The sequence below is a fragment of the Adiantum capillus-veneris genome, chromosome 7, assembly GCF_014529385.1.
Source record: "Adiantum capillus-veneris isolate H3 chromosome 7, ASM1452938v2, whole genome shotgun sequence".
In the NCBI taxonomy this organism is placed as follows: Eukaryota; Viridiplantae; Streptophyta; class Polypodiopsida; order Polypodiales; family Pteridaceae; genus Adiantum; species Adiantum capillus-veneris.
Genome location: NC_140937.1, coordinates 61,289,887 through 61,434,065, shown reverse-complemented (window position 1 = coordinate 61,434,065; position 144,179 = coordinate 61,289,887). Strand labels below are relative to the sequence as shown.

Genomic DNA, 144,179 nt, shown 5'->3' with positions numbered 1-144,179 from the left:
AAGCTCTAACTAAAGACAAGTTGATACAATCTGGAAGCTTGTAGCCCTGGCTCATTGATTACAAAATTTATCATGAAAATAGGAGTTACAATATTCCCAATTCATCAAAATAATAAATGTTTTTACAAAGAAAGTGCCGAAAAATGTCATTCGAGTTAGCTTGCTGCTAACATTTCCTTCCTCCTCGCATGTGTCGTCCCTTGACACAGCTTTATGGGCTGAAGTAATCTTCGGGCTGACGACTGACGAGGCGGTCTTTCAGTGCATGTAAGGCTTTTTTATATCTGATCTTTCTTTTTTTGTCTGGAACCTACAAGAACTGCGTGGTGAACCTGTTTTTGAGCTCAATGGCTGAGTAGCCAACAAATCTGGAGGCTAGGTTGCTTATCACTGGCCCAAAAATCTTCGTTCACCAAGTGAAGAACCCTGTGTAAAATGCTTCCTCAAACGCCAACATATTGCTCGATGGCAAGAACATGCTTCGGGTGTAGAATCCATAAAGGACTTCTTCGGAAGGCTGGCCGCTTAGGTCGCAGCAGAGTCCCTTATTTCCCTCAAGGAATGACATCCACGGTGCTCCTGCTTGCTCTGGCTCGTGAAAAGATTCAATGTGTGTGAGCAGCATTCGGCAAATTTTGCAGAGCATAGCACATGAGAGATCACGAAAATTTTAAAGAATGTCATGGCGCCCGGTAGGATTTTCACCATGTATTGCTCTAGAGCTGGAAATCTTGGATATTTGAGCCATGTAGGCCACTTCTTAGTCATTGCTTCATGTGCTTGCCATGTCCTTACCCGTGGTACGGGACAAAAGGTCAGGTCCTTCTGAAGGGCGGCAGGTGCTCTTGTGAACAGAATTAAATATTGTGAATTCTTGTTCAGCCAGCTCTTTCTCCACTTGGGGTGGACTTCCTCTGCGCCTTCTTCCTGCATATCTTTGTATTATCTTTCCTTGACTTGTAAAAGCTCTACCTTGATCAAGGGATATGGCAATGATTGTTGATGCCATTGTGCATTGATTTGGTTGGGAATGAGTTGAGTAATGTTGATTGAATGGAGAACTCTCAACTCCCAATCCATCGCTGCTTTCCATTGTTCATCTGTCTCTTGAGCAACCTGCTCCTTGAGTGCATCTTCTTCATCTTTTGTCAGCTGGACCATTGGCACTTGCTCAGCATCTGTTAGTGATACCTGGAAATCTTTCTCTCCTCCTAGTCCTTCTGTTGGCAGTGTTTCCATCTCAACAAAAGAGACTAAGGAAATTTCAATGCCTGGTTGCTCTAAGGTACCAGCTTCTTCTTGCATCTCGGGTTGTCCCTCTCACACAGCTGATTGACCCGCTTGAGCTTTTCTATCTCCTTGAGCAGTTGTTCTTCTCTTTGTACCCACATTAGTACAAGGTCTCTTTGTTGTGACTGCTCTAGCTTTAGCTCGAGTTCAAGATCTTTATTCTTCTTTTCCAATGCCTTGTATAGTTCATCTGTACCTTTGATCGAGGCAACTATAGGATTTTGTCTTATTTGTCGCAAAAATGTTGCCTGATCGTTGATTCTTTGCTCTGAATATTACAGTGAAGCATTCGCTACGTTGAGCTGCACTTGGATCTTTTGTACTGATAGAATTGTATTAAGAGTTCATTGGTTACCTTTGTCAGTTTTTGGTCTTTTGTCTTGCAGGCATCTGATAACTTCATGAGAAGTTTACCCAGTTCCTCCATTTCCTTTTGTTGCTTAGCTGGTGTTGTTCAGCTTCAGCTCTCAGCTCTTGGATTTGTCTTTGCAGATCTGTGATGACATTCATCCTATCCTCTAGCTCTCCTTGGAGAGCGTCGATGACCATCTCCAGCTCTCTAGCCTTAGCACTGTGGAAAGTGCTGATGTTCGCATTTTCTCTATCATCTCTTGCATCTGCTTGGCATATTTGTTTACTTGTAGAATAACTTCATCATTTGTCTGCAAGTCTTCACGCTCTATATGCTATGTGGAAGTTTCAACCGTTTCAGCTTATAGATCTCTAGGTGTTTCTGTGGCAGTTACTTGTAGTTGCGGTGGGGTTTGTACCTCTCCTTGAGGTTGTGCGGTTACCTCGGCTGCTTCGGTTGTTTGAGGCCTTGTGGTTGCCTCTGCCCTTTCCTGTTGGGTGGTGTTAGATGGGGTGGTTCCTATTTTTGTTGCCTTGAGGTGCTCAAAACCTGCTGCCTCCTGTGGTGCAGGCTCCTTCTCTTTGGCTGCTTCTCCCTCAGTGGGTCTAACTGTTGGTAGTGGAGGGCTTGGCATCGGATGGTCTTCTTGTTTCGTAGCAGGTGAAGTCGACTTTGGAGACATTTCCTCCTTATACTGTTGTGTCTCACTTTGTTGTGTTGCCTCTTCTCTTGCTTTTCTTTCGACCTCTTGAGCTTCTTTTAGCTTTAGTGCTTCTACCTCTGCATACATTCTTTCAAGAAAATCGGTGGGGTCTTCTGCTTCTTTCCTTGCAGGGTTATTTGTTATAGGTCCCTTTATCTCTTTTGGAACCCACTTTTTTGGGTCCTCTCCTACAGCTTGGTGGCTTCTTTCATAAGTGTGCTTCTCTCTTTCAAACCTCACCTTCTTCTACTGAGGTTCCTCTTGGCTTGCAGCCACTGCTTTTGTCTTCATCTCTTCTATTCTGGCTCGCCTTTCCTCGTTGTCTGAGCTTTCGCTGCTATGTGCTTTATGAGATCTTTCAGCTGACTCTTCATCAGATTTGTAAACTCTCTTTGTCGAGCGGGTGGTTCTTGGAGATGGCTATGCAGACACAATCCAGGTGTTCTGATCTGGGGCAGGTGACAAATTGTCTGCCATGGCAATAGCATGGTATGCTATTCTTGTTAGTACCTCAGGTGCACCCAGATTCATGATCTTACCCTCTTTCTTGGTACCCTTCAGTGTTGATAGCACATACTACACGTGATCAATGGGTTGCTTGGTTTTTGACTTCAACACTTCTGTGAATGTAGTCACAACTGCATGATTAGGTGTTGTGTACCTTGGCGGTCTCTTTGCTAGAAAATGGAAGTGCTGATGATTTAACCGTCGGTTCTTATACTTGCTTCTGGATGAGGTCAGCAAAGGTTGCCGCAGCAATCTTCTTGGTGAAGGTGCCTGCTATCTTTCTCTCTCTAGCCCTCATTGTCATCCTCTCTGTTGGCAACTTCAAAGCCTCGGCCACAATTTCCTTTGCGATCACTACTTCGACTTTTTGCCCTTGTTGGTCAGTAATTTGGGATGATCTATCTTCCTTAATTGTGTACAAGAGCTCGTAGGCTTTCTGGAAGTCTACGCCACATGGTTCCTGGTTGTAGAAATCCCTGAGGCCGAGCCTTCTATTGGCCTCCTTGGTGTCTGGCTTTGCCGCGACATAATAGATTTATTTTGGTAGTAGTTGCAGATATACTTGATGTCCTTCTTCACTTTTAAGCGTGCCTGTGAAAACTGTGGTGTTGTTTTCCTCAAGCTATTCTCTGGATAGATATGTTGCCTTGGCCATCGTTACTGAGCTGGGGCCCAATTGGTATGGTGGTCGCTCTTACAGCTTCTCTTTTTGGGATACCCTCTTCTTGGCCTTCTCCGCAACTTGCATTGCTCTTATTAAGTGAATGCAGTGCCAAAGTTAGAAAATTTTTGCAATTTCCGCTCTAAAATGTCCTTCAGTCTGAATTGCTGACAAACTGAGTCCAATTTGCTTTAAATCAATTTTTGAACATGCATAGATGCATAAAAACATGTAAAGATCAAAATCATAAAATCCAAGCAAAAATTTGCAACAAAAGTAAATAATCGCAATTATTTATAGCTGATGAATTTTTTCAATGTTTTGTAATTTTGAAATCATAGGCTTGAAATATATATCAATTAGATACTCTGAGTGAAATGTGGACTCATTTGAGTGCACATGGTGAAAATGGTGTGTGTGTGTGTGTGTGTGTGTGAGTGAGAGAGAGAGAGAGAGAGAGAGAGAGAGGTTTTTTCTTTGGGGGGGCACGAAGGGAGCATAAAAGTGTTGAATGTCATAGATATTGTACTATAACAACAACAAGAGGCTTCAAGACCTCTGTGATAAGTCTTCGATATAAGAATATATATATATATATACATATATACATATATGTATCACACACACATATACACACACACACATATATATACGCACACACACAACACATGTGTATATATATGTATGTATACATCTTTATACATATATGTATATATGTGTGTGTGTGCACGCGCGCGCTCAAGTAGGGTATGATACTCATATTCTCAAATTTTCAAGGAACCTAATGTGTACACAAAAAGAGGTTGTCCTACATTGCCTCAGTGTCCAATCGCACATTCAATAGAGCAACAATTAAGCCAAATGGTTGGTATAGTATAGATTATGCACAACGAAATAGGCTCACAATCACACCACGTCCATCAGTTTAGCATAATGGAAAAACTCCTACAAAAATAGACAATTGAGCAACCTAACTTTGCTTTCATTTGTATCACATTTCAAAATGCAAATGATGTGAAAGTGTACATGAACAAATAGTGTGCACCTTATCATACTAAGCTGCTTATATATTGTTTTGATTAGGTGATGATGTAAACCATTGCCATGCTTGTAAGCATAATTAGAGATCCAAGAGAAGCATCTAGAGAACAACATAGATGTAATTACATTCTTAATATTAAAAGAACGCCAGCTCATCTCTTTGAGACTTGAAGCTTTTCTGGTACATTGGATACTATGCGCCCTTATATTTTCACAACTCTACTCTCAGGTATGAAAAGTTTTTTAGTTACACATTGTAGCAATTATGGGCCTACATCTTTAAAAACTTGCTAGCTTACCCAGTTTGTACTTCTCAACTTGGTAGCACTTCTATCAACTCTAGGTAGACCAAGGGAAATGTGGTCTTCTTGCCATATAAAAAGTTATGATGTACACTTCTACCATGTCTTCCTATAAGAAAGACGCAAGGATAGAAGTAAGTAAGAGAGTGGAGTAGAAACATTGTATTCAAATTTATTCCTATTGTTGAAACCGATTCTAGAACCCACTCCATTTTTAAAAAAAGCTTTATTGCTACATTTATTCTAGACGACTTTCATCTCTTCACACCATGCTAACTTACCTAATCTGTATAAACAATGTTAGTAGCATTGCTAAACCAAGATACACCAGAAGGAGGAGACTCTCTCTCTCTCTCTCTCTCTCTCTCTCTCTCTCTCTCTCTCTACCATAATAGAAGTAAAGCACTCCTAAGTTTTTTGAACAAGGCTAGCACCTTATGAAAAACAATGTCTATGAGAAGCTCCCAAGCTTGCTATCAAAGAATGCTTTGTAGAATCTTACATATATTTATGTTTGTTAGAATATTCAAGAGGTTGTGTAATGCATTACTTTCAAAAATGCAATAGAATATACATGTAGGAATAGAGTGTTGATAGTGTTTTACTTGGAAGAGAAGATATCCATACACTAATATAAGCGATGTTTCTTTGGCCGCAGCAACGTTCGGGTCACATACTAGTATGGATGAAGGTCGTCCAATTTTTGGCGTTTGACAAGTGTCCCTCAAAGGAGCCTTAGAATCCTTGAAAGCCTTAAAGAGTATTGAAGAGAAAGCCTTTCACATGATCTTTCCCAATGCTACATTTACTTTATTTTGTAAATGATGAAACAAATGAGTTGAAGTTTGAACATAATAATTTTGTTAAAACTTTTTGATTTTTTAAAACCACAAATCATTTTAAACTTAAGAAAAGGGCTTGCCAAAAGCATTTTTCCTAACCAAAGAAATTAAGGGCACACTTGAAAGTAGGTCAAAATATTAAAAATTTGTCGATCTTTACATTAACACTTATAAATAGTTATAGGTGTTTGTCAAGTCCATCTCATAATCTAGCCAGGATTTTACAAATCTAATCGATGAAAAATGCACTAAACCTCAATTTTTTTCGAACACTGCTTAAGAAGTAAACTAAATTCCGGTACTTTACATTAAGGACTAAAGAAAAGATTTCTTTTAAACAACTCTCTCTCTCTCTCTCTCTCTCTCTTGGAGATTATTATGAGCTTTTGCCTTTTTGGCCTCATAAAGGCCTTAGTATCCATATAGGTGAAGGTCGTTCAAATTTGTTTGGATGACATGTGATATGTCCCTCTTTAAAAATTGAAGAGAAAGAAGGGATACCTTTTCAAATGCTATTTCCCAAAGCTGCTTTCAATTCTTTTGGCATGTTGAAAAAGACTAAAGAGCAAAGCATTAAAGAATCTCTATGGGAGTTTGATCCATATGTGATGTGAAGTATTGATTCAAATTTTTTTTGATACTCTCACTTGTGAAGAGTCCTTTTATTTAAAGACCTCACCCAGATTCATTTTATTAAATTTTTAAATTGAGTTATTATTATGTATGCTTATCAAATCTATCTTTTTGGCCACTAAAGGCCTTAGTATCCATATGGATGAAGGTCGTCCAATTTTTGGTGTGTGACAAGTATCCCTCAAAAAAATGTTTGAAAGCCTTGAAGAGCATTGAAGAGAAAGCCTTTTACATGATCTTTCCCAATGCTGCATTTACTTTATTTTGGAAAGGATGCAATAAATGATTTGAAGTTTCAACACAATAATTTTTTAAAAACTTTTGATTTTTTAAAACTGTTGGAATTAGGGTTGCAGAGAAACACACACAGCTTGGCGAAGACGAAGGAAGCTCAAGGCACACAATAGAGAGTGTGTTACTTAGTGTGCAATGGAAAGATAGATAGCCCTAGAGTGATGGGCGTATATAACATGCACGGAGGAAAAAACCTCCTAAAGAGGGGAAAAATGCCCCGGCGGTCCTAGTGTGTTCACACACATCACTACCACATGTATATGATAACAAATCCCCCCTGGAGTGATGCGGTGAATGAGAGCTGGCACATGAGTAAAGGGAAGTGCCATGCCCTGAGGACAGGATCAGTCCACAAAGGGGAGTAAGCCCAAAGCTTTGCGGAAAGCTTCAAGCTTCTCACGAGACAATGCCTTTGTGAAAAGATCTGCAAGGTTGTCCTGTGTTGGCACATAAGCCAAGCTGATCTCTCCTGTTGAGAGCCTCTCCCTGACATAGTGGTAATGCACCTCAATGTGCTTTGTGCTAGCATGAAAAACTGGGTTCCTCGCAACTGCCAATGCGCTCTGACTATCAGTGTAGATAGTGTTGGCAGTGTCCTGTCCAACCTCCAAATCAGCCATAAGGCGTCTAATCCATACACACTCAACCGTAGCTGTGAAAACTGCCCTGTACTCAGCCTCACAACTTGAAGTGTCCACAGTAGGTTGCTTCTTGCTCAACCATGATATACATGAACTGCCAAGCATGAAACAAAAACCACTTGTGGACACTCGCATGTCAAAACAACCAGCCCAATCTGAGTCAGAAAAAGCATGTAAGTCTGGCGGCAATGATCCCCCCTTGGGATAAAACAAGCCAAGATGTAGAGTGCCACTAAGGTAGCGGAAAATCCTCTTGACTGCCTGCCAATGCTTTGACCCTGGGCTATGCATAAATCTGCTGACCTGTGAGACTGCAAACTGAATATCTGGCCTCGTGTTGCATACATAAATGAGGCAGCCAACAGCAGTTTGGTAAAGAGTGACATCAGTAGGATCACCAGCATCATGTAGACTCAACTTCAAACCTGTTTCCATGGGAGTGGCAATAGGTTTGCAATCCTCAAGTCCAAACTTACATAGCAATGTCTCTATGTAACTTTTCTGACACAAGGCAATACCACCATCACACTGCTTAAACTGTATACCCAAGTAATGATGCAACAATCCCAAATCTTTCATCTTGAAAGTAGCATTCAAATCAGACTTAAATTCAGCAATATGTCTCTCATTTGGTCCAGTGATCAGCAAATCATCAACATAAAGAACCACGATGAGAAATACATCACCCTCACGCTTTACATACAATGTGCTTTCTGTTGGACTGTTACGAAAGCCTTGTTTGACCAAATGAGTGTCAGCTTTCTCATACCAAGCACGAGGAGATTGCTTCAACCCATACAAAGCCTTGTTACATTTGCACACTTTGTCCTCTTGTCCTTTTATGACAAAACCGCGAGGCTGCGTTACATAAACTTCCTCAAATATGTCACCATTCAAGAAAGGAGTAACAATGTCTGATTGATGTACATCCCAACCAAAATGAGCTGCCAATGCACATAGAAACCGCACAGTAGTCATACGGCAAGTGGGAGCAAAAGTCTCTTCATAATGTATGCCTTTTTGATGTGCATAACCTTTTGCAACAAGTCGAACCTTATGGCAATCGATCTCACCATCCGGCTTGCGTTTCAACTTGTAAACCCACTTCGTACCAATGGCCTTTTTGCCAGGAGGCAAATCACATAAAGTCCATGTGTCATTTTCTATAAGTGCATCATATTCTGATTGCATGGCAGCCATCCAATTTTCTGAATTCTGTGCTTCATCAAAAGACAGAGGCTCCTCAACATCATGTAAGCTAGACACAGCCAAAGCATAACAATCTGATGCATAAGATGCATGGCGAGAGCCTGAACGAGTACGACTAGACAAAGGTGCATCCAATTTACTGTCACGCAAAGTGTGCACCAGCCATTTTGGCATACCTCTAGCCTGCTCATTTTCAGCCCTTTCCTCATCAAGTACATCATGTACATCTGCATCAGTAATAGGCTGTTCTAAAACATTTTCAGAAACCCCCATAGGCTGTACATTTGCCTCATTGGAACTTACATTTGTATTTCCACCACTGAAAAGAGGCAACAAAGTGTCATAAATGTCCTGTGAGCTTACATTACTGTCTCTAGTACATGACAGCAAGGGCTGAACAGAATCTTCCACAAACACTACATCCCGAGAAACCAGAATACGTTTTGTTTGCGGATGATACAACCTGTAACCTTTGCTTTCAGCACTATAACCAACAAAAATACATTTGACAGCCTTATCATGCAATTTTCTGCGCTGCACTTGTGGCACCAAAGCATATGCCAAACAGCCAAAAACACGCATGTGCTCAATAGAAGGCTTTCTTTCATGCCATGCTTCATATGGAGTAATAGACTGCAAAGCTTTTGTAGGACACCTGTTAAGTACATAAGTGGCACACATAATGGCCTCAAGCCAAAAAGAATGCGGTAAAGCTTGACTTTTGACCATACATCGTGCCATTTCCGTCAGTGACCTGTTTTTTCTCTCAGCATGACCATTTTGCTGAGGTGTATAAGGCACTGTACGTTGGTGTTTTATCCCACGACTAGCCAAAAATGCATTAAATTCATGAGACATATACTCCCCCCCTCGATCGGAACGGAGGGTGCCCATAGTATATTTCGAGACATTTTCAGCCATAGCCAGAAATTGTTTGAAGCACATAAAAACTTCGGACTTCGCTTTAAGCGGAAATACCCATGCATGCCTAGAGTAATCATCAATGAAAGTCACAAAGTACAGGTAATTGCCCAAGGACGGAGTTTGCATGGGCCCACAAACATCACTATGCACAAGCTGCAACCTGCATGTGGCCCGACCTGAACCATCCTTTGGAAATTTAGAACGCTGCATCTTACCCAAAATACAGCCTTCACAAACATGTTTGACATGTGCTTCAAGAGGTGGCAAAGAAGCAACCATATCAGATTTCTGCAAACGCAGCAAACTGGCAAAATTCAGATGACCAAAACGTGCATGCCAAAGTTTTGCATATGAAATAGCCCTTGAATCTGCAACAGCATTTGCAAAATTTTGTCCACACTTGTCATACAAAGTGAGCTTATACAGCCCACGGCACAAAAGCCCAGATGCAACAATTTCATCACCAAAACTGAGATCATGAACTGTACATCTGTCATCCACAAATTTGACTACAAGTCTAATTCTAGCAAGTGCGGATACAGACAAGAGATTCTTCTTGATCCCAGGTACATAAAGTGCATCAACAAGTGTGAAGGAACTGCCATTAGCAGCAGTGAGCACAATCTTTCCAACTCCCTGAACTGGATAAGAGGCGTTGTTGGCACAAGTGACTGAATTCCCATGAGGGACAGACTCGAGAGAGGTAAACAATTCACGATGTGAGGTAATGTGCTTTGTAGCACCACTGTCGAAATACCACACATGTGAATCTGCAGCAACTGACAAGCATGCATCATGGACAGCAGGATTGTAAGTGCACTCTGCGCTAAAAGCCCATTCTGCATCAACATCAGCAACACAGTCTCCTTTGACAGAAGACTCAACAATGGCTGCATTTGTAGTGGAACTAGCATTTGCAGTGGAACCACCCTCTTTCTTCTTAGCCTCTTTGGCCTTCAACTTAGGACACGACTTGATCAAGTGATCATTGGCTTTACAATAATGGCAACGCATCTTCTTTTTTCCCTTATCACCAGAATTGCCAAACGAAGTACTGCCAGCAAAAGCATTAGGAACATAATTTTTGCCACTCGCAGCAAAACCATAAGAAGTGGCTGCATTACTATTACCACCCTTTCTTTGAGAAGCAATAAAAGCCTGTTCAATTGCACGCTGCCTAGTCCTATTTTTTCTAGAAAGTGACTCTTGCAACAGCAATGTGCATAATGCATCAAACTTGACAACTTCAGGATTTCCTTGGGTCATCAGTCTCCAAGTACTAGCAAAATTCTGGTAGGAATGTGGTAAGGCATCAAGAACAGTCTGCACAAGGGAACTGTCTGAAATGACTTCACCTACAGAAATAAGCTGCTCATTAATATCTTGACACTAGCAAGGAAAGTGTCCATATCATCTTCCTCATGCATAATCTTCGACTCCAGCTCTTTACGCAGCAAAGTAATTTTAGCCTCATTGCGGCTTGCATAAAGACCTGCTAAAATATTCCAAGCCTGTTTTGCAGATTTTGCTGAACGGATGTGAGGAACAATGGTGCGCTTCACAGACAACGCAATCAATGCATGAGCTTGCGCATCCTTAACATCCCAACGAGCTTGTTATGCCGTAGGCAAAACAACTCTAACAGCTGCAATCCTTGCAGCAAGACCTGCAACATCCTCAACATCGCCTACATCCTCAGAACCAGGACGTACATCAATGCCCTGCACAATGTTCCAGACACCCTTTGACACAAGAACATGTTGCATCATATAAGCCCACATAGGGTAGTTGTCCCCATCCAACCTGTCCTCAGCAGCAAACATCTTGAACACATCTGTGTTGTTGTTGTCAGCCATGGTAAATGTTGCACCTGATGTGAAAACTGCCCGAAAATAGGAGAAATGGAGCGGGAACAACCTGTGCTATATACCACAAACCGTAGAAGACTACAAGGCACCTGTTATGCAAAAAACGGCATTGACATAAATTCTGCACAAAATGACGAAATAGCCTGTGCAGTACTGCCGGTAGTGGAAACGGAGGCCGAAATGAGCACAAATCAAAATTCTGAGCAGACCAAGCTCTTCGAGCCCTCCCAAAATATTTGTTGACCTACGAACGCTTGCCAAAGCTCACTGAATCGGAGAAAGTGAGCAGGCGTGTGCTGGAGCAGCTGGCGACTAAGCCCAGGAGGATGTGACGTGCTCTGATACCAATTGTTGGAATTAGGGTTGCAGAGAAACACACATAGCTTGGAGAAGATGAAGGAAGCTCAAGGCACACAATAGAGAGTGTGTTACTTAATGTGCAATGGAAAGATAGATAGCCCTAGAGTGATGGGCGTATATACCATGCACGGGGGAAAAAACCTCCTAAAGAGGGAAAAAACGCCCCGGCGGTCCTAGTGTGTTCACACACATCACTACCACATGTATATGGTAACAAAAACCACAAATCATTTTAAACTTAAGAGCAGGGCTTGTCAAAAGCATTTTTCCTAACCTAAGAAATTAAGGGCACACTTGAAAGTTTATCTCTTATTAGGTTATTAAATTTGTCGATTTTTACATTAAAACTTATAGGTGTTTGTCAAGGCCATGTCATAATCTAGCTAGGATTTTGCAAATCTAACTGGTTAAAAATGCACTAAACCCCGTTTTTTTTCAAACACTGCTTAAGAAGTAAACTAAATTCCACAAGTTTACATTAAGGACTAAATAAAAGGTTTCTTTTGAATAGTACCTTCTCTCTCTCTCTCTCTCTCTCTCTCTCTCTCTCACATGGTGACCATTATTAACTTTTACCTTTTTAAAATAGATTTTTAACTCTCATGGACCTTCAATAGTCACCTTTTTGTCTTTGAAGGCCCCTGTGAATACTTCACCTTGTTAAAATAGATTTTTAACTCTTAGGACCCCTCAATAGTCACCATTTTGTCTTTTGAAGGCCCTGTGAATACTTCACCTTGTTTTATAGAAGAGTATTAAATATTTTCTTGTTTTGATTTTTAATGTGCCTTTTCATTTTATTTTTGTAAGAAACTTATTACAAAGTATCTCTACATAAATAGCTTTAAAAGAAATTTTTTTCTTGAAAAGAGTAGACATCTATCTTTCAATGCCAAACTGGATCCCCAATTGCTTTCTTTTCTCTTTCCTTTGTCAAACCCTCTTTAAGAATGGGTTCACACTCCCACTCTTGATAGTATCTCCCTCCCCTAATTTGGCTTCTCTTGGGCAAAAATTATCAAATGACACTTTCATGAGTGTCTTTTCCTTTGCTTTTAAGAGTGAGCTAGTCATCTATGCATATGCTAGATTTATATAGAGGAACAAAGCTACAAAAAAAAAAAAGCCATTTGTGTTACAAAGGGTACATTGTTGGATCGCAAATTGCGAGGTGTCAATGAGGGCGAGATTGTTTTGTAGAGCAAAAGTGGTGAATGTGGACAGAAGACATGAGGTAGATAGCAAGGGATGGTGCTATTGAGAGTTGCATTGCACATCAAGAGAAACAAGAGGGTTGAAGTGGCCTAGGAAACAATATTTTGTTGGTATTCATATTCAAGCTCGAATAAGAAAGAGGGTTGAAGTGGCTTTGGAAGCCTTAGCAAAAACAATATTTTGTTGGTATTTCATATTCAAATTTGAATAAAAAAGAGGGTTGAAGTGGCCTAGGAAGCCCTAGCAGAAACAATATTTTGTTGGTAGCTCATATTCAATCTAGTCTGACCAATCCTCCAAATCCATTGTAGGCGAAAGTTTGACATTCAAAACTGACCTTGACTTTCATTAAAGTGGATTTGGTTTTTCGATAATTAATATTTTTCTTTTATAAAAAAAGTATTTTCTTTTCCTTTTATATATCTGATTTTGGAGGCAAGTCTTGTGATTTTATCACTTGTTAATGGGAATCTAAAGAGATCCCCCATTTATGTTCAAATTGGAAAAAAAAAAAGGCAAGGAAAAGGAGACCAAGGTGTCTCTTTCTTTCCACATCTGCAGGAATTTGCCAATGTGTTTTAAGGGTAGTTTTATTAGCCTGCAAGAAATCATATACATGCTTGGCATTCAAGTGGTGGAAAAGGGAAGGGGGATATTTTCACTTTTGCTTCAACGCATGGACAAATTTGATCTATTTCTCAGCAAAAACTAAGAAAGAAGTGCAATTGGTTCTTGCCAAGAGGTGATTATCTCTCTAGATTTTGGTTAGCTATGAGCACTTGTGGCAGGCGACGTTGCCACATGAGACTGTGTGCGTGTGCGTGCAAAAGGAGGCACAGGTCCGGTGAAGCAAAAGGGGCAGAGCAAAAGGGGGGTTGAAAGGTGTGTGTGTGTGTGTGTGCGCGTGCGCGCACGCGCGTGTGCATGCCTGCACGGTTTGTTGATTTGTGACATTGAAGCAGACGGATGTCGGGTGGAGTAGAAGGGGAAATGGAGCCAGACATAAGCAAAAGCAGAGCAACAAGTTGAGAACGATTGCAAGGGATGGTGAGCCTGAATTGACGGGGCAAAGGATGTTGGGGGACTGCTGCTTTTGCAATTGGACAAGGCCAATCAAAAGTTAAGATTAGATCAAAAATAGACCTTTACTAAAGGGAAATAGCAAGAGTGCTAAACAATAAAGGCCTCCAATGACCAATCCACTTTTGGGAAGAAACCAACAAGCATTGGAAACCTTTTGAAGATTTAGCCGATTGTAACTTCAGCTAAATGGCATGGAGAAGAAGCTTGTCTGTAGAGTTCTTGAAGGCCTGAACAACGGTCTAATGCCAATTCAAGACTTTACTTGTGAGTGGAAAGCTTGGAAATGGCCCAAAGATAGTTCTTTTTTAAAACCCGAAACCAAGATCATATATCAGGAGCTCATGCACAAGGACAACTGGTTTACCCCCTTAAACAAACAGTGGAAGATACAGTGGACAGAAGCTCGGTGGACTGAGGTCACCTTAAACATTTGGAAGCCACAGTGGCCCCACTTCATGAAGGTGTTTTTATGGAAAGTGCTTTCGGGAGCCCTGCCGACAAGCGTCAAGATTCGGGCACGAGGTATAGGATTCGATAGATGCTCTGGCTGCCGGGGGGCTAGTGAAGACCTGTCACACCTTTTTATGGAATGTCCAACCATAAGAGGTTTGACAGGGAAGGTGTGCAAATGGATTCAAAGAACATGGAAGATTGGTTTCTTCAAGAAGGATCTTTCTCTTGGAGGAAAACGCTTTTGGAGTCTTGCCCTTCTTATCTGTACCCAAATTGTTAGATTTTGCTTCTTCTACAATATCTAGAAGGTCAGGGACTACCGTGTCTTCAATAATGAAGTTTCTGTGGTCAGTTTCTCAGTAATTATTCAAAAAAGCAAAGAATTGATATATACGATAAATAAAAGTCATGACTGGGATGATTGGATTTGGGTAGCACAAGCCATTCGATCAAAGCCTTTATGGTTGTAAAGTCTGATGTAAATGGGAGATCTACAAGAGTTTATAGTAAAAATAATTGGATCCATGTTTTTGGATTTAGACATAAATAGATAAAATGAGAGAGAGTGTGACAGATTTTGATATGTGACAAATAAGAAGGTGTGTACGTGTAATGTATGTATGTATGAGAGAGAGAGAGAGAGAGAGAGTTCGAAGAAAAATACATGCTCAATTTCCTTTTAACATTAAGGAAAGAGAGCCTTCAATTTCATTTCAATTATTGAGAAATGGAAAGCTTTACTAGCAATTTCACCTATATTCTCTTCCCATTTTTCAAAAGCTGAAAGGAAAGTTAAAGCTCACCCCTTAATGTTGAAAGGAAAGTGAGCATTGATTTTTCATTGAAATCTCTCTCTCTCTCTCTCTCTCTCTCTCTCTCTCTCCAAACCCTAGCGCGTCGTCTTCTCCAGCACCCAAGCTTCCCCCTGGGCGAGGGGTTGCCCTCGGGGGGGCGTTAATCTACAACCTTGCCCCTCCCTACACAGCTCTACTCGTCGTTTCCCTCCTCAACCAGCATCGCGTCAGACCGTCAGATCGTTTCCCTCCTCAACCAGCAGACCGTCAGACCCTGTCAGAGCTCGCTCTGAGCCTTGCGCCAACTGCCTGCACTGTGGAGCCGACAGTTCGAATGCCTGCAATGTGGAGCCGTCAAATGCTTATAGAGTGGAGCCGATTCCCACAATAGGTCTGCTCCGCTCTCTGCTCAACTGAGGAGTGTCGATCCCCACTGCCTGCTCAGTTCTACATCGTGGAGCCGATTCCCACTGCTCGTCAACTCTGCAGCGTGAAGCCGGTTCCCATTGCTCGCTCAGTTCTGCAGTGAGGAGTCGATTCCTGCTCAGTATTTCCCGCCTGGCTCCACACTGGTGCCGATTCCCACCTGCCCGACAGAGCCACTGTTCTTGTCGGACAGTTTCGGTGTCGACCTGAAGTTTCACTCCATTGCCCATTCCAGTAGTGGAACAATTCGAGTGCACATCAATGGCCACTCGGGCCTCATCTCGGGGGAAGCTAACATTTGCCGGGGTTGTAGCAACGCCCCCAAAAATAGATAGCATCGCCCGTCTTCAAAATGAAGTCGAAAGACTTCGCCAGGAAAATGAAGAGTTGAAGCAAAGACTCATTCTCATCGAGTCTCGGCTCACCACAATAGAGAACTTCAAGAAAGAAGGGATGGAACAGATGGAAATCAAGTTCAATGCAACAAAAGTGGAAGTAGAAACCACCCTCGCGAAGAAGGTCAAAACTGAAGTGCAAGATGTCATCTCCCGCAAAGTTGAAGATCGTGTAGTATCCACGCTACGCGAACAACAACGACAAGACGATATCGCCCTTAATGTTCGCATTGGCGGGCTCCCAAGCGATTGGAAAGGAGAGGGGGACCCCAAGTTTCACGAGGCCTTTACTCGCATCCGAACAACAACTCCCATGATACAATGGGATTCAACAACAATCACCACTCTTGCCCACGAGCATCGCACCAACCATGCAAATCTTACCTTCAAAACCAAAGCGGATCGAGTCAAGCTTCTTGAGCAATCCAGGCTTCTCAAGGACACAAAAATTTGGTTTGTTGAAGATCTCACACCCACCCAACTCAAGCAAAAAAAGGCCGAACTCCAAAAGATGTGCGAAGCGCGCATAGCAGGGAAATGGGCAGTTTATCGAGGAGGTAAAGCCATCATCCAGGAGTTCCGAACTCCCAAACCGGCTCCTTCCCCCTCACCTACCTCATCTTAGGTTTTGTTCAGTCCACCTTATCTTTTTTCTCCACCCGTAGATGGACCCTCAGTCCTTAAATGATATGTATCAGACGGAATCCCTTGTAATGTTTTGTCTTTGGTCCCATAGATCATATATGACCTCCGTGGACGATAATTCAATCTATCTATCTATCTCTCTTTTCCCACTCTCCCAATTTCTAATGCACCCTACCCCCTCCTACCATATAATCCTCTCATAACCCCCCTTGCCCTCTCTCTCTCTCTCTCTCTCTCTCTCTCTCTCTCTCTCCCCAGATTTTTTCATTGGCGATATCACTAGTGGGGAGGTAGAGGTTAAATATCTCTCTCTCTCTCTCTCTCTCTCTCTCTCTCTCTCTCTCTCTCTCTCTCTCTATATATATATATATATATATATATATATATATATATATATGTGTGTGTGTGTGTGTGTGTGTGTGTCTGTGTCGTGCATGCACTTTAAAATGTATGAAAGGTTTGCTACTTTCATGTTCTGAGTGATGTACCATCAACTAAAGTTAAGATTCTAGTGGGGATATGGGGGTATGGATAGATTTGGTTCCCGTGGGACACTTCAAGTCGGGAACTCAAGCAAGATTTTTTATGGTGTTAGTTCATAAGATAGACTTTTTTATGGTGTTAGTTCAAGAGGCTCCTTTAGAGCAGTAGGGGAATGCAAGCAAGATTTTATTTTATTTTTTCTCATTTTAGAGAGAACGATGACACTAACATACTTCGCTTTGTAGGGTATTTATATTTTACCGCTCACATATTGGGGAAAACTACATTGGCATTATGCTCCACCATAGTCTTTATATTATACTCTTCACATATACCACTTCATAAAAAAAAATCAAGGTGTCAAATAGCATAACCCTCACTTTGCATTTGCTTAGAGCACATGTGCAATCCTTGGAGATGATGCTTATCATCCAATTTGTCCAAATATGTGAACGATGGATGGGTGGTGAGAATGAACATGAGGGGCTCAATGGGCACCCTTGCATGTCTAATCTAGCAATGTGAATAGGCTTGGACAACTTTTCGTCCAATGGAATTATAGAAGTAGGTCCCTAACTCAGCATAAAAATATAAATGTTTATTCTGGAGCCAAATCCCATTTTAGCTAACATTTTGGATATAGAGTGCCATTGTATTGTGTTAAAAGATTTTGCAAAATCCAATTGTGCAAGCACAATGTCTTGTTTAAACCTGATTGTCTTGGTATACTCTCTCTCACTCCCCCTCCCTTCTTCTTACTATGTTTGTTCATGGCCACAGAGAGAGAGAGAGAGAGAGAGAGAGAGAGAGAGAGAGAGGAAATCGTTGAGAGATGTGGGATCAAGAGAGATAAGAGGGGAGAAGCAAAACAAGGAGAGCAATTGATGTATGGGAAGAGAGAGATTGAGAGGGATGTGCATCAAGAGACAAATGGGAAGACAACAAGATAGAGAGATGTGTGTGTGTGTGTGTGTGTGTGTGTGTGTGTGTGTGTGTGTGTGTGTGTGTGTGTGTGTGAGAGAGAGAGAGAGAGAGAGAGAGAGAGAGAGATTAATATTATCCTTGTAGGTCAAATATGATCTATGGGACCAAAGATACATGTGATGTGCTATGTGTGGGTTGATAAGTGATTCTCAATGCTCAAGGATATTGGTGATGAGAATCACAATAGAGATCCTACACCATGGCTTTGAGAGAGAAAATATGTTGGTCTAAGTCATGGCTTAAAATGTGAGGGAAGAAAGTTTGGATAGAAATGGCCAGAAATGTGAATAATAAGGGGCTCGCTCGACTAGAGCAATTCTGGGATGGCAACAGGAAGTGTTGGAAAATTGCTTACTCTTTAGCCATCCAATTTCAACTGAATGGCTTTGAGATCTTACTAGTCTACATGGTGATGAAAGAGCTTGAGAAAGCGGTGACGCCAATTTGTGAATCCAACTTTGAATGGGACGCTCGAAGATGGCCCGGGAGTAGCCTCTTTTGGAAACCACATTCTAAAGGCATTTACCATGCATTAATGCACGAGGCTAATTGGTGTAGCCCCATCAACAAATTATGGAAGAGGCATTGGATGGAAAAAAGGTGGGAGGGAGTCATGGAGAACATCTGGAATCCAAGGTGGCCTCAGTATATGAAGATATTTCTGTGGAAAGTGATGTGCGGTGCTTTGCCAACGAGCGTAAAGATACAAGAAAAAGGAATCAAGTCCGATCGGTGCTCGGGGTGCAGAATAGCTAGTGAAGACCTAGTCCACCTTTTCATGGGATGCCAGGCAATCAGTGGCATGGCTGGGAAAATAAGCAAGTGGATTCAAAGGACATGGCAAATTAAGTTCTCCAAGGCTAATTTGTTCTTTGGTAGTAATAGGTTGGGAAGTCCTGCTCTGCTTGTTTGCACTCAAATAATTGGGTACTAATTATTTCACCATATTTGGCAAGCAAGGAACCGCCGGGTGTTTGAGGGGGATCTGGCTGTGGCAAGCTTTTGTGAAATCATACAAGAGAGCAGAGTGACGATCCACAAGATCGGAGGTAAACAAGCCTCAAACAATTGGTCTAGAACAATACATATCATGATGTCATCTTGTAATAAGTAAAGCCTAGGAGTAGTTGTGGTTTCTCTATCAAGCAGAGAACTTGTAATCCTTTGACACTCAAGGCTCGGTCTGAGCTTGAGGTTGGTGTATATTTTTGATGTTCTTAATACTATCCACTAACAATTGTGAGTTTTGCAAAAATAAAAATAAAAAAATGTGAGGGAAGGAAGTTTGGATGTGAACAAAAGCTGAGGACTTTAGTAGTGTATGGTACTCATGCTCTCAAAATCGTAGTTAGCATAATGTGCATAGTCCAAATGTCAAAAGATCCTTCCTCTAGACAATCTCACATGTCCAACCGATCGGACTACACTTGAACCCACAACCTTCACATGCAAAGATTCCAGTGGGTCATGGAAAAGATCCAAAGAAAAATGAGAAGGTGGGAGTATGTGTTGCTTCCCTTCTTGAGCCGAATCAAAGTCATCAATTCTTTTATGCTTCCTTACATTGCCTTCACCAACCCGCTTCTTAAAATGGCCAAAAGTAACTGGAAGGAGTTTTTGAAACCTGTTAAGAGATTCTTATGGAGGAACAACACTAAAGCCTTGCTGCCAAGACAATGGGTAAAGTGGGACATCATCGATCGACCGATGTTACAAGGTGGTCTCGAGATTCAACCCAGTTTTACATGCCGAGGCCCTATGTGCCAAATTTGTGGTCTCATTAGCCAAACAAGACCAATCGAGGGCTATCATGGCCAAGGATATGATAGACAAGTCAAAACTTTTCTCTAAAGGTGACCAGTGGAAAGGGATCGACGTGCATGACAAACTATTAGCCCAAGTTGGTCTAACTTGAGACTGTGTGGCATCACGAGAGAGCTGGTACAAAAGTGCAATAGATCAACTTGGGTTCTGGAATGGGGTGAATTAACCAGACACTTCCAGAACTCCATCTCACATTAGTCCCCGTGGCTGTGTAAAACTGATGGTGTAATCTTGAACTCTTATTGGAGAGAAATTGCAAGGAGGGTGAACAATAAGGACTCCAACAGCTAATCAACTTTTGAGATGGTAACAACAAGGGTTGGAAATCCTCGGACCAGCTGACTGCCCAATTTCAACTTGATGGCACTGAGAAGCTTCTTGTGAGTAGAGTTTTAAAAGGCTTGGGTAATATTTTAATGCCGGTTTGGGATTCTTCTTTTGAGTGAAAAGCTTGGAAATGGTCCAAGAATTGCCTTTTTTTAAAACCTCGAACCAAGGGCATATACCAAGTATTAGTACACGAGACTGAGTGCTTCGGCCCCTCGAACCAAGGGCATATACCAAGTATTAGTACACGAGACTGAGTGCTTCGGCCCCTTGAACAAAAAGTGGAAGCTAGTTGCAATGGTCGGAATCTCAATGGGTTGAAGTCATGAAGAACATTTGGAATCCAAAGTGGCAGCAGTTCATGAAGGTTTTTCTATGGAAGGTTTTGTGGGGGGCTCTTCCAACAGGTGTCAAGATTCAGGTACGTGGTATCAGTTCTGATAGATGTTCAGGGTGTAGTGTGGCTTGCAAAGACCTTGCCCACCTATTCATAGAATGCCCGACTATTAGGGGCCTGGCAGGGAAGGTTTGCAAATGGATGCAAAGAACGTGGAAGATAGGATTCTTTAAGAAGGATATGTGGCTTGGTGGGAAACATTTTCAAAATCCTACGGTTCTAGTCTGTACTCAATTTGTCAGCTGCTTCTTTAGTAACCTTTGGAAGGCCTGGAACTGCCGAGTGTTTGACAGTGACCTAACTATGGCTAGCATTTTAGAAATAGTATACCAAAGTAAGGAAATAATATTTACGGTGGGAAAAGGGAAAAGCTCGGATGACTAGATTAGAGTGAGTCTCGCCATCCGATCGAGCTGACCTGTGTAAAGGTTAGTTAATAGTTCAGTACGTGGTATGGTTAGGCTCTTATGTAACTATTTGTAACTCAAGGCTCGGCACGAGCTTGAGGCGAATTTGTATATTTCTTGAAGGAATTCTAATACAATCACTCACCATTGTGAGTTTTGCAAAAAAGAAAAAAAAACATTATGTACATAGTCAATGAGACTCTTCTCCATTGCCTCGATGCCCCATCTTGTGTGTGTGTGTGTGTGTGTGTGTGTGTGTGTGTGTGTGTGAGAGAGAGAGAGAGAGAGAGAGAGAGAGAGAGAGAGAGAGAGAGAGAGAGAGAGAGAGGATTGTGTGAGGGAGGGGAAGAGCCTATAAGGGTGACAAAGAGGAAAGAAGAAAGCGAAAAAGAGATGTGGAGGTACGGGGAGGGAGAGACTAGGAGAGGTATGTAGTGGGTGGAGGACAAGGAGTTGAGATTGAAGGAGTGAGTGAGATCGATGTTGGGCTATGGGCATTGTAGCACCTCACACTCATGGGAAAACCCCCCAATCTAGAAGCCATGTGTAGCATGTGTGTGTGTGTGTGTTCCATTGATAAAAGCAGGAAGTGTGTGTCAACAAGAAGCTTGTGTGTGTGTAAAAAGCATGTGTCGAAAGCAAGGTCCATGTGACAAGTTTGTATAAAGCAACCCTTTGTATTCACAATGTTGCATAATAAAATCACTATGTGTTTATTTTCAACATAAATGGTTCTCTTGTCTATCCACCCTAAACCTATCACGTGGTGTCAAAGCCAGTAAATTTTATCACAATCATTTATGTGATTAGTCACAAACCTGCGGCACCCTCTAAGATCCAAAGCTTCATCTTTCTCACCTTCTTTACATCCTTTGATAGAAAAATCATCAATGAATGGAATTGTGATTTGAGGAATAAAGTCACGTAAGACCTTATTCATCCCATTCATAATATATACAATTGAGTTGGTTGCTCCCTGCACATTCTTACCAAACCTAAAGGTGTCCTCATGGTTTTCAAGTCTTTGCTTTCAATTGCGAGTTGAAATTTATCATACCCTGAGTAGAGGTCCCCCATTGAGTAGATTTTCGTCCCTGCAAATGCCTCTACAAACTCATCCACAATTGGATCGGTACCTACATTTTTTATTGTCACCTTGTTCACTGGTTGCATATCTTGATGAAGCGCAGAGCACCATTCTTATTTGGAACCGTGAACCACCTATTTGAATATGGAGCACAAGAAGGCTCCAAAATCCCCATTTTGATATTTTCATTCAATAGCTCTACTAACTTTGGGAAATGAACCTTTGGAACCGGAATAATTTGTAGATTCCAAAGTACACGAGATATTGTAAAAATTACCATAGGAGCTACAATAGAAGGATCAACACATCCTATCTCATGTGGCTCAATTGAAAAATCCTTAGCATGCTTTGAAAAAATTTCTTTAAAGCACTTTGTCTCCTCGTGTCTTGGAAACTCCTCGCAACCAATCTGCAACTCTTGAAATGACTCCTTTGTAAAGGTGTGCCCAATCTTTTTAGGATTCCTCAAACTTGGTTGCAAAGAAGCCTGCTGAATCTGTTTCCTATTGTTGGGTGGTAAGGGTGAAGCTACTCGTTTCACCTCCTTTGCTACACTCTTGTATTTAGTTTCAACATGGACTTATGGGACAACTGTTTGCAAGAAACATTGGTTTCCTTTAAAGGATTATATGACGATATATTTCCACAGAGCATACTACCACAACTTCATTCCCGAGATGCAAACTAGACTTCATTATAGCATCAAGCTCACCCATACTATCTACAAAAAAAACTTGCTCACACAAACCCAAAACATTTATAGTAGGCTCTAGCAACCCACTCTCTTTCATGCCTATTTGTACATTATGTACGTTTTGCTTCTCACATCTCTTCAAATCTTTAAGTTTTTTAAAACATATTGATCCATTCCTTGTTACCAAGGAGCCCGTAGAAAAATTTTCAAGCATTTTTGGATCAGGCAAGAATCTTTTTTCTTTTGAACCACTGCAATCACGCTTTACAATGTTACTTGGCCAAAACCCATCATACCCTATCATCAAAACTCTTTACTCACCTTTGGTAGAGGATGATCTTTGAGGTTGTCACGATTTCTTTCATGGTTTACACAAACTGTGAGAAATTGAACAGCAAATCTACCATCTTTACTTTGTATCCTGGGATAAGTTGAACCGTCATCCATTACCTTTGTTTCCATTCAAACTCCCACAATGTAGGGTTGCCCAAAGATAAGATGATAGGAAGATGTGTGATGTATAAAGAAATTTTGTTCGACCTTTACATCACCTATTGTCACCTTTATGCTTGGACATGCTGCATACAATTCACCTGATGAATTGTTTGCCACTTTGACCGTCCAGCCTCGTGATGTGTCCATTGGCTATTTACATTTGTTATAGAGATTTTTGACATTATATTTATTTCAGACCCATGGTCAATTAAGGCAACAAATGGTTCTTCAAGATCACCTACCTTGACCAATGTCTCTGTAGTAGCTCACGCCCAATGGCTTCTAGAATAGTGGCTTCTAGGAATACCTTGAGCGCCTTTCCCATCATCAGAAATTTCACTTGTCTTACCTTCCATTGCCTTCATCTTGTGGGCAAAGAGCCTCTCCAAGTGTTTGCCTTCTTTCTCTTGATGATGTTAATATTTTCTTCATGGAATTCATTCTTGGCTATGCCAAGCACCTTCCCCAAAGTAAACTCAACTTTGCTATTCAAAATCCTCTCATCTAGCACTTTCTTCAAGTTTGTAGCAAGCTCAATGTCAGATTGTAGTTTGTAGGATGGTCCCTTTGGCTTACCTTTTGTTGGCTCCTTCTTCTTCCTTGTTGTAGACTCTTCCATGGTCACTTCTGGTGAAGGTGTCTCTTGTGTTGGCGGTGCTCACAGAGATGCTGCATCATTCCTTCCTCCACTTCTTACTGCTCTTTTTGAAGGACCTTCATCACCATTTTCACGCCTTCGCTTTCCTCTACAATGGCTTCATGGTTTTGGCAGTTTGTAACGTATGCATACACGAACATTGAGTACAATGGATCACTCCATCCTATTTCTAGATGTATGCAATCACCTGCTTCATGAAGAATCTCTTTTGTAAGATTTCCTTTGCTAGCTTATTCCATGACATTTGGCCAAATTCTATCATGGCATCTCTTCATCACTAAGATGCTCAATTTTTACTCCATAAGTAGTTGCCTTAATTGAAGAGGTGGCATGGTTAGTTGCCATATCTTCAACTAAGGTTTGCATTTCCCCCTTCCCAAAGTTAGTTCTCAAGGGTATACCTGTCTCCCTTAAGTGGAGCTTACCATCCTTAAAACAAACAACGCCTTTTGTCAAAGCATCACTAAAACTATCACAATCCCTTCTGACATGGTCTGTACTATTACACCAAATACATTTGTGGACAAACCCTTATTTGGGTTGTTGTCTTTACTTAGGAAGTGGCCCCAATGGTTGGCCTTTTTCTTCAGGCTTTGCAAGCTTTACCTTCAAGTAGTGCATTCCCATCACAAGCTCATCAAGCATGGACTCATCAAACTTAGGAGCTACAAAAGCAAGCTTTACCATTTTGTCAATAGTTGAGGAGGCAGCACTTGTAGTGTTTACTACCATCTTGTCCCTTCTTGTTTGTCACTTGGGAAGTAGTGAGACAACACCTTCAACCTCATTCCAATTGGTCTTTAGTTCTTGTTCATCATCTTTATATCCAAGAAGAATCTCCAAATTCTCTTGAAACTCTTTACCTACAGCTTATAAGAAAAGATATGTTTTCACTGCATCTAGAGTGGCATTTTCTATCCTCGTGAGTTGTGCATAGCGCCGCTCAAATTCTCTAAGTAGCTTTGTTATTGATAATACCTCCTTTGGCTTGGCTACCCATTCTAAGAAATTCCTCCATGAAATATTCCTCCTTTAAAGCTACCTTGAGTTCTTTCCAATTTCTCTCATGCCCATCTTTAATTGCCCTTACATGTTCCCTAATTTCTAAAGCAACAACTAGCTCAAAACTTTGATTCATCTCACCCTCTGACACACAATGTTGCTCTGCATGATCACTCATGGTTACACAAAATTTTACCCTGGCAGCTTCGCATCGGGTTCACAAAAAAATATGTCGAGAAACTGGCGTGCTTGCTAGGAAGGTACCGAACCTCTGGCTATGAGAGCTTGTGAGAAGATAGCAAAGGATTCACTCAATGAAGTGTGGTGTTTGGTGGTTAATACTTAAAGTGCAACCATAGAAGACTCTCTCTCACCCACTCATGTACACAAAGAACTCTCAAAATAAGAAAAAGATGAAAACATCCAAGCGTTGATCATATCTAATCAAGGGTAGGATGAAAGGATTTATTGATGCATTTATAGCGCCTAATATTTGTCTTCCAAACAAACCCTGAATTGTTCTTTGGAACTGTAATTTTGCACTCACAACGATGTAAATATTTTGCCTAGCGATTGGAATGAGTTTATATAAATCTTCATGGTTCATAATCAATCAAGACTCACCCTCTAGAGAAAAATAAGTATGTGCATATTGAACAAGTTAGAATAATCTAGGAGTGGTAGAATAATGGAAAGTGGAAAGAGAAGAATTTCTTGTAGTCTTTCAGGTCCAAAAAGAAATACAACTCTTTGTTGGAAGTGAATTTTTTGATTTTAACACACATTAACTCTAAGAGATTTCACATTATGGAAAGGGTGAAAGTCGGCATTGTGGGTTATTCATTTAAGAAAATATAAGCATAAAGAAAAGGATCTAATTATGGTTCGTAGCTAGGATGTGAGGAAGATAGAGATAGAGGTTTATATAGAGATAGATATGTGGTTAGAGAGCGAGATAGATGGAAGATAGATATATGAAGAGAGAATTTAAAAGAATATAGTGGGGAGACAAACAGCTTTGGTTAGAGAGGGAGATAAATGGAGAGATAGAACAACAATGAACGTAAATAAAATCACCTTACATGGTACACCCACAAGTATGTTGTTGATTTGTTGTAAAGAAGCAAACAATTAGCAGCCTTTGGCACCTTTTTAAGACAATCAAAAACCCTTTATTGATGAGCAAAATATGTGTACATTAGATGATCATAGGCTTGACAAGCTATGTGTGTACTTGCCAATGTAGCTAGAGCTTTCCCAAGGCATACATAGAAAATGTTCCTCTCTATTCTTACTCCCTTCCACTAACATCACTTCACTCCCTAACTGTTCATTGCTTTACAAGGGAGAAGAGTGTCCTTTATATAGATGTGGAGAACCCTCAAGAGTTCCACTAGATGCAATGTGAATAGAGAGGAGTGTTGAAAGTAGTGTGGACAGGTAGACTAGGGTCCAGTCTCTATTTCTGGTAAATACTGATTTGTTGGTGGCAAATCTCTCCAGCATAACACTTAAGAAAACCATTCAGATTGAACAATACAGGTTAAAAACCCAAAATATTTCAAAATATTGTGATAAATCATAAGATGTGGGTTCATATTTTGCACGTTGCACTCTCACACTAGTTCAGACAAACCATAAATGTAACTTAAAGACTTCAAAATATTATGCAAGATTATATTAATTCAAATAGATAGTCATTTTCACTTTAAAATGCAATGTTTAATCGTACAAAATTCATTAAAAACAAGTAACTCGTGAGAAAACCATCCAAAAAACATTTCAAAATATTGTGATAGATCATAAGACGTGAGTTTATATTTTGCACGTTACAACTTCAAAAAACATTGTTACAATAAAAGACATGTGCATTGTAATGTACATATTGCCAATCTCATTTTTTCTACAGACAGGAGTGCGGAGAGCCCTACAAATACCGAAAATAGTGCACTACAAACCATAAAAGGAGAAATACGCATACTTGGCACATCCACGAGCATGGAATAGAAGTTGTACGCGAACATAGAGAGATAGAGAGCAAGAGTGAGTGAAAGAGCACGTGCAGGTGCACCTCTTAGAGCTGAGTGCTATGCCTAGCACGACAAGATAGAAGAGTGGAGAGGAGAGAAGAATAAGACAAACACTTGGTGCAATCTCCCCCCATGCAAGAGTGAGCATTTTCCTCTTGCATGTATTAGATTTATAGATTTCTTGAATGGTAAAATTGAGTACAAACTAGCCGGCCGATCATAAATGGCCAAAGCTCATAAGAGCACTTGAATAATCAGATATACATAAAATGTAATATCCTTTTGCAATAGCCTAGCTTGCTCAAGCCTTTTCCACCTGTCAACTGCAATAAATAGTAAGATATCAATTTTATAACATACCTCTCCATTAGAAAGCAACCGTCCTCAGTTGTGAAGATAAAATTTGCAAAGCATACTTGTCAAAAATAGTGATTAGTATTCAGTGTCAAAAAAAACACGTTGTAAAATGAAAAATTTATGAAACGAAACAACATTGCTGATGCCTGTCGTCATCCACATACTACTTAGTCTAGTGTCCCATACCACTAGAATAAGCAGTATATGTCATACCATGATGAATCAGGATATCATGGGTCACACTCATCATTCAATAATCAATTCTCATCAATCTCAAGTCCAATTCGATAAATAATGTCGCCACGTAAAATCATCATATACCAATTCCAAATATCTGCCAACATGTGTACCCGGGTAACAAAATCATACCAATTAAAGTGGTGGCCATCCCTGCAACATGATTTTGTGATATGTGTTGCCTAAATCGGTGAATCTACACCGATAGGACGTGCTGCCTAAATGAAAGAATCTGCACTAATGCTACCTAAATGGGCGAATCTGCATGATTTGGTTAAAAATCGTGAAGCTATGGTTTGTTGTGGTGTTGCCTAAATCGGTGAATCTACACTAGATGAGCATTGACACACTGCCTAAATCGGCGAGTTTGTGTGCATGTGACCAATGGACCAGACAAGACATAAAGGGAAAAAAATATTTACTATTTTTTCGAAACCACTTTGGAGTATATCAAAGTACATATAAAGTTCTAGGATTATTGAAAGTACCTTAGCTCGTGTGAGTATGGTCATAGCTTAATGTCAAATGCTCTCAATAGCAATTCAATTTAGTTCAAAGTGTAAGCCACAATATGAGAGATGGTTGGGTTCATAACTCAAAAGATAACATGAAAAAAGAAAAGCAAATAGGTATTGGGTGTACGTACCTGGGTAATGGACTGCATTTGAAATATATACTAGTTTGTGCATGGGGAGAGAGGTACAAGTAGAAGAAAGCTGTAACTATCAAACTTACACCAAAGTACAGGTAACAATTTCAAAATGTGTTAATTTTGCGTTAATTATTGGCCATGAAAAAATATGTCATATTGATTAAGGTCTGATAAGTAAACAATGATTTAACATGTAGAGTGGTACAATTGTATATAAAAACTCAAACTATTACACATGGGGGAGTGTCGATATCAAAATTAGAAAGTAAAGGGATCGTAGACACCTGCAAACATATCCTTTGAAGGTAGGGATGAGTTTCAAATCACTAGAATGAAAAATATGATTCTTATTAATACAAAAAGCACATGATAATGAGAGTTATTAAAGTTAGTCATCACACAAAGTAATATTTGTCAGCAGTAAGTGCTTATATTGAAAGTCCGTGTTTATTAGTGTGTCCATGAATAAATTCCTTGGATGCCCATGTTCTTTAAATGTAGATACATTACAGTAGAAGCACGAATTTCAAATAATTATATAGAGAGAGAGAGAGATTTAATTTTCTTTTTTAAAAAATTACATCACTAAGAGAAAAAATAATACGAAATTTGAAGCATTGTAAGAGAATTTATAGATAGACAGTGCTACGTCACTTAAAAACAAAAATAGGTGGTTTGTTTATTTTTTTTCCCACCACAATACTAGAAAAGTGTTGCACTTAACTACTCAATGAAAAGAATCAATCGCAATATGTTAGCATTCGCTATGCATTGTTTATGTCTAGTTTTTTTTTTAATAAAGCAATTAAGAGAAAGAAAACTACGGTTGAGCACAAATGAATAATTCCTGTTTATAGAAACTTAATTGCCTAGAGCATAGATGTAATGTGGTACAAGCTGGCCCTAGGTTGCAACTGGTAGTGTGTGTTTCGGTTGTGGGAGGTCGTAATATAACTTCAAGCTTCTCCAAAGTTTGAGAATGTGTAGTGATGTGCAATGTGAGGTCATTGCCATGAGCAGTTTGAAGTTGCCAAATAGTGTTTTTATTAATTTTGTCGTGCGGATAGGTTAACTACGCATATGCGGCAGTTGTATTATCTTATAAATTATTGATTTGTTAAAATTAATTTTTGTGTGTGTTAATATCAACAAGGCATTCCTCTTCATCTTGCAAACTATTAGGTCAGTGCACAGTGGTGTAGCAGCCACTATTGTTCAATGTATTGAAGGTGGGCTTGTGCGTGCCAGAACCATAATAAAAAGGTGATGGGGGCACTGTTATGGAGATGTCAAATGCAGTAGACGAGGGGGAAAGAGCGAGAAATGAAATGAAATAGAATATTACATTAAACGCCTTCAAAGGCCAAAATTACATTTTGAGTCAAAACTGATGCAATTAGTGTGCATCTAATCCAATGTTTGGGTACTAAAATAAAATGAAGTAAATTGAAAGACTAAAATTAAAAGCCTATAATCTTTTCTTTTTCTCGTGGCCCGTCGACGACACGCACCTCGCTAAAAACTCCCTGAGCTAGTCTCACACACAAAGCATGCAAGAAAACCATTATAATAAACTAGGCAGCTTTTAATATTTGAGTGCTTTGTGCACCCATTGTTGCGACGCCAGCTTTGTCATAATTTCACGATCGCTCTTGTTTTTTCTTTTTTTTTAATGCTTAATGTGGGTTGCATACAATGTCCTTCGACCTTCCGTGTACCATCCGGTTCCTGTTCTGATCATGCAGCGACACGAAAATCATCATGGCTATTTTATCAGCCAATCAGTTCCATTACACTCAAATTCAATGCAACCAAGCATTGCGATTGATATGGCGCAAAATTAAGCTACTGGATACCATCGCGATGCGATAGGCGGCCGAGAAAAATTCGGTGCTCCAGGGATTCCTTGCACTCTACGCAGAGAAAGTGGAGAAGGTTTTTGTTGTGGATGGTTATTGGCAGTCGAGAGTCGAGAAAGATGCAGCGCCTGTATGGTCCGCACGTCTCCATGCTTCCAGTTGAGAAAAAAACAGAGGTAGTAACTGCTCCAAAGGGCCTCGTGGTTGGAAGAAGCAGTTAATTTGTTGCATGGAGCCCCAAAGGTTGGTGTGATTTGGAGGCTGCATGGCGGGCTACGTAGTGTAATGGGTTGGTAACCGTCGGTTGATTGTGTATGCAGTCTAGCTTGACCACTGCCATTGGAGCCGAAAAGGGGTGGGATGGTAGGGAGCTGCTTGGCGCATGTGCTTTCTTTGCCAGGTAATGTAATTCCCCACTATCGGTATTGGCGGCTTGTGGACCATGTGTTGTTGGCATGGGGCTACAAAGCCTCATGGGTTGCTCCTTTACTTCTAAGCAGGTGACATAAAGCCGCTTCCTTTGAGCACATCATAAAACCTGAAGCACCTTTTGGCTCTCAGGCTATTGTTGAGGAGAGGGGAGAGTCACTTTAACTGCGAGAGAGAAACGACAGTGCAGGCCTGGATGAGTGTGAGAGAGAGAAACTGCATGACATGCAGCTGGCTGTAGAAGAGAGTGAAAGAGGTTCTCTTGGCTGCAGCTATAAAAGCTGAGAGCAACACTGCTAGTGGTGGGTGGTTAAGGTGAGTTCAAAAGTATGTCTTGTGAGGTGCATGCGCAATCTAGTTTTACGCTCGATATTCAAGAAAAAAAAAAGGAAAAAGCTTCAGTCAGTGGTTGGGAGGGGAAATGGAGCCGTACCATGCCCTAAAAAAGAAAGTGTGGTAGTGCTTTGACGTCTACAGTGTGCATGGCAGCTGATGACATGAAGGGTGAGAGGGAGGCAAAGAGAAGGGGGTTGAGTAGTTGGTACCTACTGGGTGCTCTTTGTTGCCATCCAATTCCTTTGAAAAGGGGTGTGCCGCTCACGGACTAAAAAGCTCCCAAAAGGGTGACTATAGAGAGGGACAAATGGACGGACTCTGTAGTAATGGAGACTTATAAAGGCTGGTAACAAATAGTTTCATTGATGACAACCACAGACAGAGAGAGAGGAGAGGAGAAGGGCGGCTCTGCAATGTGGGTAAGTGAGAGAAGGGAGTGTTGGGGCCATGCAAAATTTGACTTGCAAACTGAGCGAAGGGGCAAAGGAGAGGTGCAAGGTAGGCTGCGCCGTAAAAGAAAAGGGCTTCATGCCACCAAAAAAATAAAAATAAAAGTTGTAGGCATTGCCGGCCAGTTTGGGAAAAAGCGTTCTGCTAATGCAACCCTTCACAGTTGCTACCCTGTGAATCATTGGACGTGGTCAGACGGCAAGGGTGTTGTGTTGCCAGTGTCAAAGCCGCCGTCTGCTGATGACGTTTCCCCATGTCTTGGTAGATGTTGGTCTTAGTGTTGCTCCACGGGCTTTGCTACTACGACAGATCATTGTCGTGCCAGGCCGTCATTGCCCAAAAATCCTAAAGTTGCCCTTTATCCTGCTTGGAAGTGTTCAAAGATTAACCACTCTCTTACTTTCTCTGTTAATGGCATGTGCCCCCTTCGTCCTTATCTACCCAAACACTTCAAAGGCTCTTAGTCTAGTAGATTGCCTAGCAATGGACATACTACCCTTCTGACAGTTTTTAGAGCTTCATTAGGCCCCTTCTTGATCTTTGTCCGTGCTTGGCACAAGTCTCTTGAGATTTGTTTTGACGGCATTAAAATCTCTCTACATTTCCTTCCTATATACTCAATCTAATTAACTAATTCTCTTGATCAAACATGACACTTTTATTAAATATAATTGAATCCTAATTAAACTAGTCTACATAAGATCTAGTTAAGACGATGATTAAGGTAGCCTTCATAATAAATCTTTTTTTGAAAAGAAATATGATAAATTACGTTCAATCTGACCGACAACATCATGATCAATAGAATTCGTGAAATAAATAAACTTAGCTCTATGGTATGATTATGATGATCCTCTTTGTGGGCATAATGATCATACCACCAAGAGCGTTTTGTAAGCTCTGATACCACTGCTACAGACGGGAGCACGGAGAGCCCTGCAAATACCGAGAATAGTGCACTACAAACCATAAAAGGAGAAATACGCATACCTGGCACATCCACGAGCATGGAATAGAAGTTGTACGTCAACATAGAGAGATAGAGAGCAAGAGTGAGTGAGAGGCATGGCAGACGCACCTCCTAGAGCGGAGTGCTACGCCTGGCACGGCGAGATAGAAGAGTGGAGAGGAGAGAAGAATAAGGCAGACACTGTGTGCAATCTCCCCCCGTGCAAGAGTGACCATTTCCCTCTTGCACGTATTTGATTTATAGATTTCTTGAATGGTCAAATTGAGTACAAACAGCCCAGCCGGTCATAAATGGCCAAAGCTCATAAGAGCACTTGAATCATCAGATATACATAAAATATAATATCCTTTTGCAATAGCCTAGCTCGGTCAAGCCTTTTCCACCTGTCAACTGCAATAAATAGTAAGATATCAATTCCATAACAATTTTAGTCCTCTAACCCTTGTTCCCATTTCATTCTCCCACATTAAATGATCAGTTTAATATGAGAAAAATATTTGGGTTGGTTAGATATTAAATTTTATGACATTACCTTTCTCTTGAAATCATAGTCGTCCTCGACTATGAGGTAGAAGAGATAAAGCCTTAGTCATTAGTCAATCTTCTTAGTGGGTAGAGGATCGCTTTTTACCCTACGACATCTTTCCAAGATGGATGACTAATCCATTTGGTGCCTGGGAGACATAGCTGGCGTAAGAATGTCTGCTCTTTAGTCCATTTCATTCTTCCAAGTAGAGTGACAAATTCTACTTGGTGTTTGAGAGACGTCGTCAACACAAACATGTTTCTAAGCATGCATACTATTTAAATTTGTACACAATAAAAAGAGAATTAGTCTTATAAGACAAAAAAATTGGTCATTTGAAAGAAATGTATACATTTGCTTACTCTAATGTGGCATTGTAAGCATTGACAAGGTTCATACTATCCTTAAGTTGTATTCCTTGCATCCATCTAGCATCTTCAAAAGGATAATTTTTGAACTTAATAAGATACCGTCGGATAATCTTACCATGTCGTAGTACCTTGTCTTCATGCCGAAGGATAGCTTCGGGTTGTAACACCTCTTCTTGGTCTTCAATTTCGGGAGGGTTTTCAATAATTGGTTCACTTGGTGGCTCTCCTTTGTAGGGCTTAAGTAGGCTCACATGAAAAGCATTGTGTATGAGCCAATGGTTAGGCAACTTGAGTTGATAAGCAATCTCATTGATTGGCTTCCCTTTAGTAGAACAAGTATTGCAAGATTGGCTATCTCACTTTGTCCATCCGTTTGTGGGTAATAGGCCAAAGAGAAATTCAATCTTGTTTCTAGATTTTCAAAGAGACCTTTCCATAAATTATTGTTCATTCTAGGATCTCTATCTGAGACGATGGATGTTGGAAATCCATGGTGTTGAAAATCTGTGATATGAAGAGAGTTGCCATTTGGTGTGCCTTAATAGTTTTTTTAAAGGAATAAAGTGTGCTTGCTTGCTAAACCTGTTGACTATTGTCCATATTCCCATGGATAGACTTGGGTAATCCAAAGATGAAATCCATGGATATACTCTCCCATGGTGAATTGTTGGGATAGGCAATGATTGGAGTAATCAGGTTGCTTCCCTCTATCATACTTGGTCTTTTGGCATACTACACATTTTGAAACATACTCTTGTATATCCACTTTCATAGTAGGCCAATAGAAGTATGTTTCTACTCCTCGGAGAGTAGGCTGAATGCCTCTATGCCCCGCATAGGGAGGAGCATGGGATTCATACATTACTTTCTCATGAAGGGAGTGGGTAACACATAGCCTATTGCCAGGGAGAAGATAACCATCATGCAAGGTGAATGGTTCCTCTTTCTTCCCCAAAGCAAGGGCTAACATACATCTTTTAAGTTAGGGTCAGTAGCATACTCATCTATCATAGAAGATAGATCATTGTGAGTAGCTATAGACACCGCATTAACTTTTGGTTTTCGTGAAATTACATCGGCCACTTGATTGTGCCTACCAACAATGTGAGCAATATGGAAATTAAATTGTGAAAGAAAATTTTCCCACCTCATTTGTTTGTTGAAAAGTCTGGTTTGCGTCATGAAGTACTTGAGACTTTGGTGGTCGGTTTGTAGAATAAATGGAGTCCCCAATAAATAATGCTTCCATGTGTCTAGGGCATGTAGAACAGCTAAAAGCTCTTTCTCATAAATGCCTAAAACACGTTCATCTGTATTGAGCCTTCGACTCTCATATGCTATGGCATGCCCTTCTTGAAGCAAGACTGCTCCAAGGCAATCACCATAAGCATCACATTGGACCTCAAAAGGCTTTGAGAGATCCGGAAGCATGAGGATTGGTTGGGAGGTAAGCTTCTCTCTGAGCTTGTCAAAAGCATTTTGCTCCTTAGCAGTCCATGAATACTTAACGTTCTTCTTTGTTAAGTCATGTAATGGTCCTGCTATTTGAGAAAAATTATGAAGCATCTATAGTATGCACACATACTAATAAAGCTTCTTAGCTCATGTAGATTCCTTGGATTAGGCCATGCTTTTATTACCTCTAACTTCAATTGATCTATCCAGATACCATCTTGAGAGATAATATGACCTAAGTATTGAATCTCTTGAAGGAAAAATTTGCTTTTGTTTTGGTTGAGAAAAAGCTTGTTCTCCCTCAATGCTTGAAAAATCACTTGGAGATGTTGCTTATGTTCCTCCAAGGACTTGGAGTAGATGATGATATCATCAAAAAACTCTCCAATGAATTTGCTGTAGGGTCTAAAGATTTTCTCCATTAGACGATTGAACGTGGCTGGTGCATTAGTCAAGCCAAAAGGCATGACTAGATATTCATAAAGGCCAAACGTTGTACAAAATGCGGTCTTTCGGATATCTTATCCACTATCCTTATTTGATGATAGCCACTTTTAAGGTCAATCCTAATGAAGTAGGTAGAGCTTTGTAGCTTATTAAACAAATCTTCTATCCGAGGCACGAAAAATCTGTTTTTAATAGTGATGTGGTTTAGTGCTCGATAGTCCACACACATACGGTATGTACCATCTTTCTTTTGCACTAAAAGGATTGGAGAACAAAAGGGAGAGGAGCTAGGCCGCATCATCCATTTGCCAACCAATTCTTGTACTTCTCTCATGATCTCCTTTTGTTGAGCTTGAGAAACTCGATAAGGAGGCTTGTTAGGCGGTGAGCTTCTTGGTAGGAGCTCAATTCGATGGTCATCGTCCCCTCGTTTTGGAGGTAAGTCCATAGGGATATCATCGATGAACACATCCTGGAATCCTTTTAGAAAATTAGACAAGTCTAACTCTTCTTGATTCCTACCATTTACATTTGAGGAAACATTAGGATCTTTTAGGGACTCTTTGAAAAAAATCATGTACGCGAAAACTGAGCTCTTCATTGATTTATCAAAAGCAGGAGGATTTACAAGTGGTATAGTACGACTAGACTCACTAGCATCTATATACATGTTCTTTCCCTTGTAGGTGAAGTAGATTCTCCTTTCAGTGAACTTCATGTTGGCAGCCATGTGGTTGAACCATGGTACCCCTAGGATTGCATCCTCATGTTGGAGAGGAGAGATGAAAAAGTCCTATTTGTTCATAGCTTTGGACATGAAGTCTCAACTTCCCAATCAAGGGAGTAACGGAGGTTCGCTGTCCCTTGAAAGTAGTGTCAACCATTACAACATCTCCCATATCGAAAGCTTGAATGCCCAACTTGGTGGCCAACTCCGTTGATATGAAGTTGTGAGTAGAGCCAGGGTCAAACAAGATGAAGGCATCATGCTCCCTTACCTTTCGCCAAGCATAGGAGAGAGGTGCACCTTTGCAATGAGCATCCACTTTTGGAGCTTCGATGGTGGAAGCTCTAGGAGTCTCATTGCAAGCATTTTTCTTGGGACAAGAACGATAGCCATGTCCTTGCTCCCCACACTTAAAACATTTATGGTCCTTGAAAAAAGCTTCAAGAGAGTGTTTGTTTTTACCTTTGTAGACTCCCTTCTCCTTGGACCGATTGTTGTTGTTGTTGGAATTGCCTTGGAAAGAATTTTGGGCATTGGTTTTCCCCTTGACATCACTTTTGTCTTTATTTTCCTTGGGCTTGGTATTCCGTCTAGCCCCTTGTTGGAAGTTGATGCGCGAAGCAACCATGGTGTGGTGGATTACTTTGGTGATAGAACTAGGTAGTAGAGAGTTGACTTACTTGGCCATCTCTTCAGGTAATCCGGCACAACACTGTTGCTTTTGCTCGATAAAGTCTTTCTTTTGGAAGACAGTAGCCTTGATATGTAAACCCCAAAACTTCTCTACATACTTGTGGATAGACTCAAGAGAGAGAAGCTTCAAACTGCACCATTCGGTAAGCACTTTGTCCTTTGCATCGCTTGCAAAAGGAATTTCTTTTATGATGGAAACTCGTAGAGTTTTCCATGTCTTTGGGGCTTCGCCATTGCCACGAAGGCTAGCCCACCATTGACGATTCGATGAAGTATATAGCTACATGGCATAGCTTGGAGGACTCCGTGAAGCCCTCGTCTCCAAAGGCCGCATCAAATTGCTGGATGAAGGCCAACACTTTGTCAGTAGCACCAAAGGTGCCATCATAGGTGAGAAAAGAGATACTCTTTCCTCCCTCTTTGAACTTCTTGAGCTTTTGTGACCTTCGCCATGCAGGGTATGATTTGCGATGTCCTCCCCTCTTGTATTCTATAGGAGAATAGCCATAGCTTTGGTCGAAAGAGGAGGGAGGTGAAGAAGAAGGAGAAGAGGGTGACCTCTTACTTGCCCTTTTCTTTCTTTGTTTCCTCTCTTCCCTTTCGGAGTGACGAGGAGAAGAACTGTGTGTTGATCTTTTCCTCTTGGGAGGAGTTGGCGATCGTCTAGATCGCCCTCTTTATGGAGCCACATCTTCAGAGGAACTTAAAGTTTCACAACTTTCTTGCTCTTTGGATTCTCCTCTCGTATGGGAGAGAGTCTTCTTTTGGGGGTCTCTTCAAGAGGCCTCCTAAGTTCTCTCTCCTCTTGGAGAGGAAGGGCAATCCCATAAGTGCGAAGTTGTTGAGTAACTTCGGCTTGCAAAGCAGGGTTGCCCATAACTTGCTGCAACCTAGTAACAAGATAATTGACAAACATGGAGGCATGGCATTAGCACCTTCATGTGCAAAATCAAAGTTATCAATGTTCATTCTACTCTCTTTGTTATATGTCAGCCATGTTAACAAAATTTGTGTACGAACTTAGTGTATGCTTTGGCAATTCAAAACCTTAGTTGCTACTCCTCTTAGCCTTTGAAAATTGACACTTGAGTATCTACAGCCACAACTCGAAGTGGTTAATTATAGAAAGTAGTGGAGTGGGTCTAATATTGCAGAATTGCCGAGGGCTAGCTCCTTTCGGACTTTTTATGGCTCAATAATGGTAAAGCCGTAGGCAAGTCTAAAAAGACCCCATTATTAAGTCCAAAGCTCGTGAGGTGTGCACTATATCCCACATAGTGAGCTCAACAAAACCAATAATAGATCCCTATCCCACTTACCCTAATATAATTAACAAAATAAACCATTTATATGCTACTTAAGGACCTCTCTTCTTAAGCAAAAAAAGAGAAACCAAATGCTTTGATACCAATGTAATGGAAATGACCTATTAACTTTGAGAGTGTGTGTGGGATCGTATACCCTTGAAGCAACCCCCTAGCTTGATTTGGTCAAACCCCCCCTTGTAGCTCATCATTGAAGATCATTGGACCTCTCCATGCCTAGCCAATCACATGTAGGGGCATATCAAGCAAGAAGGGTAGCCTTGGGACAAGTGTCCCACTTTCCCGTTTGAGAGAGAGGACTTGATAAATGCTAAAATAATTATCATTGGACCTTTTGGGAGACCAACCAATAGGCTTTAGGCACACTATGAGGGCAACATGAGGAGGAGCTTTACAAGTGTCCCTTTTGCTTTCTTTGTACCAAGCTTGTCTTGTGTGAGGGTGTGTGTGTTCTCTCTACACTCCCCTCTTGTAGGGCTCGCTCCCTCCTTGTAGGAATAGTTGTTGAATTTTGTACACCTTACCCCCAAGCACCTTAGTCAGCAAGCATGACAAAGCACCTCAAGCCTGGGTAGTGTTCCCACAAGCATCTCAGGCTCCCTAGTCGGCAAGCACGACAAGCACCTCAAGCACCTTAGTCAGCAAGCACGACAAGCACCTCAATCTTGGGCGGGGTTCCCACCTCAAGCTCAACCCTAGCTTACCTAAGGTCAAAGGACTTTTTAACACTAACATTTGGAGGTCTTTAATGAAGCCAACCCTAAGGGCTTTAAGCTCCATTAGCGAGCCTTGCTCTTTGACAGACCATCTCTCATTTGGACCCCTATACTATTGGCCCCGTGTTGAGATAGATCTGAAAGCACATGTCTATATTCTAACCCTTGTTCCCATTTTATTCAATGTTCAGTTTAATATGAGAAAATCATTTGGGTTGGTTAGATATTAGATTTTATGACATGTTCTATGGTGGCTAGTTATTAGGTGTATATAACTGAAACACACACACACACACACAAGCTCACACATACGTGCATAATATGTTTTGCATGAAGTTGATTTCAACTTCTACCTCTTGAGGTGGCACTTCCTCACATGAGCTGCCTCCTTTTTCTCCAAAGCGTCCCCACAAAGATTGATTGTATTCCTCTCCATTGCGGCCTTTTCCATAGAAGCTAACACTCCTCCATTGGCCACAACTTCCGTCTACCCTTTTTCCTCTTGCACTTCCCAAACCCCCAACACATCTCTTACCTGCTCACCAAAATTGGTGGCATCCTTCTTGGTCACAGCCTTCTCTATCAAGGTCTCCTCTTGTGTCTCAGTCACCTCTGTGGATGCCACCTTTCCATGGCTTTGCGTTTGCTCTTCCTTCCTCTCTCTTGCACAACCTTCCCTTTGCATGTATGCGTGTCCTCGACCTCCTCCACGCCATGGAAACCTATGCACCATGAGGCCAGTTTCTTCCTCTTCCTCCTTCCCCGTCCAAAGCCTGCAAACCTGCAAACCTTTCGTGCTGGCTATCGACAACCCCCTTCCCACTTCACGCAGCCCACCTTAATAACTATGAGCCCCCCCCCGCCCCCTTCTTCCCAAAAAACAAATCCTCTCTCTGCCAAAACTAACCTCGCAATCCTGAGATTAGTATTCATCTTGAGATGTGTTTTTAAGCGCCAACGCTCTAGATCACCCGACAACCCTCCATTCGTCCTCCTCTGTAGACCCCACCCACACCACCCGGTTGTAGATAAACATGAGGGTAGTAGGGCTGCTTTGTAGTAGCGTGCGACCAGGCTCTAGTATTTCAACCCGCAAATTTAGCGAAGAGACATGGTATAAACTTTCTAAATTATAGGGCAGCATTGCGACTCGCAGGTTGTCACCTTCATTGCATTGCATATAGTGTCTCTGCTTGTTCTACCCATAGTGCTTCTTGTCCAATGCTCGAGTGGGTTCTCTGCATCGAAAGCTGGCTCCCATCTGCGCCTTCTTTAGGTGGAGTGAGCTTTCGATCAAGGGCTTTGTGTGTCTTACGCAGAAAATAGGAAAACTTGCACACCTTCCATCAGATGTTTGCTGCGCAGCTACAAACGGATAACAACAGATCCATGTGGTCAACAAGAGAACATCACCTTGGAAGGCACTGTAGGAGCATTGTGATTGTGCATTCCTTTTCAAGGGTACAGGGAATGCATTGTCAAATGAAGTCTGTGGAATCCAGAATCAGCAGGTTTACCAAGGCCGTGCGAGTTTGAGAGAGAGAGAGAGAGAGAGAGAGAGAGAGAGAGAGAGAATGCTGGCGGTCAAGAGTTTTTGGCGTTGCCTGTCATGCCACACGTTTGATGTGGATCTGTCTGCACCAAAGGACGTTAAAGATCTTTTCAAGAAGTATTCAGAGTATGAGGTCATGAGACCGGAGCACTTTCAAAAATTCCTATTTGAAGTTCAAGGGGAGACAAAATCAGAGGCTGATGCTGAAGCCATCATGACCAAATTTTTAAGTGAAAAGGGCACTGTTTGGGAGAAGCTAACCAGGCCCAAGTTCACTTTGGACGCACTTCTTACCTACCTTTTCAATGAGCAGTTGAACCCAGCCATCGATTACGAGGTACTTAAATCTGAGCATTTCTTCTTGGATATGTGGGCTATTGTTATTTTGTAGTCAATTACCTTTCAGTGGAGCGAGCACTGCCTGTCTAGTATCTGTTTTTGTCAAAGATGCTATGCATTCACTTGATTTTGACCGAGAGCATGTGGTTGATCACTTAAAAATTTATTTCTGAGAAGCCCTTGATATATAACTCTAGAGAATTATCAGATCCATTAGAATTGTTCATATAACTGCAACTATGCCACCCTTTGCGTTACCCAAGTCCACAAGGTTTATGTCATTGGAGATAGAACTCTGCCAATTTGAGTGTCGTAGGCATTATTGAGCTTTATTGTTGTATGCGAATGCCTAGATGCCTTTTATGGCCAAGCAAAATTGAGCAGCGGTACATTGGTCATTTTTAGAGCTCTGCAAGTTACTTTCTTGCACAGAATTAGGGCCTGATGAAATCAAACCATTGACAGAGGGCATAGTTATGCTCAATGGGGATGGGAAAGAGAATGGGCAAAGGTACAAAACAGGAAGTGGGGTAAATAATGTAAATAATGCAAATAAGTAAATACTAGAAATGAAAAGCTTCAAACTCAAAAGCAATTGGCCCAAAAATAGATGCCCAAAAGCTGCCAGTGCAAAAGCAGAAATTTGTACAGCTTTGCCATATCAGTAGGCAGTCAACGTAAAACACGGAAATTCGTACAGATCTTCCAAGTCAGCATGTCAGCGCAAAACCCGGAAATCCATATAGGTCTGCCACGTCATCAGTTGGCTGCGTATCTGTTGTGTGTGTGTGTGTGCTTGTCCTGCTTCACCTTCTGCTGTTGCTTCTAGGGTTTAAACTTTAGGCCTTTGACCCGGGATTTGCAGGTTGGCTCCGTTCTTCAATGACTTTACACGTCAGCAGTTTGTGACATGCCCCTTCTTGAAAGAAAGTAATCGTCTGCGATTACAACATATCTGCAAAACAACTCAAGTTAGCTCAAAAATTTCCGAGGGACAATCGGTTTTGTTATTCCAAATCGGAGCTCTTGATTTCCTGGGTCATTGGCTTCTCAGAAGAATCTCATCTAGTAAGGAGTCTCTTTCCAGATCGGAACTCTTGATATCTTGGGTCGTTGGTTTCCTGGAAGTATCTCATCCAATAAGGAATATTCAGTGGTTGGCACATCACAATGCAACACGAATGCTCACATATGCATGTTACAAGACATAGAAACATAAAGCCGCCGATGAACACTCCTCCCACATAACCTAACAAGGTCCGGGCCTTGAGATATTCAACCATTTCCCTCATCACTCCTCCTGCATAACCTAAAAAGGTCTGGGCCGCGAGATATAGAGGCCTTTTACAACCAAACGCCCCCCAAACAACAGCCTGCGTCGTTTGGAAGTGCTGAGAGTAACCACTGCTTAGTCTTCTTAATTTCCCCCCTTAAATAACCATCCAGGTCCGGGCCACGAGTAACAACAACAATACTTCCCCCGTAAATAACCACAAGGGTCCGGGTGTCAAGTGCATATCTAACCCTATGTGTACGTGGACAAGTTACTTCATGACAAGGGTTCAGTCGAGTTAAGTTAGTCTAGAATAGGAAGTGTTCTGACACTTTTGTGAGTCTGTTTGCAGATCGTGTATGTCCAGACACTTAAGAGTAGATGCATATCCTTTGGTTGCACACAGCATGATCATCAGATTACCATCAGATTCCATCAGGAGCATTTTTACAGTGCATAGATCTATTTTCCCTATTTTAGCCAATTTTCACTTATTATTTTTAAGTGACTTTTGTTGGGAATTGTTATGAGTGCGTATAGAGCTAGAAGAGAGCAAGAGGAGGCGCTCACAATGTACAAGAACTTGGACTTGATGATAAGCTTAATATTGATTATATGACCTAATACTTTATTAAGAGAGCTAGATACAAGACTGGGATTACATGACTTGAGTACAAGACAAGGCTTGATTGCAAGGACAAGACTTGAACATAAGAACTAGAAGAGGGATTTCCTCATAGGAGCCTCACAACTGGTGTTGGCAAGACTGAGGGGCTTGTGGCCCAAGACCCCTATTTATACTAGTGCTTGAGGAGGTTAGGACTTTCTAGGTTCTTCTTGAGGAGGTTAGAATCTTCTAGAATCTTCTTGATCCTTCTAGTTCTTCTAGAACCTTCTCGATCCTTCTTCAACTTTTTAGAGCTTCCAAAAAACTTCTAGATTCTTCCGAAATTTTCTCCATGCTTCTAGAAACTTCTAGAATCTCCTTGATACTTTTTAGAACCTTCTAGAATCTTCTAGATCCTTGTAGATTCTTCTAGAGCCTTCTAGTGATGATGTAGGCAATGACACAGGTGATGATGTAGGCAACGACTGACTCTCAAGCATCCATGACATTACCCCCTCCTCTAGCGACGAGTTCTACGAGGAGCAGTGGTGTTCCTTGACTGGAGCTTCCATGGATGCTGTTGATGGAACTCTTGGACTTTGAGAGATGCATGCTGAAGATTGTGTGCTGGTTCCAGGTTCGTTCAGTGACATCATAGCCTTTCCAATGCACCAAGTACTGTAACTTGCCACGCGAAACTCGAGAATCTAGAACTTTCTCGACCTCATATTCGTCATGTTCTTGAATCTCAACCGGAGGAGGTAGTTGTAGGGCTCTTTCGGGGATCTTAGATATGTGACAAGGTTCTAGGATTGAGACATGAAAGACCGGATGGATTTTCATGGATGAGGGCAATCGGAGTCGATAGGTGACTGGATTGACTTGAAGGATAATTTTAAACGGCCCAAGCCTTCGATAATCAAGCTTTTGACAGGGACGAGATGAACGCAAATCACTTTGGGTGTCACGTGACACATCTAACCCTATGTGTCCGTGGACAAGCTACAGCATGACCAGGGTTCAGTTCAGTCAAGTCAGTCTAGAATAGGAAGTGATCTGGCACTTTTGTGAGTGTTCGTAGACCGTGCATGTCCAAACACTTAGATTAGATGCATATCCTCTGGTTGCACACAGCATGATCATCAGCATTCCCATCAGAATTCATCAGAATCCATTAGGAGAATTTTCCAGTGCATTAAACCTATTTTCCCTATTTTTGACATTTTCACTTATTATTTTTAAGTGACTTTTGTTGAAAAGTAGGTAGGGCAATTTTGCAAGATAATGTATAAGCAAAGCAGAGTTAGCACTTTCTGGCTGAAGAGGCAGCAGGAGCACCTTGCTTAACAGGCAACTTCTCAGCAAGACCAACCCCCGCGACAACTCTAGCATTTTCAGCATTGCAGAAGGCCTAGTGTTTTTGCATCAGATCAGCCAGCGTTTTTGCATTTGCAGATTCACAGCAATAGTACATAGCAGTTCAGCCCTAGCGTTAGCAGATTCCCCCACACAGCAGATCAGCCCTAGCGTTAGCAGAATTCAGCCCTAGCATTTTTGGAGTAGCAGGCGACCTAGCGTTTTGCAGTTCCTTCGTGACGAAATCCACAGTAGCACCAGTGTTTTCAGTTTTCAGCAGTCAGTACCCGCAAAACAAGTCCCAAACCTCGCAGATCTCACCTTCCCGCAACAGATCCTCCCCACACGGTTAGATCCATCGAAGTTTGCAGATTCAGCCCGGAAAACTCAGATTTCAGCATTTGTGTCTTCAACGCGTCGTTGTTGCATCGTCGTCATTGTTGTCGTCATTGACATAGAGTCGAATTCAACAGATAAAGATTTGCAGATTTTAGCCATTAGCATTTTCAGATTTCAGCCCGTCTCGTCGTCGTCCTCATCGTCGTCGACATTGTCGTTGACATTGTCGGCAAGTCCAAGCATTGTAGAGATTTGTGCAATCATAAGTAGACCGCTCTTGCCATAGAGAGTGGGGCCTTCGGAGGAGGGTTTGACAACATTTCTGGTGTCGTATTTTCTTCTCTCTCTATCTCTCAGTCTCATGCACCTTCATTCACAATGTCCATTTACTTTGTTTGTGTCCATTGCACTCTCTCATCAAGAACGGAAGGCTCTCCCTTTCCATAAATAAAAGGAACCTTGAGCACAGTTCGGAGCACTCATCTTGAGCAAAGTTCAAACATTCAATCCGCTGCACCCAACATTGGTATCAGAGCTTTGGCAGTGTTCTGTATCACTCAAGGAAAGAACCACATATTTTTTTTTTGCTTGTTGAGGTCGCATGTAACCCAAGTTCTCTTGGGCGTGTCAATTCCTAATCGTGTTTTTGAAGAGTGACAGGAAATCCAAGAAAGAAGGGCTTGTCCAGCCTCCCCTTGTTCTCTTTTCACCCATTAAGAGCTGACCGTGCACTTAGCGGCCGGCCAATCGACGTGAGGTGGGAAAAAGCTACCTTGGTGTGAGCGCAAGGCCGCCAAGGGGTGCGCCCGTGGAAAAGAGCAGAGCTCGGTTAAAGAGAAGATCCTTCTCTAACACAGATTGCAAGCTAAAGAAGAACCTCAAGAACCTCAAGACCCTCAAGAACCCCAAGACCTTCAAGAACCTCAAGAACCCAAGAACCCAAGTTCCTCGTGAACTTAAGAACCCAAGATTTCAGTGGATGGTCATCACTCGAAGCGGAATGGATACTGCGCTTGGAAATGATGAGCATGAGAGAGGCGAAGAAGAATTTTCCCCACCAAGAGGTTTTTCCAACCCTCTCCCTTCCCCATCTACGCCAAGAATTGCACTAACTCCTATGAAGGAGTTGACGCAGTTGTTTATGGACAACAAGTTCGAATGCGAAGCAAGAGAAGCAGAAAGAAAGGCCTACGAAGAAAGTATGGCAGCCATAGATCGTGAATACGACGCAAAAATGGAAGCCATAGAGCGTGGGTACGAGCGCAAGAACAAAGAAAGACTAGCAAGATTTGATCGCGAGAACAAAGCAAGAATGCAAGAGATGTTGCGACTCTTTTCTCAAGTGCAGGCATAGATGCAAGAGATTCGGGAAAAGGAGACTCTCACTCTCTTCTTGTTATGTCCCGCTCACAGGAGAGGGGATCTAGCCCAGATGCCGTTGGGATGGGTGTCCAGTGTCCGGGTGGACGTAGTGTGAACACGGCCAGTGTGGCCGGCCATTATTATAAAAGGGAGGCCAAGGCCTCATTTGCAGTTATCGACCCCCATTGGCAGAGTGCCAGTGGTTAGCCCGCGAGGCTAGGAGTGTGCCAGGTCACCTCGAGGAGGTGAGGCCGGTGGTATGGGACGCTCGGTCTTACAGGTGTACGCCTACGTCCTCGGACGCTGGCCCAGCACGAGGGAGCTGCCGGATGGTGGCTATGGTCGGGTGGTTCGTCCGACGCGTGTCTGTAGGCGGTCCGTGTAGCCGAGAGATCCTCTCTCCTTGTTCATTTCATGGTATTAGAGCCGGTTTGGCTGCACGAAGGACTGTGTGCACACCTATGGACCGGTTCAGTCGGATAAAATCTGTTTTATGCAAGTTTTGATGAAATAACGGCTTAATTGATTATTTTCTTCTCATGAGCATGTGTACAGGTGAAATTTAATGCTTACTTTATTGATTTTGGGATGAGAATCAATGTTTTTAATTGGCGGGAGTGTTTAAAATCAGCAATTTTACTGACTTCTTGTGTTTTATTACAGTAGAATACAAGATTTGCTGATTTTTTCATGTGGTTTTCGATGAAAATCACTCCATTGCTGTTTAATTTGCTCATTGGGCATAAAATTCAACTACCTCATTTGTGCTAATTTTTTGATTTCATGCTTCTTTTAGTGCTAGGCTTCATTATGGCTGAGTCTGCCCTTGATCTCCGGAGTCATGACAGAAACTCAGTACGCTGAACTTTGTGTTGATGTATGCTCATGTGTGTGTGCGTGTGGTGTGTGTTGTGTCGGGGAGCATATATTAGTACCTAGTTCTACACCCACTATTGGGCACTGACGACGTTAGTGGGGATGTCGTGGTATTTAGTCAATACTATGCATGATGGAGCTGATGGTTATATCGTCTTGTGGGTGACTACCATGGGTCTATACCTTGCACTTTCCTTCAAGGGTGAATCTGGGCTTATCCTAGATTCATCTAGGTATATAAAATTCAGCATCCCTCTCTGTGTACTGCTGCAGTGAGTAGGAGAGAGAGAGAGAGAGAGAGAGAGAGAGAGAGAGAGAGAGAGAGAGAGAGAGTACCTCTCTCTTGTGAATACAGTGCTGCTGGTTTTCTGAAGTGGAGGGAGGAGGCAGCATGGGATTCCACCATGGAACCAACGTGGAGTTTTTTTTGCAGAGCTGGCTCCTACTTGGAGCTTGTTTTGCGTGCTGGACACAAGCCTCCATGAGCCCCAATATCTTCTCTCACTACGTGCGTTGCCTCTCTCCACGCGTCCGATTACTGGATCCACGCACTGGCGATATTTGCAGTCCTCGCTGAATTTTTACGCTGGCAGTTTTGGAGCCTTGCGCTGAATTTCCACGCTGCCTTGTCTATATCGCTGGCCTTTTATTTAAATGGCCAAGGTCACTTGAGTTATTTTAAAAAAAGGGGGGGCCTGGACACTTAGAATTCTTTTAAAGAAGGTATGAAAGCTGAGTTTATTAAAACTCACTTACAGAAACTTGCAGAAGTTTTACACAGAACTCAATTTTGGCTCTCTTGCTCCTCTCTCGAGCCTGCTCTCTCTCATCTGCTCGTGCTCTCGCGCTCCCGCCATCACCTGCTCTATCACGTGACACATCCAACCCTATGTGTCCGTGGACAAGCTACAACATGATCAGGGTTCAGTCTGTCCAGTCAGTCTAGATTAGAAGTGATCTGGCACTTTTGTGAGTCTATTCGTAGATTGTGCATGCCCAATCACTTAGTGTAGATGCATATCCTCTGGTTGCACACAACATGATCATAAGCATTCCCATCAGAATCCATCAGAATCAGTCAGGGGAATCTTCCAGTGATTTTAGCCTATTTTCCCTATTTTTGACTTTTTGCACTTATTAATTTAAGTGACTTCCCAACAAAAGTAGGTAGGGCAATTTTGCTAAGAAAATATATAAGCAAACCCAAGTTAGCACTAAATGGCAGAAGAGGCAGCAGGAGCTCCACGCTCAACAGGCAACTTCTCAGTAGACACCCCCAGGAGACCTAGCGTTTTGCAAATCCACCATCACCTAGCGTTTTTCCCCATCAGATCAGCCTCGGCTACTGCAGACAGCAAGAGCCCCAGCGTTTTTGAAAGAGGTCAAAAGAACAGCCTAGTGTTTTGCATTTTGCAGAACCACGACAGCAACAAGATCAAAATTCAGCCCTAGCGTTTTTGGTTGCAGATCAGCCCCGGCGTTTTGCACCTTTACCGCGAAGTCAAGGAAAATTAGCGTTTTCAGTTTCGAGCAGTTAGTACCTGCAGATCAAGTCCCGAACCTCGCAAGGTTTACAGTTTCAGCCCGGAAAACGCAGATTTCAGCATCTGCGTTTTCAGCGCGTTGTCGTTGCATCGTCGTCGTCATTGACATAGAGTCAGAATTCAGTAGCTAGAAGATTAGCAGATTTCAGCCCATAGCGTTTTTGGACAGCAGTAGAAAGATTGCAGATTTCAGCCCTTAGGTCGACTTCGTCATCACCATCGTCATCGTCGACATATCCTAGACTTGCATCAGTCTCATGCATCACCATTGTACGACTTTGTGCAATCATAAGTAGACCACTCTCGCCGACGAGTGGGGCCTTAGGAGGAGGGTTTTACGTCTCTGGTGTCGTATCTCTCTTCTCTCTTTATCTCTCAGTCTCATACACTTGCACGCACAGTGTCCATTCTCTTTGTTTTGATCATAGCACTCTCTCATTAAGAACGGAAGGTTGTCCTTCCATAAGAACAAAAAGGAACCTTGAGCACAGTTCAGAGAACTCATCTTGAGCAAAGCGCAAACATTCATTCCGCTGCACCTAACATTGGTATCAGAGCTTTGGCAGTGTTCTGTATCACTCAAGGAAAGAACCACAAGAATTTTTTTGCTTGTTGCGGTCGCACGAATCCAAGTTCTCTTGGGAGTGTCGATTCCTAATCGTGTTTTTTGAAGAGTGACAGGAATGCCAAGAAAGAAGGGCTTGTCCAGCCTCCCCTTGTGTCTCTTTTCACTCATTGAGAGCGGACCATGCACTTAGCGGCCGGCCACTCGACGTGAGGTGGAAAAAAGCAACCTTGGTGTGAGCGCAAGGCCGCCAAGGGGTGCGTCTGCAGAAAGGAGTAGAACTCGGATGAAGAGAAGATCCTTCTCAAACATGGTTTGCAAGCGAAAGAAAACCTCAAGATCCTCAAGAACCCAAGTTCCTCGTGAACTTAAGAACCCAAGACCCCCAAGAACCCAAGTTCCTCGTGAACTTAAGAACCCAAGACCACAAGAACCCACAAGAACCAAAGACTTCAGAATGGTCATCACTCAAAGCGGAATGGATACTTCGCTTGGAGGTGATGAGCATGAGAGAGGCGAAGAAGAATTTTCCTCACCAGGAGGTTTTTCCGACCCTCCCCCTTCCTCATCTACGTCAAGGATTGCACTAACTCCTATGGAGGAGTTGAAGCAGTTGTTTAAGGAAAGACAGTTAGACCACGAAGAAAAAAAAGTAGAAAGAGAAGCAGAAAGAAAGGCCTACGAAAAACGAAGGGCAGCCATAGATCGTGAATACGAAGAAGGAATGGCAGCCATAGAGCGTCAGTACGACTTGTAAGAAAAAGAAAGTCAAGCCAAATTTGATCGCGAGAACAAAGCAAGAATGCAAGAGATGTTGCGACCCTTTTCTCAAGTGCAGGCACAGATGCAAGAGATTCAGGAGAAGGAGACTCTCTCAGTCTCTTCTTCTGCAAAGCATGATACACAGGATTTGCATGATGATAAGCATGATGATTTGGATGCCAATGATTTGCATAATGATTTGGATGACAATGACAAGCATGATGATTTGCATGATCAAGATGTGATTTCTCACGAGTATGATGATTTGCATGATCAAGATGTGATTTCTCACAAGCATGATGAGTTGCATGAAGATGAAGTGATTGCTCACAAGAAGGATGATGTGTTATGTCACGTGACACATCCCAACCCTAAGTGTCCGTGGACAAGCTACACCACAACAGCATTCAGTCAATCCAGTCAGTTTAGATTAGCAGTGATCTGGCACTTTTGTGAGTCTATTCGTAGACCGTGCATGCCGAATCACTTAGCATAGATGCATATCCCCCGGTTGCACACAACATGATCATCAGTATTCCCTTCAGGATCCATCAGATTCAATCAGTGGAATTTTCCAGTGCATTTAGCCTATTTTCCCTATTTTTGGTTATTTTCACTTATTATTTTTAAGTGACTTTCCAACAAAAGTAGGTAGGGCAATTTTGCTAAGTTAATATATAAGCAAACCCAAGTTAGCACTTTCTGGCAGAAGAGGCAGCAGGAGCTTCCCGCTCAACAGGCAACTTCTCAGCAGTACCTCCCCCTCAGCATTAGACCATCGCCATCCTCTCCCATCCCTTGGCGTTTTCCCTTCACAGCAGATCCATCGCCATCCAAGTCCTCCATTGCCTGGCGTTTATACCATTCAGCCCTGGCGTTTTCTCACTGCCATAGCCAGCGTTTTTCAACCTCAGCAGAGCCCTAGCGATATCAGCCAAAAAACGCCAGCAGACATCAGCTTTGGTAGCGTTTTTGCAGCAGAGTTTCAGCCTTGGAAAAACGCAAGTTTTCAACAGATAGATCGCAATAGAACCGACCCAGATTGGTTGCAGAAGTCCCCCCATCTTTAGCCCAAGAAAACGCAGCCAAAACAGTCATTTTCAGCCACCGAAACAGTTCCGAAATTCAGCAGTTAGCAGACCACAGATTTCAGCCATCAAGTCGTCGTCGCCATCACCGTCGTCGTCATCGGCATAGTCTCATTGCATACGCATTGTACACCTTTGTGCAATCAAAGTTAGACCACTCTCGCCGACGAGAGTGGGGCCTTCGGAGGCGGGTTTTACAACCTCTCGGTGTCATATCTCTTCTCTCTCCTTCTCTCAGTCTCATTCACTTGCACGCACAATATCCACTCACTTTGTTCGTGATCATAGCACTCTCCATAAGAGGGAAAGCTCTCTCTTTCCCTAAGAACTAAAAGGAACCTTGAGCAATAAAGATCACTAATCTTGAGAAAATACAACATTCATTCCGTTGCATCTTACATTGGTATTAGAGCTTTGGAAGTGTTCTGCATTACTCAAGGAAAGAACCACAAGAACCACTATTTTTTTTTGCTTGTTGCGGTTGCACGAACCCAGGGCGTGGCGATTCCTAATCGTGTTTTGTTGAAGAGTGACAGGAATCGCAAGAAAGAAGGGCTTGTCCAGCCTCCCCTTGTGTCTCTTTTCACTCATTGATAGTGGACCGTGCACTTAGCGGCTGGCCAATTGACGTGAGGTGGGAAAAAGCAGCCTTGGTGTGAGCGCAAGGCCGCCAAGGGGTGCGCCCGCAGAAAGGAGTAGAACTCAGGTGAAGAGAAGATCCTTCTCCAACGCGATTTGCAAGCGAAAGAAAACCTCAAGAACCCCAAGAACCCAAGACCCTCAAGAACCTCAAGAACCCAAGACCCTCAAGACTCAAGAACCTCAAGACCCTCAAGAACCCAAGTTCCTCGCGAGCTTAAGAACCCAAGATCATAGTGCATGGTCGTCACCCGAAGCCGAATGGATACTTCGCATGCAAGTGATGAGCATGAGAGAGGCGACGAAGACTCGTCCCCACCCGGAGATGATTTCTTCAACCCTCCCCCTTCGCCATCTACGTCACCAAGATCGCCAAACCCTATGGAGAAAATGGTCAAGCAGATGATGGCCATGATGGATAGACAAGAAGCAAATCGCCTTGCTGAGGAACGTGAGCGCTTTGCTAAGGACCGTGAGCGTGACGACAGAATTGCAAGAATGGCCACAGACCACGCAGCCAAGGTCGCACAACAAGAAGAAAATCGCATTGCTTTAGAAGGTGAACGTGACGCAAGAAAAGAAAGAAAAGAACTACGAAAGGAGGAAGCGGCAGCATGAGCCGCAGCTTTGGAGGCCGAGCGTGAAGCTCGACGAGAGCTACGCACTCAAGAGTTGCTTGCCCAAATCCTAGCCTCGAAAACCGAACCACCCAAAGAACGTGGGAGTTCGTCAAGTGGCGCAAGCCACGATGCGGATTCCAACCATCGAGTCACAGAGAAGTTGACTTTCAATAAGTATGACGGTAAGATGGATGCTACTATTATTCATTCTTGGTTGCATCAATTTAATGCTTATTTTGCAACAACTAAGAAGACATGAAATAGCAAAGTTTTGATGGTAGCTATATACCTTGCCGGTGATGCCATTAATTGGTACCACGCATGGCAAGAGGCAAAGCTAGCCGTGCACCTAGAGGCAGCTGACGATTGCACGCACCCCTCTTTTAGTTGGGCTGATTTCCAAGACAAGCTCAAGGCGCGGTTTATGCCACCTCAGTACCTCGCACGATTGAAGGACGATTGACACGCTCTCAAGCAAAATGGTATGCTGGTTATGTCTTTTTTCTAGTCGTGTTTTGCAGCTAGGTACCCAACTACGCATGTCGGATGATGAGCGCAAAGAGGCTTTTCTCTTATGATTGGACGAGTATATCAAGTACGATGTCGAGGTATTCGATCCAATCGATCTCAACAAGGCGGTAGCGGTTGCTCTCACACACGAGATGAAGCATAACAAGGGAAAGCCTAAGGAGAACAAAGCCTAAGCACCGTTTTGTCATATTGTTTGACCCAGGTAGTATGCATGATGTGATCAGTTCCTCTCTTGTTGAGAGAGCCCGCCTCGAGGTTAGTCCGAGATCTCCTATCGATGTCTCTAGCTTTCGTCTCGGTATGGACGCTCTCATCACAGAGGAATGCCTTGATGTGTTGTTTGCAATGCAACAGACTGCCTTCACTAGAAGATTTGTTGTTTCTCCTCTCTTAGGATGTGATATGATTTTAGGCATGAAATGGTTTCGTGAACTGAACCCTCTCGTTGATTGGGTTATGAAGTTCAAGTACTGCTCGACCCACACAGCAGAGTGGGCCGGCGAAGAGTCCCTTCCTGGATTCCGGATGCTGTTGGCGATCTCCCTTGACGCCATACAGTTCGGTACCAATACCTCACTTTGAAAAGGAGGGGATGTCACGTGACACATCCCAACCCTATGTGTCCGTGGACAAGCTACACCACAGCAGGGTTCAGTTTGTCCAGTCAGTTTAGCTTAGCAGTGATCTGGCACTTTTGTGAGTCTATTCGTCGACCGTGCATGCCCAGTCACTTAGCATAGATGCATATCCTCCGGTTGCACACAGCATGATCATTAGTATTCCCTTTAGGATCCATCGGATTCAGTCAGGGGAATTTTCCAGTGTATTTAGCCTATTTTCCCTATTGTTGGTTATTTTCACTTATTATTTTTAAGTGACTTTCCAACAAAAGTAGGTAGGGCAATTTTGTTAAGTTAATTTATAAGCAAACCCAAGTTAGCACTTTCTGGCAGAAGAAGAAGCAGGAGCTTCCCGCTCAATAGGCAACTTCTCAACAGTACCCCCCCCTCAGCATTAGACCATCGCCATCCTCTCCTATCCCTTGGCATTTTCCCTTCACAGCAGATTCATCGCCATCCAAGTCCTCCATTGCCTGGCGTTTATACCATTCAACCCTGGCGTTTTCTCACTGCCATAGCCAGCGTTTTTCAACCTCAGCAGAGACCTAGCAATATCAGCCAAAAAACGCCAGCAGACATCAGCTTTAGTAGCGTTTTTGCAGCAGAATTTCAGCCTTGGAAAAACGCAAGTTTTCAGCAGATAGATCGCAGTAGAACCGACCCAGATTGGTTGCAGAAGTCCCCCCATCTTTAGCCCAAGAAAACGCAGCCAAAACAGTCATTTTCAGCCACCAAAACAGTCCCAAAATTCAGCAGTTAGAAGACCACAGATTTCAGCCATCAAGTCGTTGTCGTCATCACCGTCGTCGTCATCGGCATAGTCCCATTGCATCAGTCCATTGCATACGCATTGTACACCTTTGTGCAGTCAAAGTTAGACCACTCTCGCCGACGAGAGTGGGGCCTTCGGAGGAGGGTTTTACAACCTCTCGGTGTCGTATCTCTTCTCTCTCCTTCTCTCAGTCTCATTCACTTGCACGCACAATATCCACTCACTTTGTTCGTGATCATAGCACTCTACAAGACGGAAGGCTCTCTCCTTTCCTAAGAACTAAAAGGAACCTTGAGCAATAAAGATCACTAATCTTGAGAAAATACAACATTCATTCCGCTGCACCTTACATGTTAGTTGATACTTTTTCTAGCGAAACTAACCTCGTTGTAGATTTGATCAATCACGAAGAACCGATCTTGGCTTTCAAGTCGAGGTCCAAAGAACCCCCACAATATAATTCGATCATTCAAGGAGAAGCGATCTTGGCTCTCGAGCCTAGGTCCAAAGAACCCTCACAGGAAGTATTATGTGTTCGCATGATTGATATGCATGCATTGTTCGAGTGTTTCATCCGTGATCGTTTCCTGCATTTTAGTCAGCGTCTTTATGTGATCCCTTTTACTAGGCATGACATATTGTACGTTGAGCACGTTTCGCTCATGAATGAGCACGAATGTATGCGGATTGTTTAGGAAAAGCTTGTTGGGTTAAAGGCCTAAATAACCCCTTTTTGTACATTTTTATACTTTGTCCTATTGAACCTGGACACATTTTTTAAAGGTCACTTATAATAAAAGTGGGAAAACCCAAAACTCACTTATTGAGTTTTCCCCAAAAACGTGAGCCCTCTCTCTCTCCCTCTTCGTTCTGCTAGCCCTTTCCTTCTGCAGCATAGTGCTTCCGCTTCAAGCCTCAAGGCCTGCACATCTTCGCGTGCTCTATCACTTGCACACATCGTCGCACGCTCAACAACTGGTATCAGAGCCAGATTAGGGTTTCAGAAGCTTTGCGCAAGTGGCTGGACAGCAGGCGAAAGGCTTCTCTCGCGTCAAATTTCCGCTTTTATCTCGAAGCCCTTTGCTTCCGGTGTCACCTAGGGTGATTAGGGTTTCCAAAACAGCCTAAAACAGGTTGAAATTAGGTCAAAACAGGTAAAAACCAGAAAATTACAGGTCAAAACAGCAAAACACAGGTGTTCTAAATCGATTCCTGTGAATGCCCCTTGCTTTTCCCACTCAAAACAGGTCCATTTGATGCAAATTGATGCGCCAAAACAGTAAATTTGCAGAAAATTCAGAATTAGATTGTTTTTATGTACAGAAATTGAGGTTTATGTACGTCTTTTGTGGGTTTATGCAAGTATGCATTGGGGATACTTGTTAATTGCTGAAATTTTTAGCACATTGTATGCAACGTGCGGTATATTGTGATCACTGAAAATTTTCAGATTTTGTGTAGACACTTTCTGCCGTATTTTTATCCGTGCAAATGGCCTCTACTTCCTCGTCGTCTGATGCCAAGAGCTTGATGGAAATCAAGCGATTTGACGGTACAAGTTTCGACCTATGGCAGGACAGGATGCAGGGGATTTTGTTCCTCAAGGATTGTGAGGACGCCCTTTTGGCTGTAAAGCCTGAGGATATGCCGGATGAGGATTGGGCCAAGCTCAACAAGAGGGCAAAGGCCTATATCAAAATGGCTGTGACCGATGACATTCTGGTGGACATAAAGGGCTTGGACAATGTACATGCAATTTGGCATAAGTTGAAGGCCACTTATGAGAATGCCACCCCTGTGAATCAGGTGCATTTGATGCGCAAACGGGTGAACATGATGCTTGACGAAGCCAAGTCGGCTTCTGAGCACTTAAGTGCTTTCACCAGTGTTATGAGTCAGCTACAGGATACTGGGCTTCAACCTTTTGATGACAAGTTGAAAGCCATATTTTTGTTGATGACTTTGCCAGACTCTTGGAAAACGCTTGTGGTTTCTTTGAGTAATAGCCCCAACCTCACATATGATGGAGTGCGAGGCTCCATCTTAAATGAGGAAATTAGACGCAAGTCTAGTGGTGGGGAAGATGACAGTTCTGCTTACAATGCGAGAGGCAGAAGTCAGAAGCAAAATACAGGTACCAAGACTCAAAATAGGAGCAAAAGCAAGTCTAGGGATAAGGACGTGACTTGTTACCAGTGTGGCAAAAAAGGCCATAAGAAGCCAGATTGCAGGTATTTCAAGAAAGAGCAGGAAAGAAAGAAGGAATCACAGGAGAAGAAGAAGACAGAGGATAAGAAAGGGGAAAAATCAGCAGGTACCTCCTCCAAGGATTCGGAGACTGTCAATGTATCCTCTAGTGTGGTTATCACAGAGTTATCCGACACTGAGGAGATCTTGGTTGCAGCTTCATGCCCCTCAGATTTTGTTGTAGCAAATGCAGCAGACATGCTTATCTCACGTAGAGATGTCATTGATGCATTGCTAAGTGCAAATGATGGCCTTACACAGTCTTGGATAGTAGACTCGGGTGCCTCATTTCATGTGACTCCATCTGTGGAGTGTTTTGTTTCTTATTATGCAGGGAAGTATGGCAAGGTTTACCTTGGGGATAACCATGCTTGTGACATTGAAGGAATGGGCACTGTGCGCTTGGCATTAAACAATGGCCAAGAGTTTATGCTTAAAGATGTAAGGTATGTACCAAGCATCAAGAAGAGTCTATTGTCTGTTGGCCAGATGGATGCACAGGGTTATACAACCATTTTTGCTGGGGGTTCATGGAAGTTGCTTAAGGGATCATTGCTCATTGTCAAGGGATGCAAGAGTGGTACATTGTACTATTTACATGGCAAAGCTTTGCCTGGCAAGTTTCTTGCAGTGGCCGAAGTTGCTTCTCATTTGGAGTTGTGGCACAAAAGACTTGGCCATATGAGCCAGAAGGGACTTGATGTGCTCTCCTCTTTGAAGAGGGTTGATGTAAAGGGCACCAAGTTAGATTTTTGTAATGACTGTTTGAATGGTAAACAAAAGAAGTCTTCTTATTATTCTGGTGTCTCGCGCAAAGCTAATGGTCTTGATTTAATTCACTCCGATGTATGTTCAATGCCTGTTAAGTCTTTTGGTGGTGCATTATACTTTGTTACATTCATTGATGATTGCACTAGAAAAGGCTGGGCATATTTGTTAAAAAATAAGAGTGAGACATTTAATGCATTTAAGAGGTTTCATGCTTTTGTGAGCACGCAAAAGGGTAGTAAGCTTAAATGTCTGAGATCTGACAATGGGGGGGAGTACACGTCTGCTGAATTTCAGCGTTATTGCGAAGAATATGGGATTAAAAGGGAGTTGACAGCCCCTTATAATCCATTTTCTAATGGTGTGGCTGAGAGGTATAATCATACTTTATGTGAGAGAGTGCGTTGCATGTTGTCCACGGCTAATCTCCCTCATGGGTTTTGGGGAGAGGCTTTGAAAACCGCAGTTCATATATGCAATCGCTCTCCTAACAGTACGCTGAAACATGACATTCCAGAGGAGGTTTGGTCTGGCAAACCTGCCTCTTATGATCATTTGAGAGTGTTTGGCTGCGAGGCTTTTGTCCATGTTCGTAATGACTTGAGGACAAAGCTAGATGCCAAGTCCATCCAAGGACTCTTCCTAGGTTATGGGGAAGAGGGTGAAATGGGCTACAGGATATGGTTGCCTCAGTTTAAGAGGGTTGTACGCAGCCGAGATGTAGTGTTCAATGAGGCTAAATTGCTGAAAAATGCTACATCTTATGAAATTGACAAGAAATCGGTCAAATTTCAGCCTCTCTTGCCACCTATTGATGTTGAAAAAGAGCCTCAGGATGCATTACCGCAAGCTGAAATTGATAATCAGCCGGTTAACCTTGAGCCAGAAGAGGTAGGACATGATTTAGATGCTCCAAATGAGGATGGACAGCCACTTGTCATGGCTGAAAATGATTTTCAGCAGCATGAGCATGCTGAAAATGAGTTGCCTCCTGATGTAGAACCTGTGCCTGAGAATGTAGATCATTGGGTACGCAGGTCTACTCGTGTTAGAAGGTTGATACAGCGCTTTGAGCCCTCTTTGCATCATGTTATGTTGACAGATGAGGGAGAGCCTCTTACGTATAAAGAGGCAAAGACATGTGAGTCAAGCAGTAAGTGGGAGCTTGCAATGCAAGAGGAAATGAAATCCTTGTATGCAAATGATACTTGGGATCTTGTGCTATTGCCTAAAGGAAGAAAGGCTCTTCCTAACAAATGGGTTTACAAGGTCAAATGTGTTGATGGAAAGCCCAAGTATAAAGCAAGGTTAGTTGCCAAAGGGTATGCACAGAAAGAGGGGATTGACTTTCAAGAGATCTTTTCTCCTATTGTAAAGCTTACGACAGTGCGTGTCCTTTTTGCTCTCGCTGCAGTGCTTGACTTAGAATTGAATCAAATGGATGTAAAAACAGCTTTTCTTCATGGTGACATTGATGAAGATATCTACATGAAGCAACCTGAGGGTTTTGTAGTTCCTGATAGAAAGGAACTTGTATGCAAACTAAGAAGGGCACTGTATGGTTTGAGGCAGTCATCACGTCAGTGGTACAAAAAGTTTGATACTTTTATGCTGCCTCAAGGCTTTAAACTCAGCCATTCAGACCATTGTTTGTATACAAAGAAGGATAATGATGGAAGTCCTATAATCCTTGTGCTATATGTAGATGATATGTTGATTGCTGGGAAGCATAAGTCTACCATTGATGCTCTTAAACGTCAGCTGAATTCAGCTTTTGCAATGAAGGATTTAGGTGATGCTGAGCACATCTTGGACATGAGAATCAAGAGAGATAGAAAGCTGAAATTGCTCTTCTTATCTCAAGAAAAGTACATTGCTAAAGTACTTGATAGGTTTAACATGGCTGAAGCTAAGTCACTTGGAGTACCTTTACCTCCATACACAAAACTTAGCAAAGCCGATTGCCCAAAGGATGACGTGGCAGTGAATGCTATGAAGGGAATCCCTTATGCATCAGCTTGTGGTTCTCTTATGTATGCTATGGTTGCCACTCGTCCTGACATTGCCCATGCGGTGGGAGTTGTTAGTAGATACATGTCCAATCCCGGCAGAGCACATTGGGAAGCTGTGAAATGCATTCTGAGATACTTGTCAGGTACACAATCTAGGTGTATATGCTATGGCAAAAGTGACCTGAAGTTGCAGGGCTATTGTGATGCAGATATGGCAGGTGACTTGGTTACCAGGAAGTCCACTAGTGGCTATGTGTTTGCTATTGTTGGTGGTGCTGTCTCTTGGTGTCCACGACTGCATAAAATTGTGGCATTGAGTACTACTGAGGCTGAATATATTTCAGCCACTGAGGCTTCTAAAGAGGCCATATGGTTGGGCAGACTTGTCAAAGAGCTTGGTATGCCTGCTAGTACTCTTGTCTTGGGATGTGATAGCCAAAGTGCTGTCTATTTTGCCAAGAATGCTATGTTTCATGCATGGACAAAGCACATTGATGTGCGATACCACTTCATACGACAGGTATTGGAGGATGGTCTAGTCACCTTGACTAAGATTCACACACAGGATAACCCTGCAGATGTTCTCACCAAGAGTCTTGCTAAGGCTCAACATGAGCATTGCATACAGCTGGTGGGAGTTGGTTAACTTAAAGGTGTCATTTATGCCTTTAAGTGGGAGGTTGTTGGGTTAAAGGCCTAAATAACCCCTTTTTGTACATTTTTATACTTTGTCCAGGTTCATATTGAACCTGAACATATTTTTTAAAGGTCACTTATAATAAAAGTGGGAAAACCCAAAACTCACTTATTGAGTTTTCCCCAAAAATGTGAGCCCTCTCTCTCTCCCTCTTCGTTCTGCTAGCGCTTTCCTTCTGCAGCACAGTGCTTCCGCTTCAAGCCTCAAGGCCTGCACATCTTCGCGTGCTCTATCACTTGCACACATCGCCGCACGCTCAACAAAGCTGAAAAGTATGCATTCAAGGAAGTCATAGTCCATGTTTCTTCCTTGGCACGACACAGTTGCAGAAAGAGCACATGAAAGTATGCGCACCAAGCGTGGGCATTTCCATTGTGTTTTGCCACAGTTGATTGCTCTAGATCATAAGAGAAAGATTCGATCTCATTGTTTGCATGTGTTTGATGAACGGGTTGTCACTCCGTCTCTATGTTCATCTACATTGCATGCACAGTCTATTAGGACGACAAGATTTTTTCCACTCACTTTACATGGGTCACTCCGTCTCTATGTTCATTTGCATGCACAGTCTATTAGGACGACAAGATTTTTTCCACTCACTTTACATGGGTCACTCCGTCTCTATGTTCATTTGCATGCACAGTCTATTAGGACGACAAGATTTTTTCCACTCACTTTACATGGAATAGGTATGTTCATGGTTTTGTGTTGGAAATGGTTTTAGGAATTTTCAGCCATGGAGATTCTTGAAGAAGGAAGATGTCACGATTGTGACTAGTTACACTCTTCTTGATTCATTACAGATGCAGATGCGAAGTGTGACTAACCCAGGAGGACTCCTGTTCTCGAATGGTCACACCCCTTCGCCCAAAAGACATACCTCTTCGCCAAAAGCCACACTCCTTCGACGACTGGTCACACCCCTTCACCTTACGGATACGACTCTTCACCCAATGGTTGCAGCTCTTTGCCGAAAGGATGTGTCTTTTCGCCTAAAGTCATGTCTCTTCACAAAGAGACATGCCTCTTCACTGATGACTATTCAATTCCTATAAAAGGAACCCTTGTATCACACTTTCAATCAATCAAACACTGAGTCTTCTAAGTCTTGTTCTTAGTTCAATTTCAGTTTCTTAAGTCTTAATCATGAGTTTAAGTACTTAATTAAGGATTAGTGACTAGAATCGTTACAGTGGTATCAGAGCAAATTTTTCCCGGGACCCGAAGGTTGTGAGCCTCTCACTCTCACCGCTACTCTCCCCCTTCCCGGAGTTGTATGGAAGCAGAAGAAAGATGGCCAGGACCCATGTTAGCATGAGGTAACTTTTTTCTCAAACACATATACAAAGCTAAGCAGAAGACAGAGTGCTGTGGCGGCATATCGGTTTCACTTCGCGACTCTTCGTGAGGACAGGAAGAGTGCTACCCTCTCCTTCTTGTGCAAGTGATGCACGCCGGTGATTCCAGGCAAGTCCTTCACCTAGCACCTCCCAGCAGGCTGAAAACGCTAGCAGCGCAGGCTGTTTTTCGATTCCAGGCAGCAGCAGCGTTGGGTTTTAATTGAAGCAGCGCAGCGTTTCATTTTAAAAAAACCAGCGCTTAACTTTATTAACCAAGGCCACATTTTCACTTTACACAATTTTGGCCGGCCGCCCAACTTAATATTAAGTGGGCACCCTTGGGCACCCCTTTATGGACCCAAATTAAAAAAAAATGCCAAGAGGCCAGCGGCAGCCAGCGCAAATGGCAATACAGCGCCACAAGGAGAAAAATTCAGCGCACCCTCTTCTGCTAACTTCCCGCGCCACCAATTCTCGCCATCAACAGATGTGCACGCGGGCTTGTTCAGAGTCATGGACGACGAAGCCTTCGATGTTCCCGTCAATTTTCTCTCGTACATAGAGGAGGTACCCGAAGAAATATTGCCAGAAAATCCTCCTCCGGTTCCCGAAGTGATAATTATACCAGATACCCCCGAAGCAGAACCTGTACCCGAACTGGAACCCGCATTCAAACCGGAAGTCATTCTCATTTCGGATTCCCCGTCTCCAGTTCCAGTTCCAGAGGAAAGACAGGTTCCCGACTTCATTCCGACACCCGAGCCTGCTCCTGTACCTGCATTACAGCCAGCAGTGTTGCCCCAAAATTATCTGGTTTATGTCACTCATCGGCATGCCTCGCGCTCACAGGGCTGGGTGGTGTGGCATATCATCGTTACATGCGAGCCTCTTCATTTGCCACACTACGAGCACATACTGAGCCGGTACCCCCACTTGGCTTATTCTCTGACGGAGTGTCGCGTGGATTCAGTAAACGACATCATTTCCCAGCAGCCTTTAGTTCGGGTTCACAGCGAGTTACAGCTTCCGGACTACATGCCTTTGACACCAGACGACACACCTCCTATCGACGAGGTGGAAGATATCGAGGATTCGGATCTTGGACCAGATTTCTTAGCAGAGTGGGACGCAGCATCAGCAGCAGCTTCACCTTTTTACGGCAACCACACCTCTCCAGCCTCTCCGAGATACTCCCTCTGAGCCGTCAGAATGTCAGAGACAGGCAGTGCTGCACCAGACGATCGGATAGCCATACTCAGAGAACAGATGTCCGTCCTCTAGGAGGCCCTCTCCAGCGGTCTTGCATCGATGACCGCACGTTTGGATGTCCTGCAGGCCTTTTCTTCTTCGAGGACGCAGCCAGCTACCCATTCAGTTTCTTCGGTAGCAGATTCAATTCCTGAACAAGTCGACGCTCCGGAACCAGAGGTATACAATCCTGAATTGAAATATCTTTTTAAGATAATAAACACAACACAAAAAAAGAAGATAGATGCAAAGTTGCCCGAGCCATACAACGGTCGCCGCGATAAGCGCGTGCTCGACCATTGGCTTTTCAAAATGGAGGTTTACTTTTCAAATACTGATCTCATTGAAAGCAAGAAAGTTGCTTTGGCTAGCTCTCTACTGAAGGATATTGCATTCCTTTGGTGGCGTCCGCCGCATCAAAGATGGAAAAATCACCGCTACTTGGGACAAATTCCGGTGCGTTCTTTGCAAGGCTTTTGAGCCTGCAAATGCCGATTTCCACGCCCGGTCTTCTCTCCACCGCCTGAGCCAAACTGGCTCCTTGGCCGCGTACATCTCAGAGTTTCAGAAATTAACTCTTGAGATAGAGACACTCAGTCCTTCCGACAAACTCCATAGTTTTGTTGACGGACTTGAGCCTTCCCTGCGAGATGATGTCCATAAATTTAACCCTATCACACTGGATGTTGCAATCGCTTATGTTGAGCGACTTGGTGACAATCGGCGCCCACTCAGAAGTTTCCTTCCTGGTGATCGAGTTTCCAATTCTGCAAGCTCTTCACAACGTAATTACCAAGGACAAGGTGGTCAGAATCAACGTTCTTTCTCAGGAGTTCACTCTTCGAGACAATACTCTGCTGGACAAACTTCTTTCCGACCCCAATCTTCTGGCCAAGCAGCCATTTCCAGAGCCTCCTCTTCGGCAAATAATCAAAATCGACGAAACAATCGTCCCAATCAGAGAAGGAATGGTCGTCGTGATTTTCGGCCGAATACGTCCTCTGGACAACAATCCTCTTCATCAGCTCCTTCAACCTCCAACTCCAACCGTACAGGATTATGTACAATTTGTCATGGAGATCACAGATGGTATGAATGCCCCAAGAAACCAAATCCTTCAAATCCTTGCCAGAATTCTCACATGGAGACCACAATAGCAGAACCTATCCACAGCCAACCTCCTATCCCAGACAAAGGCAAACAGGCAGCACGGTGTGTTCGAGTTTCCAAGGTTGTAAGTGCCTTAATGATGAATGCTCGGAATCACGTTACTGCTCCAGTGGATCTTTCAAATCAGGTTCTCAGCCTCCTTGGCTTTGTTGGCAAGCAGCCAATCAACGTTCTTGTGGACAGTGGGTGTTCTACTAATTTCGTCAGCACATCTTTGATTACTAAATTGTGCCTTCAAACTCAAGCTAGTGAGGCAGCTTACCAAGTAGAACTTGCTGATGGTTCTTTCCTCGAGTGCAACAAAAGGATCGAAAAGCTGGATTTTCAGATACAGGATTACCAAGATCAGCTTGGTTTTTCAGTTATGCCCTTGTCACATTACGACTTGATCCTTGGCCAATCTTGGTTATATCAGTATGATCCAATAATCAGTTTCAGAGATCACTCAATTCGGCTCTTTCACAAGCAATAGGAAATAGAGCTTCGTGGTCTTTTCAGTACCAAACCCATTATATTGGTTTCTGCTTTACAAGTCAAACGGCTGGTTCGAAAACGTGATTGTGCTACTGTCTTAATTATGTTAAGAGATGTTAAACCCGGTGCAGAAGAAGCAGAAGTTAAATCCTCCTCAAAAATTGCCTATTTGCAGCAACCCTTCTTTCAACCACATTTGGACTTGTTTCCCGACGAGCTACCAACAACTTTGCCTCCTCGGCGTCCCGTGGATCATCCCATTGATTTGATCCCCGGCTAACCTCCACCAATTCGAGCCCCTTATCGAGTTTCATACTCAGAGTCTCAAGAGATACAACGGCAGCTAGAAGATTTGTTGGATAAAGGTCATATTCGCCCAAGCAAAAGTCCCTTTGGAGCTCCTGTTCTGTTGGTCAAAAAGAAGGACGGGTCTATGCGTCTTTGCATTGACTATCGTGCTTTGAATAAGTTGACGATCAAAAACAAGTTTCCCTTGCCTCGCATTGACGAGTTATTTGATCAGTTATTGGGAGCAAAAATCTACTCCAAAATTGATCTAAAATCAGGGTATTACCAAATTCGCATTCGCATTGGTGATGAGTACAAAATAGCTTTTCGCACAAAGTATGGTCACTATGAATTTCTGGTGTTACCATTCGGGTTAACCAATGCCCCGGCCTCTTTCATGACGTTGATCAACGAAATATTCGGACCATACTTGGACAAGTTCGTGATCGTGTATTTGGATGACATTTTAGTTTTCAGTCGAACGATGGCTGATCACAAGGAACATTTGAAGCTTGTCTTCCAAGTTTTGCGAACCAATGTGCTACACATCGATAAGAAGAAAAGTGATTTCTTCAAGAATCAGGTGGAATACCTTGGTCACATTATTTTTGCCAGTGGCGTTGCAGTCGATCCCAAGAAAATACAGGTCATAGTGGATTGGCCTTTACCTCTCACCATCTCAGATGTGCGCTCCTTTTTGGGACTTGCAAACTTTTATCATACCAAGGTCCACAAATTCTTCGACATTGCAGCTCCTTTGACTGAGCTTACCAAGAAGGATAAACTTCAATGGACTGAAGAAGCAGAACAGTCGTTCAAAGCCCTTAAACATGCCTTGACGACAACTCCAGTTTTGGCTATTGCAGATCCTACTCAACCTTTTCAGGTCATGACCGATGCGTCAGATTGTGCTTCTGGAGGTGTTCTTATGCAGAATGAGCGTGTCATTACTTTTGACAGCCGCAAATTTTCAGCCATACAAATGAGATACCCAGTTTATGACAAGGAATTTTTAGCCATTGTTCATGCTTACCGCACTTGGAAACATTATCTTCTTGGCGCAGATTCCGTGGTACAGACAGATCGTCAATCATTGACATACATTTTTACTCAACCGGTGATGAATCCTCGTCAAGGAGGATGGGTTGAGTTCTTGGCAAATTTTCATATGATTATTCAATACGTGCAAGGCCTTGCAAATGCAGTTGCAGATACCTTAAGCCGTCTTCCTCGAGCCATCAATTTTGCCATTTCCGGTGTGCAGATGGAGATACCTGCTTGTTTCAAGCATGAGTCTTTGACAGATCGAGATTTTGGGGATGCATTTCAAGCCCTTAAATCCTCTACTCCAACTCTTGCAAAGATGAATATGTTTGCAGCTTACACCATTGTCAATGACTTGCTGTATTACATTGATCGCATTTGTGTTCCACACAATACACCATTGCAGAAAATTTTGATCCAAGAACATCATGAAGTCCCTTTTGCTGCTCATCCAGGCATCAACAAGACATACAGATTGTTATCTGCAACATATTTTTGGCCACAAATGCAGCAAGATGTTATCAAGTTTGTCAAAGCTTGTCATTTCTGTCAAACAATGAAGGCCTCTCGGCAACTTCCTCAAGGGTTACTTCATCCTTTGCCCGTACCTCAAGAAAGATGGGAAAGTGTCAGAATGGATTTTATCACTACATTGCCTCGTTCTCAAAAAGGCAATGCACAGATTCTCGTAGTGGTGGATCGGTTTTCAAAGATGGCACACTTTATTCCTTGCAAGAAAGCTGCCTCGGCACCAGACGTTGCGCAATTATTTGTGCAACACATTTTCAGATTACATGGATTACCAAAGTCTATTGTTTCAGACAGAGATCCAAAATTCACAGGGCATTTTTGGACATCCCTTTTCAAATCCCTTGGTACAAATTTGTTATTCAGCTCAGCATACCATCCTCAAACTGATGGACAGACAGAAAGAGTGAATCAAATTTTGGAAGAAATGCTTCGACATTACATACAAATTCGATTAGGATCATGGGAAGAGTATTTGCCACTTGTAGAGTTCGCATACAATAACTCTATCCATTCAGTAACTGGCATGACTCCATTCCAAGCAGCTTATGGGCATACTCCTCTTATACCGACAAACTTTGTTCTTCAACACAAAGTAGCTCTAGCAGATCAGTTGGTTCAAGAAATGCAAGATGTACTTATGCAAGTATGTGACAAGTTGGTTCATGTCCAACAAAAGTACTAGAAACAAGCCAATAAGCATCGACGACATGCAGATTTCCAAGAGGGAGATTTGGTTTTATTATATGTAGCACCTCATCGCTACAAAACGGTGAAATCGGTCTTTCCAAAGTTGCGCCCTCACTTCTATGGACCTTTCAAAATAATCAAGAAGTACTCAGTTGTCAGTTACAAGTTGGAACTTGCACTCTCATGGGGAAAACTTCATCCAACTTTCCACATTTCTTGGCTCAAACAATACATACAAGGAGATTCGCCAATTCCAGACTTATCTTCTTATGTGCCAGAAATTGAAGATGAACACATAATTCTTGTTCCAGAAAAGATTCTTGATGTAAGACAAAAAGAAACAAGACGAAAGATCACAACAGAATTTCTTGTCAAATAGATGGATCTTGATGAGTCAGACTCAACTTGGCAGACGGATGAAGATATGCAGCAGTACCCAAACCTCCTTCAAGAATTCTTTGAAAAGCGGAAGACTTTCATCTGAACACGGGGTTTTAATGTAAATGGGAGGGAATGTCACGATTGTGACTAGTTACACTCTTCTTGATTCATTACAGATGCAGATGCGAAGTGTGACTAACCCAGGAGGACTCCTGTTCTCGAATGGTCACACCCCATCGCCCAAAAGACATACCTCTTCGCCAAAAGCCACACTCTTTCGACGACTGGTCACACCCCTTCACCTTACGGATGCAACTCTTCACCCAATGGTTGCAGCTCTTCGCCGAAAGGATGTGTCTTTTCGCCTAAAGTCATGTCTCTTCACAAAGAGACACGCCTCTTCACTGATGACTATTCAATTCCTATAAAAGGAACCCTTGTATCACACTTTCAATCAATCAAACACAGAGTCTTCTAAGTCTTATTCTTAGTTCAATTTCAGTTTCTTAAGTCTTAATCATGAGTTTAAGTACTTAATTAAGGATTAGCGACTAGAATCGTTACAAAAGAAGCATGACTCTCGACGAAGTTGAAGCATCGAAGGAGCCACAGAAGACTGTGTTACGTGACACATCCCAACCCTATGTGTCCGTGGACAAGCTACACCACAGCAGGGTTCAGTCAGTCCAGTCAGTTTAGATTATCAGTGATCTGGCACTTTTGCGAGTCTATTCGTAGACTGTGCATGCCCGGTCACTTAGTATAGATGCATATCCTTCAATTGCACACATCATGATCATCAGTATTCCCTTCAAAATCCAACAGATTCAGTCAGGGGAATTTTCCAGTGCATTTAGCCTATTTTCCCTATTTTTGGTTATTTTTACTTATTATTTTTAAGTGATTTTTCAACAAAAGTAGGTAGGGCAATTTTGCTAAGTTAAAATATAAGCAAACCCAAGTTAGCAGTAATTGGCATAAGAGGCAGCAGGAGCTTCCCGCTCAACAGGCAACTTCTCAGCAGTACCCCCCACCTCAGCACCCCTAGCATTTTTCAAGCATTACCATTGCCATACCTCTCATCCTTCTTGGCGTTTTTCCCAGAATCAGCCCCATCGCCATCCATGTCCCCACTTGCTTGGCGTTTCCACCCTTTACCAGCAGCAACACCAAGCTTTTGCTAACGCTAGCTTCCCTTGCAGTTCTTGAGCGATTCAGCCTCAAAACGCAGCAAGACATCAGCCCCTTCAGTGTTTTTCCAGCAGGTACAAATCAGCCTAAAAACGCAGCCTTATGGTGCAAGCACATCAGCGTTTTCACCTTCAGCAGGAACCCCGACAAAGCCCTCATTTTCAGCCCTTAAGACAACAGTATAACAGTCCATTTCAGCCCCGAAACAGTCCACGAAATTCAGCCAATAAAAGATCACAGATTTCAGCCTAAGTTGTCGTCGTCGTCATCACCGTCGTCGTCATCGGCATAGTCCCATTGCATCAGTCCATTGCATACGCATTGTACACCTTTGTGCAATCAAAGTAGACCACTCTCGCCGACGAGTGGGGCCTTCAGAGGAGGGTTTTACAACCTCTCGGGTGTCGTATCTCTTCTCTCTCCTTCTCTCAGTCTCATTCACTTGCACGCACAATATCCACTCACTTTGTTCGTGATCATAGCACTCTCCATAAGACGCAAAGCTCTCTCTTTCTCTAAGAACTAAAAGGAACCTTGAGCAATAAAGATCACTAATCTTGAGTAAATACAACATTCATTCCGCTGCACCTTACATTGGTATCAGAGCTTTGGAAGTGTTCTGCATTACTCAAGGAAAGAACCACAAGAACCACAAGAATTTTTTTACTTGTTGCGGTCGCACGAACCCAAGTTTACTTGGGCGTGGCGATTCCTAATCGTGTTTTGTCGAAGACTGGCAGGAATCCCAAGAAAGAAGGGCTTGTCCAGCCTCCCCTTGTGTCTCTTTTCACTCATTGAGAGCGGACCGTGCACTTAGCGGCCAGCCATTCGACGTGAGGTGGGAAAAAGCAACCTTGGTGTGAGCGCAAGGCCGCCAAGGGGTGCGCCTGCAGAAAAGGGTAGAATTCGGGTGAAGAGAAGATCCTTCTCCAATGCGATGTGCAAGCGAAAGAAAACCTCAAGAACCTAAAGAACCCCAAGACCCTTAAGACTCAAGAACCTCAAGAACCCAAGATTCTCATGAATCAAGGACCTCAAGAACCTCAAGACCCTCAAGAACCCAAGTTCCTCGCGAGCTTAAGAACCCAAGATCATAGTGGATGGTCGTCACCCGAAGCGGAATGGATACTTCGCATATAGGTGATGAGCATGAGAGAGGCGACGAAGACTCGTCCCCACCCGGGGATGATTTCTTTAACCCTCCCCCTTCCCCATCTACGTCACCAAGTGCACCAAACCCTATGGAGGCAATGGTCAAGCAGATGATGGCCATGATGGATAGATAAGAAGCAAATCGCCTTGCTTAGGAACGTGAGCGCTTTGCTCAGGACCGTGAGCGCGACGACAGAATTGCAAGAATGGCCCAGGACCACGCAGCCAAGGTCGCACAACAAGAAGAAAATCGCATTGCTTTAGAACGCGAACGTGACGCAAGAAAAGAAAGAAAAGAACTATGAAAGGAGGAAGCGGGAGCACGAGCCGTAGCCTTGGAGGCCGAGCGTGAAGCTCGACGAGAGCTACGTACTCAAGAATTGCTTGCCCAAGTCCTAGCCTCGAAGACCGAACCACCCAAAGATCGTGGGAGTTCGTCAAGTGGCGCGGATTCCAACCATCTAGTTACAGAAAAGTTGACTTTCAGTAAGTATGACGGTAAGATGGATGCTACGGTTATTCTTGGTTGCATCAATTTAATGCTTATTTTGCGACAACTAAGAAGACAGGAAATAGCAAAGTTTTGATGGCAGCTATGTACCTTGCCGGTGATGCCATCAATTGATACCACACATGGCAAGAGGCACAGCTAGCCGCGCACCTAGAGGCAGCCGATGATTTCACGTCCCTCTCTTTTAGTTGGGTTGATTTCCAAGACAAGCTCAAGGCGCGGTTTATGCCACCTCAGTACCTCGCACGATTGAAGGACGATTGGCGCGCTCTCAAGCAAAATGGTATGCCGGTTATGTCCTTTTCGAATCGTGTTTTGCAGTTAGGTACCCAATTACGCATGTCGGATGATGAACGCAAAGAGGCATTCCTTTTTGGATTAGACGACCATATCAAGTTCGATGTAGAAGTCTTCGATCCAATTGATCTCAACAAGGCGGTAGCGATTGCTCTCGCATAGGAGATGAAGCACAACAAGGGAAAGCCTAAGGAGAACAAGACTTCCACAAGTACCTCGCAGACTTCTCAGAACCCTCAGAACGGTAAGAACAGTAAGAATGATAACTCTTCGAACCAATCTTCCAATAGTATCTCATCAAAGAATTTTTCCAATGAATCTAAGGGTAAGGCTAACACAATTGCTAAACCTATGCTTACTCCATATGAAAAGGTAGCACAAGGAATTGTAGGAGGTTACATCACTTCGGAAGAACAAAGCACTTATTCTAAGGAAGGTCGTTGTTTTCATTGTCACATTAAGGGTCACATAAAAAGAGCATGTCCTAAGCTTGAATCGAATGAATCTAAAGAACCCACATCACCCACTACATCTGTCAATGCAATGAATGATAACATGAGTGTGCCCCAAGTTTCTCAGGACCCTCCCATTGATGATTCTCTCATTAGATGTTATGGTTGTACATCGGGGCAACGTTTTGTCATATTGTTTGACCCTGATAGTATGCATGATGTGATCAGTCCCTCTCTTGTTGAGAGAGCCCCGCCTCGAAGTTAGTCCGAGATCTCCTATGGAGGTCTCTGGCTTTCTCCTGGTATGGATGCTCTCATGACGGGGGAATGCCTTGATGTGTTGTTTGCAATTCAAAAATCTGCCTTCACTAGAAGATTTGTTGTTTCTCCTCTCTCAGGATGTGATATAATTTTGGGCATTCGATGGTTTCGTGATAATAACCCTTTCATTGATTGGGAGGCTAACACCTTCACTCTCAATGCCAAAAGCGATTCTCCCATTGTCTTTCATGGAGAGGACATTGTTCCTTCTCCATCTCTCATTGCTAATATGCAGGACAAGATTGAAAGGATTCAGGATAAGGAGACTCTATGAGTCTCTTTTTCTCCACAGCATGACACACAGAATTTGCATGATTATGAGAAGCATGATGATTTGAAGGATAATGATTTGCATGATGATTTGGATGACAAAGATAAGCACGATAATTTGCATGATCAAGATCTGATTTCTCACAAGCATGATGAGTTGCATGAAGAAGATGTGATTGTTCACAAGGATGATGTGTTAGTGGATGCTTTTTCTAGCGAAGCTAACCTCGTTGTAGATTCGATTAGTCACGAAGGATCGATCCTGGCTCTCGAGCCTTGTTCCAAAGAACCTTCACAGGAAGTATTATGTGTTCGCATGATTGATACGCACGCATTGTTCGAGTGTTTCATTCGTGAAGGTTTCTTGTATTTTAGTTAGCATCGTTATGTGATCCCTTTTCCTCGGCATGACATATTGTATGTTGAGCACGTTTCTCTCATGGATGAGCACGAATGTATGCGGATTGTCCATGGAAAGTTGAAAGGTTTGTATGTACGGAAGTCACATTCCATGTCTCTTCCTTGGCATGACACAGTTTCCGCAAGATCACATGACAGTATGAGGACCAAGCATGGGCATTTCCATTGTGATTTGTCACAGTTGATTGATTTTGATCAAACAAAAAAGATTCAACCTCATTGTTTGCATGTGTTTGATGAACGGGTTGTCACTCCGTCTCTATGTTCATCTATATTGCATACACAGTCTTTAGAGAAGACAAGATTTTTTTCCTTCACTTTACATGGAATAGGTATGTTCATGGTTTTGTGTTGGAGATGTTTTCAGGAATTTTCAGCCATGGAGATTGTTGAAGACGAAGGAAGCAGGACTCTCAACGAAGTTGAAGCATCAAAGGAGCCACATAAGACTTTGAGTCGCTTTCGGCGCAGCCCAAAGAAGCAAGCATTGCAGACCTTTATGAGGTTCAAGTACCGCACGACCCACACATCACAGTGGGCCGGCGAAGAATCCCTTCCAGGATTCCGGATGCTGTTGGCGATCCCCTCGACGCCATACAGTTCGGTATCAGTACCTCACTTTGAAAAGGAGGGGATGTCACGTGACACATCCCAATCCTATGTGTCTGTGGACAAGCTACACCACAACAGGGTTCAGTCTGTCCAGTCAGTTTAGATTAGCAGTGATCTGGCACTTTTGTGAGTCTATTCGTAGACCGTGCATGCCCAGTCACTTATCATAGATGCATATCCTCCGGTTGCACACATCATGATCATCAGTATTCCCTTTTGAATCCAATAGATTCAGTCAGGGGAATTTTCCAGTGCATTTAGCCTATTTTCCCTATTTTTGGTTATTTTCACTTATTATTTTTAAGTGACTTTCCAACAGAAGTAGGTAGGGCAATTTTGCTAAGTTAATATATAAGCAAACTCAAGTTAGCAGTAATTGGCAAAAAGAGGCAGCAGGAGCTTCTCGCTCAACAGGCAACTTCTCAGCAGTACCCCCCACCTCAGCACCCCCTAGCGTTTTTCAAGCATTACCATCGCCATACCTCTCACCCTTCTTGGCGTTTTTCCCAGAATCAGCCCCATGGCCATCCATGTCCCCACTTGCCTGGCGTTTCCACCCTTTACTGGCAGCAGCACCAAGCTTTTGCTAATGCTAGCTTCCCTTGCAGTTCTTGAGCGATTCAGCCTCAAAACGCAGCAAGACATCAGCCCCTTCAGCGTTTTTGCAGCGTTTTTCCAGCAGGTACAAATCAGCCTAAAAACGCAGCCTTATGGTGCAAGCACATCAGCGTTTTCACCTTCAGCAGGAACCCGACAAAGCCCTCATTTTCAGCCCTTAAGACAACAGTAAAATAGTCCATTTCAGCCTCGAAACAGTCCACGAAATTCAGCCAATAAAAGATCACAGATTTCAGCTGAGTCGTCGTTGTCATCACCGTCGTCGTCATCGGCATAGTCCCATTGCATTAGTCCATTGCATATGCATTGTACACCTTTGTGCAATCAAAGTAACCACTCTCGCCGACGAGAGTGGGGCCTTCGGAGGAGGGTTTTACAACCTCTCGGGTGTCGTATCTCTTCTCTCTCCTTCTCTCAGTCTCATTCACTTGCACGCACAATATCCACTCACTTTGTTCGTGATCATAGCACTCTCCATAAGACAGAAAGCTCTCTCTTTCCCTAAGAACTAAAAGGAACCTTGAGCAATAAAGATCACTAATCTTGAGAAAATACAACATTCATTCCGCTGCACCTTACACTTTGTGTCGCTTTTGGCGCGGCCCAAAGAAACAAGCGTTGTAGACCTTTATGAAGTTCAACTACCACACGACCCACACATCAGAGTCGGTCGGCGAAGAGTCCCTTCCAGGATTCCGGATGCTATTGGCGATCTCGCTCGACGCCATACAGTTCGGTACCAGTACCTCACTTTGAAAAGGAGGGGATGTCACGTGACACATCTTACCCTATGTGTCCGTGGACAAGCTACAGCATGATCAAGGTTCAGTCAGTCCAGTCAGTCTAGATTAGAAGTGATCTGACACTTTTGTGAGTCTATTCGTAGACCGTGCATGCCCAGTCACTTAGTGTAGATGCATATCCTTTGGTTGCACACAACATGATCATAAGCATTCCCATCAGAATCAGTCAGGGGAATTTTTCAGTGATTTTAGCCTATTTTCCCTATTTTTGACATTTTTCACTTATTAATTTAAGTGACTTTCCAACAAAAGTAGGTAGGGCAATTTTGCTAAGAAAATATATAAGCAAACCCAAGTTAGCACTAAATGGCAGAAGAGGCAGCAGGAGCTCCACGTTCAACAGGCAACTTCTGAGTAGACACCCCCAAGAGACCTAGCGTTTTGCAAATCCAGCATCACCTAGCGTTTTTCCCCATCAGATCAGCCTCGTCTACTGCAGACAACAAGAGCCCCAGCGTTTTTACAAGAGATCAGCAGATCAGCCTAGCGTTTTGCATTTTGCAGAACCACGACATCAGCAGGACCAAAATTCAGCCCAGTGTTTTTGGTTGTAGATCAGTCCCGGCGTTTTGCACGTTTACCGCGACGGAGAGTCAAGGAACATTAGCGTTTTCAGTTTCCAGCAGTTAGTACCCGCAAATCAAGTCCCGAACCTCGCAGATCTCACCTTCTCGCAGCAGTTCCTCGCCGCACGGTCAATTTCCGCAAGGTTTACAGTTTCAGCCCGGAAAACACAGATTTTAGCATCTGCATTTTCAGCGCGTCATCGTTGCATCGTCGTCATCGCCGTCTCATCGACATAGAGTCAGAATTCAGCAGATAGAAGATTAGCAGATTTCAGCCCATAGCGTTTTTGGACAGCAGTAGAAAGATTGCAGATTTCAGCCCTTAGGTCGACTTCGTCATCACCGTCGTCATCGTCGACATAGCCTAGACTTGCATCAGTCTCATGCATCACCATTGTACCACTTTGTGCAATCATAAGTAGACCACTCTCGCCGACGAGAGTGGGGCCTTCGGAGGAGGGTTTTACAACGTCTGTGGTGTCGTATGTCTCTTCTCTCTCTATCTCTCAGTCTTATACAGTTGCACGCACATTTAATAAATGGAGCGAATTATGAGAAGAAAAGAACTATAGACCATCAATCCGGTGAGGGCGCTTCGAAGAAGCGACCCCGATTCCGGCATAAGTCCAAATCACCGCCGAGATCTTCTCAGGAGAAGAAGAAAGCTAGAAATGCTTCAGTTGCTGATGCAGTGAAGAAGGGGGCTTGCTTCGGATGTGGCCAGACGGGTCACCAAATCAAGGATTGCCCCAAGAAGAAGAAGACACAAAAACCTCAAGGTCGCCCTTTGGTTTAGATCCACGAGTTCTCAGGTAACTCTGATGTCATTCAAGTTGAAATCCATCATTTAGCGCACAGTTCATGCACTAATTGTACTTTTAGCACCAAAGTGTTTGGTAAGCACGATCTACTCCGTTTTCCCGAGAAGATCAATGGTCACGACGTGACCGGACTCCTTGATGATGGAAGTTCACACAATTTTGTGGATGCAAAATTTGTGCAGAAACTGAGCTTGTGGACGTGGGACAGTGACCATGAGTATAGCGTGAAGATGGCTCGTGGCGTGGATACGGATGTATGGAATCGGATGGTTCCAGACTTGTCGCTTGAGTTGGTTGATTACAAAGAGAACCTGGATTTCCACATCATGCGCCTGGACAGAGCAGATGTTATTTTAGGGATTCCATGGTTTTATGATAAACAAGACTCATTGTATATAGACTATGTATATCACTCTCTTGTTTTTGTTAAGCAGAACATGCCTCATGTATCTGTGTCGCTTTGTAATCAGACGTCTATAAATAATGGTTTTGCAATACCAGTTATTACTGCTTTGAAAATGTATAAAGAAATAAAGTCTTCTGATGTTGACTTTTATCAATGTGTACCATCTGCTTGGTTTGATTCATTAGTGCTTGGTACTTCTGCCATTGAATTTTCTGTTGAACTTGGGGATTCCGACGAATCCAACCTTATCCGAGAAATCATGACTGATTTCGAGGATGTTTTTTCTGATGATCTACCTCCTGGCTTGCCGCCTTCGAAAGGAGTAGATCATGGCATTGAGTTGGTGGCTGGTAGCTAACCCTTCTCAAAGCAACCCTATCGGTTTAGTAATTTCGAAGAGGACGAGATTCAGCGGCAGCTGAAAGATTATCTCGACAGGGGTTTTGTTCGACCAAGTCCCCGTGGGGAGCGCCAGTGTTACTTTCTCGGAAGAAGGATAACACTATGCGCTTCTGTGTGGATTACAAGGGGTTGAATAAGCTCACAAACAAGAACAAGTATCCGCTTCCACGCATGGACGATCTGATAGATCGGCTCCATGGAGCGTTGTATTTTACGAAGATAGACCTGCGATCAAGCTATCATTAGATACGGATCAAACTCCTAAGACAGACTTTCATACGCGTTATGGTCACTACGAGTTTTTGGTCTTGCCTTTTGGTTTGACCAATGCTCCGGCTACGTTTCAGTAGATGATGAATGATCTGCTGTGACCATTTTTAGGCAACTTCGTTGTTGTATTTCTTGATGATATCTTGATCTACAGCCGAAGTTTGCCTGAGCACCTAGCGCATATACGTGCTGTTCTCGAAGTACTGAGAACTGAGAAGCTTTACGCTAAGGCTTCTAAGTGTGAATACTTTAGGAAAGAGCTTATGTACTTGGGTCATATCATTACTCGCGATGGAATTCGCGTTGACCCTGAAAAGTTGGATAAATTGCGAAATTGGACCATTTTGAAGAATGTATGCCAAGTAAAGTCCTTTTTAGGCTTTACTGGTTTCTTTCGCAAGTTTATCAAGGATTACTCTAAAGTTGCTGCTCCGCTTACGCAACTTTTAAAAGGAGGGGTGAAAGGGCCAAAGACTTCGGGTCCTCATCGTAAAGGTAATCCCCCTGTTGTCTGGAATGAGCGTCTCGACGAGAGCTTTCGGACACTAAAGCACTTGGTGACTACTGCGCCAATATTGCACATTGTGGATCCTAGCAAACCGTTTGTGGTTGAAAAGAATGCTAGTGATTATGCTATTGGTGCGGCATTATACCAGGATGGACGTCCTGTTGCGTTTGAAAGTAAGAAGCTTTCTGACGTTGAAATGCGTTATCCAACGTACGAGAAGGAGCTTTATGCCATAGTCCACGCCCTGAGGAAATGGCGGCACTACTTGTATGGCTCTACGTTTGTTGCATGGACAGATCATCACTCCTTGCGCTATATCTGTGATCAGGGTGATCTCAGAGGCCGGAAGGCTAGATGGGTTGAGCTTATGCAAGAGTTTGACGTTGAGATCCGTTATAGAAAAGGATCCAGCAATCGAGTTGCCGATGCGCTCAACAGGATTCCTGAGGTCAATGCCTTGTCTATGGCTGAAATCTCGACGGATTTCTATCTCTCTCTCTGAGGGCTATGTCGTTCTGATGGCCATTTTGGCAAGATATGGAAGGAGGTCGAAGCGGGGCATGACTCGCATACAAGCTTGGGTAATCCGGAGACCCAAGTGAGTCATGCTGGAGAGACAAGACACCTACAATATCCCATTAGAGGTGGATTATTGTTCAGAAATGGTAAAGTTTGCGTGCCGGAAATCGATGAGGTTCGACAAAGGATTTTGTGCGAATGCCACAATGTTCCTAGCACTGGGCACCCAGGCATCCAGAGAACTTTGGCTTTGGTCAAACGATATTTCTATTGGCCAAGAATGCGCTCTTACATAGAGGGCTATGTGAAGAGATGCGCTCAGTGTCAGGTCAATAAGGCAGAGCGCCTTAGGAAAGCTGGCGTGCTACATCCATTGGAAATCCTAGATGCCAAGTGGCAGAGTATTTCCGTGGATTTCATCATTGGTTTGCCAAATACTAGTCGGGGCAATGACGCTATTTGGGTTGTGGTCGATAGACTCACAAAAATGGCGAAGTTTATACCAACGAAGTCGACAATAAAAAGCCATGAGTTGGCTGTTTTATTTGTTGATCAGCTTTATAAGCTATATGGTTTGCTAGAGGATATCGTCAGTGATCGCGATACTAAGTTCACTGGCCGATTTTGGCGAGATGTGTTCGCTCATCTTTAGACAAAGTTGAGTATGTCGTCTTCTGACCATCCTGAGTCCGACGGACAAACTGAGAGGATGAATCAGACGTTAGAGGGCATGTTGATGGCTCTCATAGGCAGTCTTATTGGGAAAGGTATCTTCCACAATTAGAGTTTGCCTATAATAGTAGCAAGCATTCTGCTACTGGATTTAGCCCGTTCATGCTGATGTATGTATTCGAGCCTAAATCCCCGATTGCTATTGGCTTAGAGAAAGTCAAGGAACGCCAAGCTCGTGATTTCCTGTATGACATGCAGGAAATGCTCGAATTGGCTAAGGATAGTATAAGAACGGCTCGTGATCGAGTCACTACTTATGCTAATCAAAAGAGATCTCCAAGGACTCTAGATGTGGGACAATGGGTCTATCTGAAGATACCCAAGGATTCCAAGACTATGCGAATGGAAAAGCATTATGCGATAGTATAAGAACGGCTCGTGATCGAGTCACTACTTATGCTAATCAAAAGAGATCTCCAAGGACTCTAGATGTGGGACAATGGGTCTATCTGAAGATACCCAAGGATTCCAAGACTATGCGAATGGGAAAGCATTATAAGCTTTCAGCTAGATATTGTGGTCCGTTCTTGATCACAAAGAAAATTGGCCAAGTTGCCTACAAACTGGGTCTTCCTTCGGATGTTAGTGTACATCCAGTGTTTCATGTCAGCCGCCTTAAAGTGAAATTGGGCGAAGCCGACGTTGTTGTGCCTATCGAGGAAAATGTATGGCAAGATATGCAAACTGAGTATATTCCTTGAGAACCAGAAGCAGTTTTAGATCATCGTACCCGTCATTCACGTCGAAAGGCTTATGACGAGTACTTAATTAAATGGAAAGGTCAATCTGAAAGGTTTGCTACTTGGGAACCTGTTAGAGCTTTGAAGGCTCAGTATCCCCACTTCATTGATGAGGACATCATCAATGGTAAGTATGTTATGTCCTGCTCACAGGAGAGAGGATCTAGCCCAGATGTCGTCGGGATGGGCATCCAGTGTCCAGGCGGACGTAGTGTGAACACGGCCAGTGTGACCGGCCATTATTATAAAAGGGAGGCCAAGGCCTCATTTGCAGTTATCGACCCCCATTGGCAGAGTGCCAGTGGTTCCCGCGAGGCTAGGAGTGCGCGAGGTCACCTCAAGGAGGTGAGGCCGGGTGGTATGGGACGCTCAATCTTACAGGTGCACGCCTACGTCCTCGGACGGTGGCCCCAGCATGGGGGAGCTGCCGGATGGTGGCTATGGTGGGGTGGTTCGTTCGACGCGTGTCTGTAGGCGGTCCGTGTAGCTGGGAGATCCTCTCCTTGTTCGTTTCACTTCTTCTCCCAAGCATGACACACAAGATTTGTAGGATGAATTGCATGATGAATTGCTTGATATTGATGAGCATGATGATTTGAATGATAATGATAAGCATGATGATTTGGATGACAATGACAAGCAAAATGATTTGCATGATCAAGATGTGATTTCTCACGAGCATAATGATTTGAATGAAGATGATGTGATTGTTCACAAGGATAATGTGTTAGTTGATGCTTTTGCTAGTGGTGCTAACCTCATTGCAGATTCGATTAATCACGAAGAACCGATCTTGGCTCTCGAATCGAGGTCCATAGAACCCCCATAGGAAGATTCGATCAAACACGAAGAACCGATCTTGGTTCTCGAGCCTAGATCCAAAGAACCCTCACAGGTATTATGTGTTCGAATGATTAGTCAACACGCATTGTTCGAGTGCTTCATTCGTGATCGTTTCTTGTATTTTAGTCAGCGTCTTTATGTAATCCCTTTTCCTAGGCATGACATATTGTACGTTGAGCACGTTTCACTCATGAATGAGCACAAATGTATGCGGATTGTTCATGAAAAGCTGAAAAGTATGCATTCAAGGAAGTCACATTCCATGTCTCTTCCTTGGCATGACACAGTGGTAGAAAGAGCACAAAAAGGATTGAGCATCAAGCATCTGCATTTCCATTATGTTTTGCCATAGTTGATTGATTTCGATCAGAAAGACAAGATTCGATCTCATTGTTTGTGTGTGTGTGTGGTGAACGGTTTGGCACTCCGTCTATTTGTTCATCTACATTGCATGCACAGTCTTTAGCAAAGACAAGATTTTTTCCAGTCACTTTACATGGAATAGGTATGTTCATGTTTTTGTGGTGGAAATGGTTTTAGAAATTTTCAGCCATGGAGATTCTTGAAGAAGGAAGAAGCATGACTCTAGACGAAGTCGAAGCATTGAAGGAGCCACAAAAGACTTTGGGTCGCTTTCGGCGCGGCCCAAAGAAGCAAGCGTTGCAGACCTTAATGAAGTTCAAGTATTGCACGACCCACACATCCGAGTGGGCTGGTGAAGAGTCCTTTCGAGGATTCCGGATGTTATTGGCGATCTCCCTCGATGCCGTACAGTTTGGTACCAGTACCTCACTTTGAAAAGGAGGGGATGTCACGTGGCACATCCAACCCTATGTGTCCGTGGACAAGCTACAACATGACCAGGGTTCAATTTAGTCAAGTCAGTCTAGAATAGGAAGTGATCTGACACTTTTGTGAGTCTGTTCGCAGACCGTGCATGTCCAAACACCTAGATTAGATGCATATCCTCTGGTTGCACACAGCATGATCATCAACATTCCCATCAGAATTCATCAAAATCCATTAGGGGAATTTTCCAGTGCATTAAACCTATTTTCCCTATTTTTGACATTTTTCACTTATTATTTTTAAGTGACTTTTGTTGGAAAGTAGGTAGGGCAATTTTGCTAAGATAATATATAAGCAAACCAGAGTTAGCACTTTCTGGTAGAAGAGGCAGTAGGAGCACCTTGCTCAACAGGCAACTTCTCAGCAAGACCAACCCGCACGACAACTCTAGCGTTTTCAGCATTGCAGAAGGCCTAGTGTTTTTGCATCAGATCAACCAACGTTTTTGCATTTGCAGATTCACGGTGACAGTAGACAGCAGATCAGCCCTAGCCTTAGCAGATTCCCCCACAACAACAGATCAGCCCTAGCGTTAGCAGGATTCAGCCCTAGCGTTTTTGGAGTAGCAGGCGACCTAGCGTTTTGCAGTTCCTTCGCGACGGAATCCACAGTAGCACCAGCGTTTTCAGTTTTCAGCAATCAGTATCCGCATAACAAGTCCCAAACCTCACAAATCTCACCTTCCGACAGCAGATTCTCGCCGCACGGTCAGATTCATCAAAGTTTGCAGATTCAGCCCGGAAAACGCAGATTTCAGCATCTTCGCTTTCAGCACGTCGTCGTTGCATCGTCGTCGTCATCGACATAGAGTCAGAATTCACCAGATAAAGATTTGCAGATTTCAGCCATTAGCATTTTCAGATTTCAGCCCGTCTCATCGTCGTCCTCATCGTCGGCAAGTCGAAGCATTGTAGAGATTTGTGCAATCATAAGTAGACCGCTCTCGCCATAGAGAGTGGGGCCTTCGGAGGAGGGTTTGATAACATTTCTGGTGTCGTATTCTCTTCTCTCTCTATCTCTCAGTCTCATGCACCTTCATTCACAATGTCCATTCACTTTGTTTGTGTCCATTGCACTCTCTCATCAAGAATGGAAGGCTCTCCCTTTCATAAGTAAAAGGAACCTTGAGCACAGTTCGGAGCACTCATCTTGAGCAAAGTTCAAACATTCATTCTACTACACCTTACACCGGAGGAGCCACACTTTATCCCCTTCTTTGTATTTTGGATGCTGCATGCGATGGAGATCTCCACTTTCCTTATACTTGGATTGAGCTTCTTTGATATGAATTGTAAGTTCTTTGTAAATTGCAGATAATTGTTGTGTAAGATGAATAGCAACTGGATTCTTGACTTGATGGTGTCTGTGGATATCCTGTTTGGGATGTTGACCATAATTAGCAAAGAATGGAGTGTGACGGGTGGAGGCATGAAAACTGTTGGTATAGGAGAATTCTGCTAGCGGTAAGAGCTTGACCCAACTATCCTGGTGATAATTGATAGTGGATACTGTTCCAAAAGTTGATTTACTCTCTCTGTTTGTGCATTACTTTGTGGGTGATTGGCTGAGGAGAGGTTGATTTGTACTTCGAGTAGCTTGAATAAGCTTTTCCAAAAGCTAGAGATGAATTGTGGGCTTCAATCAGAAACTATGATCCGGTAATCCGTGATAACCATAGATATGTTGTAGAAAGAGTTTGGCCGTACCTTCGCCGGTGATGGTTTTAGTGGTTGGAATTAAGTGTGCCATTTTTGTAAACCGATCCACGACTACTAAAATGGAGTCAAATCCTTGTGACAAGGGTAGCTCTACAATGAAATCCATGGAGATGGATGACCATGGTTTGCTTGGAATGGGCAAGGGATGGAGTAACCCATGAGGACGATGATGAGGGGCCTTTGATCTATTGCAAGTGTCACAAGTGCCTACATACTCCTTGACAAGCTTCCACATTTGAGGCCACCAAAAGTCACGGGAGAGAAGCTCAATTGTCTTATTAACCCCAAAATGTCCTTTTGATGGAAGATCATGCCGTTGCTGAAGTACCTCCAAGCGTGTTAGTCCTGGCACCCTTATAGTAAATTAGTCCATCAATTTCTTGAAAGTCCTCATTAACCTCTTGTCCTTCTAGTTGTTGTCTAATATTATGAGCAAGTGGATCTTTGGCAATTTGCGTCTTCACCTTAGAAAGAAAAGTAGAATCTTCAAGAGCTTGGCTCATGGTGGCGTTTAGCTTAAGCTGCTCAGGTTTCAAAATCACTGACTCTTGTTGATCAAATGCTGCGTCGCCTTCTCTAGGTGCAAGGTAGGATCTTCTTGATAAGGCATCTGGCTTACCTTGTTGACGGCCAGGTCTATAAGAGATAAGAAAATCAAACCTTGATAGGATACCACTCCACCTGGCTTGGCGACGATTCATGATGTAGGATGCCATGAAGCGTTCCAAATTCTTGTGATGTGTATAGACAGTGATCTTATGAGGAGCTCCTTCAAGTAGGTGACGCCAAGTGTCGAAGGAGTTGATGATTGCTAAGAGCTCTTTGTCATGGATTTCATAATTGATTTCTACAGCTGAGAACTTGCGGGAATGAAAAGCCATTGGATGTACTCGACCATCCTCTCCTACTTGGGATAGAATAGCGTCAAGGGAAAAATCTGAAGCGTCTGTTTCTAGGATGAAAGGCTTTGTAGGATCTGCGCGAATTAGAATGGGTGCGGTCGTGAAAGCTTGCTTGAAAGTCTAAAATGCTTTTGCGGCCTCTGAGTCCGAGATAAACTTATTATGGCCCGTCAACCTTGTGAGTGTTGTAACCACCTTGGAGTATCCCTGTATAAAGATACGATAAAAATTTGCAAATCCGAGGAAACATTGAACATCTCTTACCGAGGTGGGTGTCTCCCAATCAAGGATGGTTTGAACCTTCTTTGGATCCATGGAGATTTCCTTTTTAGAAATTATCTAACCAAGAAATTCCACCTTAGATTGATGAAAAGAGCACTTCTCCAACTTTGCATATAACCCTGAAGCACGAAGCTTTTCAAGCACTAATCGTACATGGTGCTCATGCTCTTCTTGATCCTTGGAAAATATCAAGATATCATCCAAATATATTACCACAAAATAATCCTAATACTCCCAAAAGATATTGTTCATTACATGTTGAAAAACAGCTGGGGCATTTGTGAGGCCAAACGGCATGACGGTATATTCAAAGTGGCAATACCTTGTGCGAAAGGCTATCTTCCATTCATCACCTTCTTTAATTCTGACTAGGTTGTAAGCACCACGAAGGTCTATTTTTGTAAATATTCTTTCCTTGCCAAGGCGCTCAAGAAGCTCTGGGATCAAGGGAAGGGGATAGCGATTCTTGACGGTGATCTTGTTCATGCCCCTAAAATCCACGCACATCCAGAGGGTTCCGTCCTTCTCTTTTACAAAGAGTATTGGAGCTCCTGCTGGGGAGTTTGAATGCCGTATGAACCCCTTAGCAAGATTCTCATCAATATTTTTTCGTAATTCTACCAATTCATCTTGAGATAGCTTGTATATTGGGCCAAAAGGGGGTTGGGTTTGGGTCTGCATTCTTCTTCTCAAAAACATCATTGTAATCTTGATATTGACGTGGCAATGCCTCCATGATTTTTGTTGTCAACGTGTCGCTTGGTGTTGCAAATATTAGGAAAGTTGGGTACTTTTTGGCTGCACGTATGAAGACCTTGGCTCCAAGTATATAGGCCCATTATGCCTTCCCTTCTTCTTTTGGACTTTTCGTGGTTCAATTCTCCGAGCCCTCCAATCGATGTCAGGATTATGTAATTCAAGCCACGATAGCCCAATAACAATTGGATTGCTTGGCCTTTGTATAATATTGAACGCTATTCTTGAAACATGCTATTTCAATGTTACTTCTATGGGGCGAGTTTCATACCTGACATCCCCTGAAGCGAGGGGACGACCATCAATGACTTCTACAGTTGCTGGATTAGACTTCTCTACAAGTGGTATGCCTTGTTCTTTTGCAAATTCTTTGTCCATGAAGCACGCCGTTGCGCCTGAATCTAGTAATGCTTCAAAATCCATGTGCCTACCCGGCATATGAATCTTGACTGGTAGCATAAAACTTGAAGTGGAATCACCGGGAAGAAAGAGACCTTTTTTTGCTTGTCTTTTGTCCAACCGGTCGGTCTCTATTGGGGTTGGACGTCCATGTTTTCCGAACACGTTGAGGCCATTGCACCATGAACCTTCATCCTTCTCTTCCTTGGACACTGTTGAACTATGTGCCCCTGCTCTCCGCAGTACATACATAAGCCATTAATGCGCCGCCTTTGCTTCTCCTGGGCTGAGAGAGGTTGAAACCGTGCTGAATCAATTTGCATGGGCTCAATGCTTGATTCATGGCCCTGTTGAGGTGTGTAGCTATTATGTGTCACTTCTGTTTGGGGTCGCAATGGTGCCCCAAGACGCCTCTCTTGTCTTCTCTCAAATAGTCGATTATCACATTCTATTGCTTGAGAGATGAACTCGCTTAGTGTGTAAACCTTTGCTATAGTCGATAAAAGATCTTTTATGTCATCCTTTAATCCCCACCGAAATTGGCTAATGAAATATTCCTCATGCCAAGTCAGATCACAAGTGAGATGTTGAAATTCGGATGCATAGACGAATGCAGGTCTTGATCCTTGGCGGAGATTTCTGAGTTTGGTTTCAGCAACCCTTTCTCTATCAGTATCCCCAAAGGATGCAGAGAACTCTCGCACAAAAGCTTCAAAGTCATGAAGGAAGGGGATTCTTTTTCAAGTAAGGGAGCAAACCAAGAGAGAGCCGTACCCGAGAGGAGGGTCCCAATAAGGCCTACTTGAGAGGCATCATTTGGATAACGCTCTCGTAGCATTCGAATGAAGAGACGCACTTGTTGGAGAAAACCTCTAAACTTTGATCTAGTTCCATCAAATTTTTCAGGCATGTTGACATTCGGCTCCTTCTTATGTTGTTGAGAATAGCTGATCTTGCAGCTTGTGCTCGTCTCTTGAAGCTCTTGAATTTGACGTTGAAGATCTCGCAACGCCGGTCCCAAGATTAGGGGTTTCCCTGCTTGAAGTTGAGCGTTCCTCTCGCGAAGTTCTTGTAACTGAGCTTGGATGCTTTGCAATGCGTTGATGACACCTTCCATCGTCGGCTCGAATCTTCTAGATCCTTCTAGATTCTTCTAGAGCCTTCTAGTGATGATGTAGGCGATGACACAGGCGATGATGCAGGCAACGACTGACTCTCAAGCATCCATGATAGGAATTGGGTAGGGTAAATTCACTAAGCAAGTACATAAAGAAACCTTGCGCTAGCACTTTCTGGCAGAAGAGGCCGCAAGAACTCGGTTTAACAGGCACCTTCTCAGGAGGTCCCCAGCAGGCCTAGCGTTTTTGCATCAGAAGCAAGGACCTAGCGTTTTCATTATATTTTTTTCCCCATGCCTTCATTTTATGTCAAGCTTGTGATCATTGCACTCTCTCTCTAAAGAAACTGAAGGCTCTCCCTTCCGTAAGTAAAAGGAACCCTTGAGCACAGTTCGGAGCACTCATCTCGAGCAATATCAACATTCACTTCCGCTGCACCTTACATGATCTTAGTTGAATTCAAGAACTATCCGGAATTGGATGCGAAGTGGATGGAGGAGGAGGACTCGGTAGATACTCCTTGGATACTGGAACTTTACCTTGAGGCTTTCGATCTAGCTTTGACTATTCCGAAAGATCCTGGAGATCAACAGGGTTGAATCTGGTGCAGACGGGACGGCAGAAGAGGGAGTTACTTTGCTCTTTTGTCACAGGTTACCCAGATGGAATGAAGTCGTTGATTTCCCTTTGGATTTCAGGGACAGTGACGTGTGGATAGTATTCTGCTGTATGACTTTATGAAAGAAGTACTTCGAACTGAAAATTCTCGAAATGAATCTGATATATATGTGCTCTCTCATGTGAGTAGTGTTTGACTGCATGTTTGAAAGACAAAATGACGAAAACATTTCGGTCTTGTGTTTTCGAAGAGATGGAATGGACATGATAGTAACAAGATTTAGTCAATCGAAATATGTGTAAAGATCTTGGATAGATCTAGATGTGATTGCTAAATACGTTGCCGATTGATCATGATCCAATATCTCAATGGAAGTCGTGGTTTGAATGTTGAGTGACTGTCGTCTTTGTGCAAGTGCTGGATATGTGTTGTCGAGTGCGTCAGTGGTTAGAGTCGGTGTCTACTGAACTGGTTTTTGGCTTATGTTTGATTTTGCAAGTGTAATCAAGGGCGATTATAATTCTTTAAAGAGGGGGGTATGTCACAAAGTGATGACCACCCAGGCGGAACTAGTGGAGGGTGACAAATAAAATGTATAAGTTGTTCCAAATTATGGGGTCCCGTTTGATGGGACCTAGGGGACATAAAGGAATTGAAAGGAAGTCAAAAATCCCCAGCGCGTTGCGTATTGAGTTGGCTGATGTGGCAAGTTGTACGACGTTCCGTAAATCACACTGATTGCAGACTACTGACTTGGTAGGCTGTACGAAAATTTGCAATTTACGACGCAGATCAAGGCTAGCCAGCGCTTGTGCTGTTTTCTTTTGGAACTTGAAGCTTTTCATGTATTGCTTTTAGGCTTGAGAGCCTATATAAGAATTGCCAGGGCCTCTCTTTCTCAGATTGACTTGGGAGCACTAAGTAGGGGCGCCAGACTTTGGGGCCAATACCTCTGGGCACAGAACTACGCCGGCCCGTGTTATCTCTTTAAGTTGTGAATAAATTTATTAAGTGGTTTTTAAGTTTCTCTCTCTCTCTCTCTCTCTCTCTTTTGTGTGTCGTGCGAGATTCCCGACTTGGGGTCCAAGTCTGCTACACATAGTCTTAAATGAGAGAGAGAGAGAGAGAGAGAGAGAGAGAGAGAGAGAGAGAGAGAGAGAGAGAGAGAGAGAGAGAGAGAGAGAGAGAGAGAGAGAGATTTTAACGTCTTTTTGAGGCCGAAGTGGGCCTATGAGACAAATTAAATATACGTGTGTGCACTGCATGTCCTCCGTCTATTGGAAAAGAAAAGACGAAACAATCCAAACTGGTACAAGCTAAAGTAAAGATAAAAGCCGTGGTGTGTGATGGGATCTATGGGGGTGGAATGGAGCTCTATTACTAGGGATATGTGCATGTCTATATTCTTAGGGTAGTACAACCATGTAGATGCATCAGGCTAGTTAGCTCCATACTGTGCTAATAGGGGGGTGTAAAATATGGTACATGGGGGGACCGGGAGCTACTCGGATGAACGTAGCTGGGTGAGCCATCATCATGGTTTGTCTCTCCCTAGCAACTCGACAAGCTCGGCTTGGCTCGGATCTCCTCAATCCGGTAACGTGCGGGCGTCGTCTGGCCCGGCTCATCTCAGCCTACTAGAGAGTCACTCCCCTCGGGGTGGATCTGGGAGTTGGGGGGGGGGGGGGGGATTTGTGGTCCTCCGGAAAAAATTTGTAAGCTGTGACTGTCTCCCCCCCGCTTTTGTCTTTGTAGGTGGTTGCAGAAGTGTATCTCTGTCCCTTTGCATCCCTAGCAAGTGGCGTTCCAGCTGTCTTTGATCTCGAGAGTGCATGATTTTGCGAAGGGTAGGCTGCCCTTTGAAAAGTAACTAGTGTCACAAGACGGGCACCACATGCCAATAGAAAAGAACAGATTGAACAAACTTTTAGCACTTCAATAACAACTGAACTGAAAGAGAGACACGGAGTGGCGGAATTCCACCCCAGAGAGTATTGGCCCCAAACCTTGGTGCCCCTTTCGGTATTTCTTTATATTTCATCAACACAGTACAAGCCGGTACTCCAGACTTTGCACCTTCTCTAGGAAGCATGCCAGAGAATGAGCCCTAACCTCATATTTAAAGGCCCTTTGCCTGAAAAGCAGTTTACATGAAAAGCCTTCAAACTCAAAAGCTTTTGGTCCAAAAGCAAAGCCAAGACGCTGCCAGCGTAAATCACGAAAATCCGTACAGCCTGCCACGTCATCAGCCAACACAAAACGCGGAAATCTATACAACCTGCCACGTCATCATGTCAGCGCAATTTTTGAAAATTTGCCACGTTATTAGTTTTTGTGTGTGTGCGGGTCCTGCTTTATTTTAATCCTTTATGTCACTTGGGGCCCCATCGGACGGGGTCCCCATAAGTTGGTAGGACTTCTTCTTCTGTTGCTTGTTCTTCTTAGGGTTTAGGCCCCTCAGCCGGCATCTTCAAGTTGGCTCCATTCGTCAGGGCTTTGACACGTCAGCAGTTTGTTACACTAGTATCTGCCTCGAATATCATCATATGCTCTGCATCTGCAAACAAAGTGCTCCTCACTCTTTGTCTCCTCTGTGCATACTCGACATATTATCTCCTCCTTGGGAATGCCATGAGCTCGCCCCACCTCTATCTCTAGTCTGTGTGATGATACTCTGAGCTGACCAATCGCCACTCGTGAGCTCTGTGGCATGTAGATGTCCATATAGCATGGTCGGTCTCTCGGTCCGCGCCCACTGGCTATCTGTCAATCTGGGTGCCCACACTACTGCTGCGTACATCAGGGCTGGGGTGATAATGTATCAAATAGCCAGCCCTTCCTGCGGGGCTCCTGAAAGTGAGCCCGATGACATTTGTGCTCTTAACATGGCCAAAGCAGCATATTCTCGGGTGAGTCTGTCAGTGGCGGCCTATGCTATGGAAAAGGGTCCCTGTTTGCTAGTGAAGGTGACTTCTAGATAGACGCAGGAGGTGACCACCTCAACTCGGCTTCCTGCTGCTATAAATGTGGTTGCGCGCCAGACTAATCTGGAGGTGTGGAAGATCATGACCTTGGCCTTCCCAAGGTTCATTGTCGGTCCTCTTTGTGTACATAACTCATCAAGGCGCTCAAATGGCTCTGTAAACCCTCTAGTGACTCTGAAATCAAAACAATGTCATCAGCATATAGCATAATGTGGACTGGAGTACCTGCTATGTCAGCTTCTGCCCCTCCCGCTTGTAAGGTGTAATCGGAGATCTCGTTGATGTAGAATCCAAAGAAGGTCTGGGAGAGGGGGCATTCTTGCTTAACACCAATGGTGCTAGCAATAGACTTTGACACGCCGCTTGGATAACGAACTCTCCCGGTCACTCTCTCATAGAGAGCATAGATGGCCCATATCATCTCTGATGGTATCCCCAGAATTTGAAGCCGTCGAAAAAGCCTCTCTCGTGGGATTGTATCAAACGCTTTGCGGAAATCCAAAAGCAACAATAAAGCTTCTTCTTCTGCACCTTTGCCCCATCAATGAGGCAACACAGAATGAAGATGTGGTTGATGGTGGAGAAGGTCCGCCTGAACCTTGCCTGGCCGGGAGCCCGTAGGCCCTCAGTTTCTCCATATGAACTAAGATCAACCTTAAGCACTACCCCATATAGTTTGGCCATTGTATGGCCAATCATGATAGTCTTGTAATTCTTTGGGTCGAAGGTGTCCCCAGACTTGTGTGGATTGACACAATGGTGTGCCGAGTCCACTCCTCTAGGAAGCCCTCTCCTATAGCCCGATTGCATACATGTGCAATCAACGGTGCTATAGTAGCGGTTGCGTAATTGAGGTGCTCACTCTGTAATCCTCTATGATCGGAAGACTGATGGTGCTGTAGATTGTGGATGGCCTTCTTGACCATCTCCGCTTTGAAGAAAGAAGAGCTTGTGGGTCGAGGCCCATGTGGTTGTGGAATGAGAGGCTGGTTTGGTACCTCGTAGAGTTTCTCTGCGTAATTTTGCCATATCTATGGATCCTCAATAGGGGTCAGCGATCGCGGCTCTCTAAGGGTGTGCCATGCTGTGGCACTGTCCATGCTCATAAATAAGAGGTATAACGTTGGCTCCTGTGCCTCCTCAAAGGCTCACCGCTTTCGGCGTGTGAGTATCTTCATCTTGCATCTCGCCTCTCGATCAGGCATCTCCCCAAGGGTCCACTGCGCACGCAACCGGCGGTAAAGGTCTCTGCATTCATCATCATACCAATTGTTCTGTGGCATAGTCCCTGGGGGGGAGTGTGGCTTGTGTGGGTGGTGTGAGGGAAAGAGCTAATGGACGATGTTTGAAGGACGAATGTGATGTGGGAGGTGAGCACGTGTAGTGGTGTAGAGGGGTGGAGTAAAAGAAGTCCCTTCTTGACTTCTACAGAGTACAGGGGGGCTAGCTCATGTGAAGTGAATCATGGTGTGTGGGGGGCGTGTCGTGGATGTAGAGGGTGTGGCGTCTCCGATGAGGGAGAGTGCAAGTTAGGTGTTATCAGCTCTAATGGGTATGGGGGGGATGGTGAAAGAGCTAAGTAGGTGGGTGGCCTTTGTGGACCCCATGATGTAATCCATGGTACCCCCCCCCCCCCCCCTCCCCGGCTGTAGCCTGTAACTCCATGTGGTATGCATGTCAGCCCTCTTGAAGTGGGCCACTGGGCCATCCCGTTATTTGACAGTGCTGAAAGCCTAATCTGAGCAAATGGTGGTCGTACTTTGTGATGCGGGCCGTGTCTGCTGAATCTCTCATGGTAGCCTCCTCTTGTGTGGCGTGTGGGTCCTCCATGTCGTATGCCTCACACTGGTCACAACGTGTCCTAGCATTGAAGTCTCCCATAAGGAAAACTTCCCCCAATGTAGAGTACTCCATAATCTCATTCGACAAGCATGTGTATGGGGATGGTCTCTCCTCCCTATGCCTCTATGTCTCTGTAGTAGCAAATTGGGACCCTGAAGGGGGGTAGTAGTAGAGGGTGATATAGATGATCGTGTCCCGGATAGCTCAAAGCGAATCCAAAGGTAGCGGGCTTGCGGGTCCCGTGCAACAATCTATATTCTGCTCTGAAGTCCCTGTCTGAAGAGTATAACGACCCCTCTCGACCCTCGTGCAGTGTGCTGACGGTTACATCCTCGATGTGAAAACTCCCACTGAAAGCCATGAATCCTTGGTAAATTCCGCTCTGGGCTCTCATGTGTCTCTGTCAGGAAAATGAGGTCTCATCCTCTCATCACCTACTCAAGTCTCTCTGGATGTGTCCATAGATCTCCGTTGCAGTTCCAAACCGCAATGTGGATCTCCTCATGTGTCTCATAAGCTGCAAGTCCCTATGCGATGATCTTGCCATTAATGATGACCCTTCCATCTCAGTAAACCGCCTTCTTCCCTTCTTTGCAAGCTTTTTTGACTCTGGGCATGCATGCGCGGTGGTGGTCTTGTTTCATCTTCGTGAGGTCGTCGTCAAGGTAGATAGGAGGATCCTTTAGCCCTCTCAAGATGGCCCTCTATTGAATGAATGAAGTTCGAGACTCCTCAGAGGTGGAGGAGAAGGTTTCTTTTTTGTAGGTCTTTGCCGGCTCTCTAAGCCTTGGAGAAGGGTAGTTCCTCTTCTTCCTTGTACAGGAGTTTCATGCATAGGGATTTCCCATCATTCTCGTGTGTGGATCCCTCCTCTTCTTTGATGCCCGTCACTCATACATTGAGGCGGCGGGCTTGTCGCATTTTCTCTTCCTCAATGGTTGTGTGTATAATGAGCGCTTCATCTTTTTGGGCTTCCGCTCTCGCCTCTTTTTTGATATTCTTCTTGACTACTTCAACCCATCCTTCCTTGGTGGCCTCCAATTTGTCTTCGATGCTTGCCGTGAGAGCCTTGTCCTCCTTGAGGGCTTTCTTGACTTCCGCTTTGATCTCTCCTCCTACAAGAGTGAGGGATGCGATAGAGGCACGAAGGAGTTCGATTTGCTCCTTTATATCTTCCTTTTCTTTCTTTCATTCCTCCTCCTCCTCTCTTTCCTTCTCCCACTTCTCTCTCCTTCTTCCATGCTTCCTTCTCTTTGGCGAGGCTCTCCGTTTCTTTCTCGAGCTTCACGAGCCGGTTGATGATGGTGGTGATGGAGGTGTCGACCATCTTTGTGCTATCTTTAATCTTGTCATCTAGCTTGCTCATCTTCTTCCCAACTTCCTCCTTCGTCTTGACCATCTTTCTCGTGTTCTTTCCTCGTTTTCCCGATCGGCCCGGGGGGGTGATAGGGCAATGGGGGCAATGCGGATGGGAGGAAACTCAAGACTTCCCAGTTGTATGTGTGCGCGCGGTCCTATATGTGTATGTGTGTGGGTGTGGCACTGTGGATGTATGTCATAGTCACAGGGGACTCCCTTTTTCGGGCTTCCCGTCCCCACTTTTCCGTCCCCTTTTGCCGTCCCGCCCTCTTTTTTACACTAAAAATCCATGTGAGACCCGTCCCCCGTTCCCCTTCCCCCGTCCCGGAATGCGTCCCCTTGTGACTATGATGTATGTGCTGCTTGGGGGCAGCAAGGGTTTTTTTTGGGGGCAGGCAACAGCAGCAGCAACAGCTGTTGCATGTAGGGCGTCAGCAACAGTGTGCAGCATGGCAGACAGCACGTCAACAGGGCCAACAGCTAGGTGCGCAGCAGGTCTGGGCAGGCAGCGCACAGTAGGTCAAGGCAGCCAAGCAGTGCGCAGCAGAGAGAGAGAGAGAGAGAGAGAGAGAGAGAGAGAGAGAGAGAGAGAGAGAGAGAGAGAGAGAAATGAAATGTTATATTAACGTCTTCAAAAGGCCAAAGTGACCTATGAGACCAGAAAGTTACAATGTGGTGGATTTGATACAAAGTCAGAGTCAGAGTAACAAGATGACAAAAATGAAATGACAAATGTCACAATAAAATACTATGGAATCCTAAACTACTAGGTGTGAACTAAGCTACTAAGCTGGGATAGCTAGATCACAAGAGATCCAGCATCGGTCGCTGGCGGATCTCATCAATCTCCTCCATGGTCAGTAGTCTGACCAGGCGTCGTGCATGTCGAGCCAAAGTAATCCGAATCCTCTGATGCAGCCTCCGCCGATGCTGTGTAGTTCTCCGCAATCGTGGGCGTCTGGATCTCCCCAGCTCAGTCGCTCGGTCGATCAGTGTGCCTTTGGTGTGAGACGACGAGCTGTGCTGTGGTAGTAACTCCTCCGAGCGTCCAGGGGCAGCTCTAAAGAAATTTGTGATCTGTCTTTGAGACTGGCTAGCCTGTCCTCTCATCAGGCTCTCTCTGTGTCTACGTAGCTCGAGCAAAAACAAACCCAAGCATCTCTGATCCTCGTACTGCATGACTCTGGAGAATGGTCCAAAGCCCTCTCTGAACAAGCAATGGAAGTGGCCTCGTATCTCGTAGTAGACGGGGCAGTGCATGTGTAGTGCAACTCTGTCTCAGGCTCTAATTAACCTAGCGGCTGTTGAGGCTTACAATATAATTGCCGTTTTTTGCGAATAGACTACAGGGTAGCAAAAGCCTCAACAGAGAGAGAGAGAGAGAGAGAGAGAGAGAGAGAGAGAGAGAGAGAGAAGAAGAAGAAGAAGAGAGTTTGGGAAAGTAGTAGTATTCTACGAGTGGTGTATACATTTGTCTGGGAGCCCGTTCTAGAGAGAGAGACTAAAATATCAAAAAAACACAAGAGAACCCTAGAAGATAGCAAGAAACACTTGTGAAACCCTAAAAAACACAGAGAATCAATGATGAAACCATAAAAAACAGCAAAAAAAAATAATTTTGAAACCCTACAAAATAGCAAAAAGCAATGGAAAAACCCTAAAAAACAGCAAAAAACAGTTTCGAAACCCAAAAAAACAGCAAAAAATAGTGAAGAAACCCTAAAAATAGCAAAAAAGTGGTGCCAAAACCCAAAAAACAGTGAGAGAGAGATATGATGTGGGTAGAGAGAGAGAAGGGGGGGGGGGGGTGGCGGAGAGAGATAGTTTGAAAAGCCAAGCTTGAGATTGCTCTAATAAACTCTGTGAGAGAGAGAGAGAGAGAGGGGGGGGGGGGGGGGGGGGGGGGGGGGGGTGAGGGAGTGGGGTTTGATCAGCTCCCCATAACAACCATCGACCACAGACTGCCAGCAAGCAAGAGATCCCGGAGGGTAGTTCTTAGTATGCATAGCTATTGGAGGGCTGAAAACAGAGAAAAAGCACCACCATAAGATCTGCAAACAAGTGTTAAATCAGTCATCTAACCGATCGCGGCACATGGGACGATGGATGAATGCGCAGAGATGCCAAACAACCCTTTATCCTTCCACCACACACACACACACTCATGTGGTGACACCAACCCACCCTATAGAACAACATACGCAAGGAGAGGAAATGCCAAACAGTGTTCCTTTTAAGCGCCACAATGTTGGTGGACTTGGACAAATGAGTCAAAGATCATTGCATCAAAGCTTTTGAATGCATACGCTAGAAGAAGCATAAAATGCACTTGCAAAAGCAAATTTTTTCAGTGGAAGTGCATTAGTCATGGTTGACAGCAATCAATGAAAACACACACACACACACACACACACACACACACAAACATAGAAGACTATCGAATTAGGCTTATTCTATCATTGTTCCTATTCATCCGCTTCCTCTCTTGTTATCAATGTTTCCTATATGGTTTTTTATTGCCCCTTTATGGTTGTATTTATAGGTTCTTGAAATTCATAGGTCATGAAAAACGATAATTTTTCGTTTACACGTCTCTCTCTCTCTCTCTCTCTCTCATACCATGCACAACACACTCATACACACACTTGTAGGCACTGGATTTCCTTCATTGCCTTTTGTTAAGTTGTTTTCCTCTACAGGTGCATCATGATATGAAACTACCTATTTCGCAGTATTTCATATACACAGGACACAATTCTTACCTTACAGGTAACCAGCTTAGCAGCGACTGTAGTGAAAAGCCGATTGTTACAGCACTAAAACGAGGAGTCCGTGTTATTGAATTGGATTTGTGGCCTAATCCTTCAAAAGATAACATACTTGTTCTGCATGGAAGGTACAAAAATGTCTTGGAAAGTTTTGTCCAAATGCATAGTGGCAAAGAACAAAGTATTCTCACAAGTCTTTTCAACTATGTGTAGAACGCTAACAACTCCAGTGGATTTTGAGAAATGCATCGTTGCAATAAGGGACAACGCATTTGTTAGTAGTGAATTTCCTGTTGTAATCACTTTTGAAGATCATTTGCCAGCCACCTTACAAGCCAAAGCGGCAGAGGTACATTGGCTCTCACACATTTTTGTTTGATGCATGGTTTTATACACAACTTTATGATTTGTACTTCTTGGGTGTTCGTCAAGTTTGGATTTAAGAGTAATGCTTTAATTGGCAACAGATAGTTCATAAGGTTTTGGGAGACACCCTATACTATCCTGATGCAAGTCAAGAGGGTTTTCCAGAATTTCCGTCACCAGAAGTACTGAAAAGGAGAATCATTATATCAACAAAGCCGCCTAAGGAATATCTGGCCTGTCAGAAGAGCGAGAGCCCCCAGGCCTTGAGTCTAGGTGCTGTTGAAGAGAGGAAAGAAATAGAACGGGAAGGGTCTTGGGGTGATGAGCTTCCTGAAATTTCTGAAGACTTTCCAAGCCCTGAAAAAGTAATAATCTTAGCAAATTGCTTTTCCTTTGCAGTGGGCCGAAAGCTTTTGTATGACATGTTATTCTTGTTTCTTCAGAGTTTGCCTGTCTCTGTTGAACCAGCACCTGAACTGGATTCTTCTGATGAGGAGAACAAGCCCCCAGAAAAGAGGGACGAGTCCAAGGTTGCACCTGAATATAAGCGAATAATTACCATTCGAGCAGGAAAACCTAAAGGTGATTCTCTGAAAGATGCTCTTGCTGGGGATGACGCTTATGCAAGAAGAGTGAGCCTGAGTGAGCCTCAGCTTTCAAAAGTGGTTAAATCTCATCCTCGTATTGTTGTAAGGTATTGGTTAACTTTCAGCTTCTCCCCCCCCCCCCCCCCCCCCCCCCCCCCCCCCCCCCACACACACACACACAAGACGGAGGTTTAAAAGAACCTTCGTCCTTGACTTCTTATAGTAAGCACAAGACTGATCTCGCTTGGCACACACCTACGCTTGGCCTAATAATCTGGAAATGTCGGCTTGCCCTAGCCCTAAGGTAATGCCCTCATAATAGCACACTAATCTGTTTAGTTTTTCTTCAATACTAACCAGTGGGATATACCCTGGGTTTGAACTAGACGCTTATGCAAGAAGAGAGCCTGAGTGAGCCTCAGCTTTCAAAAGTAGTTAAATCTCATCCTAGTATTGTTGTAAGGTATTTGTTGACTTTCAGCTTCTCTCTCTCTCTCTCTCTCTCTCTCTCTCTCTCTCTCTCTACACACACACACACACACACACACACACACACACACACGCACCCATGCACGCACGCGAACATATAGACCTATACATACATATATGTATATATACATCTATGTATGTTTATCTATCTATACATATAGATCCATATATGTATATGTATACACATATACATGCATATATGTATGTATATGTATATATACATACATACCTGTGGCCATGTCACTGGGCTCTTAATTGGGGTACAGAGTTTCAAATTTGCTTGACAGCTGAGAGCCACTGATGATTGCCCCCCCTCTCCCCTCTTTTTCCCTCCTCTTTCTCACTCTCATCTTCCTCTTTAGGCCATAGTGAAATTCTCACCCTTTTTTCTATTTCTAGTTTCACAAATAAAAATATACTCAGAGTATACCCAAAAGGGACGAGGATCGACTCTTCAAATTATAACCCACTCAAGGCTTGGGCACATGGAGCACAAATGGTGGCTTTCAATATGCAGGTCTCTCTAGATATCTCGATGTCAGATGACACTCGCTTCAGAAGTGCAGCTTCGCAGGTTCTCATGTTAGGCAGCTTGGTTGTTTTTGGTTGTGCTGCAGGGATATGGCAGACCACTATGGCTGGTACATGGTTTCTTCAGGGCCAATGGAGGCTGCGGTTATGTTAAGAAACCAGACTTCCTTGTGGATGGGAACTCAGAAGGACAACTAACAAGACAACCATCTTTTGATCCCACGAACCCTGGTCCAGTTAAGAAAACTTTGAAGGTGAGTATGGTATAGGAAATCCAACATATGCGGTTTATCTGCTCACACATCATGAGTCTATCAGTTGCTCTCTTTCCTACACAACTATCCTGTTTTACTTTTTGTACTGAGTAGTCATTGTTGGTTCCCTGAAAGGAAGTGCGACAGCTCAATGTTCTGTATCTCTGTTGGTTGTCGTAGTTTGTCTTTGCATTTTGTACTGGCAATGCGGTCATTGTTGCATCAGTTGAGAATGTAGCCTTTTTAACATCTGTTTTGATCCTGCGGGTCCCCATGTCTAGTGTGCACATGTTTCATAAATCAAAAGCTATACAACAGCAGCTACTTTAGGAACGTCCCTCTGGCTTTCTACACAGTTGTCCTCAGTTGTAGTGCTTCTTCATAACTGTCCAAGAGGTCTTGGTAGGGCTCTGATTTTTGCTCAGCTATTCATGGAGCGGCTGGAAGGGAATAATTTCTAATTAACTACCTTTGATTTACTTTTTGTACTAAAGGTGGTGCACTTGATGGTTACAATCTACTCTGGCAAGATAATCTTTTTTGTTTCCTCGACCTTTGGACGTTTGTCATGCACGGGTTCACTTACAGTGTCACCCACTTATGGTCGTAGTAGAGTAACATGGAAAGCTTTATGGATCTTTCACCTTGAAGATCTAGTGTGGAAGTCACTCCATTGACTTTATCTATTATTTTAGACGGGCTGGAATATATGTTGTTACTTTTCACAAATTGTTGCGATAGGTTTTAGGGTTAAAGCTTTACATCTATCATTGTGACTCTCCCCATAAAAAGTGGTCCATGCCAATCTCCTATTCTTATCAAGAATCCCCCTTGTGGACTGTCTCGAGATTGAGACCGGTAGATTCAGAGGGATACCAGCAGACAGCAGGATATGCCGATTATGCCAGAGAGAGCCAGAGACAGAGTTGCACTACATATGTCATTGCACAGTGTTCTATGAGATACGGGGGCGTTTCCACTGCTTATTCAGAGAGGGTTTTGGTCCTCTATCTAGGGTCATGAGTTATGAGGATCAGAGATGTCTTGGACTATATCTACTTGAGTTACACAGGTATAGAGACACTTTACTGGGGAGAGCTAGAGAGAGGCAGTCCCAGAGACACATTACAGATTTCTTTTCACTAGATATGGGACAGCCAGAGGAGCAGCCACCACTGCAGAGCTCGTCCCACACTCATTCGACCACTACTGGCACTCTCATCGACCGAGCATTGGAGCTACAGAGATACAGACGACCGCGACTGAGGAGAGGAGCTACACAGCATCGACGGAGACTACAACAGAAGATTCGAGCCATACTCTCTCGACATCCAGAGTGCAGATGAGGATGGATCCTCACCATTTCTTCCATCTTTGTTTCTCACACTGTTACATCCAGTTTACCGGGTACCTATTGTATCAGCTGCTACACCCACGTAGTTTTAGATTGTAGTAGTAGTAGTAGTATTTTGTTCCACTTCTAGTTCTTTTGTACCCAGACATGGTATTAGATTCACTATTTTGTAACTGATTGGTCTCATAGGTCATTTTGGCCTTTTGAAGACGTTAATATAACATTTCATTTCATTTCATTTCTCTCTCTCTCTAGAGTCAGAGAGCTGATTTTCTATTTCTCTCTCGTGAATTCTGCTAAACGCAAAATTGTTCTCTCTCTCTCTCTCTCTCTCTCTCTCTCTCTCTCTCTCTCTCTCTCTCTCTCTCTCTCTGGTTCCCTCAGCTATCCTTTATGGAGTGCAGATATGAGAACCCTCAGTAGACCATCATAGTGGTCAGCATGGACACACCGATGGGTGGTGAGACATGGGGAGGTGACTTATCTGCTGCCTTTCCTTTGGTGGTTGAGGCCCTTAGGAGATTAGTGGCATTCATACACAACTTATGGGAGCTCCCACGAGATCTTATGCTCGGCTGGCCCTAGAGTCCTCCTGACACTGGACAACACAAGGGGATACATCCTGTTGGTATGCACAGATGGCAGCATGGTTTGAGGCACATGGTGGTTTTTATATGGACAGGCTCCCCTCCTTTCAGTATTCTCTAGATGCACCCTCTCTCTTTGACACAGAAGGAGGTCACTAGACTTATATGACAGGGTTGGAGATTGAGACTGGCGAGGTTGTGCTAGCCTTGCCACAGGGAACCAGAGGCAGAGCTTCACTATATATGCCATTGTACAAGATACGTGACCGCTTTCACTGCCTCTTTAGAGAGGGTTTTAGGGCTTTATGTAGAGTATACAAGGATCAGAGATGTCTTGGTCTCTACCTATTGGAGATTCGACGATATGGAGTAGGGTTATTGAGAGAGGCTTACACACCAATGTTCTTCCATCCAGCAATAGCATAGACGAGACCAGCCAAAGAGGAGGAATACATGGCACATCACTAGCTGAGGTATATTGAGTGATCAAGCAACAGAGTTGGGGAGATTCAAGAGGTCCAGGATGAGGAGATGGTCCGATCAACGGAGGAGATTGCAGCAGAGGATCAGATCTATGTTGGCGAGACATGGGAGATGCCCTGTGCAGACTCTCACAATAGAGGACATCGACACGATCATGCAGCGACCGATGCGAGCCATCTCTGGATTCTGATGCACATATCCACCGTTTTATATCTATTCTATGATATACACACCCACTTTTTGTATATCTACCTCTCAGGCTCTTGATACCCACCTTTTACAGCTCTAGTAGTGTTTCTGTTTTGTTAGTTTCTTTCTATCTTTTTATCCAGACCTTGTATCAAATTCACCATGATGTAACTCTCTGGTCTCATAGGTGAATATGGCCTTTAGAAGATGTTAATATAACATTTCATTTCATCTGTGTGTGTGTGTGTGTGTGTGTGGGGGGGGGGGGGGGGGGGGTTTGGACTTCTCTCTGTCACTGTTTTTAGGGTTTTGTCACCATCTTTTTGCTGTTTTTAGGGTTTCGAAATTGTTGTTTGGCTGTTTTAGGGTTTTGCCATTGTTTTTTTTTGTTTTTGGGGTTTCAAAACTGTTTTTTTGCTGTTTTTTAGGGGTTTCGTCACTGTTTCTTGCCGTTAATTTAGGCTTTTGAAACCGTTTTTTGTTGTTTTTTAGGATTTCAGCCTTCCATGATGGAGGAGCTGAACACAATCAAAGAACAAGTGCGGGTAATCAAGGAGGAGGAAAAGACTCGCCGCTGCCCTCGCCTATCTCCCCTGCGCACGCTCTGCACCCCCCTCTCTCGCCATCGCTCTCCCCCCCCAAACCTCCCTCGCGCTGCCCTGCCCTTCCATTGCCAGCACCCAGCACCAGCGCGTAGCCAACCTCCCTCGCGCTGCCCTGCCCGCACGCCGCCTGCAATCAACACCAACACGCAGCCAGCCCGCAGTGTATCTGCCCCAGCCCGCCACGTCTCAGCCCCCCCCCCCCCCCCCCCCCCCCCCCCCCCCCCCCCGCCCCCCCCGCCCCCCCCGGGTCTTGCTCAGCTGAATTCGTCAGTACTTACGACCTGCTCGGCTAGTAGAGGGCCACCTCTCGTCATCGTCATTTCGAGACCTCCGCGAGGCGTCTAAGGTCATCGTGATGAGTCCCTTGGCCTCATCTGCGGCCTGACACTCTGGTTCATCTGGCGAGCCCGTTGCTTCCTCATCTTTGAGGCTCGCCCGGTACCACCAGCAGAGACTGCTCGAGTTCTTTGGCTAGAGTTGATCCACACTTTCAAAGGACAGTTAGAGAGACTCCAGGGCAGCTCCGACCGTATGCGGGAGCGTAGAGAGGCTTTCCTTCGACTCTGGCGCCCTGGGCCTCTCTTCAGTAAGGTCCAGGGTGTGCTGAGATGGCACTACCGCCCACCTGTGTGGATTTTCCCTCCTCCTATCTCTTGATTTAGCCTCATTGTAATATGTTGTTTTTCATTGGGAGAGTCTCCCCCTTATGATTGCTGTAGCCCTCTCTAGCAGAGGTGGTTGTAGCCCCATGGACAGTTTCAGTAACTAATAGAAGGATCTTTTTCTCGGGAAAAAAAAGGAGGAAAAGAAGTCATCTTGGGTCGAAGTCATCACCAAGATACAAAAGAAAGTGGAGGCGGCCGAGAAATGGATCGAGGTCACCAAGAAAGGGAAAGGTAAAGAGGCTTCTTCTACACCTGCCATCATTAACATGACTCTTGAAGAAGAGCAAAGAAGGCGGCTATATGCCTTACATGTGAGGGTCACCGGCCTTAAGGATGTCAACAATGTTGAAAAAGAGGTCACAAGCCTCATGTCCATGATGGGAATGGAGAAGCCTTTACACACAAAGGCATGGAGGGTGGGCAAGGGGAGTGAAGGGCCGGGAGAGTCCTCAAAGCACAGAGCACTCATACTAAGTTTCCCCTCCATAGAGACCAAATGTTGTCTTGAATGTAGTCTTGTGGACATCTTCTGGCCTAATGCGTATCTGGTGGTACCCACTCTTTAGGTCTATCCTTGTAAACAATGACGCTCCCTCAAGCCGATCAAGAATGTCATCTATCCTCGTATGGGGAACCTGTTCTTGATGGTATTTTTATTCAAGGCGCGATAGTCAATTCACATGCGCCATGAACCATCCTTCTTCTGCACTAGGAGTACAGGCGAACAAAAAGGGGATGAACTAGGCTGAATCAGCCCCTTTTCTAGAAGCTTGTTGCCTTGACTCATATTCTCTTTCTGCTGAGCTGCACTAACCCTGTACGGTGGTTTATTCGGTGGACTAGAACCTGACACAAGATCTATGGTATGATCCTCTGGTCTCTTAGGAGGACACTCCCTTGGCAAAGAGTCCGGAAAACAATCATTGAAACCACTCAAAAAAGTTGACTTGTCTTTATCTAAGGTAGACAAATTAGATACAACTTCAGGTACTTCTTTTGCAAAGATCAAGTACGTAGAAAGATGATTCTTTATTACAGATAAAATAGCAGGAGTAGAAACAACTGGAAGAGACTCGCCTTTAAGCTTTACATCAAGGACATGAGTCTTTCCTCTATGTACAAGGGTAATCTTTTTGTTGTAAGTATCCACCATAGCATGCAACCTGTAACACCATGGGATACCCATCACAACCCAAAAGTTGCATAATATGAAATTCTTCCGTATCCACATAACTCTGAATGTGCAGACGGAGCTTCGCCAGAATGGGAGTAACAGGCTCTGAATGACCTGGGCATGCCAAACCTGCTTCACCTGTCATACCCATCTCCTCTGCACGAATGCGCAACTTTGGTGCCAATTCTGGTGATATGAAATTTGCACGGGCTCCTAGATCAAAGAAAACCAACGCTATCTGGTCTCTAACTTTGCCCCAAGCTTTGCAAGATTCCGTGGCATCTATGTTTGGTTGGTCATCGACCAAATCTGGGACAGGTCCTGCACTGGGCTTTGGCTTCTTCCCTTTATGCTCTGACTTGTCATCCTTATCCTGTGACTTCTTGTGTGGGCATTCATTAGCAAAATGTCCCTCCTCTTCACAAATGTAGCATTTCTTGGCCTCTCTTAGAGCTTTTCTTTCTCCAAAAGATTTGCGAGAAAAATGCCTTTTCTGTCCTTGTCCTCGCCCAGAAGAAGATTTAGACTGCTTCTTGGACATGTCAGCTTCATCAGTGGAGGGTTTTTTTGTGGGAGGCGCAAAAGTTTTTGCTGTAGCATTGCCCTTGGCTGAAAACTGTTTACCTTGGGACCCTTTCTTGTGGCTATTAAATCCATCGGAATCTCCCTCCGACAGATTGCTGGCCACTCTTGCATTCTCAATCAACTGCGCCATATTCATGATAGTAGTCTTTGTGCAGTAGTCCCTGGTTTTCTTGGGCAATCCGCAGTAGTACTTCTCAATCTGTTTTGATAAAGGCACAAACCTATAGGAGGTTACTGGCAAAAGTGCGGCCCAGAACTGTCTATTATACTCCTCAAGACTCGCACACTGTGCATTCAACTCGTGCCATTCTGTCATCACATCCATTGCAAAAGTGTTTGTCAGCCATGCAGGTGCAAAAAGCTGTTTAAATTGGACCCACATTGCTGGGGCTTGACCCTGATTCAACAATGCAGTCCACCATTGAAGCGCATTCCCTTTCAAGAAAGTGGTAGCATTGCGTATCTTCGAAGACTTTGTGACGTTTCCTGTAACAGACTTGGACACTCAAAGTCAAGAATCTACCGCGACAACACCAAAATAACCGCTTCAAAACAGTTCACAGTTCACAATCTATTTGACATTGGCCCGACGGAGTTCTGTGCCTAGAGATATTGGCCCCAAAGACTGGCGCCCCTTTCGACATTTCTTTTTGTATTAATCTGAGTTCAAAGTACAAGAGTGCGGGCAAGCGCTCACACTCAGACTCTGCGTTCAGATGCTCTGAGTTATGAGGCCCTTGCCAGCTTATTTAAAGAGTACAAGGGATGCCAAAAGGAGAGCCCCAAAAACTTCTTTTAAAAAGCTGGAAACTTAAAAGCTTTCATAAATAAAGCATAAGGAATCTCTCTCTCTCTCTCTCTCATGTTGTTTTGCGTAGCAAAAAGCAGAGTCCAAAACTGCCGCTGACCAGCCCGCAAAACGTGCCGTAAATTGCGGACGTCCCTACAGGGCCTGCCACGTCATGCTCAGCCTGCAGTTTCCGAGAGTAGACAGCAGGGAGTAGTGTGTTGTGATCACGCCACGTCACCAATTTGTGACATACCCTCCTCTTGAAAGCATTGTAATCGCCCTCGATTACGTCTGCAAAACAGACAAAAGCTATAAACTGCCTTAGCAGACACTGACTGCTAGTACCTACGCACTAGGAACACACATCTAGCACATGTACTAATCGACAGTCACATCATAGGACATCACAGGACATCACTAGACATCACAGGACATCTTATGAGATATAACATTCATTTGGATCTTAGACCATGATTTATCGGCAATGCAGTTAGCAATTGCATCTAGATCTAGTCGGGACCTCATAGATGCCCGATTGACTAACCCCTATTGCAACCATGTCTATTCGAGATCATTTAGACCAAAATGCTGCAGTCATTACGTCTATCAGTTCCTGCACTTAAAAACAAGTCAAGAACAAATCAGTTTCATATTCCGGAATTCCATTTCATAAAGTCATACAGCAGAATACTGTCAGCTCTCAGTATCCCTGAAGCTGAAAGAGACATCAGTGACTCTAGTATTCTAAAAATCAAGGCATCTGTTGACAAAGGAGCGGAATAACTCCCTCTTGTGCATCCCACTGCACCAGATCTGCGGCCAAGCTGAATTCTGGGTTCCATTTGAAATAGACCATGCTAAACCGAAAGCTTCAAGGTAAAGGTTCACAATCTGAGGAGTATCTGCTAGGTCCTCCTCCTCCATCCACTTCGCATCCAATGCAGGATAGTTCTTGAATTTAACCAAGAACCGCCTTCGTACTTTACCCTTAATCTTTCTGTCCTTATGTGCCAAAATCTGTTTAGGAACAAGGATCTCCTCGTTTTCCTCCACTTCGGGTTGCTCATCGGGCTCCCCATCATCAGGCACATCACCTTTGAAAGGTTTCAAGAGACTCACATGAAATGCATTGTGAAGCCTCCAAGTGTCAGGTAGTTTCAGTCAGAAGGAGACATCATTTATCTTTTCAGAGTTCTGGAAAGGTCCGTAGTATCGCATACTAAGCTTTGGAAAAAGCCTCTCCTTTCCCTTTTCCTTTCTCAGGCGTGCCTTCTCAAAACGTAAGAGCACCCAATCATCCTCCTTCAATTTCAAATCGCGATGATGGCGATCCGTTGCCTTTTTCTGTCTTGCTTGAGATTTCTGCAAAGCCTCGCGGACCTTGGCAAAAGCCGTGTCTAAGTTGCACGTGTACTCGTCGTCTTCAAAAATCTTATCTTTCGTGCTTAAGAAGGGTGGAACCTTTGCAGCACCTTCAATAATCTCAAATGGCACCTTCCCCGTCGAAGAGTGTATCGTGTTGTAGGCAAATTCCACCAAAGGTAGATACTTTTCCCATTGAGTCTTCTGATCCGAGTTATAAGACTTCATAAATCTAAAACCATTGAATCGGCAATCTCAGATTTCCCATCAGTCTGCGGGTGGAAAGATGACGAGAAGTGCAACCGCGTGCCAATGTTCTCCCAAATTGCGTTCCAAAACAAACTCGTAAATCTGGGGTCCCTATCAGAGACAATCGTCTGAGGCATGCCATGTAATCCGAAGATCTGGGCCACAAACAGTCTCGCTAAGTGATCCACCTTGATTGTTTTCTTTACTGGAATGAAATGAGCTTCCTTGCTAAATCTGTCAATAAGTCCAGATACCATCGTGACCACTTTGTGTTCTCGGGAGATCAAAAATGAAATCCATTACAATACTTTCCCAAGGGCGGGTGGGTATGGGCAAAGGCTGTAACAATCCCTGTGCTTTATGCCCGTCAAACTTGACCTTCTGCATACCAAGCAACTACGCACAAACTCGTCCACATCCTTCTTGAGTCTTGGCCAAAAGAAGTATCTCTCTACCCCTTTCATGGTGGTAGCAATGCCGCGATGACCCGTAGAAGGCGGACAATGGCATTCAGTCATAACCTTTTCCGTCAATGGCTGTGTAACGCACAACATGGTTTTTCTCATCAAGTAGCCATCCCGAATGGAATATCCCGCTACTGTCTCTCTATCCCGTATCCGTGTGAAAAAGGCTGCAAAATCCTGATCTGTGGCATACTAGTCGACCATATCCTCGAAGCTCCTATGATGTATCGCGGAAATAACCAGAACCAACGACTTCCGAGACAAAGCATCTGCCACCAAATTCTTCTGTCCCTGAACATGGACAATCTGGAAGTGAAATTGTGACAAGATGTTCGCCCAGTGCATCTGCTTTTCCGCTAGCTGCTTATTTGACAAGAAGTAGCGTAAACTCTGATGGTATGTAAAGACAGCAAATCCGCTCCGAGTAGGTAGTGCTGCCACTGAGTAAGAGCATGGATAACCGCCAAAAGCTCTTTCTCATAAATCTGTGTTGCCAATTCCGGCCTTGAGAACAATCGGCTCTCGTAAGCAATGACATGGCCTTCTTGCATTAAGACCACCCAGACTACGACCACAAGCATCACAAATATACTTCGAATGACTTTTGCAAGTCCGACAAAGTCAAAACTGGTCCCGTAATCAATTTCTCTTTCAATGGCTGAAAGGTAGTCACCTCTGTGGGTCCCCACGAGAAAGGGACTCCTTTCTGTGTCAAGATATGCAAAGGGGAAGCAACCTCTGCAAACTTTCGAATGAACGGCATGTAGTACGAACACAATCCCAAGAAGCTTCCAACTTCATGGACATTCTTCAAATCGGGCCAATCACGGATAGTCTCTATCTTGGCCGGATCCATCTGCACTCCTTCTGTTGACACAATGTGTCCCAAAAAGTGTAGATCTCTATGTTCTACCTCATTCTAGGAGAAAACAATGATATCGTCAAAGAAAGTGCGAACAAATATCCTGTACTCTCGAAAAATCCTGTCCATCACTTGGTTAAATGTCGCAGGAGCATTGGTTAAGCCAAAAGGCATCACCAAAAACTCAAATAATCCAAAAGTTCTCGCTGCTGTTGCCCGCACCCTCCCCCTCGCCATCGCTGCCCCCCCCCCCCCCCCTTGCGCTCCCCCTGTGTTGCCTCCTGCGCCCAGACCCCTGGTCGCCCCTGCTTCGCCCAACCTAGCCTGCTGCCCATCCCTGTTGCTTGCCCTTTGCCCGTCGCCTTCCCCCCCCCGCTTCCCAGCGCCCTGCCCGCCTCCCCCTGCCCGCTCAGCCAACCCCGTCGCTGCCCTGTCCCTCCGCCATCCTTTTGCCCGCCCTCTTGCCTAGCCGTAGCCTCTTTGCCCTCTCCCCGCCCGCTTGCATTTTCAGTTTTTTAGCCTATCCTGCTTGTCAAGCCTCGTCAATAACCTTGGCGTGTTTGGTCCAGCGGGAGCTTTCCCCCTCGTCTCCATTTTTTCGCTTCTTCTTCATAGCAGCAGACACAGATGGAGGCTCAAGCTCCACCGCAGAGAGACTCCAATGAAGCCCCCTCGCTCGACCCCGCTGAGCCCACCATTCAACTTACTTTTTCACCGACAGAGCAAATGAGCCTAGCCGGAGAAGTAGAGCGCCTGCAGGCGACTTCTATCATCTGCAAGATTCTCGGCACCAGACCTAGCAGAGGAGAGCTGCGTGATCTTCTCCAGGCCCGCCTTTTCGCAGAGGTGGGCAAGATCTTGGACGTTCAGATCCTCGGACGAGGCTACTATCAGATTGAGTTTGAGACCTCCGAGATGGCGTCCAAAGTCATTGCCATGAGCCCATTGACCATCCGAGCAGCTCAAGTGGGTGGTTTTGACCCTGCTTCAGATGTTTGGTAGAGGAGGCAGACATCCCCATCTCCGTATGCTTTCCTGGTTTGCGAAGGGAGTACCTACCACTTTTGTCTAGGATAAGCTCAGCGATTGGGACTGTCCTGGAGACACCTCGCACGGCAGCCTTAGTAGCTGGCAAGGCGGCCAGCATTCCCTCAGTTCGTGTTCTGGTTAGGGACACTCACTCTCTCCCGAAGGTCATCCTCCTGCCTTGGGTGAGTGGGGGTTGGTTCAGACAGAGCGTGGAGTATTTGGGCCTCCCGAACAAGTGCTTCATTTGTCGATAGATGGGCCATCTTGCGAAGGCCTGTCCACGAAGAAGGCCTCGACGTACACCACAGACTCAGCCCCAGCCTGCAAGGGCTGGCCACAGCCACAGACAGAGACACAGAGCACACATGCAGAGCCGCCCTCCGAGCCTAGGGCTCTAGTAAAGGAGGGACGGCAGCAGGTTCGTGGTCGACGACGGCAGGGGCCACAGCGACAGCCTGGCAGAGTGGTCCTCAGGCGCTTGCCCAACAGCAGTGGGTTCTCACGGGGAACCGTTTCGGTCCTCTTGAGTAGGACGAGATCCCTGCTCAGCTTCACCCTCGACAGCCCCTCCTCCCCCCGAGTTCCCCCCCTCCTCATCATCCTCCCTCCCGCCTCCTGCTCCTGCCGCCTCTTCCCCTCGCCCCTCTACCTTTGCCGCTCCCCCCTGCCCCTCTTCTCCCCCACCTCCCCCTGCTCCTACACCCCCCCCTTCCGCTCCAGTTCCACAATCGACCCAGGGGGCAGGGCCATCTCTGGCTGCTAGGAGATCTCTTGGCAGCGCCTTTGCCACAAGTCGCTTGGCGAGGGAGGGACAGCCTCTCTTGCGACCCTCTCTACAGGTACAGACGTCTCCCTTTGCAGTAGTTCCTCGTGGTTTGACGAGCTTCAACATTCGGCGCCGATGGGACTTCTTTGACTAGGACTTTACATGCTTTCTCGGCGACTCCTCAGCAGACCATGAGGCAGCCTGCTTCAGGGTTCATGTTGTGTTCCTTGCAGCTAGGGGGATAGAGGCCTTGGACTCAGCGGTTGGCTTCTCTTTTCCCCTTTGCAGCAGGGACCAGATTGAATGGACTCTCGACTCCGTGTTGGAGTGGTTGCATACACAGGTCCTAGAGTTCTCTCACCACATGGGAGACCTAGGAGTTACAGACATGCTTCAGACTTTGTGGCCATTGGCCAAGTTTGAGGTGACTCCTCTAGATACAGCAGGATGGAGACATATTGTGGTCACTTCTTTACTGATACGGTAGTGCTCGCCTTGCTATGTACACATTCATGAGGACTCTTGGGCAGAGGAGGTTGCTTTACGTACGACTCGGTCTACTTGGGCTTGGGCCAGACACTCTTTGCAGTCACGCCTATCTAGAGGACGCTCGGATGCGGATTACTCTGCATCCAAGCCAGCCTCGAAGACTACATGTTGAGCTGCTGCGGCAGCATCTGTTCTCTCTCGCTCCCCATGAGGATCGTCTCATGGAACGTGCAGGGACTTGGTGGGCCCCAGTTTCAGCGTCAGAGGGGCCGACTGCGTCAGGAGCTTCAGCGTTGCCTTGTGGGAGGAGAGATTGATCTTGTTATGCTACAGGAGCATCATCTGTGTGAGAGCCGCATTAGACGTTGTGGTCGGCTCTTGCGTGGACGATATGATACTTTTTGGTCAGCTGCTTTTGGACCTGGAGGCATCCAGGGTGGGGTATGTATGACTATTGCGGATTCTTTGTAGCAGGCCATTGTGGGCAGAGGGATTATTGTGGCAGGCAGGGCTCAGTGGATAACTATGCAGGTTCCGGGTTGCCTTGTGGGCTTCCTGAACATATATGCGCCTAATGTGGCGAGTGCACGAGCAGAGTTTTGGTCACAGATTGTTGAGTCTCTGCCGCAGGCAGAGCAATGGTGCATAGGGGGTGACTTCAACATGTTGGGGGACCCTTCTGACAGGATTGGTGGTAGCCATGGTACTTTGTATGGAGTTGAGTTGGCAGCTTGGGAGAGATTTTGTACGACACTGAGGGTTTCGGATGTGTGGCAGTACTCTAGCTTTGTGAGGCCCCCAGACAGCCTGGCCTTCTCTCGTTCGGATCGAAGAGTGAGAGGAGTGAATCTATCGCGGATAGATCGCTTCTACACTAGTGACTATTTTTGTGACTTGGGTGGGACAATTGGCATTCTGGCAGGGACTTTCTTTTCGGACCATGCACCAGTGATACTCACAGTGGCAGATAGACAGAGGAGGGGGAGCACGATGCTTCGCATCCCTGAGAGGGTCTTGCTGGACTCTGCACTTAGAGAGCGAGTAGAGGCCTCTGGACAGAGAGCTTGGAAATGCAGGATTCTCCTGTTGACAGAGTGGCCTCAGGACTAGCTCAGCTTAGTCGGTTCTTTCTCCAAGAGTCTTTGGCTCGCCTGGCTGCAGCGAGAGAGGAGCAGCAGCGTCTCAGACGGGGCGTTGCTTGCTTGCAGAGGATGCAAGAGCAGCATCCAAATAGTCCTTGGTTGGAGGAGCAGTTACAGCAGGCTCGCCAGGAGCTTGTTAGCACAGAGGAGCGGTGCCATGAGTTTGCTTTCCATCGACATGCATCTCAGTGGACACAGGTGGGTTACAGAGTGACTGGTGCTTTCTTCGAGGCAGTGGAACCTCGGCATTCGCATGCCAAGGTCAGTCAGTTGAGGAGGCCCGACGGGTCAGTTGCTTCTGAGCCTGAGGACATTCGTGCAGTTGCTACTGACTTTTACCGTGAGTTACTGTCTACAGAGCCTCAGTCAGAGCGTTAGGATGCATGCAGGGAGCAGGTGTGGGCACAGATGCCTTGCCTTGTGACTGAGGAGATGCGTCAAAGGCTTGAGTTGCCACTTCAGCTTGAGGAGTTGCACACGGCTCTTAGTGCACTCCCCGTGGTAGCTGTCCAGGTGAGGATGGCTTGACTCCCAGTTTTTTCTTGGAGTATTGGGACTTGCTTGGCCCAGAGCTTTGTAGTGCTTTTCAGTACATCTTGCACATAGGAGAGATGCCTGACAGCATGAGTGAGGGTCTCATCTACCTCATTCCCAAGGAGGGTGGCTCCTTGGATGAGATTCGACAGTGGCGTCCCATCACCATCCTCAACTCAGCCTACAAAATTCTTGCCAAGGCTCTAAGTTTGAGGATCCAGCCACTTCTAGAGAGCCTTATACATGGGACTCGGACAGGTTTTGTCAAGGAGCACAGTATCCTTGACAACATCTTTACTTTTTGGGAGGCCTCTGTCCTTGCGCGGCTCCGTGGTGAGGATCTGGTGATTCTTCTTCTCGATTTTGAGAAGGCCTATGACAGAGTTGACTAGGACTTTCTGGAGGGCACTCTACGCAGGATGGGCTTTTCAGATGCTTGGATTAGAGGGGTGTCCGCTTTGTACAGACGGGCACACAGTCAGGTACTTTTGTCAGGAGGTAGAGGTGCTTGTTTCATGCTCACACGTTCGGTCAGACAGGGCTGCCCTCTTGCCCCATTCCTCTTTCTGTTCTATGCTGAGGCGATGAATAGGTTTTTGGTGTCGTAGCAGGTTGGTCTACGGGGCTTAGCACTCCCTATTTGGGGAGATGAGCTACTGGACGCTGAGTTTGCTGATGACTCAGCCTTGTACATGGATGGCCAGGAGGCCAATCTTCACAGTTGTGAGCAGGCTCTTGAGACCTTCTGTTGTGCATCTGGCGCACTGATCAACTAGAGAAAGACAGTGGCTTTCTCGTTTGGTAGTGCTCCTGTGCCCGATTGGATGCCAGGTGAGGGTTTCAAGTGGATTCCCCCAGGGATTGCAATTCAGTACTTGGGCTGTCAGGTTGGTTTGGACTTGTCTCCCGAGCAGCAGATTGCTCCCCTCCTCCTGTCTATCAGGAGGAACCTGTTACACTGGAGCTCCGCACGACTTTCTTTGGCTGGCAGAGTTGTAGTGGCCAACCAGGTGTTAGCTACTATGTGGTACATCACTCCTTGCTGGATCTTCTCGAGTTCTTGTATTAGCCAGGTAGAGCGGCTGATCAGGAATTTCCCTTGGTCAGGGCGTGACACTCTGACAGCCCGGGCCAAAGTGGCTTGGCAGGTCATCACTCTTCCTTGTTCAAGATCCAGCACAACAGAGCAGAGCCCTTCTTAAGAAGTTTATCGTCTGAGGACTTCTTCGAGGTGAGGAGCCCTTGAAGGAGTTCTTGCTACAGTGGCTTCGTGCTAGGGTGCCTCAGGCAAGAGGGCCCTGGCAACCTTCGACCATATGGATCTTCACAGAGATGCGCAGAGTTGGTTTGAGCAGGAGACTGGTTGATCTCTTCGCTGTGGGGTTTCTTCGATCTTGGGAGCACTTGGCGACGAGGCCTGGAGCAGCGGCAGCCTACTTGCACGGACGAGCGCCTGCGACAGCCCCTTGTTTGGAACCCCATGGTTAGCACTCAGAGAGATCACTTGGTTGGTAATCGGCCTCATGTTTCCTGGGGTTTCATGGCAGCGGGTCCAGCACGCTCTTTAGGTGACGGGTTATAGTTTTCAGGCTTGTCAGAGGAGTTGTAGGGCTTTCAGCTGCAGGGCATGAGAGGGGTGTAGAGCATGTGCCAGGACATCTCAGAGGCAGTACCAGCTGAGTGGCTCACGCCTCTCGAGTCAGCAGCACCCAGATAAATGGAAGTCTTTACGCGACTGGAGGTTCTCATCTTTGTTCGGGCTTGCTCAGAGACTGTTCCCTCCCTGTTTTCGAGCTACAGGGTGAGGGACGCTTACAGCGAGTTGCAGTAGAGGCCCCGCAGGTGGCAGAGTGCTATTTTCAAAGGATCCGAGTGGTGGGCATCTGTGGGAGGACTTGTGTCATCGATCCTGACCCAGCTGCTCTTGAGACTTGACATTGGTGACTGTGGGCTTGGGAGTGCTGTCCACTGGCACGAGTATAGTGGGATCCTGGAGAGTGGCTTTGGAGGGACCTTTCTCTTCTGCAGACCACCCAGGTGTCCCTTTCTTTCAGTACACTGTTCGACTGGGACGTCACATACTGGCAGCACAGAGAGAGGCTCGCCCTGCTAGAGCACCTCATTGGGAGGAGGAGGGTCTCACAGTTGAGTTCTTGGCAGCTTTTTGGGAGAGGTTGTGGGACTCCAGACAGCCGAGGCGAGTCACTTTGTTTTAGTGGCTGGTCGTACACAGAGCTACAGCAGTTGGGAGTTGGCTTGTGCATAGTGGTCTCTCGTCCGCATGCACAGCTTGTGACCATCTTGTGGAGAGTCAACGTCACTGTCTTTGGGACTGTCCCTTGGCACAGCAGGTGTGGCTTCGTGTTCTTCGGCTGATGCATGCTCTTTCCACGGCTCGGCAGTACACTTGGGGGGCAGTTGCTTGGTCCACTCTCACGGGCCTGGCACTTCAGTTTGAGCTATCATCCACCAGCAGGATGATAGTGATGCAGGGGGGGCGACCTACACTCCAGCTTGCCACAGAGCTTACTCCACAGGAGTGGTGCAGTGAGAGAGAGGAGTGTTGGGAGCTCATCAGTGGCTTGACACTCTGGTTCATCTGGCGGGCCCGGAAGCATCTTCGAGGCTCGCCTTGTACCACCAGCAGAGACTGATCGAGATCTTTGGCTTGAGCTGGTCCATACTCTCAAAGGACAGTTCGAGAGACTCCAGGGCCGTTCCGATCGCATGCGGGAGCGCAAAAAGGCTTTCCTTGGACTCTGGCGTCCTAGGCCATTTTTCACCATGGTCGAGGTTGTGCTCAGATGGCACTACCGTCCACTTGTGTGGCTTTTCCCTCCTCCCATCTCTTGATCTAGCCTCATTGTATATATGTTGTTTTTTCATTGGGAGTCTCCCCATCATGATTGTTGTAGCCCTCTCTTGTAGAGGAGGTTGTAGCCCTATGGGTAGTTTCATTAACTAATAGAAGGATCTTTTTCTGAAAAAAAGAAACCCCAAAAGTTGTTCGAAAGGCTGTCTTGTAGACGTCTCCTGGCACGAATCGGATTTGATGATATCCACTCTTCAAATCAATCTTGCTAAAACACGAGGATCCCTGTAATCTGTCGAGTATATCATCGATCCTAGGAATCGGAAATCTGTTTTTGATGGTGATTTTGTTGAGAGCTCTATAATCGATGCACATTCTCCAAGATCCGTCTTTCTTTAAAACTAACAACACTGGAGAGCAATACGGTGAAGTACTAGGTTGGACAAGACCCTTTTCCAAGAGGTCTTTCACTTGGTTCATAATCTCTTCGTTCTGAGCTCGGCTCACACGGTAAGGTGGCCGGTTCGGTGGTGTGCTTCCAGGTATCAGATCAATGGTATGATCTTTAAGACGAGCGGGTGGTAACTCGCCTGGTAGGCCCTTTGTGAAGCAATCGGCATGAGAGTGGAGAAAATCTTGGCGTTCTTTATCAAGTTCAGACATATTTGTCCTATCCTCATCACTCAAACTCTTTCATAAAGATCGAGTAAAGAAACAGATTGGATTTCATTAACTTAGAAATGGCCGAAGCCGATACAATAGGGACAGACTCGCCCTTAAGTTTAATGTCAAGTACAATGGTTCTGCCCTTCTCTGTAGTCAATGTCGCTTTTCTCGTCCGATAGTCGACCACGGCGTTGTTCTTGTGGTACCAGGGAATTCCCCCTGACAATGCAACCGAAGTTTGCCAATGACAGGTGTAATGGCTACGTCCCTGCCGGGTGCTGCTAGAACTGCCTCTGCAAGTGGTCCTATCCGATCGGGAGTGATCTCGAGCCCCGCCGCCAATTTTGGTGAAATGAAGTTGGCCTTGGCTCCTCCATCAAAGAAGATCAGGGCTGCTTGGTCTTTCACTTTGCCGCAAGCTCGGCAAAGTTCTGTACTCTCATCCAACGTGCTGGGATCGGTACCCACACAATCTGGAACCATTCCTGTTTTCATCTTGCCTTTTCTTCCACGTTCCTCAGCTGCTCCCGAACTCTCAGGCCTTTCGTCGTCCTTGTCATTCTGTTCTTTCTGTGCCTTTTTAGGGCACTTCGCGGAGATATGTCCAGTTTCCCCGCATCCAAAGCACTTCCCCTCCTTGATGAAGCGAGCTCTCTCCTGAGGAGTAAGCTTGGGTCGAGCATCTTTCTTTTCTGGGTTGCTCTTCCTCTTTCTACTTTCATTTGTTGAAGTCTGTTCGGCTCTTTGTGTCACGATCTCATGGGTGGGGTAGGTCAAACTGCCAGAGTGAATGGCAAAACCCCGTTTCGCATGACTCATCAACTCCTGAATAGAAGCTGACTTTTGTTCCAAGCAGTGATCTTGGATCTCTGTAGGTAGATCCAAGGTAAACCGCCCAATTTGTTCCTTGAACGAGATCTTCTTAAATGAAGAGGTGGGTAGAAAAGAGCTCCAGAATCTCTCGCAATAAGTGTCCACTGTATCCTTCTTGGTCATCCGAAGATGGTTCCAAGCAGTTTGTATATCACGTTCATACTCTCGAGTCAACCAAGAAGAAATTAAAAGCCTCTTGAATTTCAGCCATTTAACGGGCGCAGTCTTGTTTAATAGAAGTGTGGACCACCAAGTTCGAGCATTCCCCTTAAAGTAAGAGGCAGCTCTCCGAATCTTAGAGTGCTCTGAGTAATGTCCTCTCGCAAAAGCGATGTCAAACTGTTGTACAAAAGACACAGCCTTCGAAGCATCTCTATAACCAGAAAACGTGTCAAATTTAATTGACTGTCCGTCGTCCTTAAACTCTCGGACTTTCTTCCAGAAAGTCATATTGGTTGGCTTTGTAAAAATTCTTCTTCTTTGCATAAAAGCTGCTGTCATCCGAGTCCGAACTCTCCGTAGACAAGTCCTTTGTAGAACTGCCGATCACAGGGCGAGATTTATACTTCTTTGCCTTTTTCTTGCCCTTTCCAAAGCGTTGCTTTTTGTTTCGCTTTTTGCCTTTTCTATCTTCTTCGCTCGAGTCAGACGAGCTAGAAGAACTGTCAGAAGAAGAAGAAGAACTGGGTACTCCTTCAAATCGAACACGCTTCTTGTGTTTCTTTGCCTTTTCAAATGTCGACTGATGACCCAAATAACCCAGGAAGTTAGTGCCTTTCTTCTGCTTTTTGCCGTGCTTTTTAGCTTTGTTCTGCGCGTCAAAAGCTGAGCAATTCATCCATCAACCACCTCTTCTAATTCCTTCTCTGTATACTTCTTGGGAGTAGGAGGTTTCTTGAGAGTGGGTTTTCAGGGTGGTTTTGTGGTTTTCTGTCACTGCGTGTGCACCTCTTGGAAAGAGGTCTCGCTCATATATTTTGCAAATTTTGGATCCTTCGCAAAACTTAGCATCATCTTTGTTGCATCGCCGATCAATTGACGACGCTCCATCTCCTGACGCTCCGCCTGAGTAGGCCGAGGCGGGCCATACTCCTTGCCTGAATCTTCGTTGTGATCCCTTCCCGCATCTCCGGATGCAGAGGGAGTTGGCTGATCCTTGCCTGAAGTCGTAGGTGGCGCGGAATTTTTTTTTTGGATCGGATTTCCCGTAGAAGAGAAATCGGCCGTGCTCTGATACCATTGTAACAGACTTGGACACTCCAAGTCAAGAATCTACCACGACAACACCAAATAACCGCTTCAAAACAGTTCACACGTCACAATTTATTCGACACTCGCCGGATGGAGTTCCGTGCCTAGAGATATTGGCTCCAAAGATTGGCGCGCCCCTTTCGGTATTTCTTTTTGTATTAATCTGAGTTCAAAGTACAAGAGTGCGGGCAGGCACTCACACTCAAACTCTGTGTCCAGATGTTCTAAGTTATGAGGCCCCTGCCAGCTTATTTAAAGAGTACAAGGGATGCCAAAAGCAGAGCCCCAAAAGCTTTTTTAAAAGTTGGAAACTTAAAAGCTTTCATAAATAAAGCAGAAGGAATCTCTCTCTCTCTCTCTCTCTCTCATGCTGTTTTGCGTAGCAAAAAGAAAAGTCCAAAACTGCCGCTGACCAGCCCGCAAAACGCGTCGTAAATCGCGGACGTCCGTACAGGGCCTGCCACGTCATGCTGCATTCCTTGTTGGTAGTTAGACTCAGTTCAGATAAGGTTAGTGAAGTCAGTTCAAACTAAGCACATACTGGAAAAACAAGACTAGAACTGGAAATGAAATTAAGTACTGGAGCTGGAAATGACATTGGAAATGGAATTGTATTCATGACATCCGAAACGTATACAACTGGGATAAGTAACAAGAGTTTCCAGCTTAATGAGTTGTACAAGGCTTAAGTGAGAACTCAGGGATCTTGGATATACACTAGAATATGGAACTCGAATAGAGACCCAGATCTAGAACTCCCAAAAATGAAGTAATGGGCCCTATTTATAGTCTTCCCGATTGGGCTTTGACCGACTGTCCGCTGTATCAGTTATCGTAGTAACTCTCTGGTTTACCGCTTCTGGAAGCCTCTAGTCCATCCATTCGCCAGTCTAAGGGCCGTTCCCACCATCTACATTCCTCCTCTTTCTTGAATTTTGTATTTCACTATAAATTTTCAGAAAGCTCTGCTTTCAGCCAGTATCTGTTTATCTGACTTTCGTGCTTTCTTTTTAGTGGATTTGGGCAGTGCCTTGGAAGACTAGAGCTACGGAACCAGCATTATCCTTCTGAATTAACCTGAAAATGGCTTCCTGCTCGAACTGGTCCTTCCTGGCTGTCTTCATTTCTACCTCGTACGGTGTCAGTGGGTTCCAGGTTTTGGTGTCGGGGTTATACAAAGTGTGTTTGTCCCTGTTCAGTCTTGCCCCAGCCAGCTTATGGCAATATGATGCCGTATGCATCCACCCCTGAGGCAATGGCTGGTTGCACTTGATGCGAGCTTCGAACAAGATCTCAGCCATTAGCCAAATCTTTCTCTCGATCTTTGAGGCCTCGACCTTTAGCTAAAGAAGCTGATTTGTAATTTTAATGAGCCTTCTTTCCTTTGCCCTATCATGAGTTGAATTTTCTGTAAGTTGGCAATCAGCTCATTTACTTGAGTCTTCTTCAGCGCCTCCTGCAGCACTTGATTCCAGGCCAGCCACTCTGTGGTAGCTTCCTCATACCATTCCCTGAGCCCATCCACTATCTGGATATGATGTTGCTGATCTGCTGGCTCAGTGTGTGGCGGATAGAGTGCAGGGAAGAAGCGAGGTAACTCTGCTTCTCTGGCAGGGATGGCATAGAGAAGTGCTGGGGAATCTGGGACGAATTTCAGAAAGTTCATCATCATCTTGTTCTCTTGCTGCATCATTTTCTCTGTGATCCGAACCAGATGAAATAAACTCTTCAGATTGAGCTCTTGCTCTCTGAGCGTCATTCGAGTCCTGGTTCCTCGACTGGTCGCATTATTCTCCAGTAGTGCTCTGACTCGTTGGTCGAGAACGCCTCTAGCACTCTGCATTTGGATCAGCATCTCTTTGATTTGCAAGCGTATATCCTTCATACATTGATAAGTCGGTTTGATGCCTAATAGCATCTCCACTTGTAGGCCCAATGATTTGAGGTGGCTAGTGGTTACATCTTTGACAGCTGGATTCACTGCTTTTTCATCAGCGGTTAGACACCACTCTAACGCCTTCTCGAGCACTTGGACACAACTCGGGTGTGGGGACAGTCTACAAACTGTTTGATTGTGATAACTGGTGGATTTCCAGTCTAGCACCATTCTTCTGGCCCCCACATAGAGCATCTGAAACCGCTCCAGATCTGAATAGATGGTGTCATCACTTAAGAAATCCTGAATCTGGAGGTGCCTCTGCCTCCTTAGGCTTTTGTTCAGCGTTTCAGATCAGTGGAGCAGTGCTGGTCAGACTTAGAGTCAGTTTCAATGACAATGGCTTTGCCCTCACTAACTTTGTGTTGACTCTGAGCTGCATGTTGCCCTGTTTGCTGGCCAGATGGTTGGTTCTGTTGTTGAGCTTCACTAGTAGGTGGTGTTTGATCATCAGCATGCCCGTCCTTGGCTTGATATGGAGCCTGGCTCCCAGTGGGTGCTGCTCCGCCTGCTGCTCACCCTCTGGTGTCATCGTCGTTGTCATCATCAGCATGATCACCATCATTCCTTGGTAGCTGGTCTCCCATTGTGTTTTCTTGGTCTTCCTCTTCCTCATAATCATCGTCTTTGTTTTTTCAATTTTCCAGATATGCAAATAGTGTCTCATTGATCAGTGCTGTATTGTACTCACCAGCTTTCTCTTGTAAGTCAGATTGAATGGACTCGATGATATTCTCGAAATCCTTCAGGTTTAGAGTCAAATTGCCATCCTTGTTCATTATCTGCACCAAAGAATGATGTATATATTTTTCTATTATGGCATCTTTCATAACACGGTGCTTCTCATAGAGCTTCTTGTAGTCGGCTCGTTTTGCATTCAACATGGATTTGAACCCGTCTGAGCGATTGCTTTTTCCTCTTCCATGCGTTTAGCCGTCTTTTGGGCTATCCTTTTCTCTTCTTCCATAATTGTGTTGGCCTTCATCAATGCGTTTATCTTCTTTTCCAGAGTGTCCAACTCTCTGTTGTGGTGTGTTTGCTGAAGTTGCAATTGTAACAGCTCCTGCATCCAACCCGCTTGTCCTTTCTTGACTTTTTCCAGCTCATCTTTCGTTGCTTGAAGCTCTTCTTTCAGCTTGTCCACCTTTGAGCTGGAAATGAATGCCTGTGCTTCCATCATCTGGCCTATGGAGTTGACAAATGTGTTCCAACCAGATTGTATATCCGCACAGCAACACATTCTTGTGTAATGATATCTGGATCAATCTGGGCTATCCTTTTCTCTTCTTCCATAATTGTGTTGGCCTTCATCAATGCGTTTATCTTCTTTTCCAGAGTGTCCAACTCTCTGTTGTGGTGTGTTTGCTGAAGTTGCAATTGTAACAGCTCCTGCATCCAACCCGCTTGTCCTTTCTTGACTTTTTCCAGCTCATCTTTCGTTGCTTGAAGCTCTTCTTTCAGCTTGTCCACCTTTGAGCTGGAAATGAATGCCTGTGCTTCCATCATCTGGCCTATGGAGTTGACAATTGTGTTCCAACCAGATTGTATATCCGCACAGCAACACATTCTTGTGTAATGATATCTGGATCAATCTTGTCTGTTTCATACACCGTCATTGGGAATGCAAAAGGCAATGCTGACCCATCTGCCTTTTTCGTCACCAGTCTCCCTTTGAGCGGTTGCTTTTGCAGATGCTGCAGCCTGTCCAGTCTCACAATGCGCATCTGGTCTTGGGTAGGCTCTGAACCACTGGCCGATGCTTGATGCTTCTCCTCCTCCAGCCTGACACTGGTCTGAGCTTGTTCAGTGCTGGCAGCTTTATCATTTCTCTTCTCTTCTTGCTGCTGCCCACTGGCCTGGCCCTGTGTAGTGTCAACTGGTGCCTCGACAATACCTCCTGGCTTTTGGGTTCTTGCCTTCACAACTGCTGTGCCCTTGTCAGCTTGATACGTAGCTAACACCTACTGAGTGATTCTTGCATCAAAGGGCAGTGCCGCGGCCTCCACCACTACCTCTAGTCGCTATAGTTTTAACAGGGCTTGCTCTTTTTGAAATACTTTGTGATTTTACTGTGTGCCACAACGCCTATTGCTTCTACTATGGATGCCTTCAAGCTCTCGGCTTCTGCGGACATGGTGTCTAGTGTTTCTTGCATTTTCTACAAAGTTTTCTGTTTGCCCATACACAACTCTGTCCGAACAAGTTTGTGTAGAAGAGGACTTACTTGTAGTGAAGGACTCGTACAAGGAGCAAGGGGTTTTGGGTAGCGTTGGTGCAACTGTTGAGGGAATAGGTGTATGTGGGGACGAAGCTTCACGTTGCGAACTTGAAGAAATTGTTGCAGAGTGTGATGCGAGCGGCACAAGAGGATGCGAGTAATGTGAGGATGGGTGCACCCTTTGCATAGTTATACGTGTCATGAATGCACCATTCCTTGGCTGTCTCGAAATTATGCGCACCGTTTGTGACGTGTCACTCATGTAGTGGTCCATTATAATCGTTATTACCGATAAGATCCTTTTTATGATTGTGGCATTTATTCGTCGCTGATGACCGTTATGTGATGTGACTAATTTTCCCCAACGGTTCTAAACTGGCTTATCTGATTTGACACGTATCTGAATGCGATGTGACTGTTTGTCCTTGATTGGTGAGAGATTGGAATTGCACTGGTTCTGGAACTAGTTTCACTGGTCTGATATGAAATAAATCCAAAGGTTCATCTTCTGAATTTGGTTGTGCGTGTGGTATTGGTTCTTTTGAGATTCCTTCTAATCTGGCATAGTATAACTTGATCTTAGCCCCATTGTAAACCCGTCGCAGTAGTAGTCCTGACAAGTCCCTTAGTCTGACTGTGCCATTGGAGAATACCCAATCCACTTCATAAGGTCCCGACCAAGCTATCTTCAGACTTGACTTCTTTGGTCCCAGTTTGGTTAGAGTAGTACCAAGTCACCCCTCTTGAACTCTTTGACCTTAAGCTTACTGTCATGCTAGTGTTTTCTCCTTTGCTGGACCACTTCCTGTTCCAACATTGCCCTCTGTCTAATCTCATCCAGTCGTAACAGCTCATCTAATCTCTACTTCAGATTTTGAGTGAAGTCCATTCCATATTCAATCGCCAGTCTCAGATTGGGAATAGCAAACTCCATGGGTACTACTGGCTCAGTGCCATACACCATTGTGAAAGGTGTCATGCCAGTAGTGACCTTATAAGCAGTTCTATAGGCCCTTAGTGCCATCTGAAGTTTGGAATCCCACTAGTGTGGTTCCTTCTGAACTATCTTGGTGAGATTTGTCTTGACAATTTTATTGCTACTCTCAGCTTGTCCATTGCTCCGATGCTTTACTGAGAATATCAATCAGTATCTGAATAGGCTCATTGATGAAGTGAGTACCCTAATCTGATACAATCTCGATGTGGCATCCATATCTGCAGAGAATGTTTTTTATATAAAAATGTAGCTGTTGATTTAGCAATATTATCTGGCAAAGCCTTAGCTTCGACTCACTTGCTGACATAACATGTGGCCATAATGATACACTTGTTCTTTCTTGGAGTTACTTTCTTGAATGGCCTATAAAATCCAAACCTCATTTCGTGAAAATTTGCAATGGATACACTGGAGTCAGTGGTGTCGTATCAGTTGTCGTTGGCCTTACCATTCTTTGGTAAATATCACATATTTTGCAGAAGGCTCTGACATCAGCCATCATGGTTTGCCACCATAGTCCTGCCTAAAGGATCTTCTTATATATGATATCTGTTGAAAAGTGTCCTCCAGCATCTCCTTTATGAGCTTCAGTAATTATCTACATTCGTCCTCTCATTGACACACATCTTCGAAGTACACCATCGATTCCTAATCTGTAAAGTGCTCCAGTGATGATGGTGAACACAGACTTTTGATAATCAGTGCCTCCTATTCGGAGACAAGTCTTACTCCCCAGCTGAAGGAACTCGTATACATCATGCAACTCTAGGTTTGGCTCATCCTCAACTGTGGTTTGAAATAACTCAGCATCCATTGGCTGGTCTCTCAATGACGTTTCTAAACACCCTTCAATGCTTTTGGAAAGGAAATCTGTCCCACAGTGTGTTTTTCCTGGCTTATGGTAAATCGTAACTTCAAATTTTATTAAGAACATCATTTATCTCATTTATCTGATCAGCCTCCCTTGAATAATGACCTTATTGATTAGAAATCTGGTCGCACTGAATACCATTCCTAGTGCTTCTCTCTCAGTGGTAGAGTATCCTTGTTCAGCTTGCGACTGGCGAAGTAGACTCGGTAGTCCGTCTTCCCATTAGGTTGGGTAGTATAGCTCCCATTGCCATGCCAGAAGCATCCACATGGACATGAAAAATCACCTCCCAGTTAGGTTGGCGAAGCACTGGCTTCTTGCTGATCGCATCCTTTAAGCACTGGAGACTTTTCTCACATTCCTCAATTTAAATAAACTTGTTTCCTTTCTTAGTTAATTCATATAGAGGTAGTGCCTTGGCTCCAAACATATGCACAAACCTCCTATAAAAATTAATATATCCCAGAAAGGAACTCAATTCAGACATTGTTTTAGGCGCTCTGGCGTGCTGAACCCACTTGGTATCGTCATTGGCCATTTCAATCCCATTTCGGGAAACCACATGTCCTAGAAGTTGTCTCTTCCATACCATGAGTATTGATTTGAATGGGTTTAGAAAAATTCTCTTCTCTTTGCACCTCTCAAAAACTATCTCTAGAAATAATAAATGCAATTCCTTTGAGGAGAATATGGTAAAATCATCAACAAAGATAGCCAAGAATTTATGCAAAAATTTGATAAGAATTTTCATTATACATCGTTGAAAGGTTGATGGAGCATTACACAGCATTACCAAATACATGAAAGCTTCCCATTCAGTGATGAATGTGGTCTTGGCTTTGTCTTTAGGTGCAATTCTGAGTTGATTGTAGCCACTATATCCGTCCATGAAACTATACATTTCGTGGCTTGCAATCTCATCTAACGTCATGTTTGTAAAGGGCATTAGAAATGGATCTTTAATTGTCTGGGCATTCAACTTCCAATAATCCACACATACCCTTAATTTCCCGTTCTTTTTCGGGACTACTACTAAAGGAAACAACCAGTCACTATTTGCAACTTCTGTGATGGATCCAGCTTTGAGAAGATTGTCAATCTCCTCTTTCACTTTCTTGGCATAGTTTGGATTCATTCTGTACCTTTGTAATCTGACTAGTCTAGCATCTTGCTATTTGATGTTGACATACATCTGGATCTACACGTTTCAGATTCGTGGTAGCCAATTTGGACCTCCCCTCCTCCTTTTAGCCATGGACTCAACTTCTTTTTCTGTCCGAATGCAAGTTGCATAATCATTGAAGGGATTTTCTATTTCCAGCAGGCTATTCTGAATTTCAGCTTCCTCTGTTAATGAATTCCCTTCTTCAGCCTGTGTTGGATTGGTATCTTCCACTGGTCTGAGATCAAATTTATTTAGTGCTGGTTGTTCTCGTGGCCGTCCATCCAACTGAACTGTCCTCTCCCCAGAGTTCATCTGGGTGAACTGGTCTAGGTACTGCCTCTTTTTGTCTCTCGGCCTGATTTTTATCCATGAGGACAACACCCAAATCTTTCTTTGTAAATGAAAAGATATTCATTGATGTCAACATCTTTTCTATTTTCTTGGTCCCATACTTTTTGCATAATTCCTTAGGCCTCACAGCCTTTTTCCAGCTCCTAGTGTTATCAATTTTGATCTGGATCCTTCTACTGGCTCCTTGGATAGTTAAAGTCTGGTTTGCATAATCATGTATGGCACCAACAGTTTTGAGCCACGATCGGCCTAACAGCATTCCATATGCTCCTTGCACATCTAACACTAGAAAACTGGTTTTAAATTTCTCCTTTCCCATTCTGATTTGCATATTTTTAACTAATCTAGTGGCTTGAACTACTCTGTGATCAGCCATTTTGACTCTGAATGGTGTTGGTTTCATTTCAATGATCCCTAGTTTCTGTCTCAGATGTTAACCAAGGATATTGACTCTAGCGCCTCCATCCAGAATCACTCCAAACAATGGTTCCCATTGCTTCCGAATCTTGTAGTCAATTTGAATCACTAGAACCTCATCATCTCGAATGGCGGCAAGATCCACTGATGTGGCCTCAGCTTCAGTTTTTCTCTTCTGCCTAATGAGCTTTGCAGCTGTTGGTAAGATATCATCCAGTTCGACTAACAACTTCTGTATCCTCTCGCAGACCTTGACATATATCTCATTTTACTCATTGCCAGAGCTGTTATCTGAACTGGAAGACTTTTCCTCTTGACTATTTTCATACTTCTATTTTACTGGTTCGTCTTTTCTGGCTGTTGGTCTTTTCTGGCTGTTGGCTGAATCTGAGATGGATCCACTAATTGGTCCTTTAGTCTAAGAGGTTCCAGCCTTGGCCAAGTCTGATCTGGCTTGCCGTACCTCATTTGCCAGACTTTGCACTGCAGCAATCATAGACTCTGGTCTTGATGTTGCCTTCTCCTTCTGGTGCTCTTGCACCTCTAAAGACTTGGGCAATAGCTTCTGAATGGTTCGAGCTTCAGAACACTCTGGTTGTCCTGGCAGTTTCTTGGCTAGATTTTCAGCAATCTTAGCTGCCAACTCGCACTGTTCCTGCCATTCGTCTACTACCTTCTCTTTGACCTTAGTGTTCTAGACTGCTCTCTACTGTTCCCACTTTCTGGTGTCAGTAGTCATCTTACCCTCCTTGTCTGGGATCTCTTCAATTATTACCCCCTTACTCCTGGTAACCACCTTGATCGGCACTAGCTCTGGTGCCTTTTGGTATGTTCCTTCTGTTTTTTGAGTATATGGACATTGGGCTGCCAAATGTTCGTACTTGCCACACGTGTAGCAATTCAGACTTCGTTTGGCAAAGTCTTCTCTGCCTCTACCCCTGTCAACGCCTCCTTGGTATCTGCCCCTGCCAGCACCAGTACCTCCAGTACTTGTCCTAGCTTTATTTTCCTTAGTCCCATTGGCCCCATCTGCCTTAACTACTTCAGGGTTTGTTAATGCAATCATTGGTAAGTCTTTTCGTTTCTTGAAATGATGGATTCTGATAGCGTAGTTATTCCAAACATGACCATAGGCTTTACAGTAGGTACACTGAGAACATTCATTAGAGCTATGATCTTTTGATCTACACTTCGAGAACCATATTTTCATCTTCTTCACTGATGGTCTTTGTTTTGGCAATTTCAGCAATTTGTTTTGACATTTCTTCTATTTTCCTTGTCCAGGATCCTTCCTTCTTCCCCTTGCCCTTATCATCCGAGTCACTTTGAGATGAACTCCAGCTAGAATTGGAGCTGGAACTATTTTCGGTAGATTCACTATCACTGGACTGTCTTTTCTTGTGCCCCTTTTCTTTCTTGGCTTGCTGTTCCAATTTCAGAGTTCTCTGTACCAGGTCATTGAATTTCTTTGTTGGCACCGGTACCTCTTGTTTCCCTAACTTCTTGCTTCGGAAACGGTGGAGGAACCAAGCTCTCATCCTATTCTCAGAGGGAGGTTCTTGTAATTGTCTGGTCAATTCTCTGATCTTCTCAACATAACTTCTGATCGACAGCTTCCCTTGCTTGATTTTATCCACCTTACAGAGGATATTCTCATCCCTCTGTTATTTGAATATTCCAGTCTGAAAGCTTTTATCAATTTGTTGTATGATCTGAGCTCGCAGGCTGGGTAATGGTAGTACCATTTTCGAGCTGCCTCCTTTAATGTTTGTGGAAAATACTCTCCCCATTCATCTTTGTCAATGTCCTTGAGTTTTGCATACTGTTCAAAAGCTATAATATGCACATCAGGGTCGTCCTTCTTGGAACACTGGGAAGGATATTTTCAGATTACTAGAATGTTCAGCAACTTGATTGGTTCTGGCCTTATGTACTGGTTTTCTCTCTCTCGGTCGTCTTCTGCTGTAATGATCAGTGTCCGCATTCCAGTCCTAGTCTGTGTCTGTTTCTATCACACTGTCCTTGATCTTCGTCTTCATCAGCAGTGCCTGGTCCTAGGGCCACATCTCTCTCATTTCCAGGTTGCGGTTCGGTGTCAAAGCCTGTCTCTGACTCTTCTGGGATTGGGCTGATGCGGTTTGGATCCTCCATGAATCTGTCAGCTGGCCGTCGACCTCTTCTGGGTGGCATGCCTGATATCCACCCGCTCTAACACCAAGTGGGAGATAGTTCGCCAGCTTTAGCTCAAGCCACTGTGATCGCCAAAATGGAATGAGCTGGTCACTTTCAGACAACTATTCCAGGTTGGTAGTTAGAGTCAGTTAGGATCAAGTCAGTAAAGTGAGTTCAGACTAGTACATACTGGTAAAACAAGACTAGAACTGGAAATGAAATTAAGTATTGGAACTGGAAATGACACTGGAACTGGAATTGTATTCATGACATCAGAAATGTATACAACTGGGATAAGTAACAAGAGTTTCCAGCTTAATGAGTTACAAAATACAAGGCTTAAGTGAGAACTCAGGGATCTTGGATATACACTAGAAAATGGAACTTGAGTAGAGACTCAGATCTAGAACTCCCAAAAATGAAGTAATGGGCCCTATTTATAGTCTTCCCATTTGGGCTCTGATTGACTGTCTGCTGTATTAGTTACTGTATTAACTCTCTCTCTGGTTTACCGCTTCTAGAAGCCTCCAGTCCAACCTTTCGCCAGTCTAAGGGCCGTTCCCACTAGCTACATTGGTATGCACAGATGTCATCATGGTTCCAAATACATGGATTTAGCATGGACATCTTGCCTCCCTTCCAGTACTCCCTTGATGCACCATCATTGTCTCTTACACGGGTGGAGATTACTAGACTCATTCGCCAGGACTTGACCCAATTGGACACCAGGAGGACATGGATAGAAGCCGACACAAGAGACGAAGATGGCTTTCTATAGAGAGCATCTTCTCCAACTCAGCGGATGGGTTTGTGATTCGACCCAACTATATGAATACACATCTACCTCATGGGTTACGGTGTGCCATTAGTCATATACGGACATCTTCACACCAGCTTGAGATTGAGACTGATAGATTCAGAGGGATACCAGCAGCTAGCAGGATATGCCGCCTATGCCATACAAAGCCAGAGACGGAGACACATTATATATGTCAGTCCGCAACAATGTATTACGAGATACGGGGTTGCTTCCACCGTCTATTTCTCGAGAGTCACGAGCTATCAGGACCAGAGATGTATTTGCTTGTATCTACATGAGTTACATAGACACAGAGATAGTTTACTGAAGAGATATGGAGAGAGACAAGTTGTTGTATGGCACAGTTGGCACATCCGATCACACTAGGAGTGGGGAAGGTCTCTTGTAATCTTTGGCTTATATCTTGCAAGAGAATATCTTGTGTAAGTCCCAGTAGGATGACCACTCCAAAGCGTGTTTCTAACAATGTGTATTAGTCTGCCTTAAACCATTGTTCCCTATGAGCCGTGATGTCCCTTTTCTCTGTGTGTCATTTGACTCATGCTTGAGGCTCACAACACTTGCCATATCAGCTGCTCTGTGGTATAGACCCACGACCTTAACCTTTTCGACAGTGTAGGTAGTGTGTGTGGGGGAAGGTCGAGAGCGCTAACTAGTGCAAGAGATCTGTGAGCTGCGTAGTGAGTATATCTAAATGGAGCGATGGATCCATAGGTCTGAGCCCCTTGAATAATGCATTTTTTATTAGACATAGTCACACTTGTATGTGCGTGTGCCAGGAATTCTCTCGGGGATGTTACAGATACCTCAGCCTCAGCCCCAGCCTGCCAAGGCTGGGCCGCAGCCACAGCCAGCGGCACAACGCACAGATTCAGAGCCACCCTCCGAGCCTGGGGCTCCAGCAGAGGAGGGGTGGCAGCAGGCCCGTGGCCGTCGACGCCAGGGGCCACAACGACAGCCTGGTACTCAGAGTGGCCCTCAGGTGCCTACTTAGCAGCAGTGGGTTCCCACGGGGAACCGCTTTAGTCCTCTTGAGCAGGAGGAGCTCCCTACACCAGCATCCACCTCCGCTTCACCCTCGCCAGCCGCCCCCCCTTCAGAGTTCCCCCCCCCCCCCCCCCCCGCCCCTACCTTTTGCTCCCGTCCACTCCCCATCTCGCCCCCCTGCCTCTGTCGCCCCACCCCGCTTCTCTTCTCCTCCGCCCCCCCCCCCCCCCCCCCGCTCCTTCTCCCCCTCCTCCTGCTTCAGTACCACAGTCGACTAAGGAGACTGGTCCCTCGTCGGCGGCTAGGAGATCTCTTGGCAGCGCTTTTGCCACGAGTCGCCTAGCGAGAGAGGGTCAACCTTTCTTGCGGCCCCCTCTGCAGATTCAGACATCTTCCCTTGTAGCTATTCCTCGGGGTCTGACGAGCATTGACCTCCGACGCCGCTGGGATTTCTTCGATTACGGGTTCACTCGCTTTCTCGGCGATTTCGCAGCAGACCACGAGGCAGCCTGCTTCAGGGTCCATGCTTTGTTCCTCGCCGCTAGGGGGACAGAGGCCTTGGACTCAGCAGTTGGTTTCTCCTTCCCCCTCTGTGGTAGGGCCGAGACAGAGTGGTTCCTCGACTCAGTGGTGGGATGGTTGCATACACAGGTTCTCGAGTTCTCTCACCACATGGGAGAACTTGGAGTTACAGATTTGCTGCAGACTTTGTGGCCACTAGCCAAGTTTGCGGTGACACCCCCAGACTCAGCAGGATGTAGGCACATTGTGGTGTACTTTTTTGCTGATACGCAGTGTTTGCCGTGCTATGTATACATTCATGAGGACTCCTGGACAGAGGAGGTTGCTTTACGCACGGCTCGCTCTGCTTGGGCTTGGGCCAGGCACTCACTGCAGACTCGCCTATCTAGAGGACGCTCTGATGCGGATTACTCCCCATCCAAGCCAGCCTCGAAGATAGCCCGTCTTGCTGCTGCGGCAGCATCTGTTCTCTCTCGTTCCCCATGAGGATCGTCTCGTGGAACGTGCAGGGACTAGGTCGGCCCCAATTTCAGCGACAGCGGGGCTGATTGCGTCAGGAGCTTCAGCGTTGCCTTGTGGGAGGAGAGATTGATCTCCTTATGCTTCAGGAGCACCATTTGTCTGAGAGCCGCATTTGGCGATGTGGTCAGATTTTGCGTGGACGTTATGATACCTTTTGGTCAGCTGCTTTTGGACTTGGAGGCATCCAGGGAGGGGTATGTATGACTATTGCAGACTCATTGCAGCAGGCCATTGTGGGCAGAGGGATTATTGTGCCAGGTAGGGCTCAGTGGATCACTATGCAGGTTCAGGGTGGCCTTGTGGGCTTCCTGAACATCTATGCGCCCAATGTTGCGAGTGCTCGTGCAGAGTTTTGGTCACAGATTGTTGAGTCCCTACCACAGGTTGACCATTGGTGTGTAGGAGGGGACTTCAACATGTTGGAGGACCCTTCTGACAGGATCGGAGGCAGCCATGCTACTGTGCATGGAATCGAGTTGGTGGAGAGTCAGCGTCACTGTCTTTGGGACTGTCCCTTGGCCCAGCAGGTGTGGCTACGTGTTCTTCGGCTGATGCCTGCCCTCTCCACGGCTCAATAGTACACTTGGGGGGTAGCGGCTTGGTCCACCCTCACGGGCCTAGCACTTCAGTTTGAGCTATCTTCCACCAGCAGGATGATAGTGATACAGGGGGGGCGACCTACACCCCAGCCTGCTACAGAGCTTACTCCACAGGAGTGGTGCAGTGAGAGAGAGGAGTGTTGGGAGCTCATCAGCGGCCTAGCTCTCTGGTTCATCTGGCGGGCCTGCTGTTTCCGCATCTTTGAGGCTCGTCCTGTGCCACCAGCAGAGACTGTTCGTGACTTTTGGCTAGAGCTGATCCATACTCTCAGAGGACAGCTTGAGGGACTACAGGGCAGCTCCGACCGCATGCGGGAGCGCCGCGAGGCTTTTCTTCGACTCTGGCGCCCTGGGCCTTTCTACACCATAGTCCAGGGGGTGCTCAGATGGCACTACTGTCCACCTGTGTGGCTCTTCCCTCCTCCCATCTCTTGATTTAGCCTCATTGTATATATGCTGTTTTTTCATTGGGAGAGTCTCCCCATCATGCTTGTTGTAGCCCTCTCTCGCAGAGGTGGATGTAGCCCTATGGGCAGTTTTCATTAACTAATAGAAGAATCTTTTTCTCGGGAAAAAAAAAAATTGTACTAAGCCAGGGGAACCAGCTCATTCGAGTCTGATGACAAAAATCTTCGTCTTCAAACTTTTGGCAAAGATCGAAACCTCTTTTTCTTTTGGCAATTTAATGCTTCGCATCAGCTAGTTTACAGGATTGCACCCACACACCTACACCCGCATTTCACAGGGGCGGAACCATAGCGGGTGTGCTTAGAGCTCCTTGCCTTTCCTGCTAGGCAAAGATAGAAAACTTAATAAGAGTTTCTCCAAGTTTGATTGTACACTAATCTATTCCTCATGTTGGATGCCTTGTACACAGGTCAAAGTATACCAGGGACGGGGTTGGTTGGAAAGATTTAGCAGGAATCATTTTGACTCGTTCACACCTCCTGATTTCTATACGAGGGTTGGCGCTTTTGTCCTTCTGTTGGTTATTCAATTTCTCTAGAGCTAGCATTACGATTGTGGATGATGCTTAGAAAAGTAATTGAAACAGGTCGGTATTGCTGGAGTGAAAGTGGACACCGTCATGAAGAACACACAGACGAAAATGGACAATTGGGCACCTCGTTGGGAAGATGAGTTTGAGTTTCCTCTAAGAGTCCCGGAACTAGCACTACTCCGCATTGAAGTACATGAGTATGATGCTACTGGCAAGGATGACTTTGGAGGCCAAACATGTCTTCCTGTCCAAGAGCTAAAACCTGGCATACGGACCGTTCCCCTCTATGACAAAAAAGGGAATGAGCTTTCTCCTGTTAGGTTATTAATGCGTTTTACCTTCTTAGATTAGGTTTTCCTGTGACCCACGGTTTTCCTCTTGGTTTGTTGTTATTCTTTATCTGTGTTCAATGTCTTTCCAATGTCTTTCTGTTGTGGTGACTCGATTTTCAATGTCTTTCCAATGTCTTTATGTTGTAGTGACTCAAATTAGTATAAAACAGCTCTGCCTCCTGTGATAATCTTCTACAGTATGTTTGTAGTTGAGATTGAGAATTCCTTTAGACATTTGTTAAGTTTTTTTTTTAATTTTTTTATTTGTACATTACTTTTGAGTCATACTCAAATTTGTACATTTCACGAGTCGTAAACACAGACCAGCTACTTCCCTACCCACAACAATGCATGTGAGTTGCATATGTATGAAGTATATAATTTATGGTAGATGTATGTGTGTGTAAAGTACCATTAACATGGATGCATTGAAGATATAAGATTTGCCTCAAATATGGAACCCAAACAATTAATAAGCTTAATCAGTCTGCATCAATTTGGAAAACACTCTGATAGATTGACATGGTTTCAATAGCTGCATGATCTCTAGTTTGAAGAAATGACATCCTGTCTGTCAAATAGTTGAATGCTTCAACCTTCAGATTTTTCTAAGCTTCATGTATTGTTATCCTTGATAGCCAAACATAGAGCTTGTTCTTCTTAGGCTTCTTATCTATAAACTAATTGATCCCATGGTTCTGCCATTTTCAAAGACTTTGTAAAGGAATATAAGCGCTTGCAACATGTTTGTGAGAACCTTACTAAAACAGGCTAATCTATCTCCACGTCCCTACAATATGCCTATTTGAATTAAGGAGCATCACAATTTTATTTTACTTTCCCGACACACTAGAGGGCCCATAGGGGGAGGTGCTTATCCCTTCCAAAAAATTAGCCATGTTACATGGTTGGGCAAGAGCCATGCTTAGGCATTACCATCAGGCAAGAGCCACGCGTAGGCATTACCATGGCCACCTAATAGAGAGAACTCGTAGCAACCAGTTAGGAACCTCCTCCTCGGTGATACACCCTAGGAGGATGATGCACTCGAGTGTCCAAGGGCAAGAGCCCTACAACGTGAACAACAGGTGAGCACAAGGTGTCTCTCTAGAGTGTGACCCAACAGGGAATTTGAGCCCATAAATTGTAGGCCAAGAGGCCAAAGCCTTATCGTTAGACCAACTCTTTTGGGACAGGAGCATCACAATTTTGTGTAGCACGAATATTTTCTATCTTGCAAGTTCATGTAGATCCATACAATAGAGGATCACATGATGTCCAAAAACCCTACCACAAGCCTACATGTGTTTTTAGATTGTATCCTCCTAATTTTTCGTCTCTCTTTATTTGTATCCATCACTAAACGCATTGAAAGAAGTGAGCGCTCATGACTTTGGTATCGCCTAGTAGTGAGGTAGGTGCTACTAATAACTCTAAACACCCTCCAAAAAAAATATAATGGTGATTGGGTGGCGTGGATCTCATTTGGTTCAAATTTGGATTGCGCGTGTGTAATGGTCTCTTGCCGTCTCTAATGTCTTGGGGATCGCTTTTTGCATCAATTACTGTGCTAGCTTGCTGTAAATGCTTTGTGTGACAGTAGCCTTTGAGCCACCTATGTCATTTGAAAGCCATGCCAATTGTGCATCTTTTGCATCCCTTGTAGCCCAAAATTGTCTATGGATGTTGAAAATTTGTTGTGCACGTCCTTTCTCAAACACAAGCACTATAATGTGTTGATTAAAAGATAGGAAGACAGCTAAACTCCATGAAAATACAATCCTATTCTCCAATGTTCACAAGTGAATATTCATGACTTTGGTACCACTTTCTTTAGTTGTGCAAAGTTTTGTGCATGTGTGTCCTCTCTTAGCCACAAGCACTATAATGCATTGATAAAAAGGTAGGAAGGCAAAGATATATGCTAGACACATTCACGGTGGAAAATGCAACATTCAAAGTCTACTGAAGTGAAGAAAATGGAACATTGAAGGTACTATTTTGAACAATAGATATGAACCACCAGTGATGTTAGTGGGTTGTTACTGAAGTTGGTAAATCTCAGCTAATTAATAGCAATCGCCATATATGCTACAGCTTGGAGCATTGAGGGCGTGCAAAATGTAGAAGAGAATATGCTACGAGAAATAAATTTAACAGATATACATACTTGATGAACCGTCCTTGTAGATGAAATGAGAAATAAATCTAACAGATTTACATACTTGATGAATCGCACTTGCACATGATCGAAGCTATACACGATTTGGGAGAGAGAGAGAGAGAGAGAGAGAGAGAGAGAGAGAGAGAGAGAGAAATGAAATGAAATGTTATATTAACGTCCCAAAAGGCCAAAGTGACCTATGAGACCAGAAAGTTACAATGTGGTGTATCTGATACAAAGTCAGATTAACAAAATAAATTAAACTAGGATAACAAAATATAAATACTACGGGATCCTAAACTAAGCAGTACAATGTGAAGGCAATATGGGAGGGGAGTAGAGATCCATCTTCATAGGGATCCATCTTCATATGCACTATGGACGACGAAAGAGTATGGCTCGAATCCTTTGCTATAGCCTCCTTCGAAACTGTGTAGCTCCTCTTCCCCATCGGGGTTGTCTAGATCTCCCTAGCTCCAATGCTCGGTCTATGAGAATGCTAGTAGTGCGGGTAGACCTCTCCATTGTTGGATGCTCCTCTGTCTGTTCTTCTGGGTGTACAATATCTAGTGTAATGAAATTTGTGATCTGTCTCTGGGGTTGTCGCTCTTCAGCTCTCCTCAGTAAAGTTTCTCCATGCCCGTGTAACTCAAGTAGATATAGCTCAAGACATCTCTGATCCTCATAACTCATGACCCTAGATAGAGGCCCAAAACCTTCTCTGAATAGACAATGAAAACGGCCTCGTATCTCATAGTACACTGTGCAATGACATATGTAATGTACTTCTGTCTCCGGCTCTAGATGGCATAAGCGGCATATCCTGCTATTTGCTGGTGTCCCTCTGAATCTGCCAGTCTCAATCTCGAGTTGATGTGATGATGTGTGTATTTGGCCAATGGCACAGTGCAGACCATGAGAAAGATGCGTGTCCATATAGCTAGGTCGAATAACAAACCCATCCCCCGTGAGGTGGAGAAGATTCTCTCTATAGAAAGCCATCTTTGTGCCCAACTCCTGTAACGGCTCTATCCATGTCCTCCTCGTGTCCAACTGGATCAGATCTTGACGAATAAGTCTATTAATCTCTACCCGTGTCAGAGACCTCAAGGGTGCCTATAGAGAGTATTGAAAAGGAGGCAACTTGTCCATGGTGAAACCATGTGTCTGAAACCATGATGCCATCTGTGCAAACCAGCATGATGTATCCCCATTAAGAGCTAATTGTCTGGAGGACTCTAGAGCCACCCTGGCATATCTGTCTCTAGTAGTATCCCACAGACTGTGTATAAAGGAGATTGATCTGGTAAGCGCCTCAATCTCCATAGAGGGGGCAGCTAATTCCGCTCGAATGATATCATGCGGTACGGAAGCCTTGGCTCTAATCAGTCGAGAGATCATAGATACCAGGGGCTTCTCCATACGCCTCCAGCCACGCCTCCAGCCATCTTGGCCTATAGAAGGTCCCCAAACCTGCACCCCATATAACATAGTAGAAGCAACCAAAGTATCAAAGAGCCATAACTTTGTCCTAGGTTCCTGGAACTGAACCTGCGAACACATCCTCTCCATTCCCCCCCAGAGCCACACCAGCTCTAGTTAGTCTAGTCTCTGCTGCTCTTCTCAAAGAAAATCTCGGCCCAGTAAAGACTACCCCCAGGTAAGTGTATGCATCTGTATACTCCACAATCTCCTGACCATATTTGAAGGTAGGTACTGATCTCCTAATCCATTGTGGTGTGGTGTTAAACACCATAACCTTGGTTTTACCTAGGTTTACACACAGTCCACTATCCTCTGCAAAACTGCGTAGTGCATCCAAATGTCGTTGCATACCTTCTGGTGAGTCAGATATCAGCACAATATCATCAGCATATAGTAGCAATGGGATCCACGTCCCTGCCCGCTGGGCACCCTTGTCACCCTCTCTGTCAATGTACTCAGACACCTCATCAACATACATACCAAATAGAGTACGAGACAATGGACAACCCTGTTTCACTCCAATAGTAGAGTGAACTAAATCAGATACCCCTTTCGGAGTGCATACATGTCCTACCACTGATCTGTACAAAGCCATAATCCCCCAAATCACCTCTATGGGCACCCCCATCTCTTGCAATCTACGCATCAATCGGGCTCTTGGTACCATGTCAAATGCTTTGCGAAAAGCCACAAAGCTACAATAGATCCGTCTCCCATGTGCTCTACCCTCCTCAATGATGGCCCTGAGTGTCAGAATATGATCAACAGTGGAGAAACCCCTCCTGAAGCCGGCTTGACCCTTTGCTCGTACACCCTCGCCCTTTGCCCAATTACTCAAGTGTTGCTCCACAATAGATGCATACAACCGTGCCAATGTGTGTCCAACCATAATAGTGCGGTAGTTCCCAGGCTCTGTGGGGTCCCCAACCTTGAAGATGGGCACAATATTAGACAGCCTCCAAGTCTCAGGTAATCCCTCACACATGGCACGATTGAACAACACTGCGAGAACCTCCATCAGCATATCCCTGGCATGTATAAAGTGCTCCGCTACTAGACCGTCATGATCATATGCCTTCCCGGTCCTCATCTTGTCGATGGCTCTTTGTACCATCTCAGGTGTAAAGAAAGTGCTCACAACTGGGCAAGGCTTGGTAGGGTCTGGAAGGGGTTCCTGTCCAGGAACCGTATATAATGATGTCTCATATTGGCCCCACACATCAGGTGAAGTAATCACTGGGGGAGGAGAGTGCTCATGGAAGAGTCGCCATGCCTCTCCCGAGTCCCTGCTCAAGAACATCTGATATAGGTCTCGTTCCATCTGAGCTAGGTAAGCTCGCTTCTTCCGTCGCACAAGGCGTCGGAAAGCAATCCGAGACTGTCTGTAAGTAATGACTCCTAAAAGAAGATCCCTCTGAAGCTGAGTTCTCATCTCTCTGCATTCCTCATCATACCAACTATTATGGGGCATGCTCCCAGAATGTTGTCTCTTGCCCGGCTGAGTGTGTGGGTATGCCACTGATGCAGCCCCATGCAGTGTCTCAGCCAGTAGAGTGGTGCACTCCTCAAGTGAGAGGCCTGTACCATTTGTACCACCTGTGCCTTCCAATAGACGGTCCCAGATCTCCTCTGTATAAATGAAATCAGTCTTTGGAGTGAATGTATAGCGGGTGTGTGACTTGCCTCCTGATGTATGGGTTGTACTATATTGAAATTTGACGGACAGTGTCAAGAGAGCATGATCTACTGCTATGCCCATTGGCCTGGCTCCCACTATGAAATCCTGAATGTAGGGGATAAAGCTCGGTTGTGTCATAACATAGTCCATTGTACTGGCCCCATGTCTGTGTGGAAAGCATGTAAAACCGGCTGCTCCAGGAAATCGCTGTAAGCCATTAAGTATAGCTAATCCATGTGTAGACGTCATTTCCATGAGGTATCTCCCATACTCCATCTGCTCTCTATCATCTGAGCGTCTGTCAAGTCCCAACTCTCCCCCATCCAGCTCTCTAAGCACCTCATCTGAAGTGTCGTAGAAGACTGTCTGCGAGTTGCCCATTCGGGCATTGAAGTCCCCTAGGAGAATGATATCACCATCCCTAGAAAACTCCCAAATGTCATCATCTAGGATAGAGAAAGGCGCCTGCCCTCTGGATGCGGCATACATTGATGTACTAGGAGGAAAGTAACATATGGCAATATATAGGAATCGACATGTGTCACCCACATATATCTAGCATGATCATCTCTTCGTACAATATGCAGTAATGGTTGTAGTTCCTCTTTGAATAGCACTGCTACTCCTCCTGAACCTCTACTCCCGTGCTCAGATCTCGCATTTGTCCTGTGAGCTGTTTCCCGTCTGTCCAGGGGCCTGATGAGTCTCTGAGAAGAACACAATATCCTTGTCTTTGAAACTCTCCTCAAATGCACCCACGTACAACCTCATAGACCCATTAACAATTCCAGGTAGCCATCTTCAGTGTGGTCCCATAGGTCTCGTACCGTCATGCAGTACACCGCTCTAAAATCACCACCCGTCCATCTCTGTAGAAGGCTATCTTTCCCTTCTCCCTTGCCGCTGTAATTTCTGGCATTACCTCTCTCATGTGTGCGAGTTGTGAGAGTCAGGTCATCACCGAGGAAAATACCCGTCTTTTTGAGAGTAGGCCTCTTCCTCAAGAATTCCTTCTTCTCTTCCAACGAGGGGAAGCGTAGTATGAGAGCTCTCCCCTTTGAAGACTCTCCCGTGCCATCACTTTTCTTACCTACCCTCCATGCCTTTGTGTGCAAAGGCTTCTCCATCCCCATCATGGATGTAAGGCTTGTGACCTCTTTCTCCACATTGTTTATATCCTTGAGACCGGTCACTCTCACATGCAGTGCTCGCATCCGCCTTCTTTGTTCCTCTTCGAGAGTCAAGTTGATAAGCGTTGGTGTACAAGGAGTTTCTTGACCTTTCCCTTTCTTGGCGACCTCAATCCATTTTTCAGCCTTGCCGCCTTTTTCTGTGTCCTTGTTATCATCTCCGCCCATGAAGATGTCTTTACCACACTCAGTTTCTCTTCCTCTGTGATCATCATTACATGTTCCTTAATTTCCTTGATTTCATCTATTACCGAGGGTTGAAATTCGGCTTCCTCTAGTCCATTGCTTACTCTATCAGCAAGCTCCTGTTTAAGGGCTGAGACTTCTTTTTTGAGTACCCGTATCTCGGCGTTTGGGTTCTCCTGTTTGAGGACTGAGACTTCTTCTTTGAGTGTCTATATTTTTGCGTTAAGGCTCTCTTTCTCCTTCTTCCACTTTGCACCTTCATTGAAGACCATCTGAAGGAGGTTGGCCTTCTCCTTCCACCATCCTTCCATCTCTGTTTTCCACTCCTTCATTTCCCTTTCCATTTGCTCCATCCGCTTATTCGTGAGCGTGAAGGTTGCCTTTGCTCACGGCTTGCAAACAGGTGAGACATTGGCGGCTTCCGTGTCCTGTGCAGGGTCTTCTTCAAGTGTGACAGTTTGTGCAACACCCATCAAGCCTTCATAGCCTTGACGATGATCCATTACGGTGAGGTCTAAAGAATTAGAGAGAGAGAGAGCGAGAGAGAGAGAGAGAGAGAGAGAGAGAGAGAGAGAGAGAGAGAGAGAGAGAGAGAGAGAGAGAGAGAGAGAGGGGGGGGGGGGGATAGAGGGGGGGGGGGGATAGACTGAGGAGGGGGGGCGCGATAGACAAAGAGGGGGGTTGAAAATTTTTAAAGTTAGAGTTAAATTAAACTAAACTGGGGGGCGGGGGGGGGGGGGGGGGGGGGGGGGGGGGGGGGGGGGGGGGGGGAGGAGGGGGGACGGGGGGGCGATAGATAGAAAAAGCGAGGCGGGCAGCACGAGAGGGAGAGGGAGCGAGGGAGCGGAGCGGGAGCGAAGGGCAGGGGGGTGCGGGAGAGAGCGCGAGAGAGAAAGGGTGGGGGGGAGGGCAGGGAGCGCGAGGGGCAGCATGACACGATAGACTGGGCCGGGGGGGGGTGGGGGGATGCGCGCGAGAGAGAGAGAGAGAGAGAGAGAGAGAGAGAGTAGGAGAGAGTAGGAGAACACGTGCAAGTATACCTCCTAGAGTAGAGTGCTGCAAAGGTACGATGAGAGAGGAGAGGTGAGAAGAAAGAACATAGTCCCTAGGTGCAATCCCCTCCATGCAACATAGCATTTTTCTCTTGCACGTATTTATTTATAGACTTTTTTAATTCTCAAAATGATTACAAACTGTCCATCGAGACATAAAGTGACCAGAACTCATAAAGGACACTTTAACAATGAGATATTCATACACTAACTATCTTTTTGCATAGTCCATATCTTTTGCCACTTGTTATCGGTAGTAAATACACATTTATCCATTCCATTATATACTTCTATGTTAGGAAAGCAAATGTTCTCAGTTGATAACTTAAGAATTTGCAAACCATACTTGTAAAAAATAAAGGTTAAAATTATGTATCCAAATTATAATGTATAAAATTAAATATTCATAAACTTAAACAAATACATCTTCTTATGTTTGTCGTCATCCACAGTGCATCTTCTAGTGTCCCATACTAAGAGAATTGGTAGTATATGTCATATCTTGATATATCAAGATATCATCGGTCACAACCATCTTTTGATAATCAATTCTCATAAATTTCAACTCCAATTTGATAAACACTGTCAAAAGGAAATTGTCATAGACTAAATTTAAATGCGAATCTAATCCAAATCCAAATCACTTCGAGTGTATATATTTGGATAACAAAATCATACCAAGGGCAATGGTGGCTAGTAATTGCAACATGATTTTGGAAGTGGTGTTGTCTAAATCGACGAATCGACACAATTCAATCGTATTGCATAAATTGACGAATTTATACTTGTGCTACCTAAACTTAATGATTCTGCACTTGATACTGTTTAAACTAATGAATCTTTTTTTTTTGGTCGATGTGTTGCTTAAATCAACGAATTTGCACGATTAATTGATGTTACCTAAATCGGAAAATTTACACAAAGATGAGCATTTACATACTGCTTAAATCAAAAAATCTGTGTGCATGTGACCAAAGGAACAAGTAAGGTATAAAAGACAACATTTACTACCTATTTCACACCAAATTGGAGTAGGTTGGAATAGTGAAGTGCGAACAAACTATTGTCGATGCTCCTAGATCACCTAAGCTCACGTGAGTAGCTTTATGGTTTAATGATTAATAATCTCATTTAGTGCAAGTAAAAGTCATGTCCTTAGGGTTTTTGATTTCACAGCTCACAAGGCAATGCAAGTAAGCAAAAGAGCCACGTCTGCTCGATGGTATTCTTATTTGTTACAAAATTGCTTGGTTGTATCCTGTTAGATATATAGTGTTGTGGTTGAACCTTGTTACTATTTAGTATGCTCGTTTGAAAGGGTTTGGAGATTATTCCAATTTATTAAAATTGATTTAGAATTACCTTTGATTCCTTTCCAAATTCATCTTCCTAGTTGTCGCATCTCCCCAAGAGTGAATTGACACTCTGATACTACTGCTACAACCAGGAACATAAAGGGCCTGCAAAATATAGAAAAGAACATGCTACGAGCAACAAACCCAACAGATTTGCATACCTGATGAACCATACTTGCACATGATCGAAGCTATATATGATTTGAGAGAGAGAGAGAGAGAGAGAGAGAGAGAGAAGAAGAAGAAGAAGAAGAGAATTTTAACTTCGTAGAGAACTACTCCAAGAGACCTTAAAGATCTATCCGATAAGGAGAGTTGAACTCCAGACCTATTATTCAAGAGGGAAATGGAATAACCAATCTACCACACTTGGAGAGAGAGAGAGAGAGAGAGAGAGAGAGAGAGAGAGAGAGAGAGAGTAGAACACATGCAAGTGCACCTACTAGTGTGGAGTGCTACATAGACACGGTGAGAGAGGAGGTGAGAAGAGAGAAGGACACAAACATTAGGTGCAATCTCCCCCATGCAAAAGTGAATATTTTTCTCTTGCACGTTTTATTTATAGATTTTTTAAATGCTGAAAATTATTATAAATTGTTCGTCCGAACATAAAGTGATCATAGCCAATAAAGGGCACTTTAACACTGAGATATCCATACATTTGCTATCCTTTTGCATAGTCCATAGCTTTTGCCCTGGTCAACTAGAGTAAATACATATTTATCCATTTCCATTACATTATATCATATGAGTTAACATGTAGCCAAACCATGAGCTGAGCTGACATGTAATATTACACAACCTTCTAAGGAAAGTGCTAGTTGCATTTCTCAATGTCTCTTAATATCCTCTGATTAGTTTTGAGCCTTTTTCTCTTTCCTTCAAATCTGTTGTAATGCTTAAATGTTTTAAGTCCATGGTTGTATGCACGAAGCCTATGGACCAAGGTCAACATATTGTTTATGTCCATCGTTGATGTTTGAGATCCATGATAATACTAGTGCCAATGTTTTTGGCTATTGCTTTTACTTTTCATATGTTCTATTTGAAGCTTACACACAAAATGGTGAGCTCGTCTTGAGACATTGTTGTAGCACATAGATGCATTGTATTAACCAACAACTATGAGAATGTTTGGTGCACATGAACTCAATGAATTTTACAAGGCATGCACATGGGATTGGTACCAATGTTGATAGTGAAAAATCAAAGGTCAAATTTTTGTGAGCATTGTGAACGTTAGCGACTCTCTCTCTCTCTCTCTCTCCCCCCTTCTCCCTCCATGATGCTTACAAGATATCCATCAACCATAAAAATTGAGAAAAATTAGTGTGTGTGTGTGTGTGTGTGCGCGTGTGTGAGAGAGAGAGAGAGAGAGAGAGAGAGAGAGAGAGAGAGAATCAGTCGCACATGGAGTGTCACTATGCATGAGAGGGAGAGAGAGAGGACAATCTTTGTAGATTCTCCTCTCCCCACTTTTTGGGAAGAATCGTGCATATATACTTCAAAAAAAAAAACCGATCCACACTTTTAAGCTTCTTTTCATATCCCTGCTTATCATTTTGCTTAGATTATATCTTCTACGTTTGGAATGCGTTCTTTTTGCTTGACACAATAACAATCTTATCAAGTAATTTTAGGTATGCCTTAAATAACAAAAGGTAAGCGCTTACATACACTCTTAAGCTTGCCAATAAGACCTGAGAGGCCCTTTTCCATTTATGAGCTTGTTAAATTTCAACTTTAAAGATTTTTGTAATTGATTTGTTTTAGTACACTTTAGTCTCTCCAATATTTTTCAAGTATTAGAGGTTGAAGTAGCATAATAAGGAATATGCACATTGTTAAGGAATGCGATGAAGCTGCAGGAGCAAGTTTTAGAAGAGATCTTCCATCTCTAAAGATCTCTAATCCAAGAGACAATATGCATATCTTAACCCAAGAGACAAACTGCAAGTTACCTCCACTTGAACAAATGTATGCAAGACCAAGACCATGCTACTCCAAGCAATTTCCAACAAGAATGTACTGCAAGAGGTAAAGGCTAAAGAAAGCTAAAGAATACCATCAGTGTCATAGCCACAAGAAACATGATTGTTGTTGTCAACTTTTTCTTCTCCTCGGGTCTTCTTATACTAATGATTCGATTTCTCAAACTTTGAAGTACTAGTGGTACTACCTTTGTCCTGCTGGAAGCATTTGGAAGGCCATGACTTTTAAAGGCTAAAGAAATATAAAGAAATCACTTTCATAGACACAAGAAACATGATTCTTGTTGCCATCATTTTATTCTCCTTGGTCTTCTCCAGCTACATGAATCAATGCCTTAAACTTTGAACTGCTAATGGTACTACCTTTGTTCTTCTTGATGAAGCATTTGGAAAGAGGTGACTTTTCTACCCACAAATGGTACAAGCCTTGGATATGAAATAATCCTTGTCCAAAAGCCCTTCTTTGCCACATCTAAAACTTGATTATTAGATATAACTAATAATGCTCCTCCTCTTGATGGTCGATCTCTCCTTTGAGTGTTTTCTTAGACTATATAAAAATAGTGACATCTTGCATGTTGAGATTTGGCCACGTTTATACAATGATAGTGAAAATTGGTCAAAACTCAAAGATAAACCACCCATTACAACAAAAATATTATTCTCTTTAGGCATATCAAATTTCACTTATGTGAGTTGTGTGATCATGCTTTTGAGGCGGTTGACAAGACTAGGCTATGCCTTCCCCTGGATGAGGATGCCTCACATCATATATGATGTGCGCGTTATTAATTGTTAGGCAAGAATGTGATGATTACTGCTAAAGCTTGCTCATAATTGGCTTGGTTTTATGCACTCATGGAATGTGTTTGTGCACCTTCACTCAAAGAGGTATCACTAATGGTAGGTTTCACTGTGCCCCATAAAAACTTCTCTATCAAGTAATCATTGAAATTCATATGCTATGTGTGGAATCCATCACCAGTGAATCCTTCAATTCTCTTCTTTGCCAGATGTTTTATAGAGGGGCCTTAATAAAAAAAAATATCCTTTGATCAATGTCTATTCTCTTCATAAGAGCACAAATGATGCAATCAATTCCATAAAGAAATATAAAAACATACATGTTTTATGTCTTGCTTGTGGATGCAAAACGTACATGTGCGATACATACATATACATATTGAAGCTTTTGAAGACTTGGAATCCGAGCCTTGAATGCTTTTCTCAAAAGATTTGCTATGGATGTAAAGTCGCCTCCCAATGTGGCTCTTTGTGAGAATGTAACCTTGTGTAGCACTTGGAAATTTGACTTCAGTAGGAAGCCTCACTTGGTTGGAGCACTTTGTGAGAATGCTTCAAGGGCCACATTGGGAGTAAACTACTTGTGGACCTGCCCTTAGAACATGGTAGATTGTATAACTTTGGAAGTCTTGATGGAATCCAACAAGGATTCACTGGCTCATGGAAGTTAGATTTACTAGACCTGAATGCACATGCAATTTGATTTATCATCGGGCTCATGCCAGCTACTTTTCCCAAGCAAAAATCAAAGAGTTTACTTACCATGACCTCCCTTCTACCAATAGGTGACCTTTCTTTTGCCAATAAGTGACTTCCCTTTCACGGGGGTAGGTAGGATGTTTAAGACATGTGGACTTGTATGTTTGGTTGTGGTGGTAGGCAAAAAAAAATGCTTTTTTCTTAAGCAAGAGCTTGTTCACCAACCACCCCCCCCCCCCCCCCCTCCCCCCCCCCAAAGTACTTATACAACTAATGATTTGTATGCACAAATATACCCATTTACCTATGAATTGTTAGCCTAGTACAAAGTCTGACTCTATACCATGTTTGGTTTTGATTTTGTTATAAAAAAAAACCATGGAACCCCACAAAACAACACATTCTTCCCCCCCCCCCCCCCCCCCCCCCCCCCCCCGCCTGAGAGGCCTAGGCCCTCCTACACCACTTTGATAGGTTTTTTCTTGGCCTCTCAAGATGGTTTTTTTTGGCATACATGGGCCTTTACCGTTCATAAGGATCCTGAATTATGGGATACCACCCCAAATATGGTAACTGGCGCTCTTTTTTGGGGACACCATATTAGGTGCCTTAGTGACTGGGTTACGTGCGTTGTAAGTGCTTCACGCTTGTCCTCTTATCCTCTCTACCTCACGACTCTGCTGTGGGCTGTTCTCTTTGCACCTGCACCAAATATGATGGTTTTCCCCCCCCCTCTTCTCTCCCACTGGGTGCCATGGAGGCTGCCGTTTCTAGCCACACACTTTGGGAACCGAGCAAAGTTAGAAATGGAATCCTACTTGCCGGACTTCCTCATCACTCCCTCCACTAATGTAATACTATAAAAATGAGGTGAGGATGGGCGTGTGCCCCTCACTTAGCCTTGTCTTTTGCGTAGTGTTTGTGTCCAAGTAAAGAGAGATTTGAGGGCTTTCTGGTGGCCTGCCTACTGTCTAACTATGGAGCTGGTAGAAAAGGACGATGCTTCTCAAGTTTGCATTTTACTAAAAAGTGCTTTTTTATTGGTTTTGTCTCACACCAGACGTTTTTAATGTACGGTGCAACATAGTATGATTGATGGTTCTATAAGGATTCTTGACCTTGGGTTGCTCACGTTATAGGTTGCAATGTA

General features: G+C 44.3%; 1 protein-coding gene and 1 pseudogene across 2 annotated transcripts; one reads left to right on the top strand and one right to left on the bottom strand.

The window, feature by feature from the left end:
* Positions 1-39,686: 39,686 nt before the first annotated feature.
* On the top strand, positions 39,687-130,638 carry LOC147453950 (phosphoinositide phospholipase C 2-like). Of its 2 annotated transcripts, none has more exons than XM_086515995.1 (9): positions 39,687-40,465; positions 94,290-94,359; positions 94,487-94,707; positions 94,826-95,089; positions 95,168-95,418; positions 96,200-96,317; positions 96,418-96,585; positions 129,971-130,057; positions 130,148-130,638. In XM_086515995.1, exons 1-9 carry the CDS (start codon positions 40,151-40,153, stop codon positions 130,442-130,444), a joined length of 1,791 nt encoding a protein of 596 aa, XP_086372121.1. In that variant the 5' UTR covers positions 39,687-40,150; the 3' UTR covers positions 130,445-130,638. The 2 variants fall into 2 exon arrangements, with proteins under 2 accessions (XP_086372121.1, XP_086372120.1); XM_086515994.1 differs by having other exon boundaries at positions 39,689-40,465; positions 94,290-94,486; positions 94,572-94,707; positions 130,148-130,533.
* Positions 130,639-132,964: 2,326 nt separating this feature from the next.
* The window catches only part of LOC147453949 (uncharacterized), a 19,327-nt pseudogene continuing 8,112 nt past the window's right edge, over positions 132,965-144,179 (bottom strand).

Coding starts and splice junctions, on each gene's coding strand:
- LOC147453950 (XM_086515994.1), top strand. CDS start 40,151: ATGCTGGCGGTCAAGAGTTTTTGGCGTTGCCTGTCATGCCACACGTTT. Junction 95,090..95,167: donor ACTTTCCAAGCCCTGAAAAA/GTAATAATCTTA, acceptor TTGTTTCTTCAG/AGTTTGCCTGTCTCTGTTGA. Junction 130,058..130,147: donor CTCCTGATTTCTATACGAGG/GTTGGCGCTTTT, acceptor TAATTGAAACAG/GTCGGTATTGCTGGAGTGAA.